General features: G+C 38.7%; 1 protein-coding gene across 1 annotated transcript; it reads left to right on the top strand.

The window, feature by feature from the left end:
* Positions 1-46167: 46167 nt before the first annotated feature.
* On the top strand, positions 46168-113851 carry SLC7A11 (solute carrier family 7 member 11). Its single transcript, XM_014057793.2, has 12 exons — positions 46168-46683; positions 49981-50107; positions 52882-52997; positions 58694-58819; positions 60423-60522; positions 62025-62069; positions 93944-94067; positions 94220-94323; positions 99923-100019; positions 101809-101958; positions 104768-104945; positions 113323-113851. Exons 1-12 carry the CDS (start codon positions 46413-46415, stop codon positions 113388-113390), a joined length of 1506 nt encoding a protein of 501 aa, XP_013913268.1. The 5' UTR covers positions 46168-46412; the 3' UTR covers positions 113391-113851.
* The last annotated feature ends 30328 nt before the right edge of the window (positions 113852-144179 follow it).

The following is a 144179-nucleotide window of genomic DNA, read 5'->3' on the forward strand; positions in this document are numbered from 1 at the left end:
AAGTGACTGTAAACTCAAAATCTATGATATAAATAGAATAAAATTCCTAGATTGCTATATATGCCCAGTGATAATTCGTGAAATACTTTTAAATAAAGCATACTGGTTTTTTTGATATTTGATAATTCACAAAATGTTTTTCTGTATATATTATTCTACAATTGGAACACAGACCCAATTTTATGAGCTTAATTTCCTACAAATTTTGTTGTGTAACCTTTATATTAATTGTTCACTCATGATGTATTGATTGAGACACACACATACACAAAATAAAGAGATCCAATTTTAAATGCAAGATATACTACTCTGTCATCAACTAGCATAAATAGTCTTTGTGACCAAAAAATAAAAGCATAATGCTGTAAACCAAGCAATAATTATTTGTGGTTCTAATTGTTTTATATGGAGTGGACATTCTGTTAGAGGACTTCTGACTTCTAATATAAAAAGAAACTGGCATAGATGACATGCATAAATAGCAACAATTCACCATCTCATAAACCAAAATATTTTGAGAGCTGATGGTATAACAAATTAAACTTATTTGCATATGATATAAACATACAGGACAGTGCAAAAAATTGAATTAGGGTTGGTTTAGTTAAATCTTTAAATCCCCTTAATTCTACATACATGCATTTGAGTTTTTTCTATTCAGAATTAGGGTTTTGTATTTCTCCCTGGTAAATTAAATTTTGACCATTGTTTCAACTTGCTGAAGATGTACTAAATCTTGATGCTGTCATTAAAGTGTTTTTATCCCTAATCTTTAATCAATTAAAAATATAATAGACATATTTTCTAATTTCCAAGTAATTTATTAATACATTCAACAGCACACAACCAAAACCTACATACTAGAAACCTAGTATTCCACTTGAAGTGTCCAACCTGCAACTGTTGATTGCTTAATAATGTTTTCCTAATATAGGTAATTTACTTTATTAATGACATTTATTATTATTTAAATTGATTTTGATTGTCTTAAATTTTATGATCTGACCCTGGAGTATAATAATAAATGTTTCATCATATAACATCAAAAGTTTTGTCCAGTGTCAACATCTAGGCTGATTAAACTGAGAATATCTGGGGCCTCCTTTTTTCCTCATTTTGAAGTTATGAACAATATTTGTACTTCTCTTGACACGATTTGCCATCTGTGGCATTATGATTACTCTCCGTGATTTCCCAACAATCGCAGAAAGAAGTTATGGGATGCCATCTATCCATATCAGTCTGTTCTTGGGCTTTAGTCAATCTAACTTTCATTTTTTTAAATATAGGCAGCTTATTTCTTTGTGCTACAGATAAAACTAACTAAATTTTTCCATTTTGGACTAGAACTTGCCTCCTCTTGCTGTGTCCGCACTTCATCAAGTTGCCATGAATCTTGCCTGTCAAACGTGTTATAACTTTTTCAAATTATTTTTCTTATGCCATCTCCTCATTAGCTTTCTTTAGGTATAATATAAATTAGTGATAATTTTGTTTAGAGTAGTCAACCCTATGACCTGTTGGATCATTCTTTTAGAGAAAGGTAGTAGAATCTGATTTGATGAATATAAATTTTAGACTGTCCACATTTATTTTACCCTAATGCTAGATGATCCAGCAATCATCTAAGAAGAGTATATAGCATAAATAGAAAAATGATAGTAATGACAAATTTTAATAATAAAGTCAATATTTATTTAAACAGATAAACAGAAAAACCATCGGTAGGCAATAAAAGCAGAGGAAGAGGGAGCAACTTCCAACTTCTAGCTGGATTCCCCAAGACTTAATTGTGGAAAGCTGGCAGGAAATGATGAAAATCATGACCACAAGGTCATAGGCTTACTGCAATGAGTGCAAGTTTGCAAATAAAACTGGTCTGAACACCATAGAAATTTCAATTCTAGAGGAGTAATGGTTTCTGGATTTTTTACACATTCTTTAAGTTAGTGGATTTTAGGTACCTCAGTTCAAAAATTATTGTGATATAATGTGTTGAGGGTACAAACAGAAAAACAGATAAACACAATTATAATTTTAGTAGTATGTAGATAATAAAGTAAGCACAAAGCCCTTCTTTACTTAGGTGATTACAGACTTTAAAAATACAGTGAAAAATTCTAGAAGGAGACCATGCTAAAATTTTAATCCCTGCTCACAGATCAGGCTTCATTAGAGTCTGGCATGCAGAGTTGTTCATGACTCTATATAAAGAAAATAATGATGCTTCTAGCAATGGATTTTGAATCCTTCCATTTAATGCAGCAGGATCTAATCTGGGTCAGTCACTAGGACCAAAGGTTTGGTCCTCTGAGCTTTTAGACTTGTACTGGATTCCATTTAACCTTTGGCATCCATGATTTAAAAAATAATCTATGAAATATTTGTATATGACACTGTGAAACACTAGACTGATATTTAATCAATTTTCTGTCTTTTATAACATGAAAATATATGTCTGTAGTTACTCTGTAAATAACCCTTGTTCAACTTCATTCTTCCTGGCCTAGTTTCTATTCATATATTGTACATTACTATATTTTTTTCTGTTGCATTATTAGCAGCTGGTGTTAGCATTGACATGATGTTACTCTCTGTGTAACCTTTATTCCCTGAGCTTTGCCTTGTTAGTCAGTCATGATTTTGACCTCTTGCTCTGGTTCTCCAGAAGGAAAATGTCAATGGATAAACTTATAATCTGTTTCAGTGAACCTTAAAAATGTTGTTGATTATTTCCCCCCTCCTGATAATTTATAGCTACTGTCACTTGGCAAAGTATGGAATGCACAAAGTTGGTATAATTATGCCTAGAGGCAGGTCCCTGAGTTATTGAGCAGAGTTGGAACTTTGGCTTAAACTAGAATTTCAAATAAGGAAAATCCAGTAGTACAGGGAGCATTTATAAAATATGTGTAGGCATGTGTGCTTAGGAGATACTTATAAATGAAAGAGAACCATATTAACTTTTCTTTTCTTCAGAAAACAGTTCTGATTTGACAACTGCTATGTATGTGCTTCATAGTATTTTTGTCATTAATGTATTTTAAAAAGCCTGATTATTGTTAAGGATTTTTTTTTAAGTGATTTGCTTGGAAACAGCATCAGAATAATAACCTCAGAATTCTGATTGACTTGTTTTTCTCAATGCTTCCCCAGAGTCTACTCTGAAATCTTTCATGAGTTTTTCTTAGCGGGAAAAAATGAGATAGATACTTATGTCTTAGTTCAAGTAATCCTTCAACCAAATGTGACACTATTTCCACATGTCAGGATCTGAAAATATCCCATTCTCAAGAAGTTGTGCTATCAGCTCCCCTTTCCCCAAAGTCGTAAATGTTGAATAGTATGTTTCATTATGGATGAAAGGAAGTACAAATGAATCAGTGTTACAAATGGAGCTAGAATCCTAAGGCCCTTATTTTCACATTAATTTTGAGCATATTTTAAGTTTGGATCACAGCTGTTTCCATGCATTAACCAGGTCACAATCTTATAAAAATCATTTCTACTGGACATGATTACCTTCTTAGGCAGAGGTGTCAATTTCATCGTAGGCTGCATCAGGGTTGTGTTTGACCTTGGGGGCCTGGAGTGGGTGTATCTGGGGTGGACATGGCCTGATTGGGGCACCTATGGTATCCTGGGCAAGAGTGGGGGCATCCATGCTTCTTGCCTTCCTTCCTTCCTTTTTTCCCTTCCCTCTTCATTCTCCTTTCTTCTTCCTTTCCCTTTCCTTCTTCTTTCCTTCCTTGCTCTCTTTCCACCTTACCTTCTTTTTCTATTTCTTTCCTCTTTCCCTTTCTCCTTTCCTGGCCCTTGGATGTTCAAATGTAAAAGAGTAAACATTTCTCCTTTTGTTTTGTTTTGTTTTGCTAGCCTTCTGCCAGGAAAAATGGAGCCTGTTTTTGCTGGCAGTGGGCTGCAGGATGCTGTTGCAGCAAAAAATGGAGCCTGAGCTCCATTTTCGCTGGCAGAGGCACTGTGGGCCAGTCCTTCACTGTTTTCAGGATGGCCCTGTGGATCAGATCTAAGTACCCCATGGGCTGGATCCAGCCCACGGGCCTTGAGTTTGACACTCCTGTACTTAGGCATAACACACATATGTACTTAGGCTTCTTTATTGACAGAAATGCAAAGGCATCCTTTACAGACATTGGATAAAAATATAGCCCCTCAACTCCATTGGAGTTGAGCACCTAATAAATCTAAACAAATAAATAATATTACTCTTCCCACCTTTTTAGTGTAAAATGACTGAAATAGCTATATCGTAGATTTCTCTGTTGTTAAGAAGTTTGACAAATTACAGAGTGGCCTATGGTTTTGGAAATATGCAGCTTTAAATTATGACTGTAAAGAGAAACAATTGGAAAATGCTGGTAACACTCAGAGCAGAATAAGGATGAGAAGTACATTATATTAATTGTAGGCAGTACACTGAGATTGGAGAACAACTAATGTGCCTTTTAGATCTGTCAAATTGCTCTTTCTCCATCCAAATGTTTCATGGAGAAAGAAATCTAAATATAGATCTACATTTAGTGCTATCCATACTGCCCAATTGCTTCGTTACTACGAGCAGCAAGTACCATTTCTAGAAGGCAGAAAGAAATGACTGTTGTTGCCTCTATTAATCTTCTGCCCACTATGAAAGTGAGTTCTTCTGCTCCACTTTTGAAATACAATTGAGTATTTATCTGGTGAGACAGACTGCAGATTAACACCAACTCACTGAATATTTTGTGGAAAAAAACACACCCTTCAAAGGAGTCATTGCCTACTATGCACTTTAATCACTTCTGTATCTTCCTTTACCTGCAAACACAGTTCTGAAGAAACAAAGTGGCTATGATCTTTTCATAGCATGTTGAAAGCTCACATAACGTATTATTCAATACTGTCTGAAATATAATTTTTAATAGCTATTTTCTTTGAAGTTTCCCCATTGAACTTTTATTAAAATATATAGTTTATTATAGGGATGTGGTGGTTCAGTGGCTAAGATGCTGAGTTTGTTGATCGAAAGGTCGGCAATTTGGCAGTTCGAATCCTTAGCGCTGCGTAACAGAGTGAGCTCCTGTTACTTGTCCCAGCTTTTGCCAACCTAGCCATTTGAAAGCATGTAAAAATGCAAGTAGAAAAAAATACCTTGATGGGAAGGTAACAGGGCTCCGTGCGCCTTTGACGTTTAGTCATGCCAACCACATGATCACGGAGACATCTTTAAACAGCACTGGCTCTTTGGCTTCAAAACAGAGATGAGCACAGCCCCCTAGAGTAGGAAACGACTAGCACATATGTGCGAAGGGAACCTTTACCTTTACATATAGTTTATTATCATTTTTCACCAAGAAAGATAAGGCAGAGTATAAGAGTGGTACTTTATTTTAAGGCAGTGGTTATGCCTGCATATATTTGTATTGTGATGCTTTAATTTTGTAGGAGTGTGATGGCACAGTGGTTAAAATGTAGTATTACAGGCAAAATCTGAACACAGCCAGGAGTTTGATCATGCCTGACTTAAGGTTGACTCGGTTTTCCATCCTTTTGAGATCGGTAAGATCAAGACCCAGATTGTTGGGGGCAATATGCTGACACTGTAAACTGCTCAGAAAGCACCATGAAATAGTATATAAAGCTAAGTGCTACTGCTATTGTATATATTTATTTAATTTTTTATTGCTTTCATTTTCTTTATAAATAATTCATGGCAGAGAACATTTGTAATACTTTGTTCTCCTGCTCACAACTGTGATTCTGTGAGTTGATTTTGATTGAGAAAGAGAGGGAGAGAGAGAGAGAGTAATGTGTCCAAGATCAAGCAACTGGGTTTTGTACCTAAGGTGAGACTAGAACTCATAGTCTCCTGGTTTCTAGGCCAACACCTTAATCATTACACCAAATGTCTTTAAGATCATATAAAATGAAGAAAATTTTTGACAATATCTTGGATCACAAAATAATAAATAATTCAATATTAGATGACGTGAAACCAGACTATTCACTGAAAACAGTAATAATGAAGCTAAAATTTAAATATTTGGCTCACATAATATAAATTTAAACATTGAATGAGATTTAGATTTTCTGGAAAAACTAAAGGTAATTGAAAAAGAGGCCAACTGAAATCAAGGTGCCTAGATACAGTCACTGAAGGCATAAACAGAGGCTTACAAGAAATCAAAAAGCAGATATTGATATTCCTAATAAAAATGCCCTTCAAAATGATCGAGTACATGAAAAATAGCAATTAAAATTGAACAACTGCCATAAATTTAATCTGAACAATAGAATGTTATAACTGTCTAGCTTGAAGGAATGTTTTTAGACTGAAGTTATATGTTTTGTCAGAGTTTGTTGCAGAAATCTCACCCAGAAAGCACACACTGATAACTGATTCAGCAGGATTCATTAACTTCTTATGTACATAATAATACATGAGTAAATGTACAATACCAACAGCAGATTCTTCCAATGTGGTAGTAGTTACAGGCAAAACACAGACAGAGGAGAGATTGGTTTCAGTTCAGAGTTTAATAAAGACAAGGCAGTTAAGTTAAGCTGAACTCTGTCCAGGCACCTAGCTGTCTCCAGCAAATACTGTTTCAATTTATAAACAGCCCGCATTGGCTGACTTAGTTGTTATGCTTATTCATTGGCTGACCTTGTTGCTATGCCCTATTCCAGTCAGTCCCCAATGGCAGACCTGTTGCTATGTCCTATTCCAGTTCATGAATATTCTGACATGTTTCATATAATGGGGAACAATTAAAAATAACATTGGTTTTCTAGATTATTTTCTCATGTTACATAGAAAATAGAAAAAGTTTATTATGTTGCCATATTTTTTTTCTATAACCAGTACATACGTGCAGTTAACACTTGCTTAGACTAATAGACAGTTCTCTACTAATTCAGGAAAATTCTGATTAAGCTACTTCTCTTTTGGTAAATCTACATTTCTGGGATGTGCATTATCCAGCACTTTCTAAATTCTGGGTTTATTACAATTATAGTTAATAAGACACATGCATATGGGATTTGGCAGGTAGCTATTTATTTATTTGCCACTCATATTTCAAGGTACCAGATGGTTTGTAAATATAAACATGGGTTCCTAGATAACTGTATTAAAAATGTAAAAGTGGTCACACAAATTCTATTGCCAAAGCAACTTGTTTACCAGGTTTTTAGAAACACACATACACACACATACACACATACACACACACACAAAACTAGCATTTTCAAAACTTGACAGAGTAAACAAATTAAAAAACCTTTCCCTTTCAAGTTTGATTTTATTACTGTAGTGAAGCTTTCAGTTTTCCTATCCTAAAAAAAAATGTAGTTTTAAAAATATGTCCATGGTGTGACTTTCATACTTTCTTTCTTATTCTGGGCTTGCCAAGCTGAATTAATGTTAAAACATACAAAAGAGATCACCAATCTCCCTAGGCTTGCTTAAGGAAAGCTGTAAAGTAGGTCAGTAAAGCATGATGGGACAATTATATTGTAATCCAAATACTTAAATTCCTGGAAACAAAGCACCAACAGGCATTTACAGCACATTCATATTCTTTTAAGGTTTGTTGGTTAAAATTATGCCCTCATTCTAGGTTTGGTCATTCATTCGCCAGTCACATGCTATATGCTGATCCAGGGACATGCAGTCAGGGGAGGCAGGGGAGGTGGGGCCTCACCAGTGTCATGAGGAAAAGAAAAGAAAAATTAAAAGAAAAAAGGCTAAGGTAGTTGCTGCCAGAGTCACAGTGGATGACTCTGCTTAGTGCTAACTGCAGGGGGAGGCGAGAGAACTATGGGCCTCCTTTGCATAAGTATTTTTTTGCATTTTAACCCTTGCTCAGAATTAAGCAAGGGTTAAAAGGCAAAAAATTCCTTATGCAAAGGAGGCACGTGGTTCTCTGCCTCCTGTTCTGGCAGCAGCAAATCTTGCCTAAGTTGCTTTTTTCTTTTTACATTTTCATCAGGGCGGACAAGAGGAGAGTTGAAATCCTCTGACACAGCTGGAAAAGCCAGGTATGTGGGTCCGAGGGAGGGGGCAGGGGGGGAGGAATTCAAAATTATTGTAATTTAATTTGTAAGTAATTTTTTATTGTGAGTAATTTGTGTGTGTGCGTGTGTGCGTGTGTTTCTTTCTTCACTTCACTCTCTCAATTTGAGAGAGAGTTTGTTTGAGAAGAGAGGGAAGGGGCAGAGGCAGGGAGGGCAGCTTGTTTGAGAAGAGAGGGGCAGCCCGCCAGCAGAGGCAGGTCTTTTACCCGCCTCTGCTGGCAGGCTGGCGCTTTCTTTCTTTTGCCAGGCCCCTCGTACCTGTGTCCAGCCTGCTGGAGCTCGCCGCGCCGGGGAAGGAATGAGACCCCATTGTCCCATGGAGCTGCCACTGCTTGAGCGGGGAGGACGACGAGGAGGAGGAGAAGAGCGGTGAGGCCTTGTGCCGGCCAGCCAGCCAGGCGGGGAGTAGGTCGGGTGGTGGTGGGGCTTCGGCACGGCTTTCCGAAAGCCACACCGAAGCCCTGCCGCGCCGCTTGGAAGACTGATCACCAAGGGTGGGAGGGAGGACTGTGGCGCCCTGCTTGTCCTAAGCGTGCTGGCAGACTGGCAAGGACTTGGGGACAGGGGGAGGGTGCATCTTTCCCATCCGAGCCCCGCAGAGATCATCAACCCCCGGCCAGGCTCTGGGGAGCTGAGCAGGATTCCCCCAGGGAGACCCTTTGCCCATGGTTCGCCTTGACGCAGAGGGGAGTGGTAAGGCAAGAAGGCAAGGGCGCTCCCCGGCAGTCAAAGCAGGCAGGCAGCATGGAGGGTACGCTCTGGAGCATCGCCCCTGCCTAGCTGGCTGGCTGGCTGGCTGGCTCCCGCTTCCGCCGCCTGTCACTTCCCCTGCTTTGCGCCGCCCCCCGCGATCCAGCTCCGGGTCAACGCCATCCCTGCCCAATGGGGGTCCACGATCGCAGCCAGGCAGGCAAGCAGCAGTGGCTGGGCAGACGGAGCGCAGTGCTTGAGCCACCCGATGGATGGATGGATGGATGGGTGAGCCAACTCCAGAGTCTTCCTCTTCTTCCCCCTCCTCCTCCTCTTCTTCCTCCAGCTCTGCGGTCCCCTCCGTATTCCTGCATCCCCTCTGCACCTCTCGTGACCCGCACACGGGCTGCCCAGGCCGCCCCCGACCCTGCTCCATTCCTTCCCGGGACCTGCAGGGTTTCCCCGCAAAGCTTCCAGGGAAAGCTTTCTTGAAAGTGGGCAAAAGCCGCCCTGCCACCCCAGCGCTAGAGGCAAAAGCTGCCTCTATGTCAGACATAGCGCTGGGGCGGCAGGACGGCTTTTGCCCGCTTGCCTCACCAGCCATTAACCTTACCGCATGTCACTGTGCTGTTGGCATTTTCATGTTGCCTGGAATAGTAAGCTTATGTGAAAACTCTTGCCAGACATTGCTTTCTTTCTAAAATTAGTTTGAAAACCTTAACATGATTTTCTCCTTCATTTATTTAGATTTCCAAGAAGTCTCATCCAGCAAAGTTTAAAGCAAAATTCATTAACATTAATAATAAAACCCTTTGAATGTTGATGAGAGTTTTACTGATATTTAAATTCACTTAATAATAATTAATACTTAGTAGGAAAAAAGTATCAAAACACTTCTGGCATAGATCTTTTTGAAGTTAAATCTGAGGGGTCCAGTCTCAAATGAACAAGATGAATACAATGAGTAACTAAGAGCTTATCATGTGTGGTATGAAAATTGCCAGTAATTGGTGTGTTTTTTTGGTAACATCTTTATTATGTTTTCTTTATTTTATACAAAGATGATAATTGTAGCAGTTAAAATGTTTGTCATCAGTTCCATTTTAACACAATGTTTTCCATTTTCTCCCAATTTTTTTTTTACCATAGTTAAACTCTTACCAGGTCTCATCAAAGATATGGTTGCTAATGTGGTCGGGATGAGATCTACTCATCTCCTATCATCTTTCTTCTGGTTAATTGTCTTGGATTGCATCAAAGACTGGACAGTTTTACAGAACATTTGCTTATATTTCCAAGAGTTTGTGAGGCTTCTAGTGGGCCTATTTATTCTTTGAAAGAGAACAAATAACACAACAATCCAACACTTGCTTCCTCTCAAGAATGAGAAAGATAGTAGAGTTAACAGTGAAATACAGGTGGGTAGAGAGGCTGTGACGCTGAGGAGCAAAAACTGTGCTTTCAGGAACATTCAGTCCCAGAATTTCAGGGTTTTTTAAAATGGTAAATAATTTTTTTTAAAAAAAAATCCAAAGCCCTAAATAGAATGATAATTATTTTATTTTAAAAATGGGTGCTTTTGCCTCTGAATTACAGCAACAAACATTTTCAATGCTCCAGAGATGGAATTGAGGCTAATTCTTTTTTTACCTTAATGATCATACCACCTATTGAATAATAGTTGATAAAACAATATATTAGACTGAAATATGACCTAGCACCAGTTAAATAGAGTGGATCTACCATGAATTACTGATTCCTAGATGGATGGATTGCCTACTCTAATTGCTTTCTCAGACAATTTCAATTTCAATAATTGACAGAAGCTTCTGCTTCATAAGGTGAATGGTGTCTCATTGGGGTAAAACCAATCCATTAATATTAATGCAAATCAGGTAAAGTATAATTTATAATTGTGATTTGATATGTCAGTTCAAATACATGCCAAACATTATAATATACATATTCTAGAAATAAACAGGGGATAAGCGGACCTGGACTCCACCCCAGTAGATCCAGCCGAGACACAAGGAGAAAACTTGGCAAACCATCTCTGGGTTGAGTTTCAGGAAGTTGCCTCTGGGGATGTGGACAAGGCTATGCGAGCTGTGAGTGCCTCCACCTGCATACTGGACCCGTGTCCCTCCTGGCTGGTTGCCAACAGCAGTGAGGTGACACGAGGCTGGATCCAGGCGGTTGTTACCGCTTCTCTTCGGGAGGGGTACTTTCCCACCGCGCTCAAGACAGCGGTGGTAAGACCCCTTCTGAAGAAGCCGTCTCTGGATCCAGCTGTTCTTAATAACTATCGTCCAGTCTCCAACCTCCCCTTTGTAGGGAAGGTTGTTGAGAAGGTGGTGGCTCTCCAGCTTCAGCGTACCTTGGAGGAAGCTAACTATCTTGACCCCTTCCAGTCTGGCTTCAGACCCGGTTACAGCACAGAAACCGCTTTGGTCGCATTGACTGATGATCTCTGGAGAGCTAGGGATGGAGGCCATGCTTCCATCCTAGTTCTCCTGGACCTCTCAGCGGCTTTCGATACCATCGACCATGGTATCCTTCTGCGACGACTGCGGGAGATAGGGGTGGGCGGCACTGTCTTGCAGTGGTTCTCCTCCTATCTCTCGGACAGGTCGCAGTCGGTGTTAGTGGGGGGGCAGAGATCGTCCCTGAGGCCCCTAACCTATGGGGTGCCGCAGGGGTCGGTCCTATCCCCCCTACTATTTAACATTTACATGAAACCGCTGGGCGAGATCATCCGAAGGCACGGGATAAAATACCACCAATATGCGGACGATACACAGTTGTATCTGTCCGCCCTGTGCCAACTCAATGAAGCGGTGGACGTGATGAACCGGGGACTGGAAGCCGTTAAAGACTGGATGAGAGCAAACAAGCTGATACTCAACCCAGACAAGACCGAGTGGCTGTTGTGTTTCCCTCCCAAAAATTTGACCAACATACCATCGCTCAGGCTGGGGGGACAAAATTTATACCCCTCAGAAAGGGCCCGCAACTTGGGAGTCCTCCTGGATTCACAGCTAACTTTTGACCACCATCTCTCAGCTGTGACCAGGGGGGCATTTGCCCAGGTTCGCCTGGTGCGCCAGTTGCGGCCCTACCTGAATCGGGAGGCCCTCACAACAGTCACTCGAGCCCTTGTGATCTCTAGGCTGGAATACTGTAATGTGCTCTACATGGGGCTGCCCTTGAAGAGCATCCGAAGACTTCAGCTAGTCCAGAATGCGGCCGCGCGAGTGATCGTGGGCGCACCACGGTTCGCCCACATAACATCCTCCGTGAGCTGCACTGGCTACCTGTTGATCTCCGGGTGCACTTCAAGGTCCTACTCACCACCTATAAAGCGCTCCATGGTAGTGGATCTGGCTATTTGAGAGACCGCCTTCTGCCAATTACCTCCCTGCGTCCCATCAGATCGCATAGAGTTGGCCTCCTCCGTATTCCATCTGCCAGTCAGTGCCGACTGGCGACTACTCGGAGGAGAGCCTTCTCTGTTGCGGCTCCGACACTATGGAACAATCTCCCCGTGGAGATTCGTACCCTCACCACCGTCCAGGCCTTCCGCACAGCCCTCAAGAACTGGCTAGCCCGTCAGGCCTGGGGATAATCTTATTTTCGCCCCTCCCGAATGCTGAGTGAATGTTGAGTTTTATTGTCTAATTTACTTTGTGCACATTTCTTTTTGGTATTGTCCTACACTCCCCTTCCTTTTTTGACTGTAAGCCGCCCTGAGTCCCCTCAGGGAAAAGGGCGGCCTATAAATAAATAAATCTACAATCTACAATCTACAATAACAAGGAGTGTGTGAGTCTGTTGATTCTTGAGTCTGCAAAGCATTGATGTCCCAAAAGCATCATTTCTGTAGACAAGAGCTTTCTTTTAACTGGATGTAGACTTAAATATACTATACGGTTAGCTGGTCGTGTTCTTAATTTTAATAATTTGACATAATTTATGTTGTTTGTTAAATCTTACCCTAAAACACATTACTGAAGAATTTCAATTACTGATGAATTCAGAACTATAGTTGAAAATGTTATAATATAAAGAAAGAAATTACTCTGATATTAACACCAAGGAATTAAAATTTGCCAGATTAAATAATGAACTTTAATCCTCACTACTTTTTCAAACTTCAGTATAATCTGAATTCAGAAATTGTGCCAGAATGACATATAATTTGCATATAATTGTTTTATTTTTAAGTTATTTTGTTCAATTTTGTTACCATAAAACAAATATGAAATTATATACTCTTAAACTATTGATACAATTAGTTGAAAAGTGTCTACTTGTACACTAGTTATACATTTTGAATACCTTTTTGTATTCTAGGGCTTAGTTTATGGCTTTGCAAAACATGCATTGAATGTAGATAGATAAGTATAATTATTTTGCTTTGATAAAAATGCTGCTGGCATCAGTTGTCTATGTTGCATTTGCATTCCATACTCAAGCACAATGGAGTGTTTTAGTGCTGTGAAATATACTTCAATAGGTATCTGAGATCAGATGCCAGTAGAAAGGATGCCTGAAGAAAGCCAGTAGAAAGGATGCCTGAAGAAAGCATAGTCAAAAAGATGGCATGCCAGGATTTGCTGCAGGAACTGTCTCTTCAAGAAAAAAAAAGATTGATTGCAGGGTCACACTGGATTTCTCTAAATTGTTACTGAGAGGTAACTGTCACTGTCATTTTTCAATAAATACAAATAGAATTGCAGGTGGAATGTGGAATAATTATGTACCTTTTCTTGTTTATATTGTGTCCTGATGTATCCTGATGGGAACTGATGTGAAGAACAGTTGTGTTCTGTTCGCACTGATACACTTGCAATTCTTAAATTATATATAGAGAATAAAAATGGAACAATTCATATGATTGTGTGTATTTGGAGTTAAAATATTCTTTAAAATGGACAAAGAGACTTGGGCATATTAGAAAAAGGAGAATTGAATTCAGATTCCCAACAGTACTCATCCTAATGGGTCATTAATTTTTTGAAAAATATCCATAATCAAAACTAGTACAGCAGAAGAATTGAACTAAAAGGGATCTCCTAAAAAAAAAACTACCATAACCATAAAACTGCAACTTTTATTTTTGGGGAAACTAAGAATGAAACAATTTGGTAGCTCTCCTTTGAAAGGATCCTAGAAAATGTCTCAGTAAATGAAAAGTCCTAGCATATTATTCACCAATTTGAGGATGTATCAAATAAATGGGAATGGGAGGAGCTGCTTTTGATATAAGCAATAAAAGTAGTTGCCCCAGTAGTTGCCTCATTTTCATGCTGTCTGCCACTAATCTCTACCTGGCACCTCTAGTCAGAGTCCCACTCCTTACCTATCTGAATATGGTGTGTAATTTAATTGTGTGAAGTTCTGCTCAATGTTTTATTATCAGTTCTTGCAGCGACGTGCAGTCAGGGGAGGCAGGAGAAGTGGGGCCTCACTAGTGTCATGAGGAAAATAAAAGAAAAATTAAAAGGAAAAAGGCTAAAGTAGTTGCTGCCAGAATGACTCTGCTTAGTGCTAACTGCAGGAGGAGGCGAGAGAACTACGGGCCTCCTTTGCATAAGTAATTTTTTGCCTTTTAACCCTTGCTCAGAGTTAAGCAAGGGTTAAAAGGTGAAAAATTCCTTATGCAAAGGAGGCAGGTGGTTCTCTGCCTCCTGGTTGGGGGGGGGGAAGCGGGTCTTGCCTAAGTTGCCTTTCTCTTTTTACATTTTCATCATGGCGGACAAGAGGAGAGTTGAAATGATCCTCTGACACAGCTGGAAAAGGTGAGTCCGAGGGAGGGGGCAGGGGGGAGGAATTCAAAATTCCAATCATCCATCCCCTATAATATGCAGCTATAAAGTGATATTTGATGTTTGACCGAGTATAAAAGTGTAGTAATATGGGACATCATTTTGAAATGGTCAGTTTCCTATAGAAAATTATAGTTATTCTTGAACACTTCCCAAAATTCACTGCAACATGTATGTATTATTTGGTTCACCAGTTGAAACAGAAATAGTTCCCTGAAGAATATTTAAAGTGGTAAAAAGAAGCTGACTTCTTCAAATGAGGAGCCCGGATGAGGCTGGAGCGAGAGCTGCAGAGGTGAAAGGCGAAGAGGGGCGGGGTGTTCCAAGAGGCCCCCTCCCCTTTTTGCACTCCACAAGCCAGGCCCGCAGCGGCAAAAGGCTCAGCTCCCCTTCTATCACCCCCCCGCTCCAGAGAAGCCGGCCACGGGCGAGTCTCCACAGCCCCGGTTCCGTCTCCAAGCAGCCCCAGGAGGAAACGGGCCAGCCCTGCTTCCCTCCCCGGACTTTCCAGAAGTGGAGGACCTGCATTCCACTCCCCGTTCCAAGCCCCGAGTGGCCAGCCTTTCGCCTCCGTGGCTCTCGCTCCAGCCTCGTCCCGGCTCCTCCTCAGTGGGCCTGCCGGAGCTCTGGGAGAAAGCAACGGGAGCCAAGACTGGCCACTCGGGGCTTGGAAGGGGGAGCGGAATGCGGGTCCTCCACTCCTGGAAAGTCCAGGGAGGGAAGAGGGCTGGCCCGTTTCCTCCCGGGGCTGCTTGGAGATGGAACCAGGGCTGCAGAGACTTGCCCGCGGCTGGCTTCTCTAGAGCAGAGGGGGGGGGGCGATAGAAGCGGAGCTGAGCCTCTTGCCACTGTGGGCCTGGCTTGCAGAGTGCAAAAAGGGGAGGGGGCCTCTTGGAACACCCACCACCACCACTCTTCGCCTTTCGCCTCCACGGCTCTCGCTACAGGCTGGGCAGGAACCGGCGCTCTTCTGCTGCAGGCGGGACATACTCCTGGTGGCCTGTGGCTCCAGCGCCTGCAAGGTTGAAGTGTTTGCCCTGCGGGGCGAGCAAAAGCCGAAAGAAAGTGCTTCACCACTTCTTCTGACATAGAGGCGCCCCGTGCCCCGCAGCTGGGTCAGAAATAGCTGCGGGGCGGAAGAAGGCGGGGCTTAGCAGTGAGAAGACGGAGTTTCAGGCCATTCCTGAAATTCCCCTATTCCGGAGGAATTGGACGGGTCGTTTTCGATCCTAGCTGTCCTGGAGAGACAGTGAAGGTTTGGGGAGATCCAGTGACCTCAGAGACGTTCGCAGGTCTCGGGGGGGCTCGGAATTCAACCCCTTTTGCCAACCCTTTCTGGATTAGCTGTATGCTAACTGAAACTGCAGGTAGCCCCTAAGAATGGTAGAAGTGATTTCAACTGGTAAGCTGATTTTATTACTCAAAGAGAGATGGTCCGCATTAAAATCTAAGCTAATTGAAACCAAAGAACAGAAGAATCTAGCGGTGAATTGGTGTTTTTTTTAATGGATTTATGGCTGGTGGTTACCCTATTTCTTAAATGTTTTGAATGCTGTTTACGTGGATAAAGGAAAGTTTACTTTACTTCAACACTCCCTCAGGCTCTCCTTAAGTGGGCTGTAAACCAATTTACTATAATTTGGCTTCTTATAACTTGACACTTTTACTGCTTGGCTGTGTTGGTCTAAGATCAGATAAGATTGCATAGCTCCCAGCGTGTCCTTACTTGCAAATATCTTCTGCGTCACATCATGGCGTCTATACTTGCTTCAAGTGATTCCTTTCAAATGATTTTTTCCGCTTTTCAAAAGTTGTTTGATACATTTGAAAAATCTGAAAAAAAAACTGGACTATCTGTTGTTTTTAACATTAAAATATGAAGGAAAGAGTGAGAACGTTGAATGTTTGAGTGCTCCTGAAATTCAAATAAAGAATGTCAGAAAGGAAGTCTCTCAACTTGCTGACACGTCGGGCGTCTGGTCTACTTCGGAGGCAGAAAGAGAAAGAGATGCAACGCTTGAAAGAGGGGTAGCCATACAAAAAATTTATCTCAAAAGACAGATTGCAGGAGGAATGAGAAGCATTAAAGAATCTATACTTTATGAAACATTATTTGCAGAATTTTCGATACCACCCTTGAAAATCAAAGACAAATTGAGTGGAACAAGCCAAGGACAACGTTATTACACCAGAGGCACCCTAAGCAAAAAGGTGCGAAGATATTTCTGTTTGGACTTGCTTATAAAAATGTTTGGGGAACTTGTTTTAAGAATGGCAATAGGACTAAGGAAGTTTTGCTATTGGAGAGACATAGGCTGATAGATTGAAGAATACAATTGAAAATTAGCTAAATCTAATTACTCTTATTTGTAATAGATATAGCTGAATAATAATTGATATTGATAGTAATGTATATAATGTGGAGTTGATATGATAAATAATAATTGGATATGAGAAAGGAAGGTTGGAAATATTTTTGGATTATATACAAAGGTTATTAATCACAATAATTATCACTATAAAAATAAAATAAAATATATACAGTTAAATGTTAATTAATATGGGGAAAATGTTATGATATATGATATAACTACATAAAGAAGGGAGAATGATAATAAATTATACTGCATGGAAGATGGATTTTTTGGTATTAAATATTATGGATGTTCAGCTAAAATAGGATATGAGGATTTGATGTTAATAGAGGATTTTACAAACAAGTAAATGAAATGTCAGCAGGTGTTATGGATTAATTCTTTGGCATAGTTAAGGATGAAGGATGTTTAAATAACTGTAGTCAACTAAAAGTGGAGATATAATGATGTTAATATGGTAAACATTTGAGTTAAGATATTTGAATTAATATGAATTAATGGAAGAGATGCACCAAAACATGTTGTAACCAGCTGATATACTTTTATATATATATAATATATACCTGTGTTCTTTGTTTTTGTTTTTGTTTTTGTTTTTTGTTTTGTTTTTTCTTCCCTGCCTTGTCTTTTGTTCGTTTTGTCTTTTTATTTTTTTTTATTTTTTATTTTCCCACTGGTGTGGGCATGTATTGTTTAAGATTATTATTTTTATTAATATTTTTAAATAATAATTACAGTCAAATGAAAATGGATATATGATGATGGTGATATGTATGAATATTTGAGTTAAAATGCTCGAGTTAACATGAGTTATGTTTGTTGACTGTGGAGGAGATGCACGAAAGTTTATTTGTGACCGACTGACACACTTTCTATAGCATGTAAAGAAAGATGTTGTACTTGTTTTAAATTAAAATTAATTTTTTTAAAAATAATAATAAAAAAGAAATAGCTGCGGGGCGCGGGACGCCTCTATTTCAGACATAGCTGCTGCGGGGAGGGGGCGCTTTCTTTCTTTTTGCCTCACCAGTCATAAGCTTCACCGCACGTCACTGAGTTCTTGATAATACCCTCCAGATTCCGGACAGTTGTATTTTTAATCTCTGCTTTTCCGTTTTGCTTCTACCCAGGTAGGGATTTTCCTCTCAAGTAGAAAATTAGACCTAAATTATAGATCTTTCTTACCTATGCTCCAATATTTTAAGTTACTGTGTTATCATTCTGAAAAATCAAAATATTTGATTGTCAACTGAAAGTTTATTTTTACTTATTAAATTTATATGCCACCCATTTCCCCGATAAGACAGCTCTTTACTGAGTAAGCTTGCTCCCTTCCACTGAGAGTGTATGCCCACACATAGTAAATTGAACATTGGGATTAAATATTACCTCAACATCCCTTTTCAAACTTTTTAAAAAACATTTGCACAAACACACATTCAGCCTGTGTCACGCATATCTATGAACATTGGTTTTCTATCATATGGTAATGAGGGTTATAAGAGTTATTACAAAGCCACGGACTTGTCTTCTTAGAGAGGCCACATCTCATTGCTATAATGGAATCTGCCAGAATTGCAATTTGGGCTGCATCTAGTGAGAATTAGAAGAAAGACCCTGGCTGTCCTGTTTCAAAAATTCAATTTATACATGTGATATATTTGTGCCCCCATCACAATTTATAGTATATACTGAGGAAGGATCATGACAAATTACTTGTGTAGTTTATAACTGCTGCTTGTTCCCACTCAATTTTGCTTATATAGACTTTTATTGCCCATATTTTTTTCTCCTTTTTTATGGATTCATAGATCCATGGAGATTTTCTTATAAACAACATTAGTTTTCGCAAATAAGCAAATTATGCTAGAGGAATTTGAATAAGAAAGCCCTTTTAAAAATCATTATTAAAGTGTGTGAACAATGCTGCTTATGTTATATCTCCCTCGGGAAGAATTACTGCTTAGTATTGTCTTTGCTTCAAATTGGCCTCTTCTTTTAAACCTACAGTAGGACTTCATCTCTTTCCACCAGATTCCCAAGGCTCTTTAAATGGCTGATATACAATGGTTTATATAAGGGCATGAAAATTTAAATTAACCTTATACATTGGTGCTCATGGTGGCGCAGTGGTTAAATGCAGCACTGCAGGCTACTGCTAGATCAGCAGTTCAGCGGTTCAAATCTCACCGGCTCAGGGTTGACTCAGCCTTCCATCCTTCCGAGGTGGGTAAAATGAGGACCCAGATTGTTGGGGGCAATATGCTGACTCTCTGTAAACCGCTTAGAGAGGCCTGAAAGGCCTATGAAGCGGTATATAAGTCTACTGCTATATTGCTATCATTCCCCCTGGGAAGCATTAATTTAATACTAAAAAATGCTAGGGAGAAGTATTGCCTTTACATAACATTCATTTTCTAATACTTAGGGCTTTAAACTGGTAGAAGTATTTTGAAGATCATATTGGGTATTAAAAAAATCTTTGCAAAAAAAAAACCTTTGAAAAATCTTCCATTCATTCTTTTTGGCTGGATGCATTTCTCTGTTTTACTGATGAGCAATACACTCCCTGACCTATTAGACCTTTCCAATATACTTTTGTTTCAAATTGGAAATAAGAAATTATTTTGGCATTAAACTTGCCTTCCTAACAATCCTTAGTGGCATTATTATATTTACAGTCTGGTTTTCACTGATCCTCTCTTTATATAATTATAAGGGAAAAGGTCTTCTGGAAAACAAAATCTGAATTCCCTCTTTTGTGAAAAAGCAATATTGAATCAATTTGTCAGATCCTTTAGATGGTGCTGTGGTGCCAGGCTAAAATTAGGAAGGTACCATATTTCCTTTTTAAATATAGATATGAAGAACTGATTTTCTGTGTAAACTGTTACTAGTGCTGGGTAAAGGCTGGAGCTTCTAAAAATGGAGCCAATCTATTGATATGATCCTCAGATTGTTAAATTTGGTCCCATCCTAATTTCTTCACCATTTTTGGATCATTTACCATTCCAAAGCCTAATGTATAGAGAAAAAGAAAAGATACAATGTAGAAAAAATTACTACAAATATAGGTGCTTGAATTTAAAATAGCATTAAAATAAATGTGGGCAAACTAATAGGAAAGTGATAAGATGTAAGAAGGTTTATCTTTCAATAACCGGTTTTCAGTTATTAAAATGTGTAGATTATAATGGCAATGATCTGTTCATAATCTCCCCTTTAGACCCACTTGCAAAGTAAATCTATAATACCTCTGAAATTTTGGCAAATTTTGTGGTCCAGCTATGCTATGCTATGCTATACTACTTTTATAGAATGATTTTACAGAAAATATGATTTTGTGTTTTATGGACTTCTCATAAAAAGGCATAAATATCAGATTTCTTTAAGATTGAGAATGTAAGAATTAGAAGTTCTTTAACTCAAATGATCTGGTCTTGTTTGGCCAGATCTGGTCTTAATTTGATTTGAAATCAATATATATATGTTAATATGATTTTGGAGAAACAAGAATTCGATATTGAACAATAGGAAGAAATCCACAGCAAACCACTTTGCCAGACCACAGGCTAAAACATATGATGAACAGTTGCAGAAATTGAATATGTTTAGTTTAATGAAAAGAAGGACAAGGGCTGACATGATAGCAATGTTTCAATATTTAAATGGCTGCCACAAAGAAGAGGGGAATCAACCTATTTTCCAAAACACTTGAAGGCAGGACAAGGACAAAGGAGAGAACCAATCTGAAACTAAGGAGAAATTTCCTGACAGTTAGAACAATCCATTAGTGGAATGAGTTGCCTCCAAAAGTTGTGGGTGCTCCAACAGTTCAAGTTTTTAAGAAGAGATTGGACAACCCTTTGTCTGAAATATTTCATGGTTTCCTGCTTGAGCTGGGGTTGGGAACTAGAAGACCTCTAACTGGTATTCTGTGAAACAAAACAAAACATATTTAAACAAATTGATTTGCCTCCCTTCTTTGACAATACATTTCATTGTCATAACTGCCTCTGCGAAAAATCTCATGTAGGCAGTTTTCTGCCTATATGATTCCTTCTTTTGGATCAGATCTCCATCAGCCTTCTTTCTTTTCAGTTCTCTAAGCCTAATGTTCCTCAATGATCCACTGGAGGATTTTCTAGCTGTTAAAATTGGCCAACATCTTTTTTCCCACATGTTGGCCAAATATGTCAATCAACCTTCTAAGCCTTTGCATCCCCCCAGCTGGGACTCTGCCTTTGTTAGAAACAGGGAGTGAAATCTCAGATGAGCAAAATGATGCAAGGAGAAAAGCCAAGCTGTTCCCTTGTTAAATGAATGAATGAATCGATGTATTTTCCTTTTATCTTTTACCTCACCTCTTTTATTTGCCTAGGCTGGATTTATGGTCAAAGCTCTTCCCTGTACCTGTTTTGCATTACAATTGTTGTGAAGGCTAAACTTGTTTTGCTCTATTCCTTCTCCTCCCCCCATGTGTGTGTGCATGTGTGTTCCTGTTTCTGTGTGACTGTGTAGCCAAAGCTCAACAGTTTTTTATACATTTTCTAACTTCAATTCATATTTCTTGCTTTACTGCAATGTCACAGACTCCAATTCGGATTTCCTTATTGGCTCAAGCAGCTTAAAAAATAAGCTGCTTATCACTATCTTACATCTCCACCTCCACTTCCTTTAGTATTTCTCACCATCCAATTTTCTTTGCTTCTGACTTTACCCAATTATGGAACCTATGAAACCAGATTTCTAGCACCAGAATCACTTCCTTCTTTTGGCAACTTCTGGAAATTTAAGCCATTCTTTCTTATTTTGCAGCTTTACTGCAACAGTTTACCATTTGTCTGCTTGCCTGCCTGCCTGCCTACCTTCCTACCCAGCTATCATCTCCCTCCCTCCCTCCCTCCCTCCCTCCCTCCCTCCCTCCCTCTCTCTCTCTCCCCCCCCTCTCTCTCCCTCTCCCTCTCTCTCCCTCTCTCATCTTTCTATCTTTATTCAGTTTCTACAGCTGCTTATATCATTCAATGACTCTGGGCAGCTTCCAATTTTAAAAAAAAGTATTATAATTAAAATACTAAAAACATTTGTTTTGCATATATGTTAACTTTAAATACCATATATTCCTTTAAAACAAACTTGTGGATATTCCAGTGCTTTATGTATGCAATATATGCATCAATTATTTTGGCTTAGAGTGTAGGTACTATTTAGATATGATAGAAGATGCAAGAAGCAAATCAAAATTCTGATTATTCCTCATTTTGAAGATAATGTTGTTTAAGAAAAGTAAAATGGAAAAATACATTTTTCTAAGCCCTGGCCAACTGGTCTTTTTATTTATTTATTTTGCTTTAAAAATAGTACTTATAAGTAATTGCTTAGAATATCTTATAAAGAAAGAAGTTGCAACATCAATTAATTAGACCTGGCAGAATCTATCCCTGACATTTGAACTGTGCTGGAAAGATTTTGCTAAAAAAATAATAACTTACAATGGCCTTTTGACTCTCCATCTGGCTGTGAAGTATGGTTGGTTGGATCTTGCTATGCAAAACAACACGTTACTTTTTTCTTGTTAAAGAATTTTGGAGGCCAGAAGGAATATGGGGAGATGCCTTTAAAAATTGTGAACAAAAAGGTCAGAAGGCCAAGCAAGACAAGAAATAGCCAGTTGATGATAGATTGTCTTTATTATTATGTCAATATGTCTTAAATAAATTCCTATCTATTTAAATTACCTCCAATTACCTGCCAATTACCTCCATTAGACCGATTAGATCCCACAGATTAGGCCTCCTCCGAGTTCCATCCGCCGGCCAGTGTCGACTGGCAACTACCCGGAGGAGAGCCTTCTCTGTGGCTGCTCCGACCCTCTGGAACAAACTCCCCGTGGAGATTCGAACCCTCACCACCCTCCAGGCCTTCCGCACAGCCCTTAAAACCTGGCTGTTCTGACAGGCCTGGGGCTAAAGGGCTGTTGCCCCCATCTCGAATGGTATGACTGTTGTGTTTTAAATTATGCATTGTTATGCTTTGTTTTTTAAACTTTTTGTCTATATCCCCCTTCCCTGGTTTGAGTTGTGAGTTTAGTTTAGTTTTAGTTTTATTAGTATTTGTAGGCCGCCCTTTTCCCTGAGGGGACTCAGGGCGGCTCACACAAAACCGGGAAGGGGGAATACAGACATTAAGATAAAAACATATAATAAAATAGTAGGCAACATACATTCATCATTCGGGAGGGGTAGCTATCCTTATCCCCAGGCCTGACGGGCGAGCCAGTTCTTCAAGGCTATGCGGAAGGCTTGGACGGTGGAGAGGGTACGAATCTCCACGGGGAGCTCGTTCCAAAGGGTCGGGGCTACTGCTGAGAAGGCCCTCCTCCTTGTAGTTGCCAGCCGACACTGGCTGGCCGATGGGATGCGGAGGAGGCCTAATCTATGGGATCTTATTGGTCGCAGGGATGTAATTGGCAGAAGGCGGTCTCTCAAGTATCCAGATCCACTGCCATGTAGGGCTTTATGGGTGACTAATAGCACCTTGAAGCGCATCCGGAGATCGACAGGTAGCCAGCGCAGCTCGCGGGGGATAGGTGTTATGCGGGTGAATCGAGGTGCACCCGCAATCACTCGCGCGGCTGCGTTCTGCACTAGCTGAAGTCGCCGGATGCTCCTCAAGGGCAGCCCCATGTAGAGCACATTGCAGTATTCCAGCCTAGAGGTCACAAGGGCCCGAGTGACTGTTGTGAGAGCCTCCCGATTCAGGTAGGGTCGCAACTGGCGCACCAGGCGAACCTGGGCGAATGCCCCCCTGGTCACAGCCGTTAAGTGGTGGTCAAATGACAGCTGTGGATCCAGGAGGACTCCCAAGTTGCGAACCCTCTCTGAGGGGTATAAAATTTGACCCCCCAGCCTGAGTGGTGGAATATTAGTCAAATCTTTGGGAGGAAAACACAACAGCCACTCGGTCTTTTCCGGGTTGAGCACAAGCTTGTTAACCCTCATCCAGTCCATAACGGCCTCAAGGCCCCGGCTCATCACGTCTACCGCTTCATTGAGTTGGCACGGGGCGGACAGATACAATTGAGTATCGTCCGCATATTGATGGTATCTAATCCCGTGCCTGCGGATGATCTCTCCCAGCGGTTTCATGTAGATGTTGAATAGTAGGGGGGATAAGACCGAGCCCTGAGGCACCCCAAAATTTAGGGGCCTAGGGGACGATCTCTGCCCCCCCACTAACACCGACTGCGACCTGTCCGAGAGGTAGGAGGAGAACCACCGTAGCACGGTGCCTCCCACTCCCACCTCCCGCAGTCGTCGCAGAAGGATGAGTCCTCTTCGGGGGAAAAGGGCGGCATATAAATACAATAAACTGAACTGAACTGAACTATTATCAGATCTCCAAGGCAAACCTTTGAATTTTTTTCACTCACTAGCTTTGAATGTGAGTATGAGAAAAGTATTGAGACACAGGTACACAGATGGTTATTTAAAAGTGTCATTAACTGTCCCATTTTTTGATCTGTTTACTTATTTTTACAGTTTGCTTTGATGTGATCCTAAGAGGAAAAAGAAGATAACAATACAATACTTCATTTCCACACAGTAACAATATCTTGTTTCTGTGCTTCTCTTTATTCTTATTCTATTACTTTTAAATTTATGTTCCTATCTATCATATTTATATGACACCCATTTCACTGAAAGTAATTCTGGGCAACATAACTTCCTTAATCCTAAAATACCCGTAACAGTCTCTTATGACATGTGTTAGGTAAGTTGGGAGAGCGAGTGTGTTCAGAGAAGCGTTGTGAGAGTTGTGTTGGAGAACACACAAACCAGCATACAGAGACACTGCAGTTTAAATAGGCTTTTACTTTTGTGGAAATAGAAGTATCAGAGTCCATCAAACAGTCCAAGTCATACTCGGATCAGACAGTCAGTCATCAATGTCTTTCAGTTAAGAGATAATCCAAATAACATAGTCCAGTATCATATAATCAGTTCAGTACTCAAAGTTTGCTAGTAGTTGCAAAACTTACAATAGCTCACGGCACTTTCTAACAGCCAGCTTCCAAAACACTCAGATCAGATCAGCCCAGCATCTAACAAACAGAGAGCTAATAGTCATTCTGGCTCCCTCTTATGGCCGATTGAGGAAAACAGCAACCAATCACATTTTACAGTATGATTTAAAGAAACAAATATAGCATTGTTACATGATTTATATATTGCCAACCCAACCATTAGATTATATTACTAACAATATGTATTTGAATTTATTTCTATTTCCCTTTCTTTATCCAATTCTTAGTTCCTAAGAAAACAGGCAGAAGAAAGTGACAGTGGCAGATAATTTTTCTTGAATTCTTTTATAATAAACATTTTTTAATAAGCCCATCAAATTAGATATTTAAATTACCCCTTTATTATTATTATACCAGAATTTCTTACTTAAATTCCAAAAACTTATGCTGTACAGTGTTTTGTTATATAACGGAAATGAAGGGGCTGGATAGACTCTAACAACATGTAGAAATGGCATAGCAGCTTGCCTTTCTACTTTATTATTTACTATTAGTTATATATAATTTAACTATTATATTTACACAGACAAAACCTACTTTATCAATACAGAATTAAACAGCTAATGGTATCTGTAGTGCATATAGGAGATTATCACAAACTAATGTTTTACAAACAAGTTGGATTTTAATGTTCAGAATTCCCAGCCATGTTAACTGGAAATTATGGAAATTGAAAGCCAAAGTCATATTATTATTATTATTATTATTATTATTATTATTATTATTATTAATCCTGAAAAAGTCACCGAAAATCAGATGGTCAAGATCTTGTGGGATTTTCGCATACAAACAGACAAAATACTGGTGCATAATACACCAGACATCACATTGGTTGAGAAAAATAAGGTCACAATCATAGACATCGCAATACCAGGTGATAGCAGGGTCGCTGAGAAGGAACATGAAAAAATCGCAAAATACCAGGACTTAAAAATTGAAATTCAACGACTATGGCACAAACCAGCAGTGGCAATTGGCACACTGGGTGCTATTCCAAAAGCACTGGAATTACATTTAAAACAGTTAAAAATTGACAAAATCACCATCAGTCAAATGCAAAAAGCCGCACTGCTTGGATCTGCACGCATATTACGAAAATATGTTACAATGTCCTAGGCCCCTGGGTGGGGCCCGACTAGTAACCAATGCCAAATCCGGCGAAACAACTGGCCGCTGTGATACAATTGTATAATAATAATAAAATTTATATGCCGCCCAATCCCGAAGGACTACTACATTGGGAAAATATAACTTATACAATACCCATTGCTTAGATATTATCCAAATATTTTCAATGGTTCAGTACTATTCCTACATTCACCACTTAATGATTAACACTGTACTATATTAAAGACGATAGGGTCCTTATTGGAATGGCTAGTATTTATCTCTGTAAATAATTGTGCCTGTATTGGATTACATTATATCTCATTTTAAGGATCTGACATTTCCAAAATCACATAATACTAAGTCATTGGTTTATTTTTCTGTTCATTAACTGTAAGTATTTAAAAAATCCAATGCTACCATGTAGCCTGTTTTGAATTGTCCTGACATATAAATGTGCCTGTCAATGCTGTTATTTATTTGTCATTGAGCTCATTTGAAAAGTTCAGTATTATTGATTTGCTGATCTTGCATTTCCTTCATAAGCTGACAGATGAATTTTCTAGCAAAGGCTTTAATTTCCTTGGAAATTGGAATTCCATGTGGATTACTCATTAATTTTAGAAACATATGACTCAATGAATGACTGCAAGGGAATTTGTTAAGCTTTTGTCCTATAATTAAATTTGAATAGGTAGGCTAACAAGATTGTGTACAGTTGAAAGCAAACAGTAGAGTAAAATTACATGATCCTTTGTGCTGGAGAGACTCATGACTAAATACTATTAGGTTAAGTAAATATTACATTACTATTTAGTTCTGAAAATGTCTTTTTAGAAAGCTTAGATTTTACTGTTCTTTAGATTGTACACTTTAATAACAAAATACCTTGCTTAATATTGCAAGGTGAATTAAAATATAACTAAAAAGGGCAAAGAGAGAAACAATTAAGTGGGCAAGGAGAGAATTAATATCAAAATCCATAGACAATATTCTTAATACCAAAAAGTATACCTGTTTTGCTGTCTCTAGATACTTCACAAAGCAAAGTGCTACAAAAAGGAGAAAATGGTTTGGTTTGGTTTGGTTTGGTTTATTAGATTTGTATGCTGTCCTTCTCCCAAGGACTCAGGGCGGCGTACAACATTAAAAGAAACATATAATACAAAAGTTAAAAAAAAATTAAATAGAATATCCCAAACCCAATTAAAATTGACAATGACATTTTTTTTTTAAAAAAATCGAATTAAAATTAACAGTGATCAATAATTTATTTTGTTTTGTTCAGGCCAGGCTGGCTTGCTGGAAAAGCCAACTTTTTAGGGTGCGTCGGAAGGACCAGAGGTTGGGGATTATACGAAGCTCCAGGGGCAGCTCATTCCAGAGGGAAGGTGCTCCCACAGAGAAGGCTCTTCCCCTGGGGGTCACTAGCCGACACTATCTGGCCGATGGCACCCTGAGGAGGCCAACTCTCTGGGATTGCACTGGACGATGGGAGGCTACCGGTGGCAGTAGGTGGTCTCGCAGGTACCCTGGGCCTAAGCCTGGAGTGCTTTAAAGGTCATAATTAGTACCTTGAATCGCACCCGGAAGACAACCAGCAACCAGTGCAGGCCGCCTAAAAGGGGTGTAACATGGGAGCACCTAGGTGCCCCCATGATAACCCGCACAGCTGCATTCTGGACCAGTTGAAGCTTCCGGGTGCTCTTCAAGGGCAGCCCTATGTAGAGAGCGTTACAGTAGTCCAGGCGAGAAAGGACGAGGGCATGAGTGACTGTGCACAGAGCACCGTACCCCAAAACCACGGATGACCTCACCCACTGGTTTCATATATATGTTGAACAGGAGGGGTGAGAGAACTGACCCCTGGGGCACTCCACAAGTGACGCGTCTTGGGTTCGAATCCTGACCTCCAGTCAACACAAACTGAGACTGATCCGACCAGTAGGAGGAGAACCACCATAAAATGGTGCCCCCCCACTCCCAACCCCTCGAGTCGTTGCAATAGGATACCATGGTCGATGGTATCGAAAGCCGCTGAGAGGTCTAATAGGACCAGGACAGAGGGGCAGCCCCTGTCCCAGGCCTGCCAGAAATCATTGACCAACGCGACCAATGCCATCTCTGTGCTGTATCCGGGCCTGAAACCCGACAGAAATGGATCCAGGTAGACAGCTTCATCCAGGGATTGGGGAAGTTGACGTGCTACCGCATTCTCAACAACCTTTGCTACAAAGTGAAGGTTGGAGACCGGACGATAGTTGGCTAAAGAAGCTGGGTCCAGGGAAGGCTTCTTAAGGAGGGGCCTCACCACAGCCTCCTTCAAGACGGTGGGAAAGAACCCCTCTCTCAACGAAGCGTTGATAATCGCCTGGAGCCAGCCTCGTGTCACCTCCCGGGAAGCCAAGACTAACCAAGAGGGACACAGGTCCAGCACACAAGTGGCAGCACTGAGTCTCCCCATAATCCTGTCCATGTCCTCGGGGGTCACAGGACCAAACTCATCCCAGATAGTCTCCACAAGATTCATCCCCATTGACTCGCCCGAATCTACCCAGTCAGAGTCCAAGCCTGTCCGGATCTGAGCGATTTTATCCTGCAGATACTGAACAAATTCTTCAGCCCTACCCTGCAAGGGGTCTTTCCCAGCTCCTTGGTTAAGTAAAGAGCAGGTCACCCTAAACAGGGCAGCTGGGCAGTTATCTGCGGACGCGATAAGAGCAGAAAAATGTTCCATTTTGCCGCTTTTATCGCCACTAAGTAGGATTGAATATGAATTCTTACTAGTGTTCGATCAGATTCAGACTGGCTGGTCCTCCAACCACTTCTCTATATATAATATAATATTATATTATATTATATATAGAGAAGTGTGAAGTTACTTGAAGAAAGCATTCAAGAACACGATAAGTAAATGGCAATTTAGACCAGGAAGGAAGAAGGGGTGAGAACAAAAATGAGGATGACCCTGCCTTTAATCCATTTAGTATAAGAGAGAGCATAGGGAAACTTTGTCAACATTTTGATATTCTGTTATTATACTCTACTACAATATTTTTATGGATTGATCAAATTGATACACTTCCTATTTCACTATCTAAATAAAGAGCCAAGGTGGCGCAGTGGTTAAATGCAGCACTGCAGGCTACTGCTAGATCAGCAGGTCAGCGGTTCAAATCTCACCGGCTCAGGGTTGACTCAGCCTTCCATCCTTCCGAGGTGGGTAAAATGAGGACCCAGATTGTTGGGGGCAATATGCTGACTCTCTGTAAACCGCTTAGAGAGGCCTGAAAGGCCTATGAAGCGGTATATAAGTCTACTGCTATTGCTATTGCTATTGCTAAATGACCCTGAGTGATTTAGAAGTAGAAAGATAATGAAATCCTTACAGATATACTTCCAGTAGTCCTTATCTATAGTATTTGTCGATCTTTCTGCTTTCTGAATCCTATGGGCTGACCTCAGGATATGAAAAAAAAGGGGAAATGAGAAGATCAATGACCTAATGAGAACAAGGTTAAGAAAAATAATAATGTGAATGTAGTGAGACTGATAATTTATCTCAGCAACTTATTGGGAGAGGTAGTAATAACTGTGTGATTGAAGTGAGGGATTTAATGAAGTACTTCAGCCACATTTCATTATTGTCTTTCCATTTCTCATTAGTGTCTTTTTAGATTTTATATAGTTATTTGTTTGTTCATTTGATTTTTATTCCAGTCTTTATTGCAAAAAGGCCATAAACATGACAGAACTTTTTGTTTAGATATTTAGATCTTGGGACTCATTTAACTGAGTTATTTAGCTAGTTTGACAAGAGTATTATATAGTAATGTTAACAACCATTAAAATGGTGCCCTGTCTTGTTTAAATATTCTATTACCCATGTTTCCCTGAAAATAACACCGGGTCTTATTTTCCTTTGGACTCTGAAATAAGCACTAGGACTAGGTCTTATTTTTTGGAGATGCCCCCCAGGTATGGGAGGCCCACTTCTTCTTGCTTGTGGCCACAACAGAGCAAGAGGCCATGCAGCATGCCACTGCCACCACTGTGAAGCAGGTATGGTACTACTGCCCCACATGCTCTGCACTTGCTTACTTCAGGGCCTCCACAGCAAGGCCACCCATGCCCTGACTCCTGTCTCACCTTGTGGCTGCAGCACTGGTGCATCTCTTGGCCTCCTGCTTCGTTGCAGCTGCAAGGAAGCAGCTGCAAGAAATGGGTTGGTGGCCATGTGAGTTCCTGCAGCATATGGTTGCTGGTGCTTCCACTGTGAGATAGGTGTCAGGACATGGATGGCTGTGGGAGCTCTGAGGTAAGCCAGTGTGGAACAGGTGGGGCAGTGCCACATCTCCCCTCATCTCACCTTGTGTCAGTGGCACCATGAGCAACCAGATATAATGGGCAGGGGGCCAGATGCACAGGCGCTTAAGTAGGGCTTTTTGGGGGGGAGGGTAGAGCTTATATCAGGTGCATGTATAAAACATGCTACATCTTATTTTGGGGGGAATGGGGCATTATTATTATTATTATTATTATTATTATTATTATTATTATTATTATTATTATTATTATTATTATTATTATACAATTGTATCACAGCGGCCAGTTGTTTCGCCGGATTTGGCATTGGTTACTAGTCGGGCCCCACCCAGGGGCCTAGGACGTCGTAACGTATTTTCGTAATATGTGTGCAGATCCAAGCAGTGCGGCTTTTTGCATTTGACTGATGGTGATTTTGTCAATTTTTAACTGTTTTAAATGTAATTCCAGTGCTTTTGGAATAGCACCCAGTGTGCCAATTACCACTGGAATTATCACTGCTGGTTTGTGCCATAGTCGTTGAATTTCGATTTTTAAGTCCTGGTATCTTGCGATTTTTCCATGTTCCTTCTCGGCGACCCTGCTATCACCTGGTATTGGGATGTCTATGATTGTGACCTTATTTTTCTCAACCAGTGTGATGTCTGGTGTATTATGCGCCAGTATTTTGTCGGTTTGTATACGGAAATCCCACAAGATCTTGACCATCTGATTTTCGGTGACTTTTTCAGGCTGATGTTCCCACCAGTTTGTTGCTGTTTTAATATTATAATTTTTGCACAAATTCCAATGGATCATTTGTGCTACTGAATTGTGCCGCAATTTATAATCAGTCTGCGTGATTTTTTTACAGCAGCTGATTATTATTATTATTATTATTATTATTATTATTATTATTATTATTATTATTATTACACAATTGTATCACAGCGGCCAGTTGTTTCGCCGGATTTGGCATTGGTTACTAGTCGGGCCCCACCCAGGGGCCTAGGACGTCGTAACGTATTTTCGTAATATGCGTGCAGATCCAAGCAGTGCGGCTTTTTGCATTTGACTGATGGTGATTTTGTCAATTTTTAACTGTTTTAAATGTAATTCCAGTGCTTTTGGAATAGCACCCAGTGTGCCAATTACCACTGGAATTACCACTGCTGGTTTGTGCCATAGTCGTTGAATTTCGATTTTTAAATCCTGGTATTTCGCGATTTTTTCATGTTCCTTCTCGGCGACCCTGCTATCACCTGGTATTGCGATGTCTATGATTGTGACCTTATTTTTCTCAACCAGTGTGATGTCTGGTGTATTATGCGCCAGTATTTTGTCGGTTTGTATACGGAAATCCCACAAGATCTTGACCATCTGATTTTCGGTGACTTTTTCAGGCTGATGTTCCCACCAGTTTTTTGCTGTTTTGATATTATAATTTTTGCACAAATTCCAATGGATCATTTGTGCTACTGAATTGTGCCGCAATTTATAATCAGTCTGCGCGATTTTTTTACAGCAGCTGAGTATGTGATCAACAGTTTCATCAGCTTCTTTGCAAAGTCTGCATTTGGCATCATCAGAGGATTATTATTATTATTATTATTATTATTATTATTATTATTATTATTATTATTATTATCTTGACTTGCATAATTAATTTAATTAAAATTATAGTTTAAAAACATTTAATGATAAAATTAGATTTCCAAAATTATGTTAGATTGATTTAGAAAAAAGGGAAACAAACTAGCATATTTTATAATTTACATTATGTATGTTTTCCTTCACTATTCTCTGTATAGAGCTACAGTGAAGAAAAAATAGAAAACCAGCAGTACAGTGAATGGGAGAAGTAGATAGAATTTATCTGAAATTGTAGCTTGGAAGAAATGAAATTATATAGTAAAATGAACAATTGACACTGTTACTGACAGGTGTTAGGCATTTTTAATATAACTTTATTGGTGACATTTTTTAACAAGATAAAACAAGATGAATATTGTTAGAATAGAATTAGAAAAGAAACAAGCAAAATAAGGAACAATATTGCATGTCTAAAAAAGAAAATATAAAAATATAAATATAAAAGAGAAAAGATTATAAAGAAGCAGATTCCAATCTTTTTGATCACTGTTAAAAAGTATGTGAGTTAAAAAAGAAAAAAAATGTAATTGTTTTGCATATAAATCCTGAATTGCAACTGAAGTGATATCAAATGATGATTATGGTAGATATGTCAGGGTGGAAGTGCTTTATATAGGAGGTGATTAGGCTGAGCCTAAAGGAGGGGTCAAACATGTCATCAATCATGAATCCCTTCACACTTACAAGAGATCTAGGCCCAGCCCACCTTGAATTTCTTTTTACTCTTAACTCCCACTAATTTTCCTTGACCATTAGTAGTTTAGATTTTTGTACAGAGCTTGAGCTTACAATAAATTTTATACACATTTGAACTGCCTGGTCTCCTGATTTCCCTGGAGCTTGACATGACCAAACCTTTGATACTGAGAATATATGTTCCAAATGAGATTAATGTAACTTTTTACAAATGATTTATGGACAAATAAATGGTCACCATATGAAAATTGGTGCTTAATGGCAGATTGGAATGGATTAATTTGTCCTCAAGGTAATGACCAAAGAATAGGGTGACCAGACGTCTGGCGGGACAGGCACGACTTTTCATCATTTTTCCCACATCCCGCCCGGTTCTCAAAACCCCCCGCTTTATTTTGGCGCTTGCTGGCTCCCCCGCCCATCCGCTGCCACTAGCTCGCTCGTTATTTCCCCATCTATTTCTAAAAATCTAAGCCAGCCCAGCCTGCCACTCACTGATTGGCCTGGACTCCAGCCAATCAGTGAGCTGGCTGGGATGGAAAACTTTAAGCATGCACGGGAAGTTTTCCATCCCAGCCAGCTCACTGATTGGCTGGAGTCCACTTAGAATGCTGCGTGAGTCGCAGGAGTCTCCATTTCATTTCACGGCCGTTTGCTTTGTTTTGCTGCTTCAGCTTCACTGGTGAGTAACCTGTGGGAATTAGTAACCTGCGCGGGGTTAGTGAAACAGCCGCCGCAGCCCTCCTTCCCTTCCCTGTGTGTGAGAAAGGCGCCCGCTTGCCAGCCCGCCCACACTTGGGCTCCGGGGCAGCACCTACCCAGCGCGGATGCTGCCGTGCTGGTTCCTTCGCGCCCCTCCCACCCCTTTGCCTCCTCGGACCTCCACGCAAGAGCGGCAGAGCGAACGAGCGGCCACAGCCATCATTGCTTTTAAATGAGGCTCCGCTCGCTGCTCATCCCGCTCCTTCTTCCTCCTCCTCCTTCTCCTCCCCTTCTGCCTTCAGCAGCAGCAGCAGCCGCCGAGGCGGGAAAGGTGCGCTTTGGCAGGGCTTCCACAACGCTGTTGAAGCCCTGTCAAAGCGCACCTTTCCCGCCTCGGCAGCTGCAGGGACCACCCCACCGCTTTATCTTCCTCCTCCTCCTCCTCCTCCCCTTCCGCCTTTAGCAGCAGCAGCAGCAGCCGAGCTGGGAAAGGTGCGCTTTGGCAGGGCTTCCACAGCGCTGTGGAAGCCCTGTCAAAGCGCACCTTTCCCGCCTCGGTGGCTGCAGGGACATCCCCACCGCTTTATCTTCCTCCTCCTCCTCCTCCCCTTATGCCCTCAGCAGTAGCAACGGCAGCCAAGCCGGGAAAGGTGCGCTTTGGCAGGGCTTCCACAGCGCTGTGGAAGCCCTGTCAAAGCGCACCTTTCTCGCCTTGGCGGCTGCAGGACCACCCCACCATTTCATCTTCCTCCTCCTCCTCCTCCCCTTCTGCCCTTAGCAGCAGCAGCGGCAGCCGAGGCGGGAAAGGTGCGCTTTGGCAGGGCTTCCACAGCGCTGTGGAAGCCCTGTCAAAGCACACCTTTCCCGCCTCAGTGGCTGCAGGGACCACCCCACCGCTTTATCTTCCTCCTCCTCCTCCTCCCCTTCTGCCCTTAGCAGCAGCAGCGGCAGCCGAGCCGGGAAAAAGGCGCTTTGGCAGGGCTTCCGCAGCACTGTGGAAGCCCTGTCAAAGTGCACCTTTCCCGCCTCGGCGGCTGCAGGGACCACCCCACCGCTTTATCTTCCTCCTCCTCCTCCTCCCCTTCTGCCCTTAGCAGCAGCAGCGGCAGCCGAGCTGGGAAAAAGGCGCTTTGGCAGGGCTTCCACAGCGCTGTGGAAGCCCTGTCAAAGCACACATTTCCCGCCTCGGTGGCTGCAGGGACATCCCCACTGCTTTATCTTCCTCCTCCTCCTCCTCCCCTTATGCCCTCAGCAGTAGCAACGGCAGCCAAGCCGGGAAAGGTGCGCTTTGGCAGGGCTTCCACAGCGCTGTGGAAGCCCTGTCAAAGCGCACCTTTCTCGCCTTGGCGGCTGCAGGACCACCCCACCATTTCATCTTCCTCCTCCTCCTCCTCCCCTTCTGCTCTTAGCAGCAGCAGCGGCAGCCGAGCCAGGAAAGGGGCGCTTTGGCAGGGCTTCCGCCGCGCCCCCAAGGACCGCTGACCTCACGCCACCGCTTCTTCTTCTTCTTCCCCGGCCTCTCCAGTTAGCTTGCTTGAAGCTCCGAGGAGGCGGGAGGAGGGTCGCAGGAGTGGAAGTGGGGCGAGGTCTCCCCGGCCGGGAAGAGCTGAGAGGCTGCCAGCCCCTTTCGCAGGAAAGTTAACTTTTCTTGGCGAAATCCTGCCCCCTCCGCATGGGTGAGTGGTCGGCTGTCCTCTTCCCGTAAGCTGCCCGGAGTTACCTGTGTGTGAGGTGGGCTGCCCTATGCATTTGTGTGTGTGCGCTGGAGAGAGAGTGAAAAAGAGAGGGAGAAATAATTATATTAATTAGATAGATCAGTCTTTCTCCACCTTGGAGACTTGAAAGTGTGTGGACTTCAACTCCCAGAAAGAGAGTTGGGAGAAAGGGAGAAAGGAGGTGTCAGCTTCTGCTTTGCTGTCGCTTCAGCTGCCATGAAACGGGGAGGGAGGGCATGGTATTTGGGAGGGGTTACTCATTGTGCTGGAGGAAGGTTCTGGAGTTCACTGACTGATCGGACTACGCATGCGTGGGTGTTTCCCGCCAGGACTAACGGCACCGACATTACATCTTCGTGATGCCTTTTGAAGTTATCTCACACCTGACACTTGAAAGAATTATGATTGGACTGGGACTATGATGCCAAGGGGTGGGGAATGGGCTATTCTATATATCAATCGCTTTCGCGCCTAAATAATCAGACTTTGCTACGCTTTGCCTTTAATCATTCTTAATTAGTTAAAGTACACTTGATTTCCACACATGGAGTCTCGTGGTCTTTCTTTCCTAATTAATTAATGGAGAGGACTTGACAGTTAGCGAAGTCTCATTAACACCCTACCAGGAGAATAAAACCTTCCGTGGGGGGTGAAAACTACAAGAAGACGAAACTGAGAAAATGTCTTCGCAAGCCAGCGATGGAAAAATGGGAAAAGAACCCACTGATTTATTATTACCTGAGGAGTTGGCTCAACTGGAAATAACGAGCCCTGCGAGCCCCCCCCCCTTTGGTCCTTGTCGGTGGGACAAAGAGAAGATAGTGCGAACTGGGATGCGGCCGTTACCAGAAGAAAACATCAAGAAAGGCCATTTGAAGCCGGGGCCGAACGAAGACCCCAGGAAAGAGGCCAACCTGATTACTTGGAACAGAGGTACTCTGGGCAAAGATTCGGGGAGGGCGAAGAGGCCGAGAGGGGGTGGGAGCAAGAAAACCCACGGGAAGCTTCACCCCCCCCCCAAGCCAGGGGTGCTGCCAGACCAGGGGCCCCACCCCCCAGAAGACGCAGAATGGCTAAAGTCCCCCCCTTAACTGTAAAGTATGATGGAAATCCTAAGAAGCTGGGGTTTTTCATCATGCAAGTTTATAACTACATGGAAATTTATGGGCCTGATTTTGAATCAGATGCCATGAGAGTGCGCATGATTTTGCTTGCTTTAGAGGACGAGGCCGCTGATTGGTGGGGAGGGTTACACCGGACCAATTCCCCCCTCCTGAGGAATTTTAATGCGTTTATGGAAGCGTTCAAGAAACGTTTTGATGACCCCCTGACTGAGAAACGGGGCAAACTGAAATTTATGACCCTCACGCAGGGGGACAGGCCGGTGACCCAGTACATTCAGGAGTTCCAACACCTTTGTAATTACATGAGAGGTTGGAGTGAAGAAGCCCTTTTGGATAAATTTGCCTTGGGCTTGGATGAAGATATTTATCAACAATGTGTTAATCGCCACCTTCCCAACCGCCTCACAATTTGGTTTGAAAATGCTGCTGACATTGAACTGGATTTAATTAGACTCCGATGTGCAAAGGAGGAGAGGGAGAAGCAAAGAGAGAAAGCAGCGAGATCTTCCCCCCCCTCACCGCAAAACCCCTTTCGAAGTGAGAAGCGAAGGGAGGGGAGGCCCCTCTGGAAAGGCCAAACCATTTACCTGCTTTCGTTGTGGGAAGGGAGGCCATCGCGCGCCAGAATGCCGTGCTAAGCTACCAACAACCACCCCAGCCCCTGCCAAGAGAGAGGGGAGATCCAGCAAGGCCCCAGACAAGAAGAAAAAGGAAGCCGCTTTCGCTGTGGATTCCACCCCCCCACAATTCAGCCAGGCCCTGGAGGGAGAAGCTGACGTCTCCACCAGCTCCTCTGATGACTCCGATGACGATGCCTCGCCTCGCTGGGTGAGTTCAAACAAGGGCCCCATGCTAATCCCGATAGAGTTGAGAGTTCCGCCCGATGGGGGGTCAGAAAGCCTTCCTGCCCTCCTTGACTCAGGCTGTTCCCGCTCAATGATCAATCCTGCTATGGTGGAGAAACTGGGCCTCAAATTGAGGACTTTGAAAACCCCTATTGTCTTTTGCCAGATAGATGGGTCCATAGCAGGGGGGGGGACCCGCCCATTTCTTTACTGAACCCCTAGAGATGAAAATGGGCTCCAACACTGAACTAATCTCTTTTATTGTGGCTCCTGGGATGGACAGGCCACTCATTTTGGGCCTCTCTTGGCTTCGAAAATGGAACCCTCGCATAAATTGGAGGGAAGGTTGGTTACGCATTCGCACGAAAACGCCTCCCGAAGGGGAGGGCGTTTCTTCAGAGTCTGTTAGCTGCAGTTCTGATTTGGCCCCAAGAGGGCAGGAGAGGATTGAAGGAGAGGAAAAAATTCCGAAAGTGTATTGGGACCTGAGAGGAGTTTTTAGTGAGAAGTCTTCAGATAAACTTCCGCCCCACAGGCCTACTGATTGCTCCATCGACATTTTACCCGGGGTGAAGCTCCCAAAACCCCAAATATACTCCATGTCACCTAGGGAGATGGAAGAGATGAGAAAATTCATCGATAAAAATTTGGAACGGGGGTTCATTGAGCCTGCACGCCCTAAAGTCGCTGCTCCTGTGTTGTTCCGTGAAAAGAAGGATGGCTCCCTGAGACTGTGTGTTAATTTTAAAAATCTTAATGGTATCTCAGCCCAAAATCTCTACCCGCTACCATTGATGAAGGACATGTCGGCCCAATTGGGAAAAGGCCGCATTTTCACTAAACTGGACCTCAGGGAAGCATACTATAGGGTCCATATAAAGGAAGGAGATGAATGGAAAACTGCATTCAACTGCCCTCTTGGTTGCTTCCAGTTCCGGGTGATGCCTTTTGGCCTACAGGGGGCGCCTGCAGTTTTCATGCAATTAATTAATGAGATCTTGCATGACCACCTTTACAAAGGCGTTATCATATATTTAGACGATATCCTTATCTATATTCACACATATGACGAACACGTCGCTCTAGTGCGCACTGTCTTGAAAAAACTCAGGGCTGCTGAACTTTATGCCAAATTGTCCAAGTGTGAATTTCACCAGGCTAAGATTGACTACCTAGGGTATCACATCTCTCCCGCCGGCATTGAGATGGACCCTGGGAAAGTGAAGGCGGTCACTGAGTGGGAAGCGCCCCGAACTCGCAGACAGTTGCAAAAGTTTTTGGGTTTTGCTAACTTCTACCGTCAGTTCATTCCTTCTTTTGCCAAGATTGCGCTTCCTATCACAAATTTGCTGAAGTCCAAAGGTGGACCTAAACCTAAGCCTAGCAAGCCACTGGATTGGACCATGGAATGCCAGGCTGCTTTCGAAAAGCTGAAATGCCTTTTTGCTGCGGAACCGGTCCTGAAGCATCCCGACATGGACAAGCCTTTCGTAGTCCAAGCTGATGCCAGTGACGTCGCCGTTGGGGCCGTTTTGCTGCAAGCCAACGACCAAGGTAACTTACAACCTTGCGCTTACACCTCCCGCAAGCTCACGGACACTGAGAGACGTTGGGCCGTTTGGGAGAAGGAGGCGTTTGCAGTGCGATGGGCCTTAACCACGTGGTGCCATTTTCTGGAAGGCGCTAAGCACCCTTTTGAGGTGTGGACTGACCACAAGAATTTGGAGGCTTTGAGGACCCCGCGCCGTCTATCCCCTAAACAGATGCGGTGGGCCCAACATTTCAACCATTTCAATTTCACACTCAAGTACATCCCTGGGGGAAAAATTTCATGGCGGACGCTTTGTCCAGACTCCCTCAATACAACTGCTCTAAACTGAGCATTGTTCAGCCTGTTGTTCCCACTTCCAGCCTAGCGGCTCCGGTGGTCACTCGCCAACAAGCACGCTCGAAAGTGGAGGTGCCTCAAGATTTTCTCTCTGACCTCAAACGCGCTCTTCCCCAGGATGACTGGTTCCAGAAGCATCTAGATGAGTGCACGATGAGGGACGATTTACCGTGGATCGGAGCCAAGATTTATGTCCCCGCCTCTCTTCGTCTCGTCGTCCTCCAACGAGCTCACAATTCCAAGTTGGCGGGCCATTTTGGTTTCGTCAAAACTTTACATCTAGTCAAGAGGCAATTCTGGTGGCCCTCTTTGAAAAAGGACATTGAACTGTATGTTGCTAGTTGTCCGGTTTGTGCTGCCGCTAAAAGGCCACCTGGAAAACCACAAGGACTGCTCCAATCTGTGGCACGGCCTGTTGCCCCTTGGAAGGAATTTTCGATGGACTTCATTGTCGAGCTTCCCGAGACCAAGGGCACACCATCATTTGGGTCGTTACGGACCTATTTTCGAAACAAGTTCATTTTGTACCTTGCCACAAAATACCTTCTGCTAAGGCTCTCGCTAAACTCTTCATTTCCCACATTTACCATTTGCATGGAGTGCCTGATCGCATTATTTCTGATAGAGGTGTCCAATTCACCTCAACTTTCTGGAAGGAATTTCTTAAGCGCATTGGCTCCGCCCAGGGCCTTAGCTCCGCCCACCATCCTCAGACTAATGGGGCCTGTGAAAGGACCAATTCTGTTTTGGAAAATATTTACGTTGTTTCATCAATTATCAGCAGGATGATTGGGTTGACTTGCTACCGCACGCTGAGGTGGCCTACAACAATTCTGTTCATAGCAGCACTGGTTTTACCCCTTTCCGGGTTGTTTTTGGTCAGGATTTTGTTCCTATTCCTGAGTTGCCTTGTGACCAACCGGAGGTTTCTTCTGTCGCTGACTGGAGTGAACGTCTGAGCCATGTTTGGCCGTTAACTCTTGCTACTTTGGATGCTGCACATCGCGCTCATAAGAAACAAGCTGATAGGAAGCGTACGCAGCCTTATCAGTACAAGGAGGGTGACCTGGTCTACTTGTCCACGGAGTTCCTTCAGACCACACAAAAATCCAAAAAGTTGGGACCTAAGTATGTTGGTCCTTTCCCCATTACCAAGATCATCAATCCTGTTTCCGTTCGTTTGCAGCTGCCTAAGCATCTCAACCGTGTTCATCCCGTGTTCCACGTTAACCTCATTAAGCCTGTTCGTGTTTCCACTTTACGTCTGCCTGATGATCCTCCACCTGCTCCCTTGTTGATTGATGGTGAACAGCACTTTGAAGTTCGTGAAATACTGGACTCCCGCAGGCGGCGTAATCACATTCAATACTTGGTGGCTTGGAGACATTTTCCTCCCTCGCATACGGAATGGGTTGACAAGTCCCATGTTCGTGCCCCCCGACTACTTCGGAAGTTTTATGCTGCTTATCCTGATAAGCCTTAATTTTCTCTCCCCCCCATTGATTGGCTTCTTTTGTACTTTTTGTAAACTCCTTATTGATTTTTTTTATAGTTATTCATTTTCTTGTCTTCCTATTTTTGTTTTCTTCTTCTTTTGTACTCCTTTAAGTAAAACTTAAAATAAAAAGTAAAACAATTTTCTCATGTACACATTACGCGAAAGAAATCATATTGAATAAAATGTCTTATATCTATGTTTCATTTTGGATTCTGGGTTTGAAATGCAGATTTAAATCAGTATATTTGTTTTCTTCTTCAGGGTTTTCTTCCAACCCTGGTTCATCTTGTATAGATAATATGCCATTAGAAAAATATTGATTATTTGAATAGACTTACATCCCTTGTCTAAATAGGATAGAGGTATCACTAAAATCGCAGAGAGATATTGTGCTACCAAGTTCCAAATCATATTTATGCATAGCTTTCATAAATACAACAAAGAAAAATCTGAGAATGAAAAGGGTGCATAGATTAGAAACAGGTTTTCTGTTAGAAACAAATTTGTAAAATTCAGAGCAAGTTTAAAGCTCAACTTGGGCATAATGCTAATTCACTGGTTGACCAAGTACTCAGTTACTATTTCTCAATGAAATTTGTCTCATGAGTTTATTGTCAGAGTAAAATAGGGTATTCTCAAAATGACAAGATGATTTTTAAAATTCCCTCCAATTGTTTCGAACAAAAACAAAATTTAAAGTTTTGGAGACCAGTAGTGTCCTATATGTTTGCCATGAATTGTTTAGCTATTCTTCTGGATAACATTTCTGGCTCGCTGTGCTGGGAAAACTTGGCTACTTTTTAAGCAATACTGTCATGAAAAGTACTATAAAACAACTTTCTGTCATGAAAAGTATTATAAAACAACTTTCCTTAAATTTTAATTCTCCCCTGAAAATAAAAATTTATTCTCCCTCAAACCTACAGTTAGGCTGCTCTGAATTTTAATTTGTTTTAATTTGAGCTTCTTTGCATAATATAAAACTGTAGAAATTCTTATAAATCACTAAGAATGATTATATATTCTTGTACTGGCATGCCAATTAATTATGAGCTTTAAATTACCACATTTATAGAATTGCTTCATTGGACCAAGCTACGCATTTACTGTATCTGATTCATACTATTCTGTCCACTTGTCAATCTAGGAAACACCTTATAAGCTTTTAATGAGATAGTTTCTCAGATAGTTTTTTTTTTTTAAAGGCCAGTATTAAATCTATTGATCCAAGCATGTTAAAATTGGACAGCCACATATTATGTGGCAATTAGATGTCTGATACTATATTTCAGGACACATTATTTTGCAAGAAAACCCACCTATTTTCACTATCAGTTATCAGAAGGTTCAATATCCATTTTTGGACAATGATGAATATTTCATAAATTTGTATTGAAATATTAATATTCCTCTGCATATTTTAGTAAAATGTTTCAAGCTAAAATAGAAGGAAATATATTCATTTTTTAAAATATGAATATGTAAAAATCTTTAATATTTTGCATTCATTGGGAGTTAAGCCTAACTGGAAGGATTTTTATAAGTAATGTTATCACATTTGTATCATTTATTCTCAATTTTATGTTTAAATTTTAAGTAGGTGCATTAAACTCTATTTCCCCTTTTTTGTTTTTGAGACAACTATTTGAATTTTCATTGACTTTATTTAAATTGTGGTGGTTTTCCTGAGCTGCTTTCACTTTACATTTTTCATGTAAAAAGTAATTTCACACTAAAAAAAAAGTAACTGAGAAAGAGAAAAAAGGCAAAAAGTGAATATAATTCTGAATCCTTTGAAAAAATCTACTTGATTGTTGGGAATTATTTGGAAAAATACTGAAATATAGTTGATTTATACTTTTTCTACCATAGTTTAATGCTCATAGTTTTTCTGCAAAGTTACATCATAACTGGTATAACAACTTGTATATCATTCTTCCCAGATCAGTGCATCTGGATCAAGCTTTTACTTTCCATTGCTTTTTCTCATGTATGAAATACAGGTTTTTGGCTTTTATTCATACCTCTTGATATTTCCTTTTTGGGAAAAAGAAGTCTCTTACAAATTTTGTTTTGGATTTTATTCTGCCAATTCTTATTTGACCTTTCCCAAATGAATGGAATCTAGTCAAATTTTATAGTGGCAATCATTTTATTTCTCATGGACACATATATGTAAGACAGCATGGACATGGTCATGGTAGGTTTCCAGACAGTGATTTTGACATAAATTAGCTAAATTAAGATTCCTACAAAGAAATCCTAGAACTACTTCTGGTAGAAATAGTTATGGAAGACAGGTGATGAAATCTGACTTCAATTATATAAATAGTATTTTGCCAATAACAATAATCACATAATCCCAGAATAAGCACCAAACCCAGGCACATCAGGTTGGTAGATTAAAGAAAAATAAATTTAATCTTTAATACAAAAGCACTTATTCACTAGCTCTATCACAATCCCCAATATGTAAAATGCTAATTATGTCCATCTAGTTCCCCACCCCCACCCCCGCTCTCAGTGATATAGTCTACTAAAGTAAAAATACATTTCCTTATAGCTGATTGCTAAAACTAATTAAACAATTTTCTTAATTAACAAAGTCTTATAATAATATCGTCTGTCATCCTCCTCCCATATTAAGATAGTTTCATAAAAGGAGAAGTACTGAGAAAGAACTTTTGTCCACACTCAGTAGGAAGAGTATTTGCTTTTTCTTTAATTATTAATACATAATGTTCCAGGTTGATCCTGACTGGCAAGTTACGTACGTATAAGGAAGAAGCAGTGAATGCTCCTAAACAGGATTAGCATGGGCAGCACCAGCCCAAAGCACTGCATATCTGCAAAATCTCTGATTTCATTCTACAGGTGTCTGATTTAGGATTACTGTGTAAAAGAAACCATATTCTTTTATGCTCTAGGTGAATATTTTATGGATATGATTATTTTCAATACAATATCTGTTGAAGGGTTTATTTCCCTGCTCTGTTTATTGTAGGCCAATGATGGCTAACATTTTTGTCATCGCATGCCAAAAGTGGGGGGGGGGAAGCATGAAGGGGTCATGCATGCACATGCCCACACCCATAATTCTATGCACCCGTCCCCATGCATGCAACCATGACCCCCCCCACTTTTGGCATGAGATTACACAGTGGACCCATTTTTCGCCCTCCCCAGCCTCCAGACCCTTTCTAGGAGCCTGGGGAGGGTGAAAAAGGCCTCCCCCACCACCCTGCAAGCTGAATACAGCCCATTTACTAACTTCCGGTCAGACTAGAAGGTCCATTTTTCACTCTCCCCAGGCTCCAAAGCTCCCCCAGAGGCCCCCCGGAGGCTGAAAATGGCCCATTTTCCAACTTCCAGTCAGACCAGAAGGTCTATTTTTCAGAGGCCAAAAACAGCTTGTTTCCTGACTTCTGGTGGGCTCAGAAGGCCCAAAAATCAGCTGGCCCACTGATATGGCTCTTTGTGCCATCTGTGGCATGCATGCCATAGGTTCGCCATCACGGTTCTAGGCTATAGAGATAGGTAACTGGCAATTTGCGGTTTGGGAAAGAAAACTTGAGTCACTGGGAATCACTCTAAACTTGGAACAGGCTGTAAAACAACTTACCTAATAATGTCAATGAAAACTTCAGTGCTAATTTAAAGCATTCATATCATTGCGTCATATTGAACTGTGTAATAGTCTTTCGCAGTTTGTTACTTTCTGATGTGTTGAAACATTTTCCAGACTCTTTCAACAGAGCTTGTTGTCAGCCCTGAAGCCATTTTGAGCTGAAACTATTTTGGGAGCATCTTCAGGGCTGCAGCAGCAAGCCCAGTTGGAGCTGTGAGAACATAAGAGGGGAGATAGAGATAGCTGGGGATGCGTAGCCAAAACAACATTCTTTCCCATGGAAGCCAAGGTGTTGGCTTCCAGGTGTTGGAGAGGCATGTACCAAAGCCAGCCCGGATGGTGGCTGAGACCTGATTTGGCCATGTGATGGACATGTGACCTGGAGGAAAGAACTTTGAGGTTTGATATGGGTGGGGAAAACCCTTCAGAGTTGGGTTTTTTCCAGATGTGCCAATATAACTTGCCTAATAAATCTATACTTGGAGGAATATGTCTGCCTTAGAGTTTTGATTCTGTTGTGTGTGTTAACTGGAAGACTGACACTTGTCTTACATTATCTGGGAATTTAGTGTTACAGTCCAAACATGGCAGAATGGCATTTTGATGTAGAAAACTGCACTGCATCATTCAAAAGTAAGTGATATGAAATCTATGGCATTTTTTACGTCAGTGAGTTGCAATTCTCAGCATGGTTGAGAGAATTTATATAGCTTGTTGACAACTACTGTAGAGGCCATAGCACTCTACCTCTGAAATGCCTCTGAAATACTGAATTGGGCAATCACTATAGATTTTTTTTCATGTGATCAGACACTCGAACAAATTATACAGAATTCGTGATCATGTAGGAAAACTCGTAGCACTTCTTTTATAATATCTACTACTGTCACAGATATCAGAGTTTAGGTTTAGGTTTTAGGTTTTATTTAATTTGTATGCCGCCCTATTCCCGAAAGACTCAGGGCGGCGAACAATCTGAAGGGGAAGGCGGTACAAAATAGAAAATAAAAAGACAAACAATTTAAAAATACAGCAACAGTCGTAACCTCAGATGGGGCTGGAAACTTCAACAGCCCCAGGCTTGCCGGAACAGCCAGGTCTTAGTTGCTTTGCGGAGGCCGGAAGGGTGGTAAGGGTCCGGATCTCAACGGGGAGCTCGTTCCAGAGTCAGGATCATCCAGCATGATCTTGCCACCTTTTAATATACTTAGGATTTATGAGGTGCATGAAAAACATACAAGGCAGGAAACACAAGCAAATTTAATTTATTTAAGAAAAGATGGCAACAACATGACAATGACCTTTGTTGAGTTCTGTAATATATATCGTTGGAAATCAGGCTTTAGCTTCCAATAAACATATTGCTTTGTTTGAAGGAATGTTTTGATCGAGGAGTAATCAAGTAAACAGCAACAATCAAACCATCTGGATTTCTGAGTTGATAGGCAACCCAAAGAAGAAAAGAGGTGGCCATGTATTTGTTTTCTATTAAGGAAAAAAATTCTTTAAGGAAAAAAAATCATGATCTGTATAAAATCAATACAAACTTAGAATCTTTTTTATAATGAAGGAAAAGCTAGTTACACAAGTAATAAGACGTCACACCTTATATTTGATTTGCTTTTCCCACTTCAGGACTTCGTTCTTTGAAACAGATGTTTTTTCACATTAGGAGTGCGTTTAAATATTTGGAAATATGCCAGTAATACAATCTCTTAAGTAAGATTTGGTTTAGCCCGGGGGAGTGCGTGTTCGTATCTTTGAGTATTTTCTACAAGAGTTTGAGTTAGTTGTGCAACATCCTGCTACTATGAAAAAAAGTGCTGAGTAATGGTTAGCACTAGCTCGTATGGCTGATGCAAACCTGTGGAATTTGCATCATCATTCAGCAAAGCTAACTTGGTATGATAAGGAAGCTTAAACACAATACCATACTGAAGTGAGCTGGCTTCCAATGACAGAACAGCACCAAAGTAGCTGGGAGAAAAAGCAGGTGTTTTTCAGTAGCAGTTTGATATTGCTGAAAAGTTAAAAGACACCCAAGGAGCTTTATACCTGTTGGCACAAGCAGGTTTAACAGCTAGAGACAGTAAGGAAGCATGTGCAATAGTTTTTAGCTAGGAAAAGGTGAAGAGAAGAAAAAAAAACAGAGAAGTTTGTTTTAATCTTTGTAAATTGTGTGAGCTGCTCTAAAGCATGTTTAGGAAGTCTCCAGTCTCGTCATGTTCGAATGGAAGCTCCCCTCAGGGACAGTCTAAGTTACCTTCAACATATGACATCAAGGTAGAACCAGGAGACCAAGTGGTGCTGAAGAAGAAAATAACTTTGCTGAGAGGAATATCCATTATAATTGGCACTATAATTGGAGCTGGAATCTTCATCTCTCCAAAAGGAATTCTCCAGAACACTGGCACGGTGGGAATGTCCTTGATTGTCTGGACTGTCTGTGGCATTCTTTCACTCTTTGGTAAGTTTTGAAAGTTGTTAATTGATCCTTGGGGTGGCTAGCTTGTACTGGTGATGCTATCTATCTGTCTCTCCATCCATCTATCTATCCACACAGATACGCACACAGCCTAAAGGTCAAAAGTTTGGTTAATGTGCCTTTTGTACTGAATGGATTTAAATGTTTGCTTTTAAAATAGATAGGGCTCCCAAAAATAGATAAAGGAGTTTCCTAAATCATAAAATCTGTTATTTGTGTTGTTTCTGTACACACTCTAAAAACAAGTTGCAGCAGGCTTGCAGAATGCTCCAGCTAGAGAGGATCTTCTCAGTCTTGAGAACTTGAGGCAAATAAGTTCTCAAATACCTAGCTCAGTGTTTTATAAAGATAATTATTAATGGAGTAAATTTTAACTGAATTATCTGCTAGTCTCCAACATATAGCAATATAGACTTAAATTACTTTTTTTTAAATTAAATGAGACTAAACTTTTCCTGGAGCTGTCGATACTGAACAGGAGTTTCTTACTTCACTGATAGGGAAGATTATTTGATAAAAGCAAAATCCCTAGTGCATGCTCAGAAGCAGTCTTGTAATGTGTGGATGCATTCTTGTAATGTTGGCAATTGCTGTCACTTAAAGTTCTACAGTTTTAAAATTTAATCTTTAGTAGTATGCATTTTCATTATTGAGCAATGTGAATTTCTTGTCAGTAGTTCTATATACGAGTGTAATTTTGAGGAGCAGCATTAATAATATGCATTGCAATAATTTGCAATGTACAAAATGGCATTGCTTAAAGATTTGGGATTGCTCTAAATGTTAATAATTATATTGGGAGCACAATGTATCATTGATATTAGAATTATCTCTCCTTCTTAAACTGTCCAAACAATGAATTCATTGATCTCCTTAATCAGCTAAGAAGGGGATAATCCATATGACTGGAGTAATTATTATAGTCCATGCTACTTTTTTCTAGCATTAGGAACAGTGAATAAACTAGATTGAGTATCAAATATCCAGCCAAAAATGGAGTGAATGTTGCTCTCTGTCAATATATTCTGCATGTTAAAGAGCAGAGGTGAGGATCAATCCACCCTTGATAAACAAATTGCTTTACATATACAAACTGGGTCAGAAGTAGAATATAGAATTGACACACCAAGAATAATTTATGGTTGCTTCCTTCAATCTAGTTCTTCCTGGGTATCTAGATTTCAGATTTTTAGAATTCTTAGATATGGTTATCAAACATTCTAGGAATTGAAGATATGTAAAACAGCTAGGCTGAAGATGATTTCCCTTTCTTATAGTTCTTATAAATTTCAGATGTCTTATTCTATGATGCCCAAGTAGTGTGACTGGCTCAGATAGGAAAAATACAAACAGTATATTTCACACTTTTTGAAATTCCCATATTGGTTAACTAACATAGAAAATCCAAGGATTATCCATACAACAGATCCATATTTTGAACTTCTTACAATGGTATTGTTTCACTTATGCTACTTGTTTTTATTAGGGAATGACTAAAGGAACATAATAATTTTTATTCTTCTGAAATTTGCAATGCACAAATGTTTTCTGATAAATTCACTGAAAATGAGTTCAGCAGTAAATCCTTCCTGCTACTATTCAGTATGTTTAACACTGCCCCCCAACAATTCCATTTTCCATTTTTGTTCCTTACGGGGTTTTAAGACTTTAATTATTAAATTAAACAAAATTAATCTATTAATCCAATTATGCCTACTAAAAAGTAATATGGAGATAGTTCTGTAGCTGCTTATTTTAGAGAATTGAACATTTTCTTAAGGGAATCAGGTGAATGTTTATTTTGAATTATTGATAAACATCTCTAGGTTTGTCTCGTAATTTTTATTGTGAATGATTTAGAAAAGAGGCCTAGAAATGTACTGATTTGATTAAATGTAAAGAAAATGGACTTTAGATTTTATTCATTTATTTCTTACCTTTGTGGAGAAGTTCAAGATGGTGCACATGCAGGGTCCTCCCCTATATTTCTGAGAGAGGAAATTACTGTCCCAAAATGGGCTATGATAGAGTGATGTTTGAATAGAAAAATATAAGGCTACAACATTAAAATATGTCCATATGAATAGCCAGCAAAATTCTGCAATAATTTTGGAATGGTTGTTGATTATTGATACCTTAGCCAATGTAAAATGACAAATATTTATCAGAAAAATGTTTTTACATTGTTCCTTCTATGGAAATATTTTGTACCCTCTGTTGAAAAGAAATGAAGGATAATTAAATTGTTAAGAATTTTAAAGTAGAGTTTCAAATGTTCAGAGTTTAATAGTTTAAAACATGCATAACTAGTTATATGAACAATGTAACTTTTTGTCTTGGATAACAATGGAATTTTTACACTGAGGATCAATAGTCAGGGCTAATTTTATACTGTCTAGGGATAGGTGTCTAATACATCAAATGGATATGTAACTGTTTGACTACAATTCTATTGGAAAACTCACAATATTGTATGGTGGCATCAAACGGTATGCATAATCATACGTTTTATGATATGGTATGATAATAATAATGAATAGGTCCCATAGCAGAAAATCTTACATGACATTTAAAAAATCATTGCATTCACAAAATTGACATTTGTCAGCTCAAAAGTTATATAATATATGGCTTGCATTATGACATCCTAGGTTCTTAGGAAGAATTTGATGCTTATGAAGGCCACTACAGCTAAAGAACTAGCAGCCATGACTTCACATTATTGTGAACTGATAACAATAATTTGTTGTTTGCAATGATTGATGTAAGACTTATTGAAAAAAGGAAAGTCTTCTGGGAAGGCTTAATGAATGTATAATGATGTGAAATCTAGGCTAAATATCTGGGTGACTATGAAACCAACCATAATAATTTTAAAAATCAGGGTGACTATAGCAAGCCATTCTGGGTTCTTTGGAAGATAAGAGGATTCTATCTTAAGGCTTCACAACACTGAAATTCTTGGAGAGGAAGTTCAATTGAAACCCCATGTAGTATATCTCATGTATTTTCTTCTATTGTAGAAAAGAAAAACAGTAGCTCAACTTCCTACTGACATTTCCCTATATGCTCACCTGAACTGACCTTGTGTTAATGACTGATAGTTTCCTGGAGGAAAAAGAAATGTAAATAATTGTCAGTTTATTACATGAGTATTTCAGACACCAGTGAAATATAAATCTGCTTATTGATAACAAATGAACATCTGTCCTCTGATTGTGAAATTTTTTGATAAACCTTGCCAAAACAATAGTTTAAAATTAACTCTATTTTTTATAGGTGCTCTCTGCTATGCAGAATTAGGCACAAGTATTAAGAAATCTGGTGGGCATTACACATATATCCTTGAAGCTTTCGGTCCACTTCCTGCCTTTGTAAGAGTTTGGGTAGAATTACTCATCATACGGTAAGTAAACATAACTTTTGTTTTCTTGTCATTTTACTCCTTATGTGCTTTGAAAATCAAAGAACAGTTATAAATACGATAACAATGGACACAATCTATTGGTTTTTCTTAAGTTTTCCTTCGCATCTTTGTCTCTGAAGACAAAGTAGAGCTAAAGTCCATCTATATTTTGGCACTGCTGTATTAAATAAATAACATGCTGGTTTCCAAGAACAGTAAATTCTGTTCAGAACCTAATGATTTGGAACCAGTAACATATCCAATGAATGATCAGTTCATGTTCTTAATTTATTGCCTAAATATTGGCTGTGCTACTCTCTAAACCAAAAGCCAACAGTGTTCCAATAGCAATTCCATACACTTGGAGCCTAGTTTTCAAAAGGAGACTCCAAAAAACTGATATGAAGCTGGAAAAACAAAGTGACCCCAAGCCCAAAAGGGTTAAATTCAAGTTTAGCCAATATTCAATGGTAGAAATCCAGAAAGTTACCTTTACTTTCAGAAGACTGACTTAGACTCACAAAATAACATTGGCAACACAATTAGAAATATGAAAGATTGTCTTAGACATTTTAGTTTCAATTGATTTGATACATTTCAAGCACTGTACATTTGGGTATGGTTCAAGTTAAGCTGCACAGATAATTTGTAGTTAAACAGAAGTTTTTATTTTTATATAGTTTACATTAATGTCCTTATTTTTCTGATGAAAATAAATTGGAAAGGTAAGCTATAAACCTCTGGAGATTGAATACAGGGTAGTACTTAACCTAGAACCAGTCATTTGGCAACTGTTGTGTAGTGGGATTAGAGTAGGCAAGAACCAGACCAGCATAGATACAACAGCATTTATTGACTCAAACTGAAACTCAGGAACAGCAGACAATTGCCTTTAATTTATACTCTGGGCCTACAGGGTCTTAATCAATCATAATACATGAAAATCCCCGCCCAAATATGAATGCTCAAAGTTTCCCTCCAAAACAGTTGGAGATAACAGTTAGAGTCATCTAAAGGTTAGTTTCACTTTAGCAGGGCTTAACACAACTATATATATATTCAATACATAACACAGCAGTACTGAAAAAAGGGACTTATAATTGGTTCTCATAATTATGACTGTTGCAGCATCCCCATGGTCACATTATCAAAATTTGGGTGCCTGGCAAATTCAGCATTCTTGTGTGAGGTGATCAACATTTGCAACCTTCCCAATCAGCTTCTGACAAGCGAAGTAAATGAAAGAAGCTGAATTCACTTACCGATCATGTGGCAAATGGCAATGGGAATGGTTTGCTTAACAACCATGGCAAAAATCAGGATTGACTCACTCAACAACTTCCTTGCTCAACAACAATTCCAGCCCTAATTATGATAGTTGAGGACTAGTTGATGGGATCTTGTATCTGGACAAACCAAGCATCAGTATTGGTTTTATTATCGGGAAGAATTATATTGGCAGAAATGAACAGATCATTCTGAGCTGCAGATATTTTTAAATGACTTCTTGTTTTCTGGAGATTACTTATAGTAGGGGGAGGGGTTCCCTTTTGTGTATTACCATGCAATCTGTCTTTATGTGTGGTGGAGACACTAATTTACTACCATTGTTGAAGTAATAAAGTTTCATCTGACATTGCAGATGATTTTTTGTGGAATGGAAAAAGGTATTCTGTTATATTTTTGAGGCATAAGCAGATGACTTGACATGTTACCTGAAGAAGTGTTGTTTGTCTGGATCCTTCCTGAACTTATTGAAAAAAATTACGTGTAGACTTTTTAATACGCTCATTGTTTACTGTGTTCTGTTTTTTAAAAAAACACAGCATACAAATGGAACTAAACTGCTAATCAGTTTATGCATAGAAAGTTCAGTCCCCTGATTCCTTTACTTAGTGTACATATGACAGGTTCACATTATGAAAGGATTTCATTTCTGTGAAACTAAAATGCTTTATAACTTCCTCTTTCAGGCCTCACTCTAGATACCTCTTTTCTATTTATCTTATTGCTACATACATCCAATGTAATTCAGCAAGCAACAAAGATTTGCATATTTAACATGACCACAGTCATTCAAAATGCTGTCACATGAATGTTTTGATTTCTTACTCTTCTGGAAATTTCTGGGAGTACTGAATCAATTAGCACTGATCCAAATCTGGGACTTAAAACAAATAATGGAAAATCATTTTTAAATTATGGCAGTTAGTGTGATTGAAGAAAAATGCTTGTTCAAACCAATAACGATCGCAGGATAATTTTCTCCTCTGCCAAAAGAAACATCTATATAAAATATATTTCTAACTTCAATTAGTACTGTTTATATACAGTAAGGCTAAAATTTAACAGAGGTTCTCAGCTCACTTTTCTAAAGATCCAACCTGATAATCAGTAGTAAGATTCAAAGATTGTAAAATCAAAAACATTAACTTTATCTACTAACTAATGACAATAGTAATAATTCTCAATGACAGCAGATCAGATGAGTGTGAGTTAACTTTTAATTGTTCTAACTTGACTTGCTGTTTGATATTTCTCTTTATTTTTTTTTTTAAAAATGTACAAGGTTTAATTCTTCTGTTTTTAAAGCTTTTAAAGCTTTTGTGGTAATGGTTGAGCTATCAAGTTATTATTTAGGATCCATTATGGATATAAATGTATTCTGGAAATTTGATATCCATATTGTTTGATGCATATTTATATTTAATATAGACACAAAATTAGTAGTTTTGGCATTCCTTAGAAAAATAAACTCTTTCTTTTTCTTCCAGCCCTGCTGCCACAGCAGTAATCTCTCTGGCATTTGGACAGTACATATTGGAACCATTGTTTATACAGTGTGAAATCCCTGACCTTGCTGTTAAACTCATTACAGCTGTAGGAATCAGTAAGTATTGGTGGCTAACCTTTTTCTCTGCGTGCCAAAATCGTGCCCACTCCCGTAATGCAATGTGCCCTGCCCCCTGCAGATGTGTGCATGACAACCCTGGGCTCCCCCAACCCGTGCATGTGCATAACCAACCCATGCTCCCTCACACATGCGCATGACCCCCTATGCCCCATTTTGGGCATAGCAAGCCTCCCTAGAGCTTCCTGGAACCAAAAATGGGCCATGGTGGGTGTCGCACAACCCCCCTGCCTCCCACTGTGCATCAGTGCATGAACCCCTGCTCCCCATGTATGCATGAATGTCTCCTGCATGTATGGCAGCGATCTGAAAATCAGCTGGCTGGTGGGAGGCATGCACACTTGCATGGTGGAGTTGAGCTAGGCGATGGCTCACGTGCCTGCAGAGAGGGCTCCCCGTGCCACCTGTGGCACACACACTATAGGTTCACCACCGCAGGACTAGGCAGATGATAAGTAACAGATCATTAAAATCAATTTGTTATTTAATGGTGGGATATGGAAATCAATTGCAAGTAACTCTATGTAGGTGTATGTTCAAAGGGAAAGACTGCTGTTATAAAACTATAGTCAACTAGACTCTCTGTTAAGGAAAAATGGGAAAGCCATTCTCTTTTTGAAGTTCAGTTTTTCAGAAGTAAAACACCAGTACACCTTGGATTAGATATTTCAGTGAGATAACAGTGAATCAGATAAACACATTACAAATTAAATAATGAAACACACAACAAATTGAAGTTATAATATAAGGAAAAAGCTGGAACCTGTAATAGCTAATATTCTCAAAAAATTAAGATGTTGAAAGTTGCAAAGTATTGGAATTCAATTTTTAATCTTGTAGTGTTTTAGTGCTTTTTTATCAGATAGATAGACCATCTCTGCCATTCTGAATACTGCGGTATCTCTGCTTTCAGAGGCCCATATATTGGGCATTTGGGAGACAGACTTTTCTTGCTTTGCTCCAGGCTATGGGGTGTATTCCTTCAGAGTTTGTATTTTCACCTTAGAAGACCGATAAGGTGCATCATTTTGGCAGACCACTAAATGTTCATGATATTTTATCCTGCCTTGAGTGTTCCACAAGAAAACAGTAATTACATGGAAACATCATCCAATCATGGAACTGGATGGTAGTCTATAACTGAAATTACAGAAAACAGAAATATTAATGGGTCCAGATCCTGTGCCAATGATGAGATTTGGCAATGGATTTTTTGCTATTAAAATGGAAAAATGCTGGTGGCTAGGTATTAAAATAAAACAAAAACATTTCTGGCTAGGGTGTTAGCCCAGCTTTACCTAAATGTAACCCTGAAAAGAAAACATAAATGAAAAACACACACTCATTAGGTCCCATTAACTCTTCCGCTTTTTCCTTAAGGCTAGTTTTCTAATTCCAGTCATCCATTCTACTCTGTTTTGAAACTACTAAATTTAATTTAATCTTAGGTTCTACCCCAAAAAACAGCAGTTGAGAAGATGGCTTTGAGTTCTACAAAAGTTCTTGAGGAGCAGGATATATATGGACTATATATATTATAGCCATGGGGTATATATTCTGCATTTAGTAATCTCTCCTTTATCATATTTTATTCATATTTTCCTAATTCCTAATTGTTTTTCGGTGCTTAATTAAGTCTAATAGTTATCTAACAAATACATTTATGATTTGAGAATAGAAAATATTTATTATAGATCCCATGTTTATACTCCGATTTAATGCATTTCAGTATTAAAAATAAACTTTTCTAGGTAATGATATTTATGACCAAAATACCATATATCTCTGGTTTAAATCAGAAATATATTCCAAAATATGGAGAACTACTGGATGATAGCAGAAGACTATAATAGATACTAATTCTTTGTGGTCATGTGGAGATTAGTTTTACAGACTAGATATAGTGGCCTAGGGTAGATGCAAGTAGGCGGTGCAGGATGATGAAGATGGCAGAAAAGATTATTTGCAGTTCACTTCCTTTTATCCAGGACGTAGCAGAAAAGCAATGCTTGAGCAGGGTCTGCAGGATTGCCTGGGATACTACACATCTGCTTCACAACTTGCTTTCCTTTTTACCTTCTGGGAGGAAGCTTCATGGTATCCGAAGCAGAACATTCAGTCACAGTTTTGTTCCATATAGCATCAACCTTGTGAACTCTCAAGTTTCCTCTTTCTGCTATGTATTAAAACGTGTGTTTGTCAGTGGTGAGTTCAGCCGAACTGGTAGTGGTTTGGCGGCCTGGGTCGCTGGAACTGGCAGCAACCCAGGCCTGCCACACACCCAAACCAGTTCTCCTGGCAGCACCGTAGGCACCACCATCTTGGTTTTTTTTCCTTCTGCGCATGCTCAGAACAATTTTTATTGCACTGTGCATGTGTGTGCAGTGTGCACGCGCAGTGTGCCCACAAGCAAATCAGCAGTAGTGACTGCTGGAACACACCCCTGGTGTGTGTGTGTGTTTGTGTGTCTATGTAGCATGTGTATATAAGTGTTATGTATGTGTAGATATATAGTTTCTTTTGAGAACAGGAAACAGAATCTCATTTTTGTTGACAATAAAGGTTGTCTTATCCTGTCCAGTCTGGCCTGTTCTGTCCTATCCTGTCTTATGCTGTCTTAGTAAAGCTTTCATCTCAATTTACTTGGGATATGGACATAAAAGCTACTGGTCTCTATTCTACTATAAATTCCACTTCTTTATTCTAAGAAGATTGCAATGTGAGTTATTTGGAGACTTGCTCTGATTGAAACAAGAAGGAATAGTGGTTTGATTGTCATTTAAATGATCTCCATGCACAGCAGAAATGCAGCTAAGAGCCATTACTATTGTGAAACATTTAGGTTGTTTTGGGGAAAGCTTTACTGCCTCTATTAATTAATAGAGCATTTAACACTCTCTTTTATAAGGATCCTGCAAATGATTGTTTTACTAGGGAAAAGGTGGCCTTTTCACTTGCAGAAAGAGATGCAGTCATGAAGCTTTAATAATGGGGTATGCCACCCTAGGCATATATCATGTGGTTTGTGAGCACAGCTGGAGTTAATGAAGCTCTTTAGAACTGCTGCATGGCAAAAATGTATAAGAAGATGTTATACAATATTAACCTGTATGTGTTTTATACATTTTGCAACATGTTGAACGACAATAATAACAACATCTCTGGCCATATATGCCATCTAATATTTCTATATATAATAATTCTAAGGAAAATATTGTGTCTCCCAGATCAGTTTATTTGGGATATAATTTATAAAGGATCCATATGTGTGTCCATTGGTGTCTGTCTGGTATTTTATTCTTAGAGGGTCTAGCTACTAAAAGAATTAGAAATCTGATGTCGCAAGAAAACAATATGTGCTTTATTTATTTAATTTAGTACTTAGTTCTCTTTATATGCTGGCCAGTGAACACTAGGAGGATTAAGGAAAGTTCCATGCCTTTTATGGTTCCTACTTGACCTTGAATATAGAAACTGAAGGATAAAAACTGCAGAAAACTATGAATGCTAATATACTATGTCCATTTGTATTTTTTGCAAGCAAAACTATATAGGCTGCTAAAAATGATACACCCAAACTCTGTTTATTTATTTATTAGATGTGCATTCTACCTTTTGTACAGGAATGTAAGAGTGCTCTCTCAATCTACTATATATTATCTATATTGTATAGTAAAATTAATATCTATGCATTAAAAAGTACACTCTTTGTGCAACTGCTTATCACCCTCTGTCCCCTCTCTTTTTCAAGCAGTATCTTGTAAGTCATGGAAATTTCCAAATAATTAACTACTCTAGAGTAGGGAAGTTGAGCCCCATTCAGAGTGAAAGACGGAAATTCTCCCAAAGAAGGAATCATTCCAACCCCCAATCTAAAGCCATTCTTCCTTGGAAGGGTTCATTTGAAATTTATTCTTCATCACTACCTATTGGACCAAAATACAAGATGCATTGGGTATTATCAACCTATTAATGATAAGAAAGCTCTGATCAGCAATGACCTCCTTTAGCAGCTTCATGACAATGTGAAACAGAAGTAGATGGAGAAAATATCATGGAGGGACTCAACAGATTAGAGGTGTCCAGATACAGTAGAGATCTACTCTCCCTCCACCATTGATTGGAATCAATCTTTCAGGAATAGGAACTGGGAAAAAGAACATTCTTGGCATCAGTCTTTTAATGGTAGTTTTGATGAATGCTGTGTTCCATATCAACCCCCCCTGAGATGCTAAAGAAACCATGAGGATTGCACTCTGCCAATTCTGATCCCTTGAAAGGTCATATACAAGCATCACCACTGCAGTTTCCATACTACAGGTAGCCCTTGACTTATAACAGTTCACTTAGTGATTGTTCTAAGTTACAATAGCAAAAAAAAGTGACTGATGACTGTTTTTCACATTTCTGACCATTGCAGCATCCCCATGGTCACATGATCAAAATTCAGATGCTTGGCAAATGACTCATATATATGATGGTTGCAATGTCCCAGGGTCATGTGATCACCTTTTGTAAACTTTTGATAAGCAAAGTCAATGGGGAAGCCAGATTTACTAAGCAACTGTGTTACTAACTTAACAACAGCAGTAATTCACTTAGCAATTGTGGCAAGCAAGATAGTAAAAAGGGGCAAAACCGACTTAACAAACGTGTCACTTAACAACATAAATTTTGGGCTCAATTGTGGTCATAGGTTGAGGTCTACCTTTATAGCCCAGGTTGAATCCTCTCTTTCAAAGACCCAATCTGTTTCTTCTAGAGTTCTTATAAAATTACCACTTTCCGTGCAACCTTTCCAAAATAATTATCAAGGCAGTTGGATCAAGCAAAAGCTTCTTGAGTTGGAACACAGCTTTCTTCAAAGGAAATACTCTGGACTCAAAAATACTTTGCAGCATTGATGGCTCTCTTTCATGTGATTGCTTACAGAGAGGTTGGACATGGTACTGTACTATTGTAATACTATAATTCAAATAACTGGTTCTACTTGAAAGAATTAGGAGAGTTTTTACATTATCCATTTTCCATTTCTTTACAAAAAACACCACCACCTGCAGACAGTTGTTTAGGAGTGTGCAGAGATGTAGCATGAATTTACAATTTTGTAAAGTCCACAACTGAAGAACGATTGAATATAGTAATCCTGAACATACATACATACATACATACATACATACATACATACATACATACATACATACCAAAGTTTAATTACCCAAAATAGGTAACATTATCAGTGCTAGTCATTACTTAGTTTGAGTAATGAAATGTCTGCAAGAAAATAAGCAAGCTCAGAGAGCACCAAGGACTCCTCATTTGGGCTTCAAATATTTTTCTTTATAAGTAAAATTTGAATTACAGTAAGCTATCTATTATCAGAACTAGTCCTACCATGAGGATCAAGCTTAATTATGTTTACTGGAAGGCTAACAAAACACGATGATTGATGCTTTGGAAGATGGAGGAGATTTTTAGTTGATGATACTTTGTAAAGTTTTTTTTTAAATAAGCTATAAGAAGACTGCTCAGTAAAGGTTAGTAAGGGTAATGTGAGTTGTTCCACTAATGCCCGGGATGCATGGTGGGAGAGGTTTTGCCTAACAGAGCTTTTATAGTGCTTTTGAATGGATGAGAAATACTTCCTTTTAACTTTTCTTTTTCTTTTTCTCCAGCAGTTGTAATGGTCCTGAATAGTATGAGTGTCAGCTGGAGTGCCCGCCTTCAGATTTTCCTAACCTTTTGCAAGCTTCTAGCAATTTTGATAATTATAGTCCCTGGAGTTATGCAGCTAATTAGAGGTATGAACTGAAAAGTAAATGCTATTTTATGTGCTTTCATCTCCCTCCTTCCCATTCTTGCCCCTACCAAAGAGTGCTTATGCCAGCAAAAATCTTTTAATTAGTCTCTGCTTGTTCAATTTAAGTTCCATACTGTCAGGTAAATAACTGGAAGTAAAACTTACACCACAGCATCTGGCTATGAGATCATACTGAGTCTCCATCTACCATTTTTAAATGTTGAACCAAAAGATTGTTTCTTGCAGCAAAATCAAAAACAAGCAAATAGGGTCTCAAAGATTCTTGTAATGATAGAAGACTCAAGCTTCTATACTATATGTTTTATATAGAATAATGTAGTGTATTTGTAATACAACTTTATAGCCTTTCTTTTTATTGGAAACATTCTTGTATAAAGCACCACTCCCACTAATTGGTGTTCACTCTTAAAATGTTTCTTAAGTAGAGTGTTTAAAGTTCTTTAAGAAGATAAGTGAGTTCTATTCCTTTAGACTGCTGTTGACTACAGTAATATTATGCTTGTAGCAGATGTTAGTTATAATATAAAATCTCTAATAGTGTGGATTTACTACACAAATAATATTTTATTACTATTATTCCAACACTATTTCTTCACTATGAAAACATTTTTTCATGATCTAATTCAGTTATATGATAAGGATTTTGGTTCCTGGCTTCCCCTTTCTCTTTCTGTATGTGTGAAGGGGAACCAAGTACAGTTTGGATTAAGTCACAGTTTCCAACATAAGAAGCTATGGCCAATTAATGAACCAGAATCTGAAATTAGGTGATGAGTAACAGTTACTCATCACCTAATTAGTCAGGTATTTAATAGTGGAAAGTCAATTATGAATAAAATATTTAAATTTTATTTACTATATTTAAATATTAAAATATTTGCTTGCTCTAGATTTTTTTTTAAAAAAACACAGAAAAGCAAAGAAATAAGTGCCAAAATATTATAGCATGTTGTGTACATTATCTCTACATGTGCACACACACCTACACTTTTAAAAAGGCAGTGATGAGTTTATGTTAAGTCTGTGTTCTTGAATTTTAAAAAATGGTATTTCAAGGATGGCCCCAAGGTAAAATTGGGAAACCTTAAAGGGATACAATTAAGAGTAACTTCCTAACTGGTAAGTTTATCAGAAGTAAAAAAGTTAAAGTTTTATTTTCAGCAACACTGTTGCATCATCCAAGAACCTCTTAAGATGTTGATACCAAAATTAGGCTGCAATTCTTGGACCACAAATTGCAATAAGTTCTCCGAAATCTTACAAAAATGTCACGGGGAAATTAAAAAATATATTTTAAAATGTAGGCTATTGTTTCAGTTTTTTTCTGAAATTTAAATTAGTCTTAAAATGCAGATTGTGTTCTGAATGCATTCATAATGGAAGATGTTATCAGTGTTATTACCACCTGGCATGCAGGAACAAAGAAACTATTTTGATTTATCTAAACGATTGGAGCAGATAAAACTGAACTGGAAAAAATTACTGGATATGGATTTATCTCTGGGTTGTTGATGTTGGTAATATTTTAACCTTAATAAAATTGAAATCTACCTTGGTATGTTTGTTTTTTTTCCCTTCCCCAGGAAAAACTGAACACTTTAAAGATGCATTTGTTGGAAATGCAGCCAGTGTCAAAGGATTGCCTCTAGCTTTTTATTCTGGAATGTACGCTTACTCTGGTTGGTAAGTTATACTGCTGATTTACTGAATGGCTTTTGATTAAGAACCTTCTTGTGAAATAAATTCTAACCCACAGAGACAGTGCCTGAAGTTTTCTTTTAGTGTCTCTTTGAAGCTAAACATGGGGTGGAAAGAGATTCTGTCCTAATGAAACTTTTCATATGTGAACTCCAAAACAGGGAGTTTCAGAGACAGATTCCAGAGTTATTTGCAATTTCAGGGTGCACAAGAAAAGTTCCAGGAAAACTGTCGCTATATATGACAGTGTTCAATTTCTCTGGTTCCATAGGAGGAACCAAGGGAAAAGTGCTATCAGGGTTTCAGTACAATAGATAAGATTATACTGGTCTCATTTGAATTAGTTTTGCTATTCTAGATTCTCAATTATACTGGATCATAAGGTGACTTCTATGGTTTGAGTTTATAGAATGCTATTAGAATCCTGCCACTACTAAACCTTTGTTTATTTATAAATCAAGCTCTTTTGATTTAGGCAAGAAATCATATATAGCTTTCATTACCTAACTATGTAACACCATTAGTGCTATTAAGGAGTGCTGTTTGCTGTCAGTTTATATTCTGTATCTTCCTTGTCTGTGCCAGGGTGAAGGGGGAAGTCTTAGAGATTCTTTGGTTGGGCTGTTTACTAATGTCTCTTTGGCAGTTTCTTGATTGGGGTATTGCTTACTTGATTGTTGGTCTGAAGTTGACCTTGGAGTTAGCTCAACTTCAGACCAACAATCAAGTAAGCAACACCCAATCAATAAACTGCCAAAGAGCCATTTGTAAACAGCCAAACCAAAGAGTCCCTAAGATCCCCCCCCCCCAATCCTCACACAGACTGGCAAGACATCAGAATATAAATGGATGTCTGCAAGAGAACAAGCAAAGTCAGAGAGCATCAAGGACCCCTAATTTCAACCCTGAGCTACAAATATCCTCCTTTATTGATAGCAGATTAGAGTTTAGTAATTCCTGCTATTTCAAGATTACTTGCAGTTTTTGGTTTGTTTGCTAGAATTATATCTTGTCTTTTGTTCAGGAGCTTAAGATGGCACATAGAAAATTACCCCCTCCTATTTTTCACCACAGAAAGAACCTTGTGAGGTAGTTGGGACTACCAACCTTGGTAAACTTACCCAAAGTCCCCAGTGGGCTTCCATGGTGAAAGTGGGCTACAACCTAAGTCATATCAGTGTCAGTCCAAGACACTAACTGCTATACAGTTTAACTCTTTCAAAGACAGGGTTTTAAAGACTATGGATAGAACTGCTAATCACTTTTACTAACACTTATATTGTGAGATAATATTTTGATGTAATATAAAACAGGCACCGCACTGGAGCCTTACTTCCAATTTTGTAGTTGGCCCTATGCCATAAATCTGGTTACGCTTCTCCTCCTACACCACATTTATTCTAAGCACATATTAAGACAAGCTATTCAAGTAATATATAGAAATTGTTATGGGAATGATGGCATTAACAGCAACTTTATTTTTATAGGTTTTACCTCAATTTTGTTACTGAAGAAGTGGAAAATCCTGAAAGGTATGTACCCACCTCTTCTTAACTTTTAGCAAAATTCTTAAACTTTTAAAATTTATATTGCTGGTTAAAAAGTGGGAAAAGATTAATATTCAAATCCTATATTCTGTTTAAGCTTATGTTTCATGATGATCAGATTGTTTTTGTTTTGCAAAGTCCAACCGTGTTATCGCTTCAAACTTTGCTAGTTTTGATTTGACTTGTCCTGGGTTAATAAGCAAGTAGATCTGTAAATCTTCCTTTCGTAATATGAGATCATTTCAGTGCCAAGGCCCTAAGGGAGAGTTAATATTCTTAATGAAGATTTTATAACAGATGTTATATCTTGGATATAAGTCAGTCGAGTTGTTTTGTGATTTCATCCTACTAAGACCCAATTTAAATAAGGAAGGACCCTGTGGACAACATTCATGTAAATTGTTGCTGCTTTAAATGGAAGCACACAATTAAACCATTTATGTGCAGATTTAATATGTTAACAATCTGAGTCCTGTGAGGATGTTTTGCTAGTCTTTTAGCATTGTTTGTAAATTGGATACATAAGAATTTTTCAGTAAGAACTCCCTTTTTATGACTCTACAATCCCTTAATTTGGGGTAGAATTGGGGCTATAGTGAATATTTATATGCCTCCATCCACCATGAATGTCTGATGTTTAAATCTAATTGGGGAACCATCTAAAGATTTTGGAATTGTGATGGAACTTTACTACCAGTGCAATGTAGTAATGTTGTTATGTATTCTTGGACACATATAAGTTCAAGTTTGGCAACTTGCAATTGCAGAGCTACAGGCTGTCCTTCCCCCTGCTTTTTGCAACCCCTGAAGTTCAACACATTGGTAAGATGGTTGAAAATTAGCAAAATGTTTTCATACAACTTTGAGGTGGGCCAACATGAATATTTAAGATCCCTAAATGTATTTTACCTGGTTCAAAACGGTAGCAAAATCCTTCTCCATTACCTGAAAATTGGAAAAGAAATAGAAAAATAATAATCCCACCCACATACCAATTTTAATTATTGGCTGATCCTTCAGAAATATTAACTGTGTGTCTGATCTCAGAAAGTTGAGGTCTTGTGATGTAGGCTGAAGAATTATATAGTTGAATGGAAATCCAAGAGCAGCAGGGGATACCTTTGTCAGGAAAACTTAAGATTTACAAAAGACTAACAAAATAATACACAGCATAGCTTTCAGTCTGTGCTGAGCTTGAGGAATGGATGATAGGCAGGAAAATCCACCTTCCTATTTTCTTTCTGTTTGCCAAAAAGCCTCCCATTTGCCTCCCAAGAAGAGGGGAAAAGCAAAGCAGCTGGATGTGGAGCTGCCAGCTTCAGGGAAGCAGCCCAACAAGCAGAAGCACTGTGCCCAGAAAGAGAAGGGCAAAAGCAGTATTTGCACTGCCCCAAGAGGCTAGTGGGCTACAGCTGCAGCCGGACAGTTGCCTCTCCACACCCGCACTGCCATGCATCCTGGCCATACCCATCCCCCCGGTCTTATTTTTGGGTTGGGTAATATTAGCCCCCCCCAAAAAAGTTAGGGTTCGGCTTATTATTGGGGTGGGTCATGTTTTCAGAGAAACACGTTATGTAACATCTTTTCAAGCCTCCCACCCCAATCCCAGACTACAATATTCTTTCTTTCATCCTTTGGTTTGGAGCAAACACTGACATTATTTCTCATATGGTAAAGGATAATTAAGCAACCGTTTAATTAGAAACAAGATGATGGAAAAGAGTAAGATAGCATAAGAATGATTTAATTAAATACATTGTAGAATAATAATTGATAGCCAGTTTGATCCAGCAGTTAAAGGCACCAGGCTAGAGACTTTGAGATTAGGGGTTCTGGTCCAGCCTTAGACAGGAAGACAGCTGGGTCAGTCATTCTCTCTTAACCCTCAGAAAAAGAACTGGCAAGCCGCTTCTGAAAACTGCATGGACTTTTTCAGGCACTTACTAAGAGTTCAGTCAAAGGCATAACACAACAACCTTAATCCAATAAGAATGAAGTACATTCTTGATTTACAAGCATTCATTTAGTGACCGTTCAAAGCAGTGGTGGGTTTCAAATTTTTTTAGAACCTATTCTATAGGTGTGGCCTGTTTGGCGGGAGTGGCTTGGCAGTCACGTGACCAGGTGGGAGTGGCAAACTTGATGTCACTCACCAGGAGATGTCATGGATTGGGTAAAATGTGGTGAAGCCCACTTAACAAAGCTCTTGCTTAGCAACCAAAATTTTGGGCTCAATTGTAGTCATAAGTCAAGGACTATCTCTACCTTCCTCTGCATGGCAGCCTTGTCCTAGTAAACCATTTCTCCTTTCTGGCAATTTTCCTCTCTGTTAGAGGCACCAAAATAATCCATACAATGTAAGGTTTCCTGCTGCAGCAGGGGGTTGGACTAGATGACCTCCTAGTAGCCTTCTAGCCCTAATTGCTGTGTTATTTTTCTTTCTTTCTGCTAACAAAGAAACCTGCCTGAGGCTCATTCCACATGCCTGGCAGATAGAGATAATGAGATAACGACCCTAGAAAAAGTTTGGCTCTATTCACATGCAGGGAATCATCCAAACCCTTTTAAAAACACTATGCTCATATTGCACAAACCCCAAAACTTCAAAAACATACAATCATATAACATATAACCATATAACCATATAACCAATTTGTTCTTTCCTGCACCTTTTCAATTTAAAGTTATTAAGACTTGTGGACTTCAACGCCCAGAATTCCACAGCCAGGCATGCTCAGTTCTGATTTAAAGTGACAGCATTTGTTTTTCTCCTTTGCAAAAGAAGTTTCCTTCTTTCTTTTTCTTCTCCCTTCCCCTCCTTCCTCCCTCCTTCCTCAAACAGACGCACACACAGAGACACAGCTTCACTGATTACAAGTTGGATTGGATATCTTTTCCAATGGCTTAAAAGCAGTTCCTCTGCCAACCCCCCCATTCCCGCACTGCCTTCCCCAAACACCTCCCTCATTGCAAATGCAGCCTGCTGTCTGGGTGGGAAATACCTGGAATGCAATAAAGCCCACCCACTCACCTTCTGCTGGCAGGCTGGGGTGAGAGGAGAGGCAGAGAAGCTGGAGGGGAGCCGATCCAAACCTTCTGAAAGAAAGGGGCTGGTGGAAAGTGTGTGTGCTACAGCATGGTTCTTTGCCTGGCTTCCTGCCTCCTCCTGTGGTCTCCTCAGTGCTCACTTGTGTTCTCCCTCCTCAAGTGTAGTTTGATTGCAGGTGGAGCCACGTTGCCTTTTCAAACTTGTAATCAGTGAAACTGGGCTGGATTTTTACATAGCTTTATTCAGTTCTCTCTGTGTGTGAGAGAGAGAGACAGAGAAATGGGGGCCTGGGGAGGGAGAGCATGAGCGAGCACTGAGGAGACCACAGGAGGAGACAGGAAGCCAGGCGAAGAGCCATGCTGTAGCACATACACTTTCCCCGGATCAGCTATGTAAAAATTCAGCCCAGCTTCACTGATTACAGGTTTGAAAAGGCAACGTGGCTCCGCCTGCAATCAAAGTACACTTGGGGAGGGAGAGCACAAGCGAGCCAGGGTCCTTCCCTCCAGCCTTTGGCCAAAGCCCCGCACAGCACCTGAAGGATGAAGTTTGAATTCCTCCCCCTCTCTCTGACCCACATGTACCTTTTTCAGCTGCTTCAGAGAGGGCTTCAATGCTGAGGTCCTCTGAAGAAGCCTCTTCCTTCCTTCCACAGCTGGAACAGGTTCTAACTGGCACAGTAGATTTGTGAAACCTCTTCTACCAAACTGGTTAAAACCGGCAGGAACCCACCCCTGGTTTAAAGTTACAACAGTATTGAAAAAGTGACATAAGACAGCTTTTCACACTATATGACGGTTGTAGCATTCCTATGGTCCCAAGGTCAGGTATTTATGACAGTTGCAATGTCCTGGGCTCATGTGATTTCACTTAACAACTGTCTTGTCTAACAATGGGAATTTTGGACTCAGTTGTGGTTGTATTATCTGTATATAAACTATCAAGCGATATAATTAGGACATTAAATCCCAACCCAGGAAAACATCTATCTTCTATATATTTTAAAGCATTTTTTAAAAAATCTAGGTAAATTAAAATGTGATGTTAGGCTATAAATATGGACATCCTAACAAATTAATTTACATATTTGGCATCTGGAACTGCTTTTAAAGTTTTTAGTTCCAAATGAAAAACATGCAATAAATGAATTGAAACAACACTTGATAAATGAAAACAGCAACACCTGAGGGCAACATTCTTTAACAGTCAGAATGACCAGAAACATAGATATGGCTATGCTAAGAGCTCTGTTAAAGAAATATAGAGCAGAATTCTTTATTTACATATGAAATGGACCTTTCAGAAGTTTGCAAATGATCTGTTTCTGCTTGTTGAATAAATTTGAGGCTGTTCTGTCTATTTATCATTGTTTAAAAAGTTACACTGTGAAAGTAATGTATTATTGAGATGTATAGTATTTGTAAGCCTGCTCTTGGGTTGATAAATCATGTCTAGTGCCTGTAGAAATCCAAAGAATGAATTGCTTTGTTATAACCTTGAGGGGTCTTAGATTAGTCAGTTTGTCTATTAGACTTACTTCAGTGTAATTCTCACTTCATTTATTCCTTCTGTTCTTGAAAGTCAGGATGCTGCACATTTGTTGCCAGGGCTTCATGTCATTAGTCATTTCAGAAAACCAAAATATCAGACTGGCCTCCATAATCTTTTGCATTTTTTAAAAAAAGGTTTAAATAATCTGACTGTCATATTTAATTAATATATCGTCTGCTTCCTATTTATATTAAATAGGTGCATGGGTCTAAAGAGCAAATGCTCAAGCTCACAATAATGTCCACTTCCCCAGGATCAATAAGTTAAAGCCATTCCCCATATAGTAGGACAAGATGTCCATATGTCCAGGCACCTCAATAGGACCTGGATCAAAGAGGCATGAAATTCGGAATGAATTTCAGCAACTTTGTTTAATAAATGCTCTGAAAATTCCCTTGTGCAGCTGTGTATATGAATCTACAAGTCTTCTGTGCCCCAAAGGGCATTGATCACTTGGAACAAGGTTATAGGGCAGCCCATGGATGCTATAAAGACAAAAAAGTATTGATGCTTTTATTCTAACTGTCTTCCCTTGTATTGAATAGTCTTGATATATATTTGTACTTACAAAATAGAAAGTGTTGAGGTGTTCAGTGCTTTATTTACTTGCAGTATAAATTACAACAATTGACCTTGGGAAAGTTGGTTCACTTTTATGATTGTTGTTTTTTAATTTGTTTGTTTTGGAATATGAATTGTGCGACTAGCTTCTTTGGAAAGTAATGCCTGCTGTGAAGAGACATTCCTTCACAGAGATAGAGTGTCAACCTTGCTTATGACAAGATAAAATAGTTTGCTTTTGGCAACATCATGAGGAGAATTAAGTGATGTTTGTAATAGTCCAATAAGGTTTTGGAAAAAATGGGACTATGGGTTAATGGTAGTGGGGACGAAAAGATTTCAGATGGAAAAATATACAGTACTAACAGTATTATAAATAAATCCTGCTTAAAAATGTATAGCTTTAATACATGATTAGTCAAGACAATGCTTAACACACGTTTGTACACACACACAAAACCTACAGAATAAGAATTCTGAGATATGAACTGATATATAATTTGTTTTTAGTAATTAAAGTTTTGAGGTTTGTGTTAAGTAAATGTACAATAAAAGTTTTGCTTCTTTGCTATAGTCCAAGGCCATTCCTTAAAGCTAATTGCTTGTAGCAATAAACACTTCTTCAACCTAAAAGATAGTTAACCTATTTTTTAAAATTATAAAATCCAGGAAAACAACAAAACTAACATATAAACACACAAAAAGAGCAGGAAAAAGAAACCAACAGATACATAAAGGCAAACTCATTCAGCTCAAATTTTAAATATTCCTTTGAACTATGACGACACAAAATTACTACTTGAGAAGCAGGATTATGTATTATTTTCAAACACATAATTGTTTTATTAAAAGGGCAAGTTTAATAAAGGCCATTTCCTTGCTTGCTGTCATATGTTATCCATGAACTATTGGTATAGGCTTTCAAAGCTGGTATTTGATGAGCAAGTGTTAAGCTTCAGGGTGTAATGACTGTGGTCTAGAAAACAGATTTCCTGGTATTTTGCCATTAACTGTGGCTGACATTTTTAGAGGCTGTTTGAAAATGTGAGCCACAGTTTCTGGTGAAATATCAGAAAATGTGCTACCAAACCATTGTCCCTAAACCCTGAAGCTCAACACTGTCCAGCTATCCATGAATTGTGGTAAAACTATATTTTTGTCATTTTATTCCTTAGCAAGACAGAAGTGTCCTTCATTAAGAAACACTTTGACTATCTTGGATTTTCTTTTTGTATTATTCAACTTCATTAAAAAAACATGCATTAAGCCACTGTACAAAAATAAGTGTTGCAGATATAATAGGCTTTTATTGTGATTTTTTTTATCTTGATGTAATCAATAGTGGAATATCTTAATACTAGAAATGCTCTTTAAAGCTCTCATGTTCATGTAAATGTAAAAGGTGCCTATTTACCTTATCATCACTTTGAAAGGCATGACTTACATTTTTTTCCTTTCCCGTCTATTCTGTACAAAGTATAATTTTGAAATAATGAGTTCAAGTTCAATATGACTAGATTTTTTTTAATGACACAGAGAGACAGAGAACACAACTACCAACCCTATTTTTTGCATTCATTTCTTAGTTTGATATTCATTACAGTACATCCTGCCATCTTCAACATCTTAGTTTATGTATTATAATCCAATACAAGTCACTCTAGCCTTATAGGGAGTAGATGGCATAATATCATTTTCATGAAATGGAATGGAAATTTAATTGAAAAGTTAGTATACATGAAACTAAACACAATGATTCTTGTGACATGAGATACATTTGGCTCCAGATTAAGCTGTTGTTTATTTCCAGTAAAATAATTATATTGTAATTTCAGTACAATATAAGTGTGACTAAACATCAGGGAAATTTTTGTGAAATTTTATCATTAGTTTCTTCATGTACCCATATTATATTATAGAAATTTTCCTTGTCCCGTTTAATAGTCAAAGCAGATTATAATAATCTATATTAATTATCCGCTTGAGTATTAGTTAGAAAGCTTTACCTTTAGAATAGTGTCATCTATGAAACTATTCCATCTGCAGGCTAGCATTTGAGTTTTAATCTCTTAGAATTTAAGATAATTATTTTAAAATTGACTACAGTATTATTTTCAGAACTAGATTTTTCAGCATCATTTAACATAGCATTTAGAATAGGCAATCTTATTTCAAACATAGATCTGTTTAGGATTAATTGAGTAAAAGAAAAACATGGTATAATTTTTAGCTCATTATTCCTTCATGTAATTAGTAATCAGCCATATATAATTTGTGGGATAGACATAAGTACGACCAAGACAGATTTATTTGAATCATGGAATTGTTCTATAAAAGGCGTAAGCAGGTGATTCTAAGGATGACTCTGTCAATTGAAAAACTGTTGGGAATACAACAAAGTTAGAGGGTAAAGAAAGCTACGTAGGGTATGGAGAAGACATTGGGCAATAAACAAGAAAGAAATTCCATAGATATTATCTTTATTTTCTTTGGAGAAACAAAAGATAAGTGGCAACAGGAAATGTCAGGCAAAATGTCAGAGTTGTATAACTTTTGGGCAACAGGAGCTAATCATTAGTGCTAGCCTTACTATTTAAGCAAATTAAGCTGCTTATTTCAGGCAAGAAATCTGAAGACAAATTGACAACCACGAAACCTATGAGTGCTCCTTATGTGAGTATACATCCTTAGTTGATATAACATTACAGTTGTACAGTAAATCACTGTTGTACTAGATCTCATATCACTGTCAAAGAAAGATTCAGATGCAACACCAGAAGGAAACATAGCCATGTTCTTCCCTGCAGGTATCAAAACACCTTGAGGCAGCCTTGTTAACCATAGGTTTCAGAGAGACTACCTCTCAGAATATTGTTCTGTGTAAAAATGAGGGGAAAACAGGTCGTCCCCCCACCAGCTCCCAAGAGCACTTTATAAGCCTCCTAAAGGCTATGCATGCCCCTTTTTTGACAAAAAATGGCCCTGCTTTCACAAAAAATGAGCCATTTTTTGCTCATTTTGCCCTCCCAGCCCCTAGCTCCCAAGAGCACTCTACAAGTCTCCTAAAAGCTATGCATGTCCTTTTTTTTGACAAAAATGGGCCATTTTTGGGAGGTCTGTAGAGTGCAAAAACTTTTTTTAATTTGCCTCTTCAAAAACTTGGTGCATCTTATACTTTGAGAAATATGATATGTCTAGCCAAACTTTAAAATGTTAGTAATCTCAGATACTAGCAGGGTTTGCCAAAGAAGCTATGCTTACTTTTTCAATTTTTTAAAAAAAGAAGTAAAAAAGCACTCTAAAATCTAAAGTTTTAAAATTCAAGTTTCCAGCTTCAACAGTATTTGAACACTATTATCTTTGGTATTTTAACTAGGAGATAAGCATTTTTAATGAATACTTTGTCTGATATAGTTAGCTATGAAAAAGATAGAGAAAAACCTATCTACGGTTGCAATTACCATTCTGCAGGGCTCAAGCCCAACTCAATGTGAACTGAGCATTATATTGAATTACAGTTTGGATATATTTATTTTAGCTTTTATGTTAGTAGTAGATAAAATATTTTGTGCATAATAACATAAAAATGACAATTATTCAGAACTATACAATATTAATGTATACAAATAATAGCAAATTATTTTAGAAAATCTATATGGCTACCCACTTATTTTCCATGATTTTGGGAGGTTTACACAAATATGTATTTATTACTGATGGTCATTTTGGAATTGCTTTAAAAATAATCTAAAAAACCTAATCCTGCTAGACTAATGAAATACAAAGAAGTTCTCCTGTTTTTTTCTAATAAATACCATATTTTTCAGAGTATGACACACTTTCCCCCCCTAAAAGAGGCTGAAAATTTGGGTCATCTTTTGGTGTCCTGTGGTGTCAATAACTGAGGAGGCAGCAATTCACTTAAACATTTATTAATGTGAACAACGATAGAACTAACAGAACTGAACAAATCCCGCCTGACAGCTATTTATACTTGTAGCTGTCAAGCGGGGGACCAATGAGTGAGCTGCATTTTTCCCGCTGGCCGGTAGGTGCGCCTGGACCAATCAGGGACTCTTTCCTAAATGCCGCCTGCCGGCCACATCTAGTAAAACACAATACCCCTTTCCCCTGGATTGAACATGCGTAGTCCCGGAGGTATCCTGGGCATCTGCGCATGGGCTGGGATCGTCTCTCCATAGGTGTGGCCGCTGCCAAAGGAGGAGTAGTGCCGGATTCATTGCACAGTTAAATAGGCAATGAGAGTCGCGCTGGAGGCCCGACCCCGAGCATGGCGCCAGCTTTCAAAGGTAAGGCAACCGACGAGAATGCAACGGGAGGTGCAGAATTGGACAGAGTTTTGTGGATAGTCTGGCCGGCAGGCAGCGTTGGTAGGGCCTGTTCGTACAGGCACGGCTGATTGGAGCAGAGGCCACTCCGTGTTGCACCGGTGGAGTTGGTTTACATGCCAACACCAATGTCTCCCATCATTGAGGTGGACCCTGTAAGAACAAAGCCCCATTTTTTTCGCAATGTGACCGGGCAACCATTTGGGGTTGCCTGCAAAATTCCGTGCAAAAACCCCCTCCCCCATCAGGAAAGATCTTGGGTGCTCATGGAAGTGGAAAGAGGTAGTGGCATAGAGAGGGTGCAGTCGGTCCAAGGTAGTGTGTAGTTTACGGCCCATTAAAAGTTCACCAGGGCTTTTGCCCGTCACTGGGCAGGGCATGGTGTGCTGAGCCCTAAGGTAGGTGGACACCCTAGTAGACCAGGAAAGAGGGCCCATTCAGCTGAGGACCTCCTTAGCAGAATGGACAGCACGCTCCGCCAAACTGTTCCCTGTGGGGTGGAACGGAGCAACTGTGGCATGACATATGCCTAAACTAGCAAGATAGTGTTGAAACTCTTCGGAAGTAAATTGGGGGCCATTATCCGAGATGAGAACGTCTGGGAGGCCGTAAGTAGTAAAAAGAATGTAAAAAGAATATCCAAAACATTAATGGTGGCCCCAGAGGTTGTGCTTTGAATTGGGAAGAGTTTGACCCATTTTGACCAACCGTCAATGACAATGAAGAAGGTCAGACCGGTTTTGGGACCCATGAAGTCGACGTGAAGGCGACTCCATGGGACAATGGGTTGTTTCCAGTCCCTGGGTGGAACGGCGGGAGGCACCGACCGCACACTTTGGCAGGGTATGCAGCACTGCACCCAGGCAGTGATGTCGGCATCCATGGTGGGCCACCAAACATAGCGGTGGCTAGGTCAAGGCCAAGGCTTTTCATACGTACTATGCCTGGGTGCCCCTCATGGAGGTGGGTGAGCACAGAGTGGCAAAGGGCGGTAGGAATGACAATGCGGTTGCCCTGCAGAAGGCAGCCCTGGAGGACTGACAGTTCTGTGCGGCAGCAGAAGTAGGGTAGGAATTGGGGATCCCTGGAGCCAGAGGCCCAGACCCTGTGGACCGCGTTGACAATATGGGAGAGAATGGTGTCGGTTAGGGAAAACTGTGCTATGTCCGTGGTGGACATGGGAAGGCGCATGTTATCAATGAGGCAGATAGAAGCAGTGGGGGCGGGATCAGAGACCTTAATGGGCAGGGGGCAGCAGCATGACCCATGTGCCGACACGGCTTGTGAATTAGAGTGTAGGAGTAAGCAGCCAGGAATTCTACCCACCGAGACATTCGGGGGGAAATAATTGGGGTAGGCCAATCCCCGGCAAGGATCCCCAGGAGGGGCTTGTGATCCGTTAAAAGCGAGAAAGGTTGGCCGTATAAGTAATGGTGGAAGCGTTCCACTCCCGCAATGGTGGCCAGCGTCTCCTTATTCAACTGGCTGTGGTTGCGTTCAGGCTTGGATAAGGTGGGGGAGTAAAACAAAATAGGGGACTTGGACCTGTCAGGGTAGGAGTGACTTAGAACAGCTCCAACGCCGAAGGGGGAGGCATCGCAGGCTAAGACCAAGGGAAGGCACTCATTATATTGTGCCAATATGGAGGAAGAAGTCAAGGAGTGTTTGACAGCCACAAGCGCATGCGCCTTGCGGCTCGTCCAGGCCCACTGAGCGGAGCTGTCCAACAACCTGTGGAGCGGCTCTGCCAGGGAGGCCTTATGGGGAATAAAAGAGGAGTAGAAGTTGAGGAGGCCTAGGAAGGCTTGCAACTCTGTTTTATTCATGGGGGTCGATGCGAAGAGAATGGCGTCAATCTTTGAGGGGGCTGGGTGAATGCCATACTAATCTATTAAGTAGCCTAGAAACTCTACGGCGGGGACCCCCAGCTGGCACTTTGACTTCTTTAAGTGGAAGCCGGATGCACGGAAACGCATCAAGATGGCCCAGAGAGTTTTGCCGAGTCCTGATTGGTCAGTGGCAGTAATCAGGACATCGTCAAAATAAGTGGTGACCCCCAGAATGCTATGGAGTAAACGCTCCATCAATCCCTGAAAAATGCCCGGGGCCACACTGATGCCAAATTGTAAACGTTGGCATTTAAAAGCACCGTGGTGCGTGACGACAGTCTGCGCAGCTGCGGTGGCTTCGTTCACGGGCAGTTGCTGGTATGCCTCTGCGAGATCTAACTTAGCGAAAAAAAATTTGTGGCCCAAAGAGTGCAAAATGTGTTGCACCACAGGCACGGGGTATAGGTGAGCCTGCAGCGCCTTGTTTACTGTGGACTTAAAGTCCGTGTAGATCCTAATGGATCCATCGGACTTTAGTGGAACCACTATAGGGGTCTCCCACCGGGAATAATTGACTGGTTCCAACACCCCCTGGGCTAGGAGCTTGTTGAGCTCCGCATTGACTTTCTCGTTCAATGTGAGGGGCAACCTCCTAGCTTTAAGGCAAATGTGCGCTATGGTAGGGTCTAGGTTCAAGGAAATAGGAGTCCCTGTGTAGCACCCTAAGGCTGGATCAAACACATCTTTAAATTTGGATAGGAGGGAACTAAGAGCATCCCTGGAAGGATGGGAGAATTGGGTGGAGTGAATGCCTGTAATGGCAAGGCCTAGGGTCTTGAACCAATCGAGCCCCAGTAAGGAGGCTAGGGGCTTCTGCACCACAAGGAGAGGCAGTTGCCCCAGGAATTTGTCATAACGAATTTGGAAATGGCCGCAACCAAGTAGCAGTATGGGGTTCCCCTGATAGTCCCTTAAACAACAGGTTGAGGGTGTCAGCTGTTGCCAGCGGAGGCGTGGCAGAAGGGAGTGCAAGGTATCCCAGGACATGATGGATCTTGCAGATCCTGTGTCCAGTTCCATAGAGCAGGGGTGGCCTTCAAGGAAGACTCGGCGGTGTAGCTTATCCTGACCTCCCACAGAAGATGAGGCTGATTTGACGCCCCACTCAGGGCAGGCATCATCGGCGTCCTCGATGGTGAGACAATTCTGACACTGGTTAGCGGGTGGTCTGGAGGGGCATCGGATTGCCGCAGCCAGGTCAGGCCCTCGAGGCTCAGAGAATGCAGATTGTCAGACAGAGGCTAAATGGCCTTTCTTGCCACATTTGCGGCACACAGCAGAATGGAATCTGCAGGAGGAATGGAGATGCCGTTCTCCGCAGCTCAGGCAGGCGCGTCCCTCTTTGTGAGACAGGGATTGTAGGCGATCAATGGCCAGGTCCAACTCGGACTTGTAAAGGTCAGAGTCTTGCTGGTGGTGCACAGTGGAGGCAGAAAATGGCGGTGCCGGTGGCTGTGGGAAACGGCGGATGTCCAGCGTGGACTGGTCAGCCATCTTGGAGGCGCAAGCTTTGTCCACGGCAATTTTTAGAGTTAGCTCTGACCGGGAGAGAATGAGTCGGTGGAGGTTGATATCTTTGAGGCCGTAAAATAACTGCTCAATCAACGGCTCATCAAGATTGGCAAACTCGCAATTTATAGCAGTGGCACTGAGGGCAGCCACATAGTGGCTGATGGACTGCCCCTCAGCCTGGATAGAGCAGCGGAAAAATTGGTGGTGCGCGAATCGGGATGGAACAGGCTCGTAGTGTGTTTTGAGCTTAGCGAGGAGCAGCTCCCAGGGCATAGTGTGGACCGGTGTAGGCGAGGATAGCGCCTTAGCAGTGGAAAACATCTCAGGACCACAGTAATTTAAAAAAATGCCCTGTTTCCTGTCGAGGGAGAGGCCAGTGAGGTCATGAGCTAAAAGAAACATTCGAAGCGTTCAAGGAACGCGTCCCAGGATTCTGCTTCAGGGTGAAAAGGAGAAAAAATCATAGCGGTAGCCATAGGCGGCACTTGATGGGGATCCATTTCACCAGTCCTCGTCGCCAGTTTTGTGTCCTGTGGTGTCAATAACTGAGGAGGCAGCAATTCACTTAAATGTTTATTAATGCGAACGATAGAACTGACAGAACGCAACAAACCTCGCCTGACAGCTACTCAGAGAGCTGAGGTGGCGCAGTGGTTAAATGCAGCACTGCAGGCTACTTCAGCTGACTGCAGTTCTGCAGTTCGGCTGTTCAAATCTCACCGGCTCAGGGTTGACTCAGCCTTCCATCCTTCCGAGGTGGGTAAAATGAGGACCCGGATTGTTGTTGGGGGCAATATGCTGGCTCTGTAAACCGCTTAGAGAGGGCTGAAAGCCCTATGAAGCAGTATATAAGTCTAACTGCTATTGCTATTACTATTGCTATTTATACTGGTAGCTGTCAAGCGGGGGACCAATGAGTGAGTTGTATTTTTCCTGCCGGCCGGTAAGCGCACCTGGACCAATCAGGGGCTCTTTCCTAAACGCCACCTGCCGGCCACGTCTAATAAAACACAACATATCTTATACTCTGAATATTGCTTTTTCAAAGCTTTTTTCCAGCCCTAATGAGGAGCTAACGAGTGAAGCGATCTTCCTTGATTGGCCTACTTTTCTCATTGCGGCTCCCTCTGACAATCAGCTGTGCTACAGAAGCTATTTTTCAGCCCTAATGAGGTGCTAACAAATGAAGCGATCTTCCAGGCTTCCCCTGCTTTTCTCATTGCTTCTCTCTCCGACAATCAGCTGTGTTTTAGAAGCTGGTTTTTTTATCCCCAACCAGGGATAAAAAGTGCTTGTGCATGGGCTCAAAACCAGCAAACGTATGTGCTGAAGGTGACCAGACTAAAGACGCTAGCCAGATGACTACCTGGTGGGCAGATTTTTTTCCTATTTTTCTCCCCAAAAACTAAGGTGCGTCTGGTGTGTCTTATTCTCTGAAAAATATGGGTATATAGATAATTTTCCAAGCATAACTTATCAAATAGGATAATAGGATAATAACTGTAGCCATTAAAAAGAAATATCTTTTATGTGCAACTGTTCAGGGCAGAGTATATCTTGAGTGACGAAATATATATATCTTCAGCACCTGGTCTGACATCAAGCAATCCAAGACAAATAGATTTATTCAAGTAACCTCCTACCGTTTTTTCTCCAGTAATTTGTTCCTGCTAAGGACTTCTAGAAAAGGTGCAGTCTCAGTAATGGGCTGTACCAGTGGTGGGTTTCAAATTTTTTTAGAACCTCTTCTGTAGGTGTGGCTTGCTTTGTGGGAGTGGCCGGGTGGGAGTGGCTTGCCAGCCTTGTGATCGAATTGGGGGTGGCTTGGGGGTGGCTTGGCAGTCATGTGTCTGGGTGGGCGTGGCCAACTTGTAAAATGTGATAAAACTCACTTAACAACGCTCTTGCTTGGCTCAGAAACTCTGGCATTTGAAGCACGCAAGTCTTAAAGCTGTCAAGTTACAAGAGCCTTGCACCCCTAATCCTTTAGGGAAAAAATCCCGGGGGTGTTCAAACTTGACAGCTTTGAGACTTGTGGACTTCAACTCCCAGAATTCCTTCTCCAGTCATGTTGGCTCAGAAACTCTGGCATTGAAGCACTCAAGTCTTAAAGCTGTCAAGTCACAAGACCCTTGAACCCCACTGGTTCATGCGTGCCCGCTTCACACACATTCCTTCTGCCCATGCACTTTGCTCGCACGCGCGCCTTCTGTGCATGTGTCTGGCCTCAAAAACATGGCCTAAATAGGACAGGATAAGGTCGGGGCAAGCGGACTTGGAATATGGTTGCTTGAAAACATATCTTGGAGTATTTATTGTATAAAAACTAGAAGTGATTTTATAAGTGTAAGATCATAACTAGGGAAAAATACCATGTAAATGCTATTGTTATATTGAAACAACAACATTTTATTCTAATGTCTATTTTAATGTTCCCTTGCTATCATGACGCAAAGTACTATAATTCAAATAAATTCAGACTGCTCCAATCTTGGACTATGTATCTATACTGCATATCATTAAGCTAAGTGTCACCATATTTAAAGATGTTGAGGGTCATCGTACATTGAAATTTGCTTTCAATTATGATACTATATAATTAAAAAGTTCTAGCTGCATAATGCAGTAATAGCATTATAATTGGTTTTGTTAAGCATATATTACCTTAGATACTGATACCAAAATGTTTGCTTTGATGATACATATTTTATATTGTAAAACTGAAGCCAGAAGATGTGCTTTTAGGGGTTTTGATATTAGACAAATGATAATATATGCCCTTAGGACATGATGCCTAAATATGTATGTACAGAGGTTTTTTAAAAGTAATACAGGAACCTTGGCAATACAATCAGCAATTGGTAGAAATGTTTTGGATGAAACTTTATAATTTTATAATTCTGACTCGGTATCTACTTTTATTTTTTTCTCGTTTTGTTTTCTGTTTTGTTAAACTGCAGAATGGAGCCAAGAGGAAAATGAATGATTCTTATAGAAGGCAGAATTAATGATTAAAAGTTAATAACATTGGATTTCAGTCATTATGAATCTTAAGTCTTGTTTAATAATTAGAAAAAGTGGAATTAAATTTTTCCTCTTGGCTCCATCTTTAGTGAAGAAATGCCAATATTGCTTTTTTGATTGTTATTTTCAAAAGTTAAAATGATCTTGTGAAACATTTTTTTTAACAAGGTATTCAAATAATTTTGGAAACTTTAACCAAAAATCATGCAAGCTCCTTAAAAAAAGGAATTAATTTATATCTTCCTGCTTCACACTCTTCTAAGGCATGCATGAGTTTGGTGAAAAGAGAGTGCCTCTTGAAACGAATGGAATAATAGTATGAAAAGACAATAAGCATCATTGATGCTAAAGAAGGTGGCAAATATTATCCCTTTTCATAAAGCTGTTATATAAAGCATAATAATAACTTACTACTTAACATTTCTAAAATGAAAATGCAGGATTTTCTATTCTATTCATTAGAATTTCAAATATGCACAAAAAAGGTCAGGAGCATCAGAAAATAATTTTAAAAGTGCACAATAAGTGGAAGGTGGCAGTATGCATAATTTCTATGTAAAAGATGGGACATAAATCTAATAAATAAATACATACTTGTATTCCATTTAATTTGGTTTGGAAAAGGTGAAAGGAGAAGGACACTTTTTAATGCTAAATATAATATGTAATTATCTGAGTGGTTCCAGAGTAAAATACTTTTTGTAGGCAATGGAGCAGACACTGACAACTTCCTTTGCATATATTCATTTCATAAATACATTCTTAGATACAGTGATACAACAGCAGTTTAAGAGAAAATGTTCTTTAGATCCTTAAAAAGTACATTACACATTTATCAATTAATTGAATAATCAAGTGACAGCTATAATCTAAAAATTGCAGATGGCAGTTGTTGGACCTTGAATGTAAGTGCAAAAATGCAATGCCTCTTTTAAGATTATGCTTATAACAGTGTATGTGCGTATTAAAACTAGTTTAATTGAATCAGAGATATTTTAATCAAATGCAAATTTAACTGACTGAACAATCAATCAAGGTAAATTACAATGGCCTTCTGATTTGGCAACCCTAGTAAAAGTATAATTTGGAAGCAATTAGATAATATCCAGAAAGGAACACACTGTGTCTCTGAAACAAGCTTCAGATAAAGACCGATTTCAATAAAGGAGAATATTTGTAGCTCAGGATTGAAATGAGGGGCCCTTGATGCTCCCTGAGCTTGCTTGTTTTCTTGCTGACATTTTATTACCCTAACTAGGTAACATGATCTGTGATAGTAAGGAGTGCTATGTGCTGTCAGTTTATATTCTGGTGTCTTGCTTGTCTGTGTGAGTGGAAGTGATTTTAGGGATTCTTTGGTTGGGTGTTTACTAATGTCTCTTTGACAGTTTCTTGATTGGGGTATTGCTTACTTGATTGTTGGTCTGAAGTTGACCTTGGACTTAATCTATGCTAATATGAGTGCTGATTACTGGTGGAAAGGTGCTGGAGTATTTTTCTATTGTGGGCTGATTGAGTGTCTCTTTTGTATAGTTTATAGATGTTGTTAATGACTATGTGTCTATTGATAGCTGATTTGTCAAAGTGCCTGGCTTCTAGAAATTCCCTGGCATTTTTGGACTTGGCATGGTCTAATTCAAGGGTGTCCAAACTTGAGAACTTTAAGACTTGTGGACTTCAACTCCCAGAATTCCCTAGCCAGCCAAGTTCCCAAGGTTGGACACCCCTGGTCTAATTGAAATTGTGGTTAAACCTGTCTACATGTGAAATTAAAGAATTTTTATCATGCTTTCTGACTGCCAGTTGGTGTTCATGGATGTGTTCTGTCAGTCATCTGCCTATGTTCTACATAGTGGTTGTTGCAGTTCTTACATTGTATGTTGTAGATGACTCCGTTTTTTTTCTTCTGGGGTTGCTGGGTCTTTTGGTTTGCTTATGCCAGGGTTGTCAAATTTGCGGCCTGTGGGCCTACATCTGCTGGCCACACCCATGCCCAATTTAGTGAAGGGGAAAAAGTCGTGATACATCAGGTGATGCTGCTGTGACGACGCAAATTTGACACCCCTGGCTTAGGTCTAATGCTAGATGCTAACACTGATGATGGTACTAATTTGAGTAACAAAATGTCTGTAAAAAAATAACCAAGCTCAGAGAGCACCAAGGACCTCTCATACAACATATGAGTCATTCATAGCTTTAAGTAAAAATTCCTTTTCACACTTTGTGCAATAAAGATGAATATTTTTTTAATCATTTGGATGTCCTGTTTAAATTGTAAGAAAAAAAAGGCATGGATTTGCTTTTTCTTAGTTGTGCTTATGAAAATGATTGCCTGAGTCTTTAAAAGGACGATAACAATTTCATGTAATTTCTTGAAGGGCAATATAGAGATGCAACCTCCAATTGCTCTGGAGATAGATTTTTGATGCATGGAACCAAATAATAATGGAAACGTGATTTGTCTTTTTCTCATTGTACTGTAATTGTATGACAAGAGCACTAGAAATTTACCAGCTGATAAAAGTTGATCAGTGATACTAACTTCTGGCCATTGCTGGAAAATTTAAATGATATTTCTCAGTTTATTCTGGATTTGTTTTATTTAGATTTGGGAGACTGTTTTAATTATTTTTAATGGGTAATCAGATCAAAATTAAAATTAGGGAATAAAAGCATTATATTTAGTGGTTTAAAAACTGCTACTTTTTTGTTAGCATTTGGTGGCAAGAATATGCAGTAAGAACAGTAAAATACTGTGATAATCAGAAATATGTGTGGTTCTCAGTGGGTTAGCTGTGGGTTGGTTTCCCCAAATTCTCATTCTATTTGTGGATAGAGAATTTGGAGGAGAGAAACACTGAATTTTGTCATTTACTTTCCTGGAACTAGACATCTTCCCAAATGTTGAACATTAGCTTTTGCTATAGAAGCCAATAAAGGCAGTTACATTGGCAACATTTGTATCCTGTGCAATGTAGGAGGTTGCTTACCATTCAGGGACTTTATACTTTATATAGCAGCTGCTACACAATAATACAAACAGATAACTGGAAGCTAATGAGATCTAACTTAATGAACAGCCACATTGAGCAATTGTTTGATCCTCTTGATTACGAAGAGTTCCAGAACATATTTAAAATATGTTAATCTCTTCTTAAAATAACATTAACGTTTATTACAATATTCACTTTTCCTAAACAAACAAAAAGGACCTTCAACACCAACTCAAAGATGTACAATGATTATACATGTTGAAGGAAAAAGTAGCTATATAATTGTTATTAATATAGACTAAAAATTAGGGGGGGAACCCTAAGTAATAGAAAAAGATCCATATAATAAATATAGATAACAATATAGTACTAATTGAAGCTTAACATTAATTCTAGGCTGTATAGAAACATATCACAGCATCTTTTCATTTTAGGTGTAGACACTTTTAAAAAAGAAACAAACTCATATCATATATCAATTCCTTAAAATAAATTCATTTCTAGTTACATACATTTATCCTGTTTGTCATATTCTAGGTTTGATGTAGCAAAGTGTTTATGAAATGACAAATTCCATGTTTAGCAATATCATGCAAAATCACATTAAGATTCTTAACTATAATATTTCCTCCTAGAATTCTATTGATTTATATAGTGTTTTGAAATTAAAACAAGGCTATTACTGACAACATCACATTATTAGAACATTATATGCCATTATACAGAAGAATGTATTTATTTTTATCAATATTTATATGCTATCTGAGAGGATTTGATAAGCTCAAAATAATATTATTGGATGAGTTACTTCCATGTCTGTTTCATATTCCTTAATACCTGGATTCATTGATTTCCAAAACTAGATATTCCAATTCTTCATTCCACAATTCAATATACAGTTAATAAGCTGATTTTATTTATAAAAGTGAACTGTGTGTTTCTATTTAAGAATTACATTTGATAAAAATTCTAACATTGAAGGCATGCTGGAGGTTTGTTTATTTATTTATTAAACGTATATGCCACTCATCTCACTCATCTAGGAGATTTTAGACAGCTTACACTCGATTAAGACAATTATATGAAGCACTAAAACAATAAATAGTAACAGTAAAAGTGGTTTAAAATTGACAAAGATGGGAAGGAAGGGAGTGAGATGCACACATGGAGGAGTGTATCTTATTTTAGTTTGTTAACTACCTCAAGAATGATACAGAATAACATTTCCAAAATGGTTAGTTGCTATGTCTGGACCATATTGCATGTTTCGGCTCGTCATAAGAGACCATCCAGACAGAAACCCAATATTTTTAATGTTGCCTTTGTTACATTTGTGTTGTATTTGTGCCTTTATTTAATTATCAGCACAAATACAATATATATATATACTATATATTCCACTACTCCTGGAAACACCAAACCTGAAGTAGTCAGCAGCAGCCTGAAGATGACGAATGTGACTTCGTCGAAACGTCGCAAAGACATATCCAATTCTACGCGGGAGAAAACCCGAACAACTAGAGACCTACATACTAACACCCGCGAAAACCTCAGAAAACATATATATATATATATATATATATATATATATATATATATATATATATATATATATATATATATATATATATATATATATATATATATATATATATATATATATATATATATATATATATATATATATATATATATATATGTTGTATTTGTGCTGATAATTAAATAAAGGCACAAATACAACACAAATGTAACAAAGGCAACATTAAAAACATTTGTGTTGTATTTGTGCCTTTATTTAATTATCAGCACAAATACACACATGGAGGAGTGTATCTTATTTTAGTTTGTTAACTACCTCAAGAATGATACAGAATAACATTTCCAAAATGGTTAGTTGCTATGTCTGGACCATATTGCATGTTTCGGCTCGTCATAAGAGACCATCCAGACAGAAACCCAATATTTTTAATGTTGCCTTTGTTACATTTGTGTTGTATTTGTGCCTTTATTTAATTATCAGCACAAATACAATATATATATATATATATATATATATATATATATATATATATATATATATATATATATATATATATATATATATATATATATATATATATATATATATATATATATGTTGTATTTGTGCTGATAATTAAATAAAGGCACAAATACAACACAAATGTAACAAAGGCAACATTAAAAACATTTGTGTTGTATTTGTGCCTTTATTTAATTATCAGCACAAAGACAACATATATATATATATATATATATATATATATATATATATATATATATATATATATATATATATATATATATATATATATATATATATATATATATATATATATATATATATATATATATATATATAATCTGTGGTTGTGTGTGTGTGTGTGTGTATTCGAAGCTAATTTTGCAAGTAGGTCAGATTCAAGTTACAGTCCCCCAAAAATGTAATCAAAACTTAATTGATTTAGAATGTTGATGCCTTGTGTAATCCAAGCAACCCAATGAAAATCTTCACTGTTTTTCCATTTACCGTACATCAGTTTATCATGTGGTATGGCATTAAAAGATAGCTGCTTATCTATTAATAACCAAACGTGCCTTGCAACTTTCAAGGCTGGAAGTGAAAATCTCTTATTAGTACACCTGGACTCCCACATTTGTCAAGACTTAGATATGTTACACATTTGTTTCACCAAATGGGCCCCAAAGGTGGAATAATGATAAGGAATCTAATAAAAATGTTAAAATAAAAATCTAGTGATACAGCTGAAAATTTGTAGACTGCAGTTATCATCATTGTAAAGTAACCTAAATTTGGCCAAAGTTATTCTAGAGGCTTTAGCCAGATATAAAAAAATTCTCATTAACTTACCTATCTGTGTGAAGCATCTAATTGGAATTTACATTGGATTTCCTCTTATAATATGGCATTAATCTTGAGGAAATGTTCATTTTGATAATTTTAATTGTTCCCCAAATACTTAATGGAAGGTAAAGACATTGACATATCTACTGAAATTTCACTTGTTTGTTTAAATATATTAAATTAACATATTAAATTAATGTATTCAATTAACATACTTGGTATATTCTAGAAAAGAATAAACCTAGGTACTTTCTAAAGTCTGTGTGAACTTTTCATTAAACCTGGCAGAAGACATTTTTCTATTCCTTAGTTGCCACACAGAGGAGGAAGGGGGAAGGAGAATGAAATACTTTGCTAGACAAAACACAGAACTTTCTTGTAGGAACCAAAGTCATCTCTACAGGTGGTGGATATATAGAGAGAAGAGTGCCTGGAAAGCCCACCAATTAACCTAATTGGCTAACGTGACCTGTGTCTTTTGGGAGGGAGTTATTTCCTATTTTAATTATACTGAAACCACCAGAAATATTTAAAGTTGGTTTTCCATTTGATTGAGCTGATATGATGTACCAAATAAATAAGTTCTTAGAAGAAAACGTTAGCCTCTGAGTTCTGATTTGTAAATCCTACTATCTTAGAGTTATCTATAGATGTAATCGATCTCAAAAGTAACAAATTAGGCTCCATCCAGCTAATATTAATACTATATAAACCACATAACCTCAATAGATTGTAATAAATACATTGCATTATTATCAATTCTTCCAGTCTATTTTACTTACTGATTGCCAAATTATATTTTGATGAATTACGAGACAAATTCTATACTTCTTTTAAGTATAGTTACTGATGAAGATACTATGTTAATCTATGACCATAAATTAATTATTTAATTTGATTTGAGTAAAGATACCAAATTGTAATCTAATGAAAAGTATGGTAGAAACCTGTATTTTCCTTGAACATACTTCCTAAATTTAATTTGGATTGCATTAAAGACATGTCAAAATTAGAGCAGCTGGTTTATGTTTATCTGCAGTGATTTCCATGACAGCATTTTTCAGCTGGATATTCTCAGATAATTTTCTATTTATTTATTTTTTTAGAAAAAAACAGATTGATTTAGATGAATTATAGATGGTATGACTTTCTGTTGACTTTTGGCTGGTGTTGCAATGTCTACATTAAGTGAATACATGGTTTTAGCTATTTTCTGGGGTCTTTAATATTGCAGTAATGAAAGATTTAGGAATAGCAAACATACAAGAAATATAGACAGCTAACAATATAAGTACTATAAAATTCTGAACCATTCAGTTGCAAATATATCCAGTCCAGCAGTTTTCTGCTACTTCATAAATAGGATGAACCATAAGCCAGAAGAAGACAAGAAAGTCAATTTTTTTCTGCTTCATAGTGGGTGTCAGGTATTGCTGAAGTAGTCCAAATTTACTTACTTACTCTACATTAACTGGGATTAATGTATAGTACATCTAAAATAAGTGTTACCTGCGATTCAAGTTTGTTTGTTTACAGATGTATTGCATGTGATAATGGCTTGGAAATGAGCTATTTTACCTTCAGTAACAATAATTTCTCTTACTTTATTTTTACACCTACTTAGACTCCCTCAGATATGTTACATGTTCATATAGTCTACAAGAACTACATTACACATAGACATGGGTAATAACAAACTTCCTAAAGTTATAAAAATATTAGTAAACATACCTTACAAACATTAGATGTCCCTTACATTTTTAATAGTTTGGAAGTAAGATATGTGAAGGATCACTTGTTCATTCAAATCTTAAAGTGCTCATCTTACTGACATCTCATCCTACTGACATGGTGTCAGTAGTTAGGACTACTGTCAAGTAAATAATTTTATTTTAGAATATAAGAGGAAATAATGCTTTTTGTCTTATGATATATACTTTGTCATTTCTTTAATTAAAATTCTTATAATAATATTAGTATTTCCTATGTTCCTTAGCCTCTGTTTCAAACTGCTGCAATACCAGTATTGGGTTATTATCTGCAACAGTTTGTGATTGTTCTTGCAGGCAATAGAACAGTTATTGTTTTCCTTCCACTCTTAATCTTCTTGTTGAGTTTAGGGTTTCTGCAGTTAGTTGTTGTTTACAGTATTGATGACAGTACAAAATAGTAGCTATTGTTTGTATATTTTTCCATGTTTCAATTATCATAAAATGCAGGATATTTTGCAAACACTGGTGAGAGGTGATTCTTGATGAGTCTTGAAGTGTTGTCTCCTAATGACAAGTGGCAGATGTTTCCTAACAAACTTGGAAAATTTATTATTAATGTATTGGTTTCCCTCATTTTATCTTGCAATGCTTTGAAACAATACCAGTGGCTTGTGTTTGTTTTATATTTGGCTTTCTGTGTAACAGTTGAGTTATCATATAAGAATCACAAATTTAGGAGAAGGATTCAATTTGCAACTAATCTCAAAAAACTCAGGCTAATTTTGTCTTCAATACTTTATAGGAACTCCTACACATGAGCAACAGCTCTTGTGTATCTCTGTAAGAAAAGCACACCACAAAAATAAGTTCCTAAATTGTGCAATCCTTATCTATTAACATTTGTTAAGCTGTAGGAGATCCCAGGCAGATATTTAGCATGGATATCAGAGAACGTTCTGTATAGGTAGTACTCGACTTACAGCAATTTATTAAATAAAAGTGGGATGTTCCAAGTTACAACGATGCTGAAAAAAGTGATTTATGACTGTTTTTACACTTACGACTGTGGCAGCATCCTCATGGTCACATGATCAAAATTCAGAAACTTGGCAACTGACTTGTATTTATGATGGTTGCAATGTCCTGGAATCATGTGATCCTCTTTTGCAACCTTCTGACTAGCAAAGTCAGTGAGAAAACCAAATTCACTTAGCAACTGTATTACTCATTTAACAACTGCAGTGATTCACTTAACAACTGTAGTAAGCAAGGTCGTAAAATGGAGCAAAACTCAACAAATGTTTCACTTAACAACAGAAATGTTGGGCTCAATTGAGGTCGTACGTCAAGGACTGCCTATATATATATGATACAAAGGTTGAGGCTAGAAGTTCTGTCCATGAAAAAGTATTGTATAAGGCGATGATGATACATTTCTCATATGAAAAATACATAGGTACTGCTTTTGCAAACATAATTGTGGCATATACATACATCTAAATAATAAGAAAAAAATGAGCAAATGTAGAAATTATTACAGAAAAGAGGCATATGTTAAGGCTTTTGAAAACTTCAGTGTATTTATGTAGAAAATAATTGCAAATCACATTGAAATCAGGGAACTAAATAACAGTTTACCTTTTCTTGACTTGAGCTTTCAGTTTGATAATCCTAACTTTTCAGTCTTTCTGCCTTTTATAAAGAGAATTCCATATATCCTTCTTCAACTCTAGATTTTTTTTAATTTCTCACCTTTCTTCTCATCAGCTTTTTTTTTTGCAGCTTAGAAAAGATGTCCAATTTTTAATATTAATAAAATACAGGTCTCTTTCTTACTATGCATTTTGGAGCTTCTCCATTTTCAAACAAGACTTTATGAATAATTAATTTAGGAGTTATTCAATTGAAAAGGGTTTTTCAATTTCAATAGCCATATCGATACATGAAGTTTATGTGTGCCAATTAATTTATAGCAAAAAAAACCTAATTTACTGCCTCAGAGAACGAAATTGTCTTTCTGTTTCAAAGTGTTAGATGGCAATGTAGCAAAAGGAGTGAACTGTGGGCTTATGTGTTGCATAATGAAAACAGAAAATCTAACTTTTCGGTTAAAAATGGATATGGATTGAGTAGCTTATCACTGGAATCATTAAACCAGATATTTCATATGGTGTTTTTCCCCTCTGTATGAACTCTTGTCACTGCAAGCCATCAACTAACAAGTAACACTTGCTGGTGTTACATGCTAATGGGTTGCAGTTCCCTAAGGGGCCAATTGTACTGGGGGGAATGACAGAAAAACCTCTTATTCTGCTGCAGGCTTCTAGGATCATGGAGAGTCCCAGGCTTTCAGCAAGGTAATGAATAGTATCTGCTAGTTTTTATTATTATTAATATTATAGTTTGTCACATAGGCAGCCAGATGTTCAGTCTGGAGTTAGCATTTTTATCCACATATCAAGTCCTTCCAAAGGCCTGGGATAGGCGGACATGGATGTTCAATGATGTTAAAGGTATTGTCTCAGGTTGTTAGCTGTTTAGAGTAAAGTTGTGTTTTGCAATTGACTGATGTTTTTGTTCAAGTGGTGCTCCAGTTCTTTTGGGATTGCACCCAAGGGACTTATTGCTATTCTTACTACCTTTGCTTTCTATTGCCACAGAATTGATATTCTATTTGCAGGTCCCAAAGGTGCTTTTTCAAGAGGCAACTAGACTTTCTTGTTTTTCTTTGAAGACATTTCGCTTCTTATCCAAGAAGCTTCTTCAGCTCTGATTGGATAGCGGGGAAGGGAAGGATTCATATTCCTTGAAGACAGTTGGTCATTTGCATCTTTCAGAGATTTGTTGAGGCCATCTGGAGGTTTATCTGTGTCTTGTGAGTCACCTGAGTAGTACAAATGGCTGTGGAGCTTTCTCCGAACTGTTGAAAGGACTGTGTTGTAGCCTGGAGATAGATAATGTACTCAATGATTCTAAAAGAAGGCAGATGACCAGTGTCTGCAGTGAGTATAAATTTGCAGGTCTTTGTATTTTGTCCTCCAGCACTTTCTTTTCTATTCTGCCATCTCTAAGTACTGTCACATCCACCACCCAGACTTTTTTTTGGTCTTTCTTATTGATAATTGTTAAATCTGAGGTGTTATGTGACAGATACCTGTCAGTTTGAATTCTAAAGTCACAGAACACATTAGCTTATTTATTTTCTATATTTTATGGTCCCACCAGTTCTTGCTTGCAGGCAAATGGTATTTATTGCATTGCTGCTACTTTGTTGTGCTGTTGTTTGTAGTCAGTGTTCAATCTTTTTGCAGCAGCTAACCAGGTGGCCCACAATTTCTTCAGCATCTTTGCAGAGGCAGCACTTGTTGTTTGTCATTGCCTTCTCAATTCTGGATTTGTATTCATTTGTTCTCGTGCAGCCAGAATTGGCACCTCTGTCTCTTTCTACAGTTTTTCTATTCTTAGCCATTATCATGTCTTGTTATTTTCTGCTTTGCCTGTTTTTTTTTAAATTTAATGTATTGGACAAATAATACTTTGTCTTCCCTTTCTGTTCTCCCTTTGTCTGTTTTCTGTTCTCTGTTTGGTCTTTTATATAGGCCAGTTTGGTTTTTTTAGTACTCAGTAAACCTTCCTGATATACTATCTTCAGTGCATTGTCTTCACTATCCATCAGATATTCTTCCAATGCCCTTTTTACTTTTGCAACTCTTGTAGTATATACAACTCTTGTGATATACTTGCAACATTCTACGCCCACCTATTTTCCTTGGCAAGTAAGAGTTTGTCAATATCACTACGTAGAAGAAGGACATGATTCATTGTCATTATTTTTCTGATTTTCCTATCCAGAACTTTTTGTACTGCTTTCTATTTTAATAGTATATCTAATGACGGGAATTGCCCAAGTGTTAATTGCCTTGATCATATTTCCTCCACTTAGTTTGATCTTTTAGATGCATTTATTTCTAACCCTTTTCTTGACTTCAGTGTGCTTGATGTTGTCAGCTTAAAGGATACCTATGTATTTGTAGTGATCTTCTTATCAGACTCTCAATGTTATTTTCAAAGGGCATTTTTATTCTTACAGTTTTTCCACTATTTTTCCTATTTGATTGTGACACATTTGTCCAGTCCAAATTTCATTTATGATATCTTGATGTATATATGACAGTGTACAGCAGCAATTTATTTTTATCATTATTATTTTTATTGTCCTCAATGGGACATGCAGCTTAGCATAATACGACAGTATTTCACCTGCCAGATACATATAGGCTTAAGAATGCTTTCTCACTGGTTGGCTTATATATTCACATTTGGTTTTATAAAAGAGTACATTAATTTATATACAAGAGATGCCTTGGATTTTTTAAAATACTATCAAGGCAGAGTACCAGGCCTGTGATGATGAAGCTAAAAGGATAGCCTTAGTAAACTTTAGGGTTAGGGATAGGCTATTGCTATCAAATGATCAGTAGACATGTGTCTTGAAGATGGACAAATTTAGTGATAGTATATGGAGAGAAAAAGTATTTAGCTGTGAAAGCTAGAGCCCCATTTTCCTTCAAATGTCTTTGGGATCTATCTCAGTGTTGCATTTATCTGCAGTGCTACTTTGGAATCAGGATATATGTGACCAGCTTGATGTCTGTTAATATCTGGGTTGTGTTAGGCCTTTTAAAGTGGACATGGTGTCACTCATTTCCAAAGCCTTAGTAAATTTACTGGATGAGAGTGATGATAAATAGCAATCCCAAAGGTGTTTTTTCAAGAGGTAACTGGAGTTTCTGATTTTTCTTTGAAAATGTTTCACTTCTCATCCAAGAAACTTCTTGGATGAGAAGCGAAACATCTTCAAAGAAAAACTAGAAAGTCCAGTTGCCTCTTGAAAAAAAGCACCTTTGGGACAACCATGACCTGGATGACTGAGAAACTCCATAGATAAATAGCAATGTTATTAAGTACTAAACTGGAGAGCGGCAGCATATCCTTTTTTCTTTGTTCTTGCTACTGCTTGCCCAATATACAGGAAAATGGTGATTCTTGAATCTGGATTCTCTTGAATAGGGGACTAATTTTTAACTAATGGAGTAAAAAGATATTTTATAGCCTTTTTTCTCTTGTCTTTCTTCAAGTGAAATATTTCAAGATATTATATTGGATTTGCTGTGAGATCTCCAAAGAGTACTTTTCAGGCAAATGAATATTTACTACTCACTCAAAAAACCTACATCTGAAAATGATTGAATAATCTTGTTATGATTTTTCTAATCTCTGAGGCAACAGGGTTAGGTTTAGGCTACCCTATCTATCAGCTTTTCCACTCTCACTACCTTACCCTGTCTACCCATTCTATCTAGCAGGGATGTGCAGTCACTGGAGGCAGGGGAGGCGGGGCCTCACCAGTCTCATGAGGAAAAGGAAAGAATTTTTAAAATAATTAAAAAGGCCAAGGTAGTTGCTGCCAGACTCCAAGTCACAGTGACTCTGAGTCTGCTTAGTGCTAACTGTAGGGGGAGGCGAGAGAACTATGGGCCTCCTTTGCATAAGGAATTTTTCACCTTTTAAGAGTTAAGCAAGGGTTAAAAAGCGAAAAATTCCTTATGCAAATGAGGCACGTGATTCTCTCGCCTCCTCCTGCAGAGGGCACTTTGTTTAGAGGCTTTTAAAAACATTTAAACAAAGCCATCCATGTGGTGACTCTAGCAGCAACTATCCTAGCCTGCCTGGCCCTGGCTAGACCAAATCTTGCATTTTTGATGCAGCTGGAAGGTATGTGGGTCAGAGGGAGGGGCAGGGGAGAGGAATTCAATTTATTTGTAATGTAAGTAATTGTAAATTGTTTTTATTGTGTGTGTGTGTTTTTTTTTTTTTTTACCCGCCTCTGCTGGCGCACGAGCTGGCACATTTATTTTTATTTTTTATTTTTCATTTTTTCATTTTTCGGCCCGCCATTGAGTGAAACATGTTTCGCTCTATGATGGGCCGAGGCAGCATTCACTTTAAAGTGCCGGCATGCCTTCCAGGCTGGCCATTCAGCGGGACATGCTTGATGTGCTCCATCCCGGCGGGCGGAGAGGGCAAGGGAGGACTGGAGGCGGCGAAGCGAAGCTGCTCGGGTGGCTGAGTTTCTAACTGCCGCACAGTGATTTCTGTCACAGGCTCCAGAAGCTGAGGGGCCTCAGAAAATCTACTTAGCATGGGCACGGGGACAGCAGCAGGAGCTTACATGGCACAGCAGGTCTCCTAGGACCTCCTAGGCACCGGCTGCATTGCTCATTACCATCAGTTGCCCTGTGTTCAGCAAAGCAAGTGTGGGGAAGTCCTTTGCAGGCGGCTAAGACTGGCCGCCCACAAAGGACCTCAACATACTTGTTGTGATGAGTGCAGGGCGACTGACGGTAGTTTGTACCGGCTGCACCCGCTCAAACTAGCCACAGTTGCCCCGTGTTCAGCAAAGCAAGTCCGGGGAGGTCCTTTGTGGGCGGCTAGTCTTAGCCGCTTGCACCCAGCACTGCAGCTGAAGTGAAGCCCCAAAGCCCCCGCTGCCACCGGAATATCTGCTGCCACCTCCTCCTCCTCCAACAGCACTGCCGGATTTGCTGCCCAACGCTGTGGCTGAGGTGAAGCAGGCAAAGGTCCCACCGGCGCCCCTGCCCATGGCAGCGGCGTCTCCCCCTTCGCTCGGAGCACCTGAGCTGGGCTCTGCGTTACCCCTGCCCCTTCCTACTCCTCCATGCTTTTGAGGAGCCATGTGTCCGTGGGAGGGAGCGGGAGCAGGAAAAAAGGCCCCAGCGCTGGGCAGCAAATGTGGTGGTGCTGTTGGAGAAGGAGGAGGAGGCAGCAGCAGTTATTCTGGTGGTGGCGAAGGCTCGTCGGCATCTTCAGCGGCAGCCCTCCCCCCCCCCCCCGTGAACAAACCGAAGTGGAGCAGATCCATGCAGATGACGTCATTGCAACATGACTGGAGGAGGAATTCTGGGAGTTGAAGTCAGCGGGGCTTTTGCTCTTGCCTCACCAGCCATGAAGCTCACCACCCGTCACTGCTATCTAGGATATAAAAGCTATCCTGTGTACCAATCTCTTCAATTTATCCTTATTAATCTGCTGCTGGATTTGGCTAGGATTTTATTATAGCAGGTTGGATGAAGAAGGGAAAAATTACCAGTTAGGACAAGTAAGGAGGTACAACATTTGCTTTTTCTGCTCTCTCAATCAGATTGTAATTTAACAATTCTAATATGTATAATTATGCTATTATTAAAGGCTAGGTCTTGTGGTGTGAATTGTAATAATTAAGTTTTAATTACAGGATTTGGTAGGATGACTCTTTACAACCAGGTGTGTGTTAAATATAAAACCCAAAATGTATTATGAAGCAAGACAACACTGACTAAGAATTTGGTGAATTGCAAGATAAGACTAAAGAAAAGATCTAATGGTTGATTGATATCACCCTGTTTTTAAAATGTCACTGTCACTCTTCTGAGCCATTAAAATGGGGCATGTTATGTCTAAAAATGTTTCTTAAAATGTATCATTTAGCCTTCATTCAAAAAAAATTATACATGAAATTAATTTATTCATTTCAAACATAAGAGTTTAGGATTCAATTTGTTTGGAAAGATTCCCAGTTACATTTCCTTTTGTCTCTTGAGGTAATAGAGTCTTGTAATATCTACCGTGAAATACTGATGGTCACAAAAGAACTTGCCAAATTGTAATTCCTTATTTGAATAGGTTATATTCAGATTTGTGGTTACAATCTATCTTGGATTATCTAGATTTCTACCCATTACTGTTTTGCCCAAGAAAAACCGGTGGTCCACTTTGATCTCAAAATATATGTTAAATTACAATTTGATGATAATTCTCCAGACTAGCTCAGAATATAGTGTATCCCACTGGCTCAAACAAATTCTATGCAATTGTAAATTAGAAAGTGGTGAGGATAAATGCAATTTTCAGCATTTCTGTTTGAATAATAAATGCCTGACCAATAAAGCTTGCTTACAATGTTGACCCAAAATAGTTTTTTTAAGTGTAATCAATGGAGGCATCATGTTTCAGACTTTGCAAACAGGGATGGGACAGAACTTGCCTACTGTTTGCAATCTATCCAGTTAGCAATTATTTATAATGCAAAAGAGAAATTACTCTGACTGAGGTATAATATTATAAGCAATCAGGTTTCATGTAACAAGATTTATCTTATGTATAAAATCAGTAGTCACAATGAACGCGATATAGCATGAATCAAATATATTTCCTAACCACACTGATTTAATTTTATGTGCAGATGGATAATGCTCAATTTTTTTCTGTTTTTCAGAAATGTGCCACTCGCCATTTGCTCATCAATGGTAATTGTCACACTTGGCTATGTCTTAACTAATGTGGCCTATTTTACAACTCTGAGCCCTAAGGATATGCTAATCTCCAAGGCAGTGGCAGTGGTAAGTCGTGGTAAAAATGCATATAGGAAATTAGGGAGCATTATAACATATTGGAAATAAATCCTTTGATTATAAGAGAAGAACTAAATTTATAGGATCTATATTTTAATATTAAACAATATTAGTAATGTTTTCTGTTTTTTTTTTGTTAGACTTTTTCTGAACGTCTACTGGGAAATTTTTCCTTAGCTGTTCCTATTTTTGTTGCACTTTCTTGCTTTGGATCTATGAATGGTGGTATATTTGCAGTTTCAAGGTAAGTTATTCTTTTGCTAATGAAAGCTAAAATAAAAGTGAACATAGAAATATACTGTATATCCATATACACACATACAATTCATTAGATTTATTTCTTCCTATGTAAATATCACCAACAGCCCAATAATTGAATAAATACAGAGAGAATATTATACTTTTCCTTTAGGTTTAGTTCACACTGAATGCAGTCTAATAGTAAAATGAGTGAAAGCAATAGAACAATGTATAATATTGCACAAAGTCTCAGTCTCAGTCTGTGTGTGTGTGTATACACAGTATATATATATATATATATATATATATATATATATATATATATATATATATATATATATATATATATATATATATATATATATATATATATATATATATATATATATATACACACACACACACACACACACACACACACACACACACTTATTATTATTATTATACAATTGTATCACAGCGGCCAGTTATTTCGCCGGATTTGGCATTGGTTACTAGTCGGGCCCCACCCAGGGGCCTAGGACGCCGTAACGTATTTTCGAAATATACATGCAGATCCAAGCAGTGCGGCTTTTTGCATTTGACTGATGGTGATTTTGTCAATTTTTAACTGTTTTAAATGTAATTCCAGTGCTTTTGGAATAGCACCCAGTGTGCCAATTACCACTGGAATTACCACTGCTGGTTTGTGCCATAGTCGTTGAATTTCAATTTTTAAGTCCTGGTATTTTGCGATTTTTTCATGTTCCTTCTCGACGACCCTGCTACCACCTGGTATTGCGATGTCTATGATTGTGACCTTATTTTTCTCAACCAGTGTGATGTCTGGTGTATTATGCGCCAGTATTTTGTCCGTTTGTATACGGAAATCCCACAAAATCTTGACCATCTGATTTTCGGTGACTTTTTCAGGCTGATGTTCCCACCAGTTTTTTGCTGTTTTAATATTATAATTTTTGCACAAATTCCAATGGATCATTTGTGCTACTGAATTGTGCCGCAATTTATAATCAGTCTGCACGATTTTTTTACAGCAGCTGAGTATGTGATCAACAGTTTCATCAGCTTCTTTGCAAACTCTGCATTTGGCATCATAAGAGGATTTTTCGATTTTGGCCTTAATGGCATTTGTGCGGATAGCTTGTTCTTGCGCAGCCAGGATTAGTGACTCTGTTTCTTTCTTTAATGTACCTGTTGTTAACCATAACCAAGTTTGTTCACTGTCCACTTTATCTTTTATTTTTTCCAGAAATTGGGCATGCAGTGCTTTGTTCTGCCAACTCTCCATTCTTGATTTTATCACATCTTTTCTGTATTCTTGTTTCGTCTGTTGGGCCTTCAGTAGATTTTTGTTCTTTACTTCGATTAATAGATATTCTTGACGTTCTTTAAATAATCAGCCAGTGCATGTTTTTCTTCTTCAACTATTTGCTTCACTTGTAATAATCCTCTACCACCTGATTTTCGGGGCAGGTGTAGTCTATCAGTATCACCACGTGGATGTAAACTGTAGTGCATTGTCATTAGTATCCTGGTTTTTCGGTCCAAAATGTCCAAATCAGCTTGTGTCCAGTTAACTATACCAGCTGTGTATCTTACAACTGGTATTGCCCAGTTATTTATGGCCTTGATTGTATTTCCACAATTATTATTATTATTATACAATTGTATCACAGCGGCCAGTTGTTTTGCCGAATTTGGCATTGATTACTAGTCGGGCCCCACCCAGGGGCCTAGGACGTCGTAACGTATTTTCGTAATATGCGTGCAGATCCAAGCAGTGCAGCTTTTTGCATTTGACTGATCGTGATTTTATCAATTTTTAACTGTTTTGAATGTAATTCCAGTGCTTTTGGAATAGCACCCAGTGTGCCAATTACCACTGGAATTACCACTGCTGGTTTGTGCCATAGTTGTTGAATTTCAATTTTTAAGTCCTGGTATTTTGCAATTTTTTCATGTTCCTTCTCGACGACCCTGCTACCACCTGGTATTGCGATGTCTATGATTGTGACCTTATTTTTCTCAACCAGTGTGATGTCTGGTGTATTATGCGCCAGTATTTTGTCCGTTTGTATACGGAAATCCCACAAGATCTTGACCATCTGATTTTCGGTGACTTTTTCAGGCTGATGTTCCCACCAGTTTTTTGCTGTTTTAATATTATAATTTTTGCACAAATTCCAATGGATCATTTGTGCTACTGAATTGTGCCGCAATTTATAATCATTCTGCGCAATTTTTTTTTACAGCAGCTGAGTATGTGATCAACAGTTTCATCAGCTTCTTTGCAAAGTCTGCATTTTGCATCATCAGAGGATTTTTCGATTTTGGCCTTAATGGCATTTGTGTGGATAGCTTGTTCTTGCGCAGCCAGGATTAGTGACTCTGTTTCTTTCTTTAATGTACCTGTTGTTAACCATAACCAAGTTTGTTCACTGTCCACTTTATCTTTTATTTTTTCCAGAAATTGGCCATGCAATGCTTTGTTCTGCCAACTCTCCATTCTTGATTTTATCACATCTTTTCTGTATTCTTGTTTCGTCTGTTGGACCTTCAATAGATTTTTGTTCTTTACTTCAGTTAATAGATGTTCTTGACTTTCTCTTAAATAATCAGCCAGTGCATGTTTTTCTTCTTCAACTATTTGCTTCACTTGTAATAATCCTCTACCACCTGATTTTCGGGGCAGGTATAATCTATCAGTATCACCATATGGATGTAAACTGTAGTGCATTGTCATTAGTTTCCTGGTTTTTCTGTCCAAAATGTCCAAATCAGCTTGTGTCCAGTTAACTATACCAGCTGTGTATCTTATAACTGGTATTGCCCAGGTATTTATGGCCTTGATTGTATTTCCACCATTTAATTTAGATTTCAAAATTTTCCTAACTCTGTTGGTGAATTCTCTCCTGACAATAGTTTTTACTTCTCCATGCTTGATGTTATCCAACTGCAGAATGCCTAAGTATTTGTAGGCTTCATTTTCATTGCATTGAATTAGTTGGCCATTGGACATTTCAATTCCCTCATATGTAGTGATTTTGCCCCTTTTTATGGATACAGTGGCACATTTTTCCATGCCAAACTGCATTGAAATATCTGTGCTGAATACTCGGACTGCATTTGTCAGTGATTGGATTTCTATTTCTGACTTTCCATAGAGTTTCAAATCATCCATATATAATAATTGAGAAATTTTTTCAGCTTCTTTGGCTGTTTGGTAGCCTAATTTCATTTTTTTTAAGATTACTGATAGTGGGATCATTGCGATGATGAAGAGAAGAGGTGAAAGTGAATCACCCTGGAAAATTCCTCGCTTGATATTAACCATTCCATAGTTCTCATTCCCTACTGCCAACTCAGTTCTCCACTGTTTCATTGCCTTTTCAGTAAAGGATGTAATATTTTTGCTAATGCCAGTTGTTTCTAAGCATTTCATGACCCAACTATGTGGCAATGAGTCAAATGCCTTTTTGTAATCAATCCAGACCATATTCAAGTTGGTTTTTCTGTTCTTACAATTTTTTAATATCATGTTATCAATTAGGAGCTGATCTTTTGTACCCCTGCTCCTTCTTTTGTTGCCTTTTTGTTCTACTGGCAAGATGTTTGTTTCCAAATAATCCATAATGTTATCTGCAATAATGCCTGTGAGTAATTTGAAGGTTGTTGGCAAGCATGTTATTGGTCTTAGTTTTCAGCTGTTGTTCCTCTTTCTTAATCAAGTATGTTTTTCCAGTTGTCAACCATTCATCAATTTGGCCCTTTTGTAAAATTTCATTCAGTTGCCTGGCCAATATTGCATGTAAACTGGTCAGATATTTGAGCCAGAAACCATGTAATTGGTCCTTTCCAGGTGATGTCCAATTCTTTACTTTTTTTACTCGATTTTTGACCATCTCAGTTATTATTTCAAATACTTGCATTTGTTTGTTGCCAATGCTTTTCTCAAAGTCATGTATCCACTTTGCTTCCTTATTGTAGTCCTTTGCATTTTCCCACAGTTCTTTCCAGAATTCCACTGTGGCCTGCTTTTCTGGTTTTTCACTTTTGGTGTCACCATTTACATTAAGACTTTGATAAAAACACTGTTGGTCTGATCGAAATTGCTGATTTTGTTTGTATTGGATGATTCGTGCCTCATATCTTTCAATTTTTCTAGCTGTTGCTGTTATCTGCTGTTTTACAATCTCTACAGCTTAATTGATGTTTCTTGTATCCAATCTATATTTTCTGATTAGCTGATCTATGATTTTGCTGTTTTTAAGCTGTTGCTCATGCATGTTCTTTAAGTTGCTAGCATCTGCCCTTAATTTTTTAACTTTTTGTTCTAATTGGATTTTCCACTTTGGCTTTGATGCTTTTTTCATTGTGTGATTAGGAACTTTGATTTTAATGCCTAGTTCATTAGTGACTATTACAGCTGCACTATACATTAACTGGTTTGTTTCCAAGATGGATCCCGGTTCAATTGTTGAAAACACTGCATTAACTATTTTCATAATAGGGGCCAAAATTTTCTTAGGCACAGTTTTTAATGATGGTAGACGTTGCCTTTCCTCATTAAGCAGAAAATGCTCCATGATCTTATCCTTCAATTCTTTTTGTTTTTGAGTTAGTTCATCAGTTGGTTCAGTGATAACTGGTTCTGGTGGTAGTGTTGTTATTTCCTCCCCGACAGCTTCTTCTGGAAGTTCTACTACAATGTCTTTAATTGTGTCTTGAATATCAGTTATTTCTGCTTGTGATGTTGTTTTTTTAGTTTTGCAATTTGTCTGAATTTCCTCAAGTTCAACTTCACTAAACACTTTATTCCGTATAATAAATCGCCTTTGATCTGCTAGTCGTTGTTCACTAACATTTGACTCTGGATATTGTTGTTTCCATAATTCATACATTCGCTTTAAATAACCTCTTTTTCCTGGCTCTGAGTTGTAGTAACAGGCCATTATGGCATGGTTTTCATCTGCACTATATTTTTGTCGTTTTGTTGGCTGGTCCACTTGTAGCCCACTTGTCGACGGATGTCCAGGGACCCCAACATCCGCCGCGGCCCTTGTTAACCCGCGCGACTACCGATGCGGTATAGAATTTTTATTCGTTTCTTTCACCATATTGTGTGGGTTGGTGGTTTTTTTTTTATGGGATCCGTTTGCCAACCTGACCCCAACCCTTCTCCTTTCTCATCCGGGCTTGGGACCGGCAATGGCAGAGTTTTATTATTATTATTATTATTATTATTATTATTATTATTATTATTATTATTATTATTAATTATTATTATTATTCCCATTGCCTGGTACAATTTCACTGATACTTGTAGAAATTATCTGCAAAAGTAAAATAAAGCAGTGCTCAACTATTTCTGTCTTTAAACACTGACAAAGATGTAGGTACAAAATAGGTTTTAGGTTTTTTCCATAAGCTTTTAAATTTGCTTTCTAAAATTCTTTAATTCAGCTTCTAATGCTGGCCTTGCATAGAAACAAATAGTACTATTGAGGATAACTTTGAATGAATTCAGCATCTCTGGTGAACTGCTTCAATTAATCTTGGTAATGAGCATCTTTAAAAGCTGTCCAAATTTATTTTCCCATCAGGATGTTCTACGTTGCATCCCGTGAGGGTCACCTTCCAAAAATTCTCTCCATGATTCATGTTCGCAAGCACACTCCTCTACCAGCTGTCATTGTTTTGGTAAATCATATAAAGAAATGGCTATTTATCAACACTGTATAACATGGTCCTGCTCGGAAGCATTCAAATGTAACTTAAACACTACTTGAAATGTGGTTATTTATTTCCATTTTACTATGTTTGGAGGGGTGGAAAATAAATAATGTGATGATGTATTCAATAACTTTCTGCTAGTTGTCCTTAACTCTCACAGGTCAGCACTTAAATCAGACTGCTGTATTTTATTTGAAGGTTGAATGAGAGTGATTAGTTAAACTCTCAATGGAATGACTTTTCCTAGATAGGAGGCAGACCAGTGAAATTCTAAAGACAGGCTATATGCTAATGTGCTGCTTTGAAGATCTGAAGTTACATTCTCAATATTTTGAAGAAAGATGTAAACATCAGTGATAGATAAACAGCACTATCCCTCCTTTCATGGTGCTAATTCTATGTAATTCATATACATATGTATATAACTGCCTTTTTATATCACCAATCTACAATGCTGAAATGAGATGGCAGGTTGGATAAAGGACCACAATTTTAATGATGACAATGAACATGTATAATAGAACCTGCAATTGGATAAAGTGGAGGAATACACATTGCTTTCTCACTGTCACAATTATCAAATCCAATGAACAATACAAAAGTCCTATCAAGCTGGATAGCTGTAACCTTTCACTAATACAATAGTTTTGGTCTTAAGCACTTATACATATATAAGTTAATCAGATTGCAGGAGAAACATTTTCTTTCATGACTGTATAAAGAGAGAATGAATTGACTGAGGAGAATAGGGTCAGACGCTCTTATACCCACTATATGGCATCTCATTGTAGAAACAGTATATTAGAAAATTAATTATTCATTGCTAGTCTGTGCAGAGAGATCAGAAATGGACATGGGTACAAGCTCACATCCAAGTGTATATTGTGGTGATTAGGCCAGTAAACATTTCTGTCCTTTACATCAGTAGTCTGTGCCGCATCAGCCATTTTAGTGTGATTTACTCCCTACCCTGTAAACAAGACTTCCCCAGATAATAAACCCAACCAGGCTTTTGGGCACATGCGCTAAAATAAACTGTATACTGAAAATAAGCCCTCTCTGAAAATATTGCAACACAGCAGCAGCCATGAGGTGACCACACTCACTGCCTCCTGCACCTCAAAAATAATAAGACCTCCCCGAAAATAAGGCCAAGCACTTATTTTGGGGATCAAAAGAAAATAAGACCCTGCCTTATTTTCAGGGAAACACGGTATTAGAAAGTGACAAACTAGAGCTATTTATAGGCCACTGAATAATTTGACAAGTTTTCACTAATAGCATTGGTCAAATTTACTGAGGTTTGGACTCCATATGGGCAGGATATGAGACATGACAAAGATACAATCTTTAGAATCTGGCATCAATTTTATTTCATGAATTCTGAGGAGTTGGATTGGGTGCTGGACCGTATGAGCTTCATCATATATGGGCTGCATTCACACTCAACTAATCTCCTTCAGGATAATTGGATCAAGTTCAGTGAGGTTGATAATGTTCTTCTCTTCGCAAAGCCATCTCTAGATCCAATCATTTTGGATACCAGTTGTCTAGTGTACCACATTCTTCAGTGGCAAAGATTTTGGAGAAAATGTTAGAACTCCAACTATAAGAGTCTCAAAGAGATGGATTAACTGATTTTTTTTTCAGTAAGCGGGGGGGGGGTGTCAATGTGGTTTATGATGTATCCAATACAATGTAATAAGCAACAACTTCTGTACCAATGAAACTTTTTTATTTTTACATTATTTTTCAGTACCCTCTCACTATGATCATGCTCTTCACCAGTGATCTCTACAGCCTCTTGAACTTCCTCAGTTTTGCAAGATGGCTTTTTATCGGATTGGCAGTTGCTGGGATGATCTATCTCAGATATAAATGTCCTGATATGCCTCGTCCTTTCAAGGTAACCATGGTTCCATGACTGTTTTCCATAAACAGTCCAAACCCTATATTTAAAAAGAGATTGCCTAATGAAAATATCCTCTTTTCTGGTTGTTCCTACATTCATATGAATTTATCTGTTCTCTGAAAATAGCTCGTGAGGCCTTGCTTAGGAAGAGCCCCAAACAAGATGGTATTATGTCACCAATAGAACAGTATGGTACTTTCTTATCTTCAACAGTGTCAATTACAATTATGGTAGTAATCAAGTTTGGGAGCCAAACAGGTTTGGTGGCAAATGTAGCCACATTCTTCAACATCAAACTGAGGAACTCATGAAGAATTTTTTTAAAAAATATTGACAGTTCTTCAGTCATTGTGTCACATGGCAGTTGCCTGAATTGGTTCTGCTTCTTTTAGGGATTATGTATCTCAGCTAGGCCTTAAGTGATTTCAGTGCTGGTTAAAGAACACAGATTGCAGTCCTGCAGTCAAAGAACATATTTTGCTCAATATTACTTTATACAGTAATATCGTGATCATTGTTTTAGTTTTATATTGCTTCATGATACAGGAATCATTTCCCCCTTATTTTATTTTAGTTTTATTTTCAATAGTTCATTGGGATTTTATTGTTAATGGTCTAATTGTTACAGCACCAGATTAGAAACTAAGAGAAGATAGGTCCTGCCATAGGCATGAAAGCAGGCTGGGTGACTTTGGACCAATCACTCTCTGTCAGTCCAACTCACCTTACAGGTGGTTGTTGTGAAGAAAATAGGAGGAAGAAATATTAGGTAGGTTTTCAGCCTTCGGTTATTTATAAAAATAATAAAGACAGACTTAAAAAAGCTAAAATAAAATCTAAAAATTTGCTTTTGTTTTTCCAGTAAGGAACACTATATCATTCTTGAAAACTGAAGTGTTTAATTACATATTGTAGGTTTTCCTACATTTTAAAATAGATTCCAAGTTTTTAAGTTAAAAATATACTGTATATATTTTAAAATTTCTGTGAACAAAGAAGTATGGAATATTATAGGTACACCTTGCTATCAGAACTTGTTATTCATTTCTAAAATTCATTTAACCTGCCAGTCTTTTGCCTGATTATTTATTGAGCTGGGAAGTTAAGCAATATATAGTGAAGAGTTTTAAATCATAGATCATACACTGAAAATCTTGTTTCATTGTAAGGCTCATTCAAATAGACAATTCTAAAATACTACATTCTGGTTCTCATTGCTTATGCATTATCATTTAAAATGGTAGATGGTAGACTAGCAAAGCAAAAAAAATGCTGGGAAAAAATATACAAGCCTTTCAAATTACAGTCTGCACAGATTTGTGAGAACATCTGATCAGCCTTACTGTATGGGACTAAGCATTTTGTTTTTCACAGTGCAGATGCCTTTGTGGTACTTGTGAGCAAGACACAGATGCAACCTCTCTTCCACTGTTGTTTCTATTATACTGTTGAACTTGTGGCTTCAGGTGTAGAAATAACACAGAGTCTCAAAACTAATAGCCATTGATAAAACTCGTTTTCATAAATTGATGCAATTCCCTTTTATTTTTTATTTATTTAACCAATTTCTAAGGCTTCTCACCCACAAATGACTGTGAGTGACTTACGTTCATTCAAAACAACATTAAAAGAAAACTGCACCATGAAGAAAAAAACCAAAATAAACTGTTACAATTCCATAGCAATTAGTGGTGCATGTGGATTTCAGGGCAAATGCTGTTCCAGAAGGCAGCATTCTTCTGAAAGAATACTTTCAGTCACGTAAGATGACATTGCTTTAATCAATCAACCAATGGAATCCAGAACATGCCAATTCAGACAGGTCTTAAATAGACAATTGAAAAGAGAAGGTCCTGCAAATACCCAGATCCTATATCATTAAAGGCTTTATAGATGATTACCAGTACCTTGAATTATATTCAGTGGTTGATGGCTAGCATAGCTTCAAAAGTATTTGTTTACATAGACGTACCATTTACCAGTTTAAAGACATCTTTCCAATTTTTAACCACATCAACCACTTTATTCCACTAAGAAAACTGACAATAGTATAGAACGTGTTATTAATTAAACCACCACTGGGATGCATGTTGAATAAAAATGCATGTAGTTTCCTTTTCTTTTAATAGCCACTTGCATTTGCATAGGTCATCTTCCTCCCAGTCCAGCAAGGAACAGGGCTTATTTACTGAGGTTATGAGGGTGAAAAAGCAAAAAAAAAAAGGGAAAAAGACTTCCTTGTAGAGTCCATTAGTTGAAATAAGTCCTTTATCTTTGGTTGTCTGTGTTTGCAGTTTCCTCCCAACTGTAATTCCAATTTATGTCTCCTTTTAAGTTTTCTTTTCAAGAATCTTTTTGTTTTTTCTGCTGGCCTTTGTTTCTGCATCCTTGGGCAGTTATAAAAAAAGTAAAACATACTCCCATAGCTTCAATGATGTTCTGATAAATTCTGGAACTTGTAATTTAAAACTTAAATCCTATGTAATTCTAAATCTAAAAATTACTGCTCCTAATAAAAAAAGCTAACTTAACTAATGTATAGATATTAGTAAATAAAAACAAACTATTTTACCGCCATATAAAAGTAGCTGTTACAGGAAGATAAGGAGCTCACTAAAATGGCTGTCACACAGCAGCCATATTTCCATAATTCTCCTGCATTTGCCTAGGTCTTCCTGAATATCCAGGTTTTTCCAAAGTTGTAAAGTGTCACTATATTTTAATTATCATGGAATATTAAATACTACTGACATTTAATAGCTAATTTAGATTTATAATACTCATTGTTTGGAATGTTTTCCAGGTGCCACTGTTTATTCCTGCTCTGTTTTCCTTCACCTGTCTTTTCATGGTTGCACTGTCACTTTATGCTGATCCAGTTAATACTGGCATTGGTTTTGCAATTACAATGACAGGAGTCCCTGCCTACTACCTCTTTATTATATGGGACAAGAAGCCAACATGGTTTAGGCGATTTTTAGGTGAGTGAATTTTAAGCAAAACTATTTTTTTTGTATTTTTATGTATGGACTTATTTATAAAATTTATAAGCCACCCATCTTACCTAAAGGCAACTCTTATTTTTATATTGTTTTTATAAAAAAAACCAAAATAACTTTACAGCAGAGAATGTATGTTTTTCATACTTTACTATTCTCATATAACACCAGTCATCATCTTTTTTAATCTGATGTACTGGATAAATTGTTGCATTAGTTTAATTAGAGAGTAGGTTTTGGTAATAGAACTCATCACACATTTTATAATTTGGAATACAACTGCATTCCCCGTTCTAATCCTCTTTCCATTAAAAAAGTGAGTCTCTAGTTGTCTTTCCTATCACCATAAAACCATCTTCATGTGTGTCTATCAAATGAAATATGAATGCTGACTGGTAACTCCTAAAATTTGTTGAGAAAGGAGACAATTCATTTGGTAGGTATATGTTCCTATAAGCATGCAATGTTTACATATTGCTCCAGTACAGGAGGAATATTTTCTTCTGTACTTTCTCAAAGATAGTGTCTTTTTCCAAGTATATTTGAGACAACTGAATAATTGTGTGGAAATTTCTTTGAGTGTATAGCAATGCATTATTTTTATGTGAATTGTAGAGAAGAAACCAGTAGACATTTCCTCACATTTATGACTTTATCTCATCAAGGTCACAATTCCTTTTCTGCCTTAATAATATAATTGACTTTTCAATTAATATCAGTGGTTTATGTATTATTGGCCACCAGGAATCAATCTACAAATTACTTCAGCCTTACTGGAATTCATCAGGTACAGCTAGCTGTTATAGTCAATATCAGATCTTATAAATCTCAAAACCCACTATTGGGAGTTAGTATAATGTGATTTTATGCAGTGCACCAGGTTTTATAAACAATAATGACCTTGGTTGGCAAAGACTGCCAGGAAGGATATAGACTAGGGGTGTCAAACTCAAGGCCTGCAGGCTGCATCCAGCAGATGGGGTGCTTAAATCTAGCCTGGAAGTGTCAAAGGCAAGACCCCTGCATGGCCTGTTTTTGGCAGAGTGGTGCTGGAGGCCAGTGATGCTGAAAACAGGCCACCCGGAGGCAGTGCGGGGCCTCCACGTGGGCCATTTTTGGCCAGCAGAGTGCTGCAGGAAGCCATGGAGGGCAAAAGCACTCCCCGGTGCCCCCTTTTGGCCAGTAAAGTGCTGCAGGAGGTCATTCATATTTAAAATGGCACCCCCCAGTGCTTCATTTTGGCCAGCAGGGTGCTGTAGGAGGCATCTGTCCTGTCTCACTCCCATGCTTCCTGCCCTGGTGCCGACCCACAGAGGAGAAATACAATACTGATCTGGCACTGGAAGAAATCTAGTTTGACACACTGATATAGATAAACTATAAGTATGTATTCATTTTTAGTTAGTTCCATGATAATACCACCAAGATAAAAGACTATTTTAGTATATATTTCTGTGGTTTATATATCTTACTGACCCCAGAAATCAGTACACTTCACTTTGGTCATAATTGAGACTTATAGGTACATTTTAGTTAGTTCAAAACTATTTCTCTACCCTTATGTGACGACCCCTTATGGCATTATGTTTAAGTTGAGCACCGTTGCTAGTTGAACATTAGAAATAAATTGTTAGGAGCAGAGTGTCAGTACTATACAGCCAGTTTCCAAGAAATTCCTTTTACCTGTGCTAAGGCAGAAGCCAGATAGTCTTCTGTCAGGGATCCTTTAATTTGCACTCCTGCACAGAAGAGGATGTTGGGCTTGAAGGGCTCCATCTTTTCAATAGAAATTCCTGTGAAAAATCTCAGCCTCTAGCATTTCAATTAATTTTAGGAAACATTGTCAGCTGAGACAATTAGGAATCTTTTATACCACAAAGCTAATTTTGGCCCGGAGGACAATGTCAGAGTTATAATGGGTAGGAATGTATAATCCATATCATTATTTCCTATGTATTGCAGCCCTAATGAAAACCCCAGTACCTGTGATTCTTCTAAAAAGAAATCCCTTAATATAGTTGCAATTAATTTTAACTAGCTATGCTTTAACACACACAATTGTTGCTGCTCCTGCAGAAAGAAACATCTACAATCTTGTGTAATGGTGTTTATGCATGTGTGTGTGTGTATGAGAGAGGGGGGGAGGGAGGGAAGGAGGGAGGGAGAAAGGGAGGGGTATATAGGCTAACAGACTATTTTTCAAGAATGTGAAATGGAATATTTACTATATATCCAAAAATTGTTTTTAAAACATGGTTGCTAAATTATATCAATAAATAGAGTTATTATATATAAATATACAATCTCTCTCTCTCCCTCCCTCCCTCCCTCTCTCTCTCTCTCATATGTATACGTATACGTATACATATACATATACATCATATATATATATATATATATATATATATATATATATATATATATATATATATATATATATATATATATATATACATATACATCATATACATCATATATATATATATATATATATATATATATATATATATATATATATATATATATATATATATATATATATATATATATATATATATGTTTTTATTTGTGCTGATAAATAAATAAAGGAAGACTAGTATAGATCTATTTCAAGCTATTTAGCTCTCATCAGCTAGCCATATCCTTACTGGGATTTGAACCTGTGCTCTATTGCCTCCCAGGCAGGGAGTTAACCATTTGAGCTACAGAGAACGACTCCTTTTATCAGCCAGCCAGGGTGGGAGGTATATACTTAAAGTCACAACCCCTGGTATGCCCAAGTGTGGGAGGAAGGTCACACTTCCACTCTCTGTCATTAGGCTCGTCACAAGAGTCCATCCAGACAGAAACCCAATATTTTTACTGTTGCCTTTGTTATATTTGTGTTTTTATTTGTGCTGATAAATAAATAAAGGAAGACTAGTATAGATCTATTTCAAGCTATTTAGCTCTCATCAGCTAGCCATATCCTTACTGGGATTTGAACCTGTGCTCTATTGCCTCCCAGGCAGGGAGTTAACCATTTGAGCTACAGAGAACGACTCCTTTTATCAGCCAGCCAGGGTGGGAGGTATATACTTAAAGTCACAACCCCTGGTATGCCCAAGTGTGGGAGGAAGGTCACACTTCCACTCTCTGTCATTAGGCTCGTCACAAGAGTCCATCCAGACAGAAACCCAATATTTTTACTGTTGCCTTTGTTATATTTGTGTTTTTATTTGTGCTGATAAATAAATAAAGGAAGACTAGTATAGATCTATTTCAAGCTATTTAGCTCTCATCAGCTAGCCATATCCTTACTGGGATTTGAACCTGTGCTCTATTGCCTCCCAGGCAGGGAGTTAACCATTTGAGCTACAGAGAACGACTCCTTTTATCAGCCAGCCAGGGTGGGAGGTATATACTTAAAGTCACAACCCCTGGTATGCCCAAGTGTGGGAGGAAGGTCACACTTCCACTCTCTGTCATTAGGCTCGTCACAAGAGTCCATCCAGACAGAAACCCAATATTTTTACTGTTGCCTTTGTTATATTTGTGTTTTTATTTGTGCTGATAAATAAATAAAGGAAGACTAGTATAGATCTATTTCAAGCTATTTAGCTCTCATCAGCTAGCCATATCCTTACTGGGATTTGAACCTGTGCTCTATTGCCTCCCAGGCAGGGAGTTAACCATTTGAGCTACAGAGAACGACTCCTTTTATCAGCCAGCCAGGGTGGGAGGTATATACTTATATATACTTATATACTTTAAGTATATACCTCCCACCCTGGCTGGCTGATAAAAGGAGTCGTTCTCTGTAGCTCAAATGGTTAACTCCCTGCCTGGGAGGCAATAGAGCACAGGTTCAAATCCCAGTAAGGATATGGCTAGCTGATGAGAGCTAAATAGCTTGAAATAGATCTATACTAGTCTTCCTTTATTTATTTATCAGCACAAATAAAAACACAAATATAACAAAGGCAACAGTAAAAATATTGGGTTTCTGTCTGGATGGACTCTTGTGACGAGCCTAATGACAGAGAGTGGAAGTGTGACCTTCCTCCCACACTTGGGCATACCAGGGGTTGTGACTTTAAGTATATACCTCCCACCCTGGCTGGCTGATAAAAGGAGTCGTTCTCTGTAGCTCAAATGGTTAACTCCCTGCCTGGGAGGCAATAGAGCACAGGTTCAAATCCCAGTAAGGATATGGCTAGCTGATGAGAGCTAAATAGCTTGAAATAGATCTATACTAGTCTTCCTTTATTTATTTATCAGCACAAATAAAAACACAAATATAACAAAGGCAACAGTAAAAATATTGGGTTTCTGTCTGGATGGACTCTTGTGACGAGCCTAATGACAGAGAGTGGAAGTGTGACCTTCCTCCCACACTTGGGCATACCAGGGGTTGTGACTTTAAGTATATACCTCCCACCCTGGCTGGCTGATAAAAGGAGTCGTTCTCTGTAGCTCAAATGGTTAACTCCCTGCCTGGGAGGCAATAGAGCACAGGTTCAAATCCCAGTAAGGATATGGCTAGCTGATGAGAGCTAAATAGCTTGAAATAGATCTATACTAGTCTTCCTTTATTTATTTATCAGCACAAATAAAAACACAAATATAACAAAGGCAACAGTAAAAATATTGGGTTTCTGTCTGGATGGACTCTTGTGACGAGCCTAATGACAGAGAGTGGAAGTGTGACCTTCCTCCCACACTTGGGCATACCAGGGGTTGTGACTTTAAGTATATACCTCCCACCCTGGCTGGCTGATAAAAGGAGTCGTTCTCTGTAGCTCAAATGGTTAACTCCCTGCCTGGGAGGCAATAGAGCACAGGTTCAAATCCCAGTAAGGATATGGCTAGCTGATGAGAGCTAAATAGCTTGAAATAGATCTATACTAGTCTTCCTTTATTTATTTATCAGCACAAATAAAAACACAAATATAACAAAGGCAACAGTAAAAATATTGGGTTTCTGTCTGGATGGACTCTTGTGACGAGCCTAATGACAGAGAGTGGAAGTGTGACCTTCCTCCCACACTTGGGCATACCAGGGGTTGTGACTTTAAGTATATATATATATATATATATATATATATATATATATATATATATATATATATATATATATATATATATATATATATATATATATATATATATATATATATATATATATATATATATATATATATATATATATATATATATATATATATTAGTGTCACAACCCCTGGTAAGCCCCAATTATGGGAGGAAGCTAACTGCTTCCAACATCTGTCAATCGGCTCGTCACAAGAGTCCATCACGACAGAAATCCAGTATTTTTACTGTTGCCTTTGTTATATTTGTGTTTTTATTTGTGCTGATAAATAAATAAAGGGAGACTAGTATAGATCTATTTCAATCTATTTAGCTGATGAGAGCTAAATAGCTTGAAATAGATCTATACTAGTCTCCCTTTATTTATTTATCAGCACAAATAAACACACACACACACACACACACACACACACACACACACACAATATATATATATATTCGTAGATTTTCACGGGTGTAGGTATGCTGGTCTTGTTGTATTCGGGTCTTTTCCCATGTAAGATTGAGATTGTCTTGGCAACGTTTTGGCGAGGTCTCACTCGCCATCCTCAGGCTGGTGTTTTGGGCTTAAAGCGTGGCTGGAGCTGCCATCTTTCTATAAATCTTGGTGTGTGTTTGTGGAGTGTTGTTTCAGTAAGTGGAATGATTGGTCGTGTGGTTGTATCATGATTGGTAGATTGGTGCTGATTGGTGCTGGCTATGGGTCCGTTGTTGTTTTATGTTGTAATGGCCTGGGTGGTGGGTGGGGCTCATTTGTTTACCAGGGCTGGTTTCCAGATGTCTGGTAAGCGGGAGGTATCACATTTATTCATGGTGTGGGGGTGTTGCTCTATTTCGATAGCTTCCATAATTATTCTCTTGTTGAAGTGTTCAGTTTTGGAGATTAACCTTGTTCCTTCAAAATTAATTTCATGTCCTGTAGCTTTAAGGTGCTGGAAAAGGGAGGAAGTTTTTTCTTTTTTTCTTACTGCATTCTTGCAAAATCTGCCCTGCAACATACACAGGACAAACGAACAGGAAAATAAATGCACGCATCGCAGAACACAAGAACGCAGTAAGAAAAAAAGAAAAAACTTCCTCCCTTTTCCAGCACCTTAAAGCTACAGGACATGAAATTAATTTTGAAGGAACCAGGTTAATCTTCAAAACTGAACACTCCAACAAGAGAATAATTATGGAAGTTATCGAAATAGAGAAACACCCCCACACCATGAATAAACATGACAATACCTCCTGCCTACCAGACATCAGGAAACCAGCCCTGGTAAACAAACGAGCCCCACCCACCACCCAGGCTGTTACAACACAAAACAACTACGGACCCATAGCCAGCACCAATCAGCACCAATCTACCAATCATGATACAGCCACACATCCAATCAATCCACTTACTGAAACAATGCCAGCACTCCATAAACCCCCACCAAGATTTATAGAAAGACGGCAGCTCCGGCCACGCTTTAAGCAAAGAACACCAGCCTGAGGATAGTGAGTGAGACCTCGCCGAAACGTTGTCAAGACAATCTCAAACTTACATGGGAAAAGACCTGAATACAACAAGACCAGTATATGCATACATACATACGTACGTACATACATACATACATACATACACATACATACATACATATATAATATAAAGTTGCATATTTTTAATATTTTCAATACCTACAATAAATAAATCACTGTATGATAGTCAAAATATTTTGGTAGCTTTATTTATCTACTTACTGTGTATGTCTTCACAAGTATTGTTTTCTTCAAAGAATTGATATAAACGTAAGAAATATAAAACAAAACGTGTGATGGAAATCACTGTTACGTATCTTACCTTATGTCTGTAGAATTCTGTAGTCATTTCTCTCTGCCTCAGAAGAGTCTTTGTATTTTATTATTTCATCAGGTAGTTACAATTTCACAAGCTACTGAGTTGCAGTTTCATAAATCAGTTTGGCCACAGGATGCCACTGTTGAACCATTACATTTAAGTAAAAAGTATAAAACGTTTGAGATTTATGCTCTTGGTAACAATGCAGTGATTTTTTTTTTAGCGCTGCAACTATTATTGTTTCCTGGCAGGAGAAAATATAAATACCATAAATGAAGCACATAGACTCTGAAAACCCAGTTTAAATTCTGTATACAAAATAGTTTGTAATTAGATTGCTAAGCTTCCATCTCATGGACATCATCTTTGGCAATCTAATAGCAATTATTTTGTTAAGGAGACAACAATGTATTTTTTTCATATACATAAATAATCCTATATGAAGGAACCATAGACCTTTGTTCCTTCTTAAGGCATCAGTGGTTTTGATCTTAAGACATATTACTTAAATATGGATAGTCATCAATCCCTTCTGTATGCTAACTTAATTTGGTCAAAAAGGTTTCCTCATTTTTCTAAAAATAGTTTTCAGGAATAATTAAATGGTTTAAGTAGGGAAGAGAACATATGAACTATTTGAGTGGGACATTCACAGATGCAAAATTGCAATATAAATCAATTTATTTAAACTTTAAAACCAAATGAACACGATGGAACCAAAATATATTGAAATGTCTTGGCATGCTTTAATGGTTTTTTGCATTGGTTTTTTTACTGCATGGATGTAAAAATCTGATTTTAAGGAACATAAGGGAGCTATTAGACAGGTAGAGTATGACATTTTGCCCTAAATTTCAATAACAGTTTATTTATCTATCTATCTATCTATCTATCTATCTATCTATCTATCTATCTATCTATCTATCTATCTATCTATCTATTTATTATTTATTTACATTTACATCTTACTTTTCCTGGAAGGAATGCCAAATAGTATGTAGGAACAATACTATTTTTTATTCTAAGAACAATTCTATGTGGTAATTTAGAATGAGAGAAACCAACTGTCCCTATATATGAAATAAATCTAATAGGAGCAGGTAATGATAATTGCAATATATCTAATGTACTGTTGAGAGTAAGCATTTGCCAGATTATTTTTTAATTTATTTTTCTATTACTTTGTAAAGGCTATCTTCTTAAAAAGTTTAATAAGATTCAAATTCTAAAAAAAAATGAATTACCAGACTCATTTTATATACATTTTATGCAACACATATTTTGAATTTGACTCAAACTGTCAGTTGCTTCATTTGAATTCTATGCCTCTATTATCTCTTTTTCTGTCTATAGTCCTATTCCAAATGTTCTTTAAAAAAAGCTATTTGAACTTACATCTGAGTAAACATGAACAGACTCTCATATATTGTTCTTCCACAGACAACATGACATCAACATTGCAAATAATCTTAGAAGTTGTTCCAACAGAAGAAAATCCAGATTTGTGATCTTCAGCTAGAAGAATTTGCATTGTTAGACAAACGTCTAAGTTCTTCATTGATTGAATGAACATTTTTTTTTTTGCCAAAATGGCTTTAAAAAAAGTTTTACTGGAAAAAGTTATATTGGGGCATCAGTTTTAACCTGATATTTGATGAAAACTTTAAATGGAATTGTTATGGATGTATGTGTATACATACTGTACATTAAAAAGGTTATCTGATACTGTATCAACAGTTTTGTAGGCAACTGTTTTAAAACTGTTGTAAAATAGTATTTATCTTCTGCTTTGCAAATGGAGTTGATGTGGTATTTTCTATATTTTAAATGTATAAGACGTCCAATTGGTCATACCGATATTTACTAAGAACATTTGTTTTAAAAATGTTCATCATAGCTAGAAATATTAGAATGGATTATATCAAAACTCTCCATGCTGGACCTGATGTAAGACAACAGTAAAATAATTGTATTAATACAAAATTATTCCATTATTTGTTCTTTTTTTAAAGCAACAGTTATAGTTCATTGGGGACACTATTGCATTAAAAATAACTCTATTTCCCCTTAATCAGTTGTAGTTAAGACCGCTGAATTGTCCTGACACCAAAGAAACATGCCAAATGATGGACAGAGGAACCTTCTTTGTCAATTCTTACACATAAGAAATGTATCATTGTAGGTGATTTATTTGCTCCATTTTACTGTCTCTTTATTGCAAATCAACACAAATTCACAATTTATTTGAGGTTCTCCATTTTACTGTCTTGTTATTGAAAATCAGCATAAATACAGCATTCATTTGAAGAGATCAATCAGCATTTGATCAAGAAAAAGCAACATGGTTTGGGCTAGGAATTTTGAATTACAACTCATATCAAACATTCTGGCAAATGATAAGGGCTTGTAAGGGGACAAATCAGCATACAGAGAAGAAGTCCAGAAGCTATCCACATGGTGTTCAAAAAACAACCTACATTTAAACAGTAGCAAGACAAAGGAGATGGTGCTGGACCTGCTCCACTGTATATCAAGGGGGAGCTGTGTGGAGAGGGTTTCCTCTTTTAAATTCTTGGGCGTGCTTATTAGTCAAGATCTCACCTGGAAAAACAACCCTGGTGGTTAGTAAGGGTCAACAGAGACTTCATTTCTTTAAAGTCCTGCGGAAAAATCAGGTGGAACAACGGCTTATGACCACTTTCTATCGTAGACTGATAGAAAGCATCCTTACATACTGTATAACAGTATGGTTCGCTGGTTCAACAAGGAGGCACTACAGAGAATGATTAATTCGGTACAAGAAACCATTAGTTGTGCTCTAACACCACTGAATGTCATTACCAGGTCCCTTTGTTAAACTAGGTGTAGGCGTGGCCAACACATGATGTATCCAGCCTGCAGGCTGGAAATTTGACAGCCCTGCTCTAAGCCATTCTGCTTTGGTTTAAAATAGCATGGCAAATCTACTATAGTTGGTACATTAGCAATAGCAATATTATTTAGGCTTTTATACTGCCCACTAGTGCTTTACAGCTCTTTTTGGTTTATAACATCAGCATTTTGCTTTCAACAATCTGAGTTATCTTTTTACCAAACTTGGAAGGATTGAAGGTTGAGTTAACTTCAGGATTGAACTCCAGACTGTGGGCAGAGTTTCCTGAAATATTGTAGTTTGACCATTGTGCCACTAGGGCTCTTTATAGTCTATAAGCTTATACATTGGCTTATAGCTTTGTGTTTTTGTGAGCCCATCAACCCATCAATTGTTTATTGAACAAATCATGATTAAGCAAGCAATGGCTTGACATCATGTGTAAATCTGATCACTTTTCACTCTGTTTTGCGGATTGATTTTATTGATTCAAAATTTCCTAAAGTTGTAAATCTCAATAATTTTGGCTGACTCTTGTCTTTTTTTTTTTGCTTTAATATTTGAAAGAGGAAGTTGTTCAACTTTACTGATGTTGATGGCATTCTGTTCGATGGTTTTGGTTTTTTTTTTTTTGCATTTGGCAACACTGCATTAAGAAAAATAGTTTCAGGCATCACTTTTTTTGTAAGATTAGTGGCCCCAAAACAGGCTCTAAGTCCTTAGAGAGATTGCTTTCTTCATTAATTATGCACTTTTATATTCTGCGCACATTGAATTATTTGTAAAGTAATAGTGTGACTTTTAGAAAGGCACACAGGAGGCTTATTATTCTAATTAATAATTCCATCACATGAAAATTTACAATCATTATAATAATACAAAACTATATTAATGAGGTACCGAAGGAGAATAGTTTGCAAAGATATGTATAGCTGAATGAAACCCAAGAGATAAATAAAGTTGTCTGGTAAATAAATGGATAGCGACGACCACTGACTCAAGACAAAAGTTCCAAATCTCTAACTATTGCATGGATTACTCTGCTACTGCCATGAAGAGTGAAGATGCAAAAGATGTGATTTAAGAAGGAAGGATAGTATGGTGAGGTGAGGTGCAGTGTATACAACACTTGCGATGCTCTTCTCTGTTCTTTATACCTGATCAGTCTTGGTTAGGAGAAATTCATTCAATGGCATTGCTGCCATTTCTACTGTTCTGAGGCGGCAAGGGAATAACCAATTAGTTGCACTCTCTCATCTGTTATTCCTCATTTTATGTCACATTTTACTTAGGTCTAAGTAAATAGAGATATAATCCTCCTATGGCAAGAAGAAGTTACAATTTGTATTGACACAGCCTTAGAGTCTACTCTGCTAGAAATTGTTTTCTGAATAAGGGTGGTAAGACCTGACAATGCTATCTAGTAATGATTCTCTTCTATGTACTTTGTATTACATGGTGTGCACATGTACATGCACCAGTGGTGGGTTGCAGGCGGTACGCCCCGGTACGGGTGCACCAGAGCCAGTCCGGAGCACCGGATACCATTCCGTTCCGGTGCTCTGGAGGGCCCACCTGCCTGCCCGAACTCCTTACTGTGTTTTAAAGTTGTTGGTGATTCCGCGCATGTGCATGGCACGTACAGCGCCTGCGCGATACTCTGCTGAGCAGCTGGAGAGTTGTGGAGGCTTGCAGAAGCATCATTTCCAGCTACAATGCATGCACGCACCACATGCGTGCATGTGGGTGATGCTGGGGCAGTTCCAACCGTACTGGTTGGAATGGAATCCGGAAGCCACCACTGACATGCATGTATGCATGCTTGCACACATACACACACATTTTTTTAAAATAATTTTTTATTTTTTATTTTCAAAAGAAACATAAAATCTTCTTTCTTTACATACTGTAGAAAGTGTTTCAGTTGGTTACAAAAAGCTTTCATGCATCTCTTCCACCGTCATCAAGTATAGTTCATATTAACTCAAATACTTTAACTCCAATGTTTATATATGTTACCATCATCATACCTCCAGTTTCATTTGACTATTATTGTTTAGATGTCCATCATAAAATATACCAAAATTTAATACATAACCACATACTAGAATTTCATTTACGATTTCTAAAATCCTCCAATAGTACTAAGTCCTTATATCCTATTCTAGCTAAACATCCATAATATTTAGTAACAAAATTTTCCAATCCTCCTTTTCAAAACACTGTTTGCAATTTACATCCAATTTCCTTATGATGTTCCCATACATATATATAAATTATCATTATCCCTTCTTTATTTGACTATATCCTATATCATAACATTTTCCCCCTAATAGTCAAAACTTGACTCTATCTAATTTAGTTCTTTTTTTAATTGACCTTTATATATAATCCAAAAGGTTTTCTGATCTTCCCTTTATGGGTATCATTCAATATTCATATCCAATTATTGCTTATCAAGACACTACACATTGTATACATTATTATCATTATCAATTTTTTATTTAACTATACCTATTAACACTAAATTTCACTAAGTTTAACTAGTTTTAAATAATACTCTTCCATCTATCAACCTGTTGACAAAACAGTCTCATGTCTTCTGCCATTTGTGGTATTAATCTTCTAAACATCTTCTTGATCAGCTTTGTATGGACTTCTCTTAGCAGCTCCTTGCTTGTAAGATCTCTCATATAATTTTGATGCCCTCTTTCTGTTTCTTTATTGCACTTATCTTTGATTGTCAGTAGTGTTATCAATATTTTTGCTGATAAGGTTTAATAGTCCATAAATTCTTTATTTTTTTCTTTTTCTTCCATGTCTTGCCCTTTCAGATAGATTTCCTTTCCATTTATTTCCTCTTTCAATATTCCATTCTTTGCATTTTCAAAAACAAACCAGTTGCCATAAATATCAGCAGGTTTAATTTCTTTATATTCATTTTCCACTTCAGTTTTTTGGACTTCAATTCTCTCATTTTGCATTTGATAAACATCTTCAATTTTTTCGCCATATTTTGCTGTTAGCTGCTCCAAGTATTCCAATTTTTGTTCTATTCTCTCATATGTATTTGATAATTTTAGTAATTCTGAAAATATTGTCTTTAAGTTTACAATCTGTATATTTTCTTGACATTGTGCCATCTTAAGAAGTGCATCTGCCCTTGCTTGGAAGGTTGTTAATGTTAAAACATGGATTCTCAAAATCCGTCTTTTTCTCTCTTCTCTTGTTGAAAACACACTTCAAAGGGACATCTGACTTACCCCTATCGCTCTGTAACGAGCTGTCAAAACAAACTGTGAAGAGAGGAGGAAGTTCTGCTTGAATACACAAAGCTCCAATCAACAAAATCTCCCTGCAGTTGGACAGCATACCACTGTTAAAATGTTCTTTTTTATGTCTATTTTGTATTTCAAATTAGAAGAAGAGGTCCAATCTTTAAATGAATTTAAAAAAAATACCTGCAGCAATGAAAGAGGAGAACTTTGATCTTTAAATCACAGAGTCACAGAGAAAAAGTAGAAAAAGAAAACTTAATCCATCCATTTTAAAAGGCTTATAAAGATTCCATCCATAAAGATAGTATTTAAAAAAGTGAGATAACCACTGTCTAAAACCATTAAGGGTTTAATTTTGCCACTTGATTCTTCTATTCTTCAATTTAAATCAATTTTTAAGTTTTTATAGGCAGTCTCTCTTTTAAAACAATAAAGATTTCTCACCAGCTGGAAACACTTTCACTTTCCATTCCTTTCATTTTGGGGCTGCCCAACCTCATCAGCCTTTACCTGGAATTTTTGCCACTGGCTTGAAGAAATTCTCTTGCTTCTTTCGAGGATTTTGCGATATTCCCGAGATCAGCAAGACGTATTCTTCCTGTTCACTGTCTCTTTGGGACAGTTTAGATCCGTTTGGACCTCCCAGTGGCAAAACTATCGACTGCGATCTCAGAGCATTGACATCACACGTCGTCTCGTTGCGACTTCGGCCCCGCCCTCCACACACATTTTATTGAATCAAATCACCACTGGAATTATCTGCCGCTACCAAGATGAAGTCTCAAAAACTTCTTTGACTAATTCTCTACATATATGTTTCTTTTCAAAAACTCTATATAAAACATTGGTACAAATCTAACACTGCTTGGGGTTACATAATTGTAAGTGTTTAACTGTGAATATTAGCTACAAGTGTTAATTGATAAATGTCTATTATTATTGGGTTTTAAGATGAGCCTAGGACAGATCTAAATCCTGCAGACTTTTCTCTCACGGAAAATATGCATTGGATTTTAATTATAGGACAATTATAATGTATAAGGTTCTTACAGTACACAGACCTTATACCAAATGGATAAACTATTAATCAGTTTATGTATTGATTTAAAAAATGCTGAAAAATTAACTCCCCTTAATATAAAGTCTGTGTCCCACACGTATATGCACAAACTGTATATTCAGCATGGATTAATTCACTGCAGGAGCAAGGCATGATTGAAGGTTATGGACCAGTGTCATTAGGTAGATATGAGTTGTTGTTTTTTTTACTTCCTCCCTAGGGTTAAGAATGACTGGTGCAAAGATCCTAGTCAGTCTCCATGAATAAGGAAAGATTAAATCTGTTTCTTCTTATTCCTTAGTTCTACTTTAGCACTTTAAATATTAAATCACACCAGCTGTCATATACTGTACTTTGAAAATTATTCAGAAGATGCATAAGTAGCCAGCCTCTACTACTCTTTTTTTTCAGGTTGTGAGATAGCATGGATGGGTGGTAGATACATTCAGTCTCAATTAATCAAAGATGTACCAGGATGATAAAAAGCATGAAAAAGAAGGGGTTGCTCTAATGAAGAGTAGATAAATAATATGCTTTTCTATGATCAAAGCAATTCTTCCTAACTTTAAAGTACATTACATTCATACATTACATAAAGTACATTCGGTATATTACAAATTAAGCTAAAATTAATGCTAATTATGTATTTTGTATATGTTCTCTGTGTAGTTATATACAGTATATTACATACTTATGATAAAAATACATAAAATAAAATACAATTTCATGTTTGTGTAGTTCAATGATATCATTGAACTATAGTTCAATATCAATTACATAATTTTAAAATCTAATGGAATTATTGAAAGAATTGAGTATTTTATACATATGATAAAATACTGTACATATTGTATCATTACTATTTTATAATTGTCTAGATCTGTACAGGTCAATGGAATCAACTATATAATTTTATAATAATTTATAAAATTCATCATTTTAAAATCATTGCAAAAACTATTTCTCAAGACACTTGCATTTCAACAAGTGTCATTTTTGATTCTGTCAGTTTCAGCTGAAACTGTTCTGAAGGAATACATTGCCTTAGGGCAGAAACAAAAATGCTGACCAGAGTAAATCAGGAAATTTGCATAGCCCTTAAAATGGAATGGAGGAAGCTCATATGCTTCAGAAGAGTATATGCTGCATTATCACTGATAATTATTAGGTGTCAGGGCAGCTTCCCTCAGTAACCAAGAAAGAAACCACTCAACTCCATTTTGCAGAATTAAGAGTACTTTTACTGGTTATGAGTAGATAGTAGCTAGGCAAAGCAAGATCTGAGGCAAAAGCGTGCCTCAATAAGTGACCCAACCCCCTCCCCTTGGTAACCCCATCCCATAGTCCAATCCGAACACCCCACAAGTGTTATGTGGGAGACATCTTCAAAAATCATCATCAGGTTGGTATGCTGGACAGTTGGCCTTGGGGGCAACTCCTCTCTCTGCACCATGCACAGTAGATGGTGAGAACAACTCCCTTTTCACAGTCATTCCTGCACAGAACAATTCCCCCACCCAAATACCAGGTGAGCAGCAAAACAGAGGCTGACATGTTAAGACATCTTGATTTTATGCACACACACACACACACACACACACACACACACACACACACACCTGGTGGGATTCAAAAAAATTTATTACCAGTTCTGTGAGCGTGGCTTGGTGGCCTCAGCTTGGCTTGGTCAGCATGGCTTGGTGGGTGTGGCAGGGGAAGGATACTGCAAAATCCCCATTCCCTCCTGATCAGTTGGGAGACTAGATGGGGGCGGGGCTAGCCAGAGGTTGTATTTACCAGTTCTTTGAACTACTCAAAATGTTTGCTACCGGTTCTCCAGTACTGGTGAGAACTTGCTGAATACCATCTATCTATCTATCTATCTATCTATCTATCTATCTATCTATCTATCTATCTATCTATCTATCTATCTATCTGAAATACAATAAGGGGGGCGGGTATAAGCACGCCAGTGTGCCTACCATCCCTGTCCTACTGTCCCCATTTATTTGTACTCATTTCCTTTGTTCAGGTCCATGTTTATACTTATAGCTGTTATCTTGTACATGTTTGACAGATTAAATAAATAAATAAAATAAATAAATAAACAACATGGTACCTTGATGGTATACTGGGAAATCTGATTTCATTTTTCTTCCATGTAAAACTTTGTGATTGCTTGCTTGATTTTCCACATTTTTAAAGAAAATGGTTAAGGACAAAAATATTAGAAAATACTGCAAAGCAGGGGAAAAGTGGAGATTGTGTTATCTTTTGTAGGGGGTCATCCCTGAATTCAGCAGAGTATAATCCATTTTGAAACCATCATTCTTAGTTATTCATTACCCAAGGTCCACCACTTTTAATCTGTTTTGAGGGTTTTTTCTTGTCAGAGAAATACATTAAGGAGAAAATGATGGAATATCTTTAAGATGTTATTTGAATAGTAGTTTTGGAGTCAGGTACCGGAAACACCTCAGGGTTTTATGGAACTTTTAGGGTTAACACATCTATTATACACTTTCACAGGTTACATCCATTTAATTAGATACTGTACATAAAATGTAATATTAAATAGTAATATATTCACACCTCTTTTCAGAAAGCATAGTAAACAATGACATCAGAACAAATAAATATAAATAGAGGTGATAATTATTTTATTAAAAGTGTTTCTATATCATTTTAAGATTCTGATCATATTATAAAAATAAAAGTATTTTGAAAACTATGCTTACTTTACAAGAGTGTGAAATTAATTTTCTGCCCATTGGCATTAGAACATATTATTTTTAAGTATTTAACCATATCTGAGAACAAGTTATTGAATCTGATTTCAAAATCTATAATCTAGCAATATCTTTAGTAGGACTAATCAGTGTACACAATGGTGTGGCCAAATATTTACGACCTTTAGCTTTCCTTATAATGCAAGATACTACAAAAACAGCACCTCTAGGAGATACATGGATTGGTAAGTCTTGCACAAAAGTTAAAATCTATCCAATTTTCATGTCAGTTACACTATGCACATTTTAAAATATAAACTTGATAATGAATTCTGAAGTTTCTTAAAGAAATATAAACTTCTATTGATGGAATAATCCTCTACTCATTATTACAATTGATTGCAGTTGTTTGTTTTCTAGTAATGAAAGTTGTTCACTTGAGCAATATGTAAGTACCCTGCATACTTTTAGAAACTTCTTATGATAATTACATTACATAAGTAATCATTCACCCCATTTTTTAACCCTACATTAAATAAGAACTTGGTAAAGATCTCATTCCCAAGCATGAGAATTAGAGTAAAGTAAATATATAAAATGTAATGAAATATTCAGGTAATTGTCTCTGAAATTTCTAATTTAACGAAAGAACAGCCTAATTCAGAGGTTCAACAGATGGATGAAACATTCTTCCTAATTCTGATGGGATCAATTTTTCTGCCTGTAACTGTGCAATAAATATGCAATTAGGTTTTATTATATTGCTGTTTGATTGCTAGCATTGACGCCTTCTCCAGAATTAAGCACTTAAAAGATAAAGCAGCATTTTGCTCTCTACTAGAATGGCTAGAAGAGGAATTATAGCTTCAAATATTTTCTCTTATCTTAATTTTTGATGATTTGTTCAATTATAGCAAGTGCTTCGCAGAAGTATTAAAATAAATAAATGAATGCTTAAGCACAAAAGAAAAGCTGGTCTAATATACAATAAACAAACATAGGTTATGATTTGGTTTTTAAAAAAACACATACCAAACAGTCCTTATGCAGGGATTACACATTAAATTGGATGTCCAATTGAAAGAAGGGATTATCATGGTTGTAAAAATGCATTGATTAAAATGTAGTAGAAAAGATAAAAAAGCTTTTGTGAGAATAACTTTGTAGAAATTTCTTCAAAAGGGATGTTGATGTATTTCCTAAAAAGATAGTGCCTTTGCTTTTGCTCTAAATACATATTTATTATATAAAGTTATTTTTAATTATTCACCCTTAATGTTACTGTCTATACCACCTAACTGTTGGATGCAGGAAATAGAATGTTGACTTGCAAGGCATTTCCTAGAGCAGTGGCCCCCAACCTTTTGGGCACTAGGGACTGTTCCATGAAAGACATTTTTCCATGGACTGGAAGGGGCATGGTTTTGCATGCTGCCTGCATCCCATGGATTGGATTTCACTTGTTTGCAAGGCCCAGTTTCTTGCATGCTGTGGCCCAGTACCAGTACACAAGACTGGGGATTGGCGACCCCTGCTGTAGAATATTGATGCTAGTAGTGTGAGAAAGCTAGTAGTGTGAGAAAGCTAGTAGTGTGAGAAAGCTAGTAGTGTGAGAAAGCTAGTAGTGTGAGAAAGTAGTGTGAAAAAGCTTGAGTAAAATTGATTCTAATTTGAATGCCCAGAGTTTGTTTGTTTGTTTATTTATTTATTTCCCATTTGTATTATTTTGACAAATAACTCAAGGGGACGAACATATACAACACATTTCCTCCTCTTATTTTCCTCACAATATGAAATAACAACCCTGTGAAGTGAGTTGGGCTGAGAGACAATGATCAGCCCAAAGTCATCCAGCCAGCTTTTGTGGCAAAGGTGGGACTTGAACATATGGTTTTCTGCTGTCTACCCTGGTGCCTTAAACACTAGAATCTGATCCAGGAGTATCTTATTTCTACAAAAAGTGCCAGCAATGCTGGCTGGCTTATCTGAGTGTGAAGCAGGGAGATATCCCTGACCTCAAGTGATGTCCTGGATACTAATGTGGTGACCTTGGTTTCTGGTTGTTGTCAGGTCTGTTTGCAATAAAACGTTGCTAGTATCTAAATTGGTGGTTGATGACCATAGAGATTTGGTTTACTTCAGTCAAGTACTACCAAAACCTTTCTAAAAATGGTAAATAGTGTCTTTTGTAGATATGCTTTTTTGGGAGTTCTGCCCTCTGGAACAGGATCTTCCCAGAGATTTTCTTGAATTCCACCCTACCCAAAACATAGGTCTCTTCTCACAGTTGTGTCCTCTAGGTTAGTGCGATGTGGAAGGTTGTTATTTCTTTATTATTTCCTTGAGGTAATTGTGATTTTTAATAGTTTTTTTTATGTTTTTAATTTTGGGAGTTGTGTGGCCTGGAAATTGAACAGATAAATAAATAATCTCAGGATGGTATTAAAATTATTCTTCAATTGTCACTAGGGAATTTGAACCTCCTAATCTCTGAGAGTCTGGAACAGCTCAGGAGTTCATGGCCTAACACATACAATCAGTCATACATTACACCTTGCATTTTGCCCAAAGTATATACATATTTTATGCTATGCATATGGAGCCTTATTACACAAAGCCCTTTATATGATAAGACAATTATACTGACTATTGCTTGACCCTTCTATGGGTGACTAGGCCATTATGTGGTCTTCCTTAAGCATTTTATGGATCAGGTGGGATTCTGGTGGCAATTTGGGGAATTTCCCAATGATCACCAACCAGTTCTGTTGTTGGACTAATGTTCCACTGGCAACAGGAAGTAACCTGGGCTTTTGAAGTGATTGTTCCTTAATGACATTTATTTGTTTGCTGGTCTCACTTAACTCCTTGGTTTAGGAAATATGGGATAGAAGCTATGAATACATCAATAATGGAAGACAACCAAAACTGAAATTTGATGGAACACAAAAACAAGTTCAAGACTGAGCTTATTCTGCAGTAGAAAGACCCTGACTTGCATTATATATATTATACTATGTTATTCATTTATGATGCAACAATACTGAAGAAGCAAAGTGGATTCATTCTATTGGATTCAGCTTTAAATTACATGAAAAAGGTAATTTGTAAAGAACAAATATTACTTCCCATTACCAAGGATAAGTCCAGTTTCTAGCAAATAGAATTTCCTTCATACTTCACTGAGAGTCTTGTAGCAGAATTTTTCCCCAGTAATACATATAAAAATAAAATGCATGCCAGAAATAATGAATTGCGGTGATTTAGGTTGGTGTGGCTGGTATAAATGGGAATTCATAGGTTGGTGATAATTGTATTCAGTCACATGCCACTGAATAGTGATAAAAAGACCAGATGTCCATTTTTGGAAAAAATGAACAACATTTCCAATGAATCTGATTAAGAAAATTCAAAATAGGAGCTACAACCATGATACACCCAAAAAAGGACAGGTCTTTGCATTGTTGTGTTCATCACCTTTAGTTTTAGGCTCTTTCTCTACAGACATCCCTATATGTAAGTACATCTTATAAAAACTCTTTGGAGTTCTTGAAATATGTCAGGTTGGGTTGATATTCAGAATCAGGGCCCTTGTCATCTGATTTTTCTTGCACCTGCTTCAATTGTCAGTCTCAGGTGATTGACCAAATCCCAAGGCTGACAATCTGCTGGAGCAGATTCTTCAACCTCTGACTTCTCTAAGTGAAAAGAGACATAAGAATTAAGGAAGTTTATCAAGAGAAACATGTTATGTATATGCATGTTTATGTATAAATGTGATACTTGCAATGCAGATCATCAGATGTTCAACTGCCAAGAATCATTATATGAGATATAAGTCATATGAGCAAATAAATACATAAATAAATACATTTATGGCTAAAGGAAGACCCTGACATTATATGCCTTAAGAATGTTGAAAATCTGAACTGAAATCCTATTCATACATTTCCTCAGTGCCAGTAACTGTTTGAAGCCTGAATTCAGTAAGTGATGGTTTAATGGTAATCAGGAATATGCCTTCACTTTACAACAAATGAAAAACTGAAACCAATGAGGATTATTTGTTTCATTTATTTCATGATAAGTTCTGAAAATCTTATATCCATCTATGGCTCATTTTCCATTAGCAACCAGAAAAGGTCAGATGGAGGTTAAAGCAATGAAATGATAAAAGTATGGAAAGAAAGATGGACAGTTTAGACTGTAATTATCACTCAAATAGTTTTAACATAAGTACCTATGCATATTTTTGGACTTGTTTACTCGAAGACCACATGGAATTATAAACATGCAAAGTAGCTTGTATTTTTACACGAGATGTTTTTTTTTTCTTTTAGAAGGTTGTGAAAGTTATACTGTTAATATGTTATTCATACTAACAGTATTAAAACTATTCACTTCTCTAATATTTCCTTTAAGCATTTTCAACTTAATCTACACTATTTTTCTGCGCTTTTCCTATTTATAATTAGTAAAAATGAAAGACAATTTGATTTCTATGTGAATATGAGTGGCTTTATACAACATCCTAGGATGAAAATTCAATTGGCTACCTTATTTTGTGAATCCAATTGGCTAATTTAAGGTCAGAAATAATGTGTGAATTCAGGCAATTGAATTAATTCAGTGAACCATGGTTCAACTTAAGTTTATGATGAAATAACCCTATGTTTAATTCCTATTGCATAGAGTTGTGTGAATGTGAAAGCTTTGTCCCTGTGGGTTCACCCCATAAAGTGAGAGAAGACTTCACATCTATCATTCAAGTTTTGGGTGGTTATTTTGAAGCTTAGGTTTTTGTATATGCATATATCTGTATGCATTGGGAACACATTTCTGCCATAGCTGTCTAGAGTGAAAGTGACTTCTGCTTATCATGCAGGGTCTCCGAAGTGCTTCGGTGCAACCACCCAAAATCTCCATGCAACTGCTTTGAAGCTTTATGATGTGGATCCAGAAGGGTGTTTTATTTTGCTGAAGAATCTGCACAAGCTTACTATTAAATACTGTTTCTTCATCTGTGAAATTTTGACAGTTCAGATATTTATTTTTAGATTTATATCCAGCCTTCCCTCCAGGAGCTCTGCTTCATCCCCTACCTCATTTTATCATCGGAACTCATAAACAAGGTATGCTAGGCTGAAAAATAGTGATTGGCATTCATCATTATTTTCACCTATATCTGAGCATTAATTATTATATCCTTGGTTTTTTTTAAAAAAAAATCGATTCTGTACATAAAGCTATATTTAATATTAAATATGTTTTGGTCCAGGATATATTATCACGAAGCATTAAAAAAAAGCCATGAACATTGACTTGATAAAAGCATTGCGTATCATAAAAATTGATATGAAAGTTTTTGTGAAAGAGAATAAGTTATAATTTGCAGTTCCCAGATAGATGATTTCCTGCCTATCACTCCTGGCCATTCTGCTTAAGAACTAAGTTAGAGGAGATGCAGTGTAAAAAACATTGATATGTTTTACCACTAAAGAAATAATTTTGTAGGGAAAATGTTTCTCACTGGAAAGATAATGCAGAGAGCTGAATATTTCAGTGCTGCCATCATCACAGTCAGAACAATCAAAATGGCCTTTCTCCTGTTATACAAATCTATATATCCTAGGCATTGGTAAAGAGTGAGTGAGACTAGAATAGGAAATAAAGTAAGGGCATTAGAGAAGAGTGGCTGCTGTGCAAGGTTTTTCCTACTTCTAGCATTGTTGTTGATGTTATACTGTTTTATTTTGTTTTATGCTGTTTTATTAGTTGTAGGTGGCCCAAAGTTGGTTTTAAGGTGGACAGCTGTATAAATTTTATAAGTAATTGAATAATTAAGTTAAAGTATTTGCTTATAGATTTATAATTGGGGGCATGTATAAGTGCACCAACATGCCTCCCCCCCTGTCCTAACAACCCCATTTATTTGTATCCATTTCATGAATTCATAATTTTGTATGTAGCTATATTAGTGGTGGGTTTGTACCGGTTTTACTATCTGTTTGCTTATGTGCATGTGCACTCTCTCTCGCATGTGATGCTTCTGCGCATGCGCAGAAGTGTCTGGGCAGGTGGGCAGAGCCTCCCACTCCCACGACTACTGGTTCAGGCAAACCGGGCCGAACTGGGAGCAACCCACCTCTGACATATATCTATTATCTTATGCATGCATGACAAAACAAACAAACAAAGAAACAAATATTTGCATCACACTTTTCATTCTGGAGTTCAAAGGGGAATATATACCATTTCCTTCACCTGTTATGTCTCCCAGCTACTCTGTGAGGTAGTTTGGGTTAAGAAAGAATAAGTATCATATTTTTCCATCTGTGTGTGTGTGTGTGTGTGTGTGTGTGTGTATGTATGTATGTATGTATGTATATGTATATGTATATGTATATGTATATGTATATGTATATGTATATGTATATGTATATGTATATATACATATACATATACATATACATATACATATACATATACATATACATATACATATACATATACATATACATATACATATACATATACATATACATATACATATACATATACATATACATATACATATACATATACATATACATATACATATACATATACATATACATATACATATACATATACATATACATATACATATACATATACATATACATATACATATACATATACATATACATATACATATACATATACATATACATATACATATACATATACATATATATATATATATATATATATATATATATATATATATAATATTTTTGCATCCATGTTAAGACGCCCCCATGTTTCATGTAGTTTCGTGTAGTAAGCACATTATAAGCCATTGCTGTGCAAAACCTTTCTTGTTAGAGTGAGTAGTACAACAAGAACAGGAAATCATCAAAGGAACAATAGAGATGAAACCTGTGGTGGCAATGTGATACAGGAAATAACTACAATAGAGAGGAATGATAGACCTGCATATAAGATATAGGCTCATCTGGCATGTGTGGTCTTTTCCTTTCTGCCTCTGCCACCTGTGTATAAGATGCCCCTCCATCTTCAAGTAAATATTTTTTTTTAAAAAGTAGCATCTTATACACAGAAAAATACAGTAATCCAAGTCATCTGTAAGCTTCCATGGCTGAGAATGGGCTTGAACCTGAGTCATCTCAGTAGCAGTCAAGACTGTAAACATTAAGTGAAAGTGCTGTTATCTACATCTTATCTGACTGTAAGGTTTGTGGAATAGGAATGTTCTGTTCTGGGACAATTAGTGACAATAGAAATCTTGGCTGTGGCTTCACTGAAGAATTTAGTTTGCATGTTTAATAGACTCATACAACAGGTAGAGAATAGTCTCACTCTTCCTCTGGGAACATCCAATAAATGGAAGAATATTTCATTCACATAACAACCCACATTATCTTGACTCTATTTATTCATTTTATTTATTACAAAAATTACATGCCCAGCCAACTCATAAGTAAGGTGATTCTGGATGGCTCACAAAACTAAATATTCACATTACAATAAGCCATAGACCCTCCCAGACTCTTACAGATGGCTTTTACATATAAGCTGGGTTCACAAAATTACAAATGAGGAAGTGAAAGCAAAGGGAAATAATCAAAGCCATTAAAAAGCAAAAGTTAAAATATTTTGAACATGTGATGCGACACCCAGAAAAATACAGCATCCTTCACTTAATCCTCCAGGGAAAGACTGAAGGCAAATGAGGTCCAGGCAGAAGAAGAACATCATGGCTTCAAAACCTAAGGGACTGGTTTGGACAAAACTGAGCAGCACTTTTTCATGCGGCTGTTGACAAAAATAGAATTACCAACATGATTGCCAACGGCCGATGATGGATATGACACAAGAAGAAGAATAGACCTTCCCAGTCATCCACAGTAACAACAAACACCATCCCACCAAACACTTGATTGGCTTCACATCAACCTGGGGTCCCCATGCCTGTTGACAGAACCATATCTTTATGCCTTCTGCAAAAGTATCATGGTGTGGGCCATTCTTATCTGTTTTCTGTGAGCCGCCCTGAGTCCCCTCAGGGAAAAGGGCGGCCTACAAATAAAATCAATTCTAATTCTAATTCTCTGTGGAAGAATATTACATAAGGAAGAAGCCACCACAAAGAATAACCTTTTTCTTGGACTTAACAGATCTACTTCTCTAAGATGTCTGCTTTTCATAAAAGATTAATTAAAGTCCTTGTTGCTTATCCTAACCCTGAATGCACAAAAGGGTTGTCTGAATGAGAATTCTGTGTATACTACGACATACATAAAATTGTTCAGGGGCTTCTATTTTTATAAGAAACAAACATTCATAACCTTGGCTATCTTCCTTTTATTTTTCCAGGGATGATTGAAGTTATCGAAGAAGACCGTATTCATTGTCAAAACAGTGTTTGGAGGATTTTGCCTCTTACCAGACTATAAAAGAAAAGATAGAAGAGGTATATTTGGAGTATGGACAGCATTGAGAATTATTACTTTGTCCTGCCTGCCCTAAATATGTTACGTACTTAAGTACAGGCCTTTAGTCCTCTCAAGTAGCTGTTTGGCCTCTTTTTATGAATACTAAGCTCCCTGAGATTCAGAATCAATAAAAACAATTTCTGCAGGGAAAGAAGAAATGTTATTTGGGAAGCTGAAATATGCTTTTGCATTAAAATGTCTCTTTTTCTAGATTATATGGATATTTTAGAAGCAGGACTGCCAACATTCAAAAATAAAATAGAACTCTCCAATGAGTTATAAAACATCTTTCTCTAGCAGAATAGAATATATAGACAGGAGAAAATAGTTCTCTGGTGAGGTAAATGTACAATGAATAACACTGCATACATTCTCTAAAGGAAATGAATTATGGCATTCCATTAGAGAATTGCACCATCCAAATTTCATCTGAAAGCTCTATTATCAATGCATTTGTTTCTGATATTCTTCTGTGGATTCTGAGATGGCACTGCTGAAGTCAGTTATTCTTTTTGGTGTGAAAATTAAAACATGACCTCTTGAACTCGGGTGAAACTAGATCTGCAGCATAAGAAAAGGTTATAAAGAAGTTGGCAAGCTTCAGAGTTCATCAATATACTTTGTAAGTAAGCAAAAATGAAAAAGAACAAAGAGTAAATGAAATGTTGGATAAGATGAAGAAGTTAAAATATTATGTTTACTTTGAACTGGAATTATTTTATTTAATGTATTTTAATAAGTAAAACCCTGTTACTTTTAATTTATGTTTACCTAATGGACAAATACTGCTCTCTCAAAAGTTCTATATACAGTATGTTCAGCCTGCATATATTAGATAGGAACTACTAACAGTTTTTGACAAAGAAGAATCATTTTCCATATGCAAAATTAAGTAACAGCAGATATGATGGATCACTTTTTCCCAGTGTGTCAGTTTTGCATACGTTGATAAGTTTGTTTTATCTCATTTCTTTCATAATGTCAATAAATATGTACAACTTTTCTATGAATTTTATGTATACCTACTTAAAAGTAATTCATATTAGGTTCATTGGAATTTATCACCAGGTATCTTTGTTTATAATTCAATATTAATATCCTTTTTTCTCACAGAGCATGCATATGTAAACATAGTTTATCTAACTAAACATATTAATATTTGTGCAATCTTTTTAAGGTGAAAACTGCTTCACAACATGTAGGTAAGTACATAGTTAAAAACAATATATTTACATTCTCATACCCCGGGGTGCTCGGGATTACAGGATCCTGGTCTCTGGCTGGTGTCGCTTAACGCCAGGTCCATAGTACATAAGGCTCCCCTCATTTATGACCTCATACAAGAGGGTAGAGTGGACCTGGCGTGCATTACAGAAACCTGGGTGGGCCATGAGGGTGATATTCCCCTTAGTGAATTATGCCCACCAGGCTTCCGGGCATTTCACCAGCTGAGAGCTCAGGGCAGGGGTGGTGGTGGTGGCAGTGGTTATTAGGGAAAGTCTCGGACCTCAGGAGGTCACTATGCCTCAGATAGGCAGGTGTGAGTCTCTTTTTGTGAAATGGGGCCTTGGAGTTCAGGTGGGCCTTTTTGTTACGTACCTGTCTCCCTGCTACATTTCATTGGCCCTGCCGGAGCTGCTGGATGTGTTATCTGGATTGGCGGTTGATTTCCCCAGGCTTATGATCCTGGGGGATTTCAATCTGCCTTCCATTGGCGAGACATCCGACATCATTGGCAAGACATCAGCTTGGGAGTTCATGGCTTCCATGACAGCTATGGACCTAACTCAGTTAATTCAAACCCCCACCCATAATGGGGGACACACGCTCGACCTGATTTTTGTCTCTGGGCAGTGGATGAATGATCTAGATTTAGGGGATATTTCTATCCAACCCTTGTCATGGTCGGATCATTTTCTCATCAGGCTTGACTTCCATACTGCTACCCCTAGCCGCAGGAAGGCGGAACCAACTAGATGGTTCCGCCCCAGGCGCCTGATGGACCCTGAAAGGTTCCTGATGGAGCTTGGGACTGTTCCTGAATCCCTTGCTCACAACTCAACTGAAGCCCTAGTGGAAGCCTGGGATATGGCGGCCACTGGGGCCTTGGATCGTGTTGTACCTTTGCGGCCTCTGACCCGGTGTCAATCCCGAGTAGCTCCCTGGTTTACCGAGGAGCTCCAGGAGATGAAACACCAGAAAATATGCCTAGAGAGTGGTTGGAGGGCCAGCCGGTCCGAATCTGATCAAACACTAGTAAGAATTCATATTAAATCCTACTTAGTGGCGATAAAAGTGGCAAAATGGCAACATTTTTCTGCTCTTATTCCTTACTTAACCAAGGAACTGGGAAAGACCCCTTGCAGGGTAGGGCTGAAGAATTTGTTCAGTATCTGCAGGATAAAATCGCTCAGACCTGGACAGGCTTGGACTCTGACTGGGTAGATTCGGGCGAGTCGACGGGGATGAATCTTGTGGAGAGTATCTGGGATGAGTTTGACCCTGTGACTCCCAAGGGCATGGACAGGATTATGGGGAGACTCAGTGCTACCACTTGTGTGCTGGACCCGTGTCTCTCTTGGCTAGTCTTGGTTCTCCGGGAGGTGACACGAGGCTGGCTCCAGGCGATTACCAACGCTTCATTGAGAGAGGGGTTCTTTCCCACCGCCTTGAAGGAGGTGGTGGTGAGGCCCCTCCTTAAGAAGCCTATCCTGGACCCAGCTTCTTTAGCCAACTATCGTCCGGTCTCGAACTTTTGCTTTGTAGTGAAGGTTGTCAAGAGTGTGGTAGCACGTCAGCTTCCCCAGTACCTGGATGAAGCTGTCTACCTGGATCCATTTCAGTCGGGTTTCAGGCCCGGATGCAGCATGGAGATGGCATTGGTCACGTTGGTCGATGATCTCTGGTGGGCCCGGGACAGGGGCTGCTCCTCTGTCCTGGTCCTATTAGACCTCTTGGCGGCTTTCGATACCATTGACCATGGTATCCTACTGCGACGACTCAGGGGGTTGGGAGTGGGGGGCACCGTTTTACGGTGGTTCTCCTCCTACCTGTAAGATTGGTCGCAGTTTGTGTTGACTGGAGGGCAGGGATCGACCCAGAGGCGCATCACTTGTGGGGTCCCCAGTGGTCAGTTCTCTCACCCCTCCTGTTCAACATATATATGAAACCGCTGGGTGAGATCATCTGTGGTTTTGGGGTATGGTATTATCAATATGCTGATGATACCCAACTCTTCATCTCTACCCCAAACCACCCAAACGATGCCCTCGACGTGTTGTCCCTGAGGAGCCGAGGTGGCGCAGTGGTTAAATGCAGCACTGCAGGCTACTTCAGCTGACTGCAGTTCTGCAGTTCGGCTGTTCAAATCTCACCGGCTCAGGGTTGACTCAGCCTTCCATCCTTCCGAGGTGGGTAAAATGAGGACCCGGATTGTTGTTGGGGGCAATATGCTGACTCTGTAAACCGCTTAGAGAGGGCTGAAAGCCCTATGAAGCGGTATATAAGTCTAACTGCTATTGCTATTGCTATTGATGCCTGGAGGCTGTGCGGATCTGGATGGGGAGGAACAGGCTCAAGCTCAATCCCTCCAAGACTGACTGGCTGTGGTTTCCGTCATCCCGATTTGTGCATCTTGTTCCATCTTTGATGATAGGGGGAGAAATTTTAGCCCCCTCATAGAGGGCCCGCAATCTGGGAGTCCTCCTTGATACATGGCTTAGTTTAGAAGAACACCTGACAGCTGTGACCGGGGGGGGGGCTTTTACCAGGTTCGCCTGGTACGTCAGTGGTGCCCCTTCCTGGATCGGGATGCTCTGTGCACAGTCACTCATGCCCTTGTCCTTTCTCTCCTGGACTACTGTAATGCTCTCTACATGGGGCTGCCCCTGAAGAGCACCCGGAGGCTTCAACTGGTCCAGAATGTGGCTTCACGGGCTATCATGGGGGTACCTAGGTGTTCCCATGTTACGCCCCTTTTAGGCGGCCTCCACTGGTTGCCGGTTGTCTTCTGGGTGCGATTCAAGCTACTAATTATGACCTTTAAAGCACTCCATGGCTTAGGCCAAGGATACCTGTGAGACCACCCACTGCCACCGGTAGCCTCCCACCGTCCAGTACGATCCCACAGAGTTGGCCTCTTCAGGGTGCCGTCGGCCAGACAGTGCCGGCTAGCAACTCCCAGGGGGAGAGCCTTCTCTGTGGGAATGCCTTCCCTCTGGAATGAGCTGCCCCCGGAGCTTTGTATAATCCCCGACCTCTAGTCCTTCCGACGTGCCTAAAAAGTTGGCTTTTCCAGCAAGTCGGCCTGGCCTGAACAAAATAAAATAAATGATTGATTATTGTTAATTTTAATCTAATTTTTTAAGTGTTATTGTTAATCTTAATTGGGTTTGTTTTTTGGATACTCTATCTAATTTTTTAAAACTTTTGTAATATGTGTTTTTTTTAATGTTGTATGCTGCCCTGAGTCCTTTGGGAGAAGGGCGGCATATAAATCCAATAAACAAACAATAAACAAACAAACATTCACCCAAGTTATTTGTTTTAGAATTTATAAATATACACATAAACATATACATATACACATATCATATTTCTATGGAAGGATCCTATTCTTGAAACATCTTCTGAAAATATCCTCAGTACGCTAATTTTATATAGGTTTCTGTAGTTATTTCTTCACCAGTGATTTATACTTTTAGTATTATCCAATTATCATTGTGCTGATATGACAGTAATGAGAACTGGTTTTATGTTGCTTTAATAATTAGGAGTTGATGTTACAAAGGTGCTGCAAGTTCCTGGTGAGACTGTTTTGATTCAATTTTCATAATGGCTATTTTTGATTCTTTAATACTTTTAACTAAATAATTTCTTCATGTGTTCACATCAAACACATGTGAAAACACTTTGGCATGTAATATTTTCTTGCATATCATTCTAATTTCATATGTCTACTAAGGGAGGAATATAGGGAAAACACACATAAAGAACACCATGTTAACGGTTTTTTGTTTTTATTTTTTAAAATACTACCATGTTTTCCCGAAAATAAGACATGTCCTCATAATACAGCCATGCCACATTTTTCTGGTGGGCAAAAATATAAGCCCCCCCGCATATAAGCCCACTGGACAACCCCCCACCTATGGCCCGGCAGAGCACCGCTCACCAACCTAGCAGTATCCTGAAGGTGCCAAGTCGTGGGAACCTGGGGGGAGGCAAATGTGATCGCGTTGCTTGGCGCCTTCAGGATACCGCTAGGTTGGTGAGCAGCGCTGTGCCCAGCTGAAGAGGGCAGTTGCCGGGCAGCTGCTCTCTTGCGAGTGGGCTCCCAAAGAGCCGGGCACAGCCTCACGGGCGAATGGCTGTGTTGCACTGTCGCAGCAGCGCAACACAACAGCCATGAAGTGACCACACTCATCAGCAGCCTCCCGGCAAATCCCCTTTGCAGCCGGGCACAGTGCCATTCACTGATGTAGGGATATCGCCAAGCCGCGTGAGCGCCTGTTTGCTGCCTCCTGGCTCCCATGGCTTGGCGCCTTCCAAATGCCAGTGAATGTGGGCCAGCTGCCTGCAGAGCGTACAACCATAGAGCGTGCACCCAGAGCGGCCACTGCCGAAAGACTCAGGTTGGAAGCCACAGAAAAAGCCAGGCTGGGATGGCAGCGCAGCAGAGGTGCCCTGGCTCCATAATGAGAGCTAGACCATGCATCGTGAGGCAGGGAGGTGGGTGAATGAGAGCAGAACAGTCGCTCGCACAACCCCCTCTCCAGCCGTGCAGAGCGCCATTCACTGGCATTTGGAAGGCGCCAAGCAGCATCAGCCGGGCAGTGGCAAACAGGCGCTCACACGGTTTGGCCATACCCCTAGGTGGTTTGCCGGGAGGCGTGGTTGTTTCATGGCTGTTGTGTTACGCTGCTGCGACAGCGCAACACAGCCATTCGCCCATGAGGCTGTGTGCGGCTCTTTGGGAGCCTGCTCACAAGAGAGCAGCCACCCGGCAACCCCAAAACAATAAACCTTCCCTCCATAATTAAGCCCAAGCCATATTTTGTAGTAAAAACAAAATAAGACCCTGTCATATTTTAGGGGAAACACAGTGGTATAAAATTATTTAAATTTTTAATCAAAAGTTCCACCTAGAAAACTAACTATAATTGTGAAAGACAAAGAAAAAAATATTATTCTGAAATAAAATTCCCAAATTTCAGCAAGCATATTCTAGCTTTCTTGTAGAAGAAAAATGATAGCCTATTTATATTTATATTTTATAAATTAGATAATAATATTCTGAATTCGTGTTTGAGCCAAATGAAATCTTGCATGGTTCCTTTTATTTCTTTCATGATAATTTCTTATACTTCAGCTTAACTGGTTGGATGGAATGAGATAAGAGAATTTGGTATTATATTTATGAGTTTGGCAAAGTGGCCAAGAATCCTACCCCTATCTATGGAATTTGGTGATCCATATCAGTGGGTGAATGGCAGACAAGATAATCTGCCTGATTAGGATCTTATATCCTGTCAGATGTTATTGCTAATGGCTTTGGTTAATGAAGATTATGGCAAATATGTTCTAAAATCTTCCTTTACTAAGTGTACATAATAATGATTGTGATAATAAGGAACAAAATTGGCTAGCAGTGTTTTCAGTAACATATTTTAGTGTAAAGATAAGTTGCATTTCCCACTTTTCCTGCATATTAAATATATCCACAGATTCTATTCTTGAATAGTGGCTTGTGAAGTAAGTTTGTTATGGATTTTACATTAAGATTCTATATTGTACAAACATCATTCTCTTCATTAAGAAAACATAGCCTTGATTTGCTGCAGTTTTGATTTATGAGACTGTTATTGTGGGTATTGATTACAGCAAGTCTATTGCAGCTGATTTTGCTGTAAATAATCAAGTGTCACATTAGCAGGGTTTCAAAAGGAATTCATGTTCATTTGATAGGGGTCAGAAAACCTGGCAATAGCTATTCCTGTTCTCCCTTTGTTTACAATATATCCTTATTTACTGGCATAAATTCTTAATAATAATTTCAAGATTTCTTTCCCTGCTAAATAATCTGAATACTACTTTAATTTACCTGGTAAAGAATTCTTGCAGTTTTCTTCATAAGATTTCAGGATAGATTTGCCATTGCCTTCTTCCCAGGACTAAGAAAGAATGACTGGCTCAAGGCCACCCAGCTGGTTTTGTGCCTAAAGTGGGCCTAGAACACGTGGCCTCCTGGTTTCTAACCTGGTGCCTTAACCACTATATTGAACCTGGTTCAGAGGTACTTTCAGCCAGTTCTGACAAGTTCTGGAGAACTGGTAGTGGGAATTTGGAGTAGTTTGGAGAACTGGCAAATAGGCTGGCCCTGCACCCGCTGCCTCCCAGCCTGAATGGAGCTGGAAAGCAGGTTAGTGGGGTAGAGAGGGAATGGGAATTTTGCAGTAACCTTCACCCAGGAATGGGGAGGGAATGGGGATTTTGCAGTATCTTTCCCCTGCCACGCCCACAAAGTCATACCACACCCATAAAGTCACACACACCCACAGAACCGGTAGAGAAAATTTTTGCATCCCACCACTGACTTGGTCTGAACTATTTCACTTTCACTTCATGGAGACAGAAACAGTTGTCAGGAAGTTTGGGATTTTTAGGTCCTTTGTATCTAAGCAATCCTTCAGTAAACAAAACTTAACAGCTATAAGTTGCATACACAAAAAAAGAAAATGGTGTGACAGTCGAGTTCTTCAGGTACTAAGGCAAATCTCTCAGATGGGCAAACAAGAGAAAGAAAAAGGAGGGCTAAACACAGGCCTGTATCTTGCAAAACTCCATGAAGTTCCTCAGTCACCTAAAGTATGTTGTCCTTCACCACTTTACTCTATCAAAACATAGCTGCACATGCAAGTATCACTCATGCCTGCTCTTCTCTGAAGATCCCAGTTCAGGCACTCGAAAGCTGGATAATCAGTAGATGGTAATGTAGATTTTTGTATCTCATTGCTGCTCTCTCTAATCATTGCCTAGTTTTCCCAGATCAGTTAAGAGAGTGATGGATTAGATAAGGACAAAAGAGATTCAGCAGATTTCTGATCCTGCTGTCTTTTTGAAATGGACGCTATGCTTTAAAAACATTGCAATTCTGCAGTTCTTACAACTGGTCTCTTTTTCCATTGAGACTCATATCTGTCTCTAGACTCACATTAGCTATTACTCATTTCCCCCCAGCATCTTGTTCTTTACCTCCTTGCAAATCCATATTCCATAGCAACACATAACAGAGATGCTATTGGGAAATACGCATGGGTGCAAAATTGATTATATGCTATCATTTTAATCTTAAGAACCCCTAGAGCTTTAAGTGCAACAGAAATTTTCTGGAGATTTCAGTGCTTTTCTTTACATTTTTAAAAGCAATAACATGAGCATTTTTTCACGACTATATATGCATATAAATATGTATACATATATACAACACGGAAGAGTTGTAATCAATTTATTGAATTTTATTTTGTGTAGAATGAAGGTAGAGAACTTTTTTTGATATAGCTTGAGTGAGATGGCATTTGAATGAAAACAAACTCTTGTTGGTCAACAGGTCAGAGAAAAAGTGTTCTCTACATTCTGAATTCAAGTTGTCTACAAATAATGTTGATGTTGCCGATGTGTTGGCTTTAATTAGATTTGTAAGCCTGGGAGATAAAAATGCTACTCGAATAGAAGTTATGATGTACCCAAATGGTATATTTGTCAAATTAAATCCTAATTAAATTAATGCTTTTTAAATGGGGCTGCAGTAGTCCAAAATGATCTGAAGTATAGCTTGGGTTCTTTTGGATCTGGTATTATTACTGGAGCCTCAAGAGACTTGGAGGCTTATATCTTTATTCTTTTTAATTCTAATGCCCCAGAAGACTTCATTCAATTACCAAGAAAACTGCATGGATCTATTAAAAATGAATCTATCTGGATAAATGAGTCTGTCATGGCAGCCTCCCTCAGTAACCAAGAAAGAAATCACCCAACTCCATTTTGCAGAATTAAGAGTACTTTTACTGGTCATGAGTAGATAGCAACTAGGCAAAGCAAGATCTGAGGCAAAAGCGCGTGTAATCATAGATATCAATATGTGACCCAACCCCTTCCCCTTGGTAACCCCATCCCATAGTCCAATCCATATACCCCACAGGTGTCATGTGGGAGACATCTTCAAAAAGCATCATCAGGCTGGTATGCCGGGCAGTTGGCCTTGGCGGCAAATCCTCTATCTGCAACATGCGCAGTAGATGGTGAGAACAACTCCCTTTTTACAGTCACTCCTGCCGTGAACACTTCTCCACCCAAATACCATGCTCCCCCTCCCCGTTTCAAAGGCAGCTGAAAGCAAGCAGCAAAACAGAGGCTGACATCCGGCCCTCCGTCAGGAAAGGAAATCATACCTTCAGAAAAAGAACAAACAAACACACAAACTACATAAAACAGGACCAAGAAAAAGGTGGAAATGTCAAAGTCAATTTCGGGTCATGGCTTGTCGGGGTAGGTAGAGTAGAATTTACGTAAAAGTCGAGAAGCCCTAACGTGGGACTTATCGACTCATTCAGCTTGGGAGGGGGGAAAATGTTTCCAGGATGCTAGATACTGAATTCGATTTCTATGTTTTCTAGAGTCCAAAATTTCCTTAATCTCAAAATGTTGCTCTCCCTCAATGAGAAGACGTGCAGGTGGTGCAGGTAGAGGAACTCACAAAGAGTAAGTGTGTTCTGGCTTCAAAAGGTTGACATGAAACACTAGGTAAACATGGTTAAGGTACTTAGGGAGTTCCTGTCGCACCGACAAAGGGTTAATAATCTTTACAATAGGAAACGGACCGAATACTTAGGACCCAGTTTCTTAGACTTCTCGGTGGCTTGGAGAAACTTGGTAGACAAAAAGACACGATCTCCAACCTTGAATTCTTTTTGTTTAGCTCTCTTCTTGTCAGCCTGTTTCTTGTGTGCTCGATGAGCAGCATCCAACGCCCTGTATGCCAAAGGCCAGATTTTGCGGAGCTGGTCACTCCACTCAGAGAGGGACAGAACCTGTGGTTTTTCTCGTGGCACTTCCAGAATAGGCACAAAATCATGGCCAAACACTACTTTAAACGGGGTAAAACCTGTGCTGCTGTGCACAGAGTTGTTGTAGGCCACTTCAGCATGAGGTAACAACTCAACCCAATTATCCTGCTGATAATTAATGAAACACCGGAGGTACTATTCCAAAACGGAATTAGTCCGTTCACAAGCTCCGTTAGTTTGAGGATGGTGGGCGGAGCTTAGCCCCTGGGCTTCCAAAACAAGAAGGTGAATTGGACCTCCCTACACGCCATGTAGACAATACACATGCATAATGAATAATTTAGCCAAGGATTTAGCCGGCGAGATTTTGGAACAAGGAACAAAGTGAACTTGTTTGGAAAACAAGTCCGTAATGACCCAAATCACAGTATTCCCTTGACTTTCTAGTAATTCAACAATGAAATTACCTGTGAGACTGCCTACTGCCACACTCCTCCCAGCGGCCGGTAAGATCCCACAGGGTGGGCCTCCTTCAGATGCCATCAGCCAGACAATGTCGGCTGGCGGCTCCCCGGAGGAGGGCCTTCTCTGTGGCTGCCCCAACCCTTTGGAATGAACTACCCCCAGAAATCCGGACCTCACCCACTCTCACAGCCTTCAGAAAAGCTGTCAAGACCTGGCTATTCTGGCAGGCCTGGGGCTGTTGACTTCATCATTGAGGTCCAGCCCTGACTGAAATGAATGTATCTATGTTGTTTTTTAACTTGTCTATCTTATTTTTATTTTATTTTATTTTATTTCCCCTCTCTGTAAGCCGCCCGGAGTCCTCCGGGATTGGGCGGCCTATAAATAAAATTAAACTTGAAACTTGAAACTTGAAATCCATAGATATTTCCTTCCACGGAGCTTCAGGATGGGCCACACCTTGGACCAGGCCTTGGGGCTTTCCTGGTGGGCGTTTCGCAGCAGCACATGTGGGGCAACTGGCCACATAGGACTCAATGTCCTTCTTCAATGAAGGCTACCAAAATTGTCTTTTAATGAGATGTAAAGTTTTCACAAATCCAAAATGGCCTGCCATATGTGACTCATGGGCCCATTGTAGAAACAAAGTTCTAATGGTAGCAGGAACATACACTTTAGCTCCTATCCAAGCTAGACCATCATTTGAATGTTGTTTAAACCATTCATTGGACTCAAGGCCCTCCTTGAGTTTGAAGATGAGGTCCTTTGTGACCTCAAAGTTAGAGTTGCTCTGGCTTCTGGTGACCACCGGAGCAGCGAGACTCTTTGCCGGGATGACTGGGTGAACTATGCTAAGCTTTGAGCTGTTGTATTGTGGGAGTCTGGACAGAGCATCTGCCATAAACTTCTTCCCTCCTGTGATATACTTTAAAGTGAAATTGAACCTGTTGAAATGTTGTGCCCACCTCATCTGTTTAGGAGATAACTTTCAAGGGGTCTTTAACACCTCCAAATTCTTGTGATCAGTCCATACTTCAAAAGGGAGTTTAGCCCCCTTCAGGAAATGTCGCCAGGTCATCAAGGCCCACCTGACTGCAAAAGTCTCCTTTTCCCATATAGCCCATCATCTCTCCGTCTCAGTTAGCTTCTGAGAGGTGTAAGCGCAAGGTTGCAACTTCCCATCAGCATTCGTTTGTAGTAGTACTGCCCCCACTGCTACATCACTGGCATCAGCCTGGACAACAAATGGCGAATCCATGTCTGGGTGTTTCAAAACTGGTTCAGCCACAAAGAGTCGCTTTAGTTTTTCAAATGCGGCTTGACATTCCATAGTCCAATTCAATGGCTTCCCTGGTCTAGGTTTGGCCTCCCCTTTAGATTTTAGGAGATTCGTAATAGGGAGGGCAATGCTGGCGAACGATGGAATAAATTGACAATAAAAATTCGCAAATCCCAAAAAACTTTGCAATTGTTTGTGGGTGTGTGTGGGGGGTGCCCATTCAGTGACAACTTGGACCTTTGCTGGGTCCATCTTGATGCCATCATGCGATACCCAAGGTAGTCAATTTTCTGTTGATGAAATTCACACTTGGACAGTTTGGCATACAGTTTTGCTGCATGGAGTTTTTTGAGCACTGAGCGGACCAATTTCACCAATTTCTTCACGTGTTTCCATGTAAATAAGATAGACCATCACGCCTTTGTACAGGTGTTCATGCAAAACTTCATTTATCAGTTGCATGAAAACAGCTGGCGCCCCCTGCAGGCCAAATGGGAATACTCGGAATTGAAAACAACCAAATGGGCAGTTGAAAGGAGTTTTCCATTTGTCACCCTCTTTAATTCTGACTCTGTAATAGGCCTCTTGTAGATCTAATTTCGTGAAAATCTTTCCTTTACCCAATTGGGCCAACATATCCTTCATTAAGGGTAGTGGGTAGAGGTTCTGAACACAGACAGCATTCAGGTTTTTGTAATTAACACAGAGACGAAAAGAGCCATCTTTCTTTTCTCTGAACAGAACTGGAGTAGCCACTCGGGGCCTAGCAGGTTCAATAAATTCCCTTTGCAAATTCTTGTTAATAAACTTCCTTAATTCATCCATCTCACAGGCGGTCATTGAGTAGATCTGAGGGTTTGGAGGTTTTACCCCAGAGAGAATATCAATGCTGCAATCAGTGGCCCGGTGTGAGGGTAATCTATCAGAGGATTTTTCACTGAAAATGACTTTTAGGTCCCAATATTCTTTAGGGATTTTCTCCTCCCCCTCAATTTTTTCTTGCCCCCCTGCTAGGTTAGAACCAGCGTTATTTCATTTGGGAGCCTTCCCCTCTCCCTCAGGAGGTGTAGCAGATCGGATGCACCCTTTCCTCCAGTTGATGTGTGGATTCCATTTACTAACCAGGGTAAGCCTAATATAAGAGGCTGGTCCATCCCTGGAGCTACAATAAAACTTATTGACTCTTGGTGAGTTCCCATCCACATGTCTATTGGCTCAGTTACAAAATATGCCAGGCTCCCTCCAGCTATTGAGTCATCCAGCTGGCAAAAAACAATTGGAACTTTTAAAGTTTTCAGTCTCAGACCCAATGTTTCTACTACTTCGGGGCTAACGATGCAACGTGTGCAATCCGAATCTAAAAGGGCCGGCATTTTTTCTTGTGCTCCAGTAGAGGGCACTTTAAGCTCAACTGGGATAGTCACGGGGCCTGATCGGGAGCTCATCGTCAGATTTGGTTTCACTTTCCTCCGATGAGGAGGGTGATTCCTATTCCCCTGGGGCAGGGTGGAACTATGGATTAGGTTCCAGTGCCTTCATGGTGGTCTCCCTCCCCCTCCCAGGTGGTTTCTCTGGCTTCCTCTCCCCCCTATTAGACGGCCTTGGGCTCATCTTGGTGCGGCAGTTTGCTGCTTGGTGCCCCTCCTTCCCACAACTGAAAGAGACGAGCACCCTGGGTTTGCTTGCAGACCCACTTTCCCCTCCTTTAGGAGCTCCTTGGAGGGGGTTTGGGGGGGGGTAGCCTTCTCCTTCTCACTATCTTCGCTATAATTATCATGGGCTAAATCAATCTCCATCTCTGCAGCCAGTTCATAGCAAGTCTGCAATCTGGGGGGGGGGGTGCTGTTTACACAGTTCTTGTTTCCCTGGGTAAGGTTTTAAATTTAATTCTTGCTTTTCGCTCCATGAGTGAATCATCAAAGCGTTTTCTCAGAGCAGCCATAAATCTTGTATAGTCTCTCAGTATGGGGGTGGTGGTGTCAGCATTATGCAGAGCTTCCATCCAAACAGCTGCCTTATTTTCCAATGCCATTGTAATTATTCTTACCTTGG

This window comes from Thamnophis sirtalis, unplaced genomic scaffold (assembly GCF_051295495.1).
Source record: "Thamnophis sirtalis isolate CommonGarterSnake01/CBP01778 unplaced genomic scaffold, rThaSir2_p1.2 scaffold_10, whole genome shotgun sequence".
Lineage (NCBI taxonomy): Eukaryota > Metazoa > Chordata > Lepidosauria > Squamata > Natricidae > Thamnophis > Thamnophis sirtalis.

What these genes read in the sequence shown, in the direction of transcription:
- SLC7A11 (XM_014057793.2), top strand. Translation starts at nt 46,413, where the DNA reads ATGTTTAGGAAGTCTCCAGTCTCGTCATGTTCGAATGGAAGCTCCCCT. An exon ending in TGGCATTCTTTCACTCTTTG is followed by an intron (nt 46,684 to 49,980) that starts GTAAGTTTTGAA and finishes TATTTTTTATAG; the next exon opens with GTGCTCTCTGCTATGCAGAA. An exon ending in ATATGCCTCGTCCTTTCAAG is followed by an intron (nt 101,959 to 104,767) that starts GTAACCATGGTT and finishes AATGTTTTCCAG; the next exon opens with GTGCCACTGTTTATTCCTGC.